General features: G+C 43.1%; 3 protein-coding genes across 3 annotated transcripts; 1 reads left to right on the top strand and 2 right to left on the bottom strand.

Moving 5' to 3' along the window:
- Nucleotides 1-8,776: 8,776 nt before the first annotated feature.
- Nucleotides 8,777-14,456, top strand: LOC311242053 (centrosomal protein of 55 kDa-like; the record flags this gene model as incomplete). Its single annotated transcript, XM_084331006.1, has 3 exons — nucleotides 8,777-8,974; nucleotides 13,376-13,483; nucleotides 14,388-14,456. 3 exons carry the CDS (start codon nucleotides 8,777-8,779, stop codon nucleotides 14,454-14,456), a joined length of 375 nt encoding a protein of 124 aa, XP_084187132.1.
- A 1,847-nt stretch (nucleotides 14,457-16,303) lies between these two features.
- LOC311242052 (uncharacterized protein) lies at nucleotides 16,304-52,431 on the bottom strand (the record flags this gene model as incomplete). Its single annotated transcript, XM_084331005.1, has 4 exons — nucleotides 52,192-52,431; nucleotides 32,525-32,710; nucleotides 17,011-18,338; nucleotides 16,304-16,366 (listed from the first exon to the last, which is right to left on the bottom strand). Exons 1-4 carry the CDS (start codon nucleotides 52,379-52,381, stop codon nucleotides 16,304-16,306), a joined length of 1,767 nt encoding a protein of 588 aa, XP_084187131.1. The 5' UTR covers nucleotides 52,382-52,431.
- Nucleotides 52,432-78,780: 26,349 nt separating this feature from the next.
- Nucleotides 78,781-127,962, bottom strand: LOC311241439 (uncharacterized protein). Its single transcript, XM_084330268.1, has 3 exons — nucleotides 127,729-127,962; nucleotides 109,156-109,341; nucleotides 78,781-83,506 (listed from the first exon to the last, which is right to left on the bottom strand). Exons 1-3 carry the CDS (start codon nucleotides 127,916-127,918, stop codon nucleotides 82,242-82,244), a joined length of 1,641 nt encoding a protein of 546 aa, XP_084186394.1. The 5' UTR covers nucleotides 127,919-127,962; the 3' UTR covers nucleotides 78,781-82,241.
- Between the last annotated feature and the right edge of the window lie 16,217 nt (nucleotides 127,963-144,179).

Raw genomic sequence — 144,179 nt, 5'->3', positions numbered from 1 at the left:
AAAAAAGACTGATATTGCACTAATCCACGAGTCACACTTGAATGAGGAGGAATCGGCCAAACTTAAGAGGGACTGGGTGGGACAAATATTTTATAGTACCTTCTCTTCTAGGAAGAGGGGGTGGCAATATTAGTGAGAATTTCTGAGAAAGAACATAAACCTTAAGGTACACACTAGTTTTTCTCATGATGAGGGGAGATGGGTTATATTGGATGCAGATTTGGAAGGACAGAGAACTACATTAGCTAATATCTATGCACCCAACATAACGTCCTCAGACTTTTTCCATGAAGTGTGTGAGGTGATTAGGAAAATAGGGAATAGCAACGTAATCATAGGGGGGGGGGGGGACTTCAACCTAGTTGGAGACACCTTACTAGATAAATCCTCTCAACGCAGGAACACTGACAATTAGGGATGGGTACCTTTCACATTTTAACCGATACGGTACCGGTACCTGTGAATCGATACCGGTACCCAACGGTACCTTTTTTCTGTACTTTAGTCTCTAAAAATGTAATCTACCTACCTCAGTCGTGAAAAAAAATACCAAACTTCAAATAACTACACTTTCGACCGTTTTCGGCTTGCCATTGCCCCGACTGCTTTGTTGTTGAATCAAGTAAAATCCTAGGTAAGCGTATATTGTGCGTGTGAACGTTGACATGAAAAGAAAAAAGTTAATATATATATATATATATACTTTTTTTTTTTTGGTATTTCACGTGAATCGATACTCGGTAGTACCGACGTGTTTCGGTAAGTACCTTTAAAAGTACCGAATTCGGGGGCGGCTACCATGGGCGGAGTTTATGGGGGTGCATTGCACCCCCTGGTGGCCGGGGGTGAAATTGCCTTTTTTTTTTTTTTTTATCAATATTATTTTTATTTTAATAAAATTATAATAATTGTGAGAAACAAATCTGAATTCTATTATGTTTTGTTTTACAATACATTCATTTTATAGTAGTAATCATGTCACATTATAAGGCGAACCTTAGTGTGGCAGTGAAAGGGTTAACGGCAACGCGCGGCCAGCAGCAGCAGCAGCAGCGCGATACAAAGCCACTTATTCTGAGATGATAATTAATGTATCTGGATAACCAATGCGCGAATTTTGTCGAGGCAGGTAGCGTTATTTCGGGAAAATTGATATCTATAGCCTGGTATATTTTTCGTCCACGAAAAATGGAGGCTGTAATAATTATTATTGCTCGAGAGTCTCTATGAATAATAATAATTAGAGCCTAAGTCAGTTAAAAATGATCCCCCGTAGTGCTGTGTGTGTGAGTGTGTGCTGCTGTACTACCTAAATAAAATAAAAAATTAGGGGTTAGGGCATTGTAAAAACGCTAAAATAATAAAATAAAGGTCAAAAAAAATATGCGCGCGGGTATAGTTCGCCAAGCAGTCGCACCCCCTGGCGTCAAGTTCAAACTCCGCCTATGGCGGCTACGTGGCGTAGTGGGCAAGGCACTCGCCACGAATGCAGAGACGCTGGGCTCGCCTGTTCGAGCCCAGCGCTCCACATTGCTTTCAGTTTAGCTGGTCGTTCATACTAATACACATTGGCCGTATTAGGGGGTGGGAAACTGATGGGTGGGGATCGGGCGTTGTGGACAGCGACTCCTACAGGTCGGTTGGTGCGCCTGGGCAGTAGAATCAGGAAGTGTCGGGGGCAGCGCGAGCCTCCCACGCGTTACTCCTCGACACAGAGATCGAGCTGCGCAGGTGAAAAGATGCGACTGCTGTTACCTCAAGTACCGGAGGGGACTTGACTTGTGCTATGTATGACTTAGTCCACATTGCAGCCGGCTTGTGGGAGGCAAGAAACAGCGTTCGTGACAGGGGAGGGTTGAATTGGATGATACGAAATTGGGATGGGAGAAAATATATAGAAAAATGGGAGAAAAAGTGGATAAAAAAAAAAAAAGTACCGAATTCGGTACCCATCCCTACTGACAATACAGGGAGGTTGGCGATCAGTGTATTGGTAGATGAACTGGGCTTAGTGGATATTTGGAGGGTCCTGAACCCACAGGAAAGAGACTATACGTTTTACTCTCACCCACATGCCTCTTACTCTAGAATAGACTATTTCCTGATCTCTAACACACTGGTGGAACAAGTAGCAGATAGTAGGATAGGGAACATTGTACTGTCTGATCATGCTCCAGTTGAATTGATAATCACATCCGTAGAGGAACAACAGCGGTCCTTGAGATGGCGCTTCAACAACCTAATGCTGAATGACGAGGTATCATGTGCATATATTAGAACTACCGGTATATTTAAGGAATTCTTGGAATGTAATGAGGGATCAATAGATGATAAGTGGCATAATGTGGGACACATGTAAAGCATATATGAGAGGACGACTCATACAATACAGTGCAATACTAAAAAAGGCAGAGAAACAGAAAATTACAGCATTAGATCAAGAAATTAAAACACTCTCGAAACAGCACAGCCAAAGACCAGACCCAGAAACATGGAGGAAACTGAACAAATCCAAATATGAAATGAACAACATAATTTATACCAAAAAAAGGCTGAGTTTGCTCTATTTAGGACCAACCAAAGATATTATGAACAAGGGGAGAGCGGGTAAAATATTAACGAATCGGGTAAAACAAATACAAAATCAAAATATTATATCCTCAATTCATAATAAAGATGACACAATTATTACAGACAAAAAGGAAATTAACAATGTTTTCAGGTGCTTCTACCAGGATTTATATACCCCACAAGCTGCGGTGGATCAGGTAAAAATGGATGCGTTCACCAAGATTAAGCTACCATCGCTATCGAAACAAGTGAAGTCAAAGAGAATCATTAAAGACTCCAGTCACCCGAACAACTGCCTCTTTGAACTGCTGCGGTCAGGCAAGCGATACCGGAGTCTCAAGGCGAGCACAGAAAGACTCAGAAGAAGCTTCTATCCCCAGGCCATCAGGCTGCTAAACGAACAATGAATGAACACTACACAACAACAACCACCAAACGCACATAGCACACACATCCACACGCACACACTCACTTTAAACAAACACACTGTAGCACCCACTCCACACACTTTAAACAAACACACTGTAGCACCCACTCCCCACACTTTATATTTATGGATGAAGGATTGCACTACAACTCGTACACCTTACTGTAAATTGTACCTAAAATTGTACCTCATCCCATTTCTGCTTTGCACTAGATAGTACTGTACATTAGTACACTGCATAGTATTGTGTATTGTATATTATATGGTAACTCAGAACATTGTACATATGTCTATACCGAACACTGTGACCTCATTTTTCTTCTTCTAAATTCATGCTATATTATGTTATTATGTTATTTGATACTATCTTGTCTAGCACAGTCTCTGGAGCGTAACAGTAAGAAGCATTTTGTATGAAAGTATTCTGTACTTCTGTATGACAACTATTAAAGAACTTGAACTTGGAAGGAGATGTCTCCATAGAGGAAATACATGCCTTAAATTAGGTAAAGCACCAGGAGACGATGGGTTTACTCCCGATTTCTACAAACAATTCAGTGATATAATTTCTCCAAGATTATTAAAAGTATATCAAGACTCGCTATTAAAAGGGAGCTTGCCCACTAGCTTGAGGTCGGCCACTATTACTTTGCTACAGAAAAAGGGCAAAGACCCTCAATATTGTGGGAACTATAGGCCTATTTCCCTGAGTAATTTAGAAGAAAAAGTATTAGCAAAAATACTAGCAAATAGAATATAGGATGTATTACCGAGTTTGATACACTCCGATCAAGTGGGTTTCGTGAAAGGGAGAAATTCAGCTGATAATATTCGCAGACTCCTACACATAATGTGGAAGGTTAGGAACGATGTAGAGCCTACAGTGGCCTTCTCATTAGACGCCGAAAAGGCCTTTGATAAAGTGAGTTTGCGTTTTTGTTTCACACGCTAGAGTGTTTCGGATTCTGACCATCGTTTGTTGGATGGGTAAAACTGTTATACACAAATCCGAAGGCCTCTGTCCTGACTAACGGGATCATATCCTCGCCCTTCAACCTAGGACGGGGGACGAGGCAGGGCTCTCCGCTTTCTCCCCAAATGTTCGCGCTTTTTCTCGAACCACTTGCCATCGCACTAAGAACAAATCAAGACATCAAAGGGGTAATGGCGGGACAGGTGGAACATAAACAATTTTTATATGCAGATGATATTTTATTGGTGTCCAGCAATCCCCAAACAGCAGCTGGGGCAGTGGCGGCTCTGCCACTAGGGGCGCACGGCCGCCGCCCCACCTGCTGAGAAGAAGAAAATAAAACTTTTTAGTTTTTTGTTTTATAGCCCTATAAATAATATAAACATGTTTAAAATGAATAATATTTACTCATTTTAAGTATGTTTGTATTTCCAATGCACAATATAACGTTATTATCTAAAATAAAAAACACTTGTTTTCCTGAGCAGGAAGTGACATCAATTTTTTTTTTATTTTTTTATGTTTTCGTATTTCTTGGCCCGGGCTAGACGCGATAGCGCTCTGAGTGCGCGTCACAGTTTGATCGCTGTATCCGTCACAGCCAATCAGTGTGTAACTGAGGGGTACAATTCCCTGACTGTATTGATAAGTATGGTATCATTAAACCACTACCGCTTTATGTACTTTAATTACTGGCCATACAGTACATGATATATAAATATGATGAACACTTCCCACAATGAATCGGTTCCACACAAAGGTGTAATCAAGTATTTATTGCAGCAAAAGGTACATAATATACTTCTCTGTATTTTACTTTGGATGCGCTTATAAGGCAAAGGAATGTGCGTAGGCAAATCAATAATGAATGTCCATTCTCTGGTTACGCAGGAGGTAATTATACAACCTGAATCTTAGGGAATTATATCTATGGTACACTAGTAATATATAGCGGGAGATACTGGAAGGGTCCCCCCGGTTGTAAGCCAGCAGGGGTAGAGGATCTGTCGGTAGTAGAGAGTCTGGTCAACGATGACTAAGGAGACTCCAAGTACAGGAGACGGTGCAATAGTCTCTTGATCCACAGACGAATACAGCTGTTCTCCGTAGACTGTAGCTCCACAGTGAAGAAAGCTAGCCGGCCTCAGGCTCTCTGAGGCGCAGACTTGACTGGTCTCCTCACAGGGTAAATCCAACACGTGTAGGCGTCGGCGATTCTCCGCTCCATAAATCACAGGACCAAAACAAATATAATCCAGCCGCAAAGGGCTATGTAGTCGTCGGGTAGATTAATCCAGTGTACATGTCCACACGGTTCGCGTCTAGGTCTCCTCGGGTGAAAGCGCCATGAAAGCAGCCCAGCCTGGATAAGCACTCTAGCTGGTACGAGGAAGCGTTGGTGATGCTGGTCACTGTAGAACTTTAGCCGCACAATACACTATACACAAATAGACTATTACTGACTTAATAGAAATATGTCGCACTCGACGGTATAGCGCCAAACTCTGACAATTCAGTTATTAATTCGCACGCGGTCTCAATGCTCTATTTTGGGGCCAAACAGGCCATACTTCACCGCACGGAGTATCGTGGGTGAGGCTTCAACTTATTGGGTAACTCTACTTCTGTATTCACCTGCGCCATATTTATATGCACGGCGAACAATCTAGTGCCAACCTCATTTCTGTCTCGTATCCCTGGGCAAGGCCGGGCATGTACAGACATGTCTTGACGGTGGCTTTGAACCTGACTCTGGAGGCACGGCCCCGGCGCCTGTGGACCGCTGTCCAATAGGAGAATGAAATATTATGGTCTGTAATAGGCTAAAGGGATATTCCGTGTATATGTACAAGGAATATACAAGGGATATCAAACGATATACAAATACTATGCAATATATATCAATCAATAAATATATATATTCGGTTTAATCTGATCCTTTGTAACACAGTGCATAACGCGTTGTGCGTTGAAATATGACTATTATGTTGGAATCCGGGCGCGATTTGAAGCGGTCTAGCCAGTAGCGTCAAGAATTTCTGTAGCCGCATTTCGCGGAGACGCTCTCTGATTGGCCGACGCCAGTATTTTTTTCCGTAGCAGAATTTCACAGAGACGATCTCTGATTGGCCGAATCCAATTTCTAATGTTCCAATTCTAGCTTATTCCTAGGTTGGTCCGTTGGTGGTATAGATAGTTGTGTTGTTGATGCAGGCAGCTGTTTGTCTTAGAGCGTGCCGTGACTGCAAGTTCTTTAGACTGTTAAAGGATAACTCCACTATTTTGGGAAATTAGCTTATTTAACATCTTCCCTGGAGTTAGACAAGAAGATACATACCTTTTTTGTCTCTGTGCGTGCATTTTAGCTTTGGGAATAGACGCTCCGTTAGTATAGCTTAGCTTCATCACTGGAAGTGAGGCAGGACAGTAGCCTTACAGTGCCTTACAGTGTATTGCAAGGTCTGACATTGACCAAACTTGATATGCATGACCTTGGTGGGCTCTAGGTCAACTCCTGCAAAGGGGGTCAATGTCAGACTTTGCAATCAAAAGTTAGGGGGCTAATAACCCTTGCCATAATTTCAGTGCGCCCCCTAACTTTTGATTGCAAGGTCTGACATTGACCCCCTTTTCAGGAGTTGACCTAGAGCCCACCAAGGTCATGCATATCAAATTTGGTCAATGTCAGACCTTGCAATACACTGTAAGGCACTGTAAGGCTACTGTCCTGCCTCACTTCCAGTGATGAAGCTAAGCTATGCTAACGGAGCGTCTATTCCCAAAGCTAAAATGCACGCACAGAGACAAAAAAGGTATGTATCTTCTTGTCTAACTCCAGGGAAGATGTTAAATAAGCTAATTTCCCAAAATAGTGGAGTTCCCCTTTAAGCTTAGGCACTCTTTCAAAGTTGGTTAAGGTTAGAGTTTGTCTTAGAGCATGGCGATAGAACGCCAGGTAGTTTGCAGTCTGTTCGAGCGGAAATGGACAAAGGAATGTGTTGTGTGGTGCTGCTAACTGCTAACAAGCTAACACTTGGCTAACAAGCTATATGGCGGATGCAGTCTGGACACAGTGGACAGTGGTCTGGAATACATCAACAGTGGATTATACACTACTTTATCAAGGCAAGCCCTCCTGCCCTGGACGTGTCAACTAAACAGTGAGTCTCTCTCTCTCTCTCTCGCGTTTGGATTGAAAATACGTGGATTATGGCTTGTTCAATATCGTCTATGTTTGAATGAATGAATGAATGAGAACTTTATTAACAGATTGCAGAATGGGTACAATACAGTACGGCTCAATACACACAATTGTTAAGGGGATGCAGAACAGAGAAAGACGTTTGTCTTGTTTACATCAGGGTCCCAGATTTTCGATTCATATCGATAGTTTAATAGCTAGCCTTGGCTCGTTTAACAATATGCTAAATATGTGTACAGCCCTGTACTCATATTGAAGTTATTCTTGGTATATAATAGGTCTGATTGTGTAACGAATCGATTCCACGTCGCGCTGTGTGTGAGAGAGAGAAGGAGAGAGGGAGAGATCTGCCTGTGTTTGGAGATGGAGCGAGTTTTGTTTCTAACTTTTCTATTTATATATTGTGTTTCAAGTTGTGAATTAGACTATACTTTATTTGACTGGTTGTGTGTTGTTGTAGTAACAGCTGAGCGACTCGTTCATAAGAGCCGATTCATTGCCGTGAGCGTGAGTAGAATCGCTCACATCTTGCCATGAGTCGGTTGCGTGGTACTGTACATGTTTGCAAAATGTTTGGTATAGCGCCCCTAGTGGAGAGAGAACCAGCAGCCGCTACTGCTTTGTGGTCCCTCAGAACAGCGTGGAATATGTCTTTCGAGCACCAAGCCCTGGATCAATAAACGCGATCGATATTTGGAATGGAGATAAAAGAATAATCTTTTTGGAGAACATCTGATCTGAAGTAAGGAATCTATTTGACCAGTTTTTGGGTAATCAGAGCTCTTTTCACAGATATATCAACGTGTCCCCTATGTGTGTGTGTGCTGATCAGGAAATAAGATAATCGATTTTTCAGCCCGCTTCTCTAGCGTGCATAAGTACACATATACTATCGATAATCTAGCGTTTATTTGAAAACGATTCATAAATAGGCAGAAAAATGACAGTTTTTGTGTATTCCAGTAAAGGGCGATTCCTGCAGAATCACTTATTTTTTCTGGACATTTCCAAAAACAAGCGTTTTTCAAAATGGTATAAAACGGAAATGTACCAATGAAAAAACTATCCGTTTTGACAATGTTGACTGCAAGCAAGTCATTGATAAGCGACGGGCGTATTAGACACATAATTTAAGATATAGTTTATGCGTTCGCAAATGTGCTCGCCCTCTCATTGAATAGAGCATTGGCACTCAAGCGCTAAATCGTGCGCCCCCTGCTGGCACTCAAAGTGTTAATATGCTAGGAAACAATAATGAATAGCAGAGTGGGATGTATCAGACTGTAGATACTAGTTAACCAACTGAGCTGTTACTCTGACAATTTTGTGTCTTCTGAAACTGCAAAAGTGTCATATTGTGAAAAAACTACACCATTAATGACCAAATCACAACAACTAACATGTAACAGTAGTAGTACACAGTAATTTGACAGTAAGTCAGAGGGACCACGGAGCGACCCATATGGACCATACGAACACTACAGGCACACCAAATGGATGACGGTGGCATAATTGGAATAGTGTCCATCTAAGTGTCAAAACACTATCTCCAAAGCCACTGTAGAGCTGGATTCTTTAATGTTCTGTCCCTCCTACAGTCACCATGACATCAAAAGGGGCCAAGGAAACCATCGTCTCCAAACTGGGGTTCAAATCCAGCAGCTCCTCTAAGGCCGAGGCAGAGCTCAGGAAGGAGAACGCAGAGCTCAGGAAGGAGAACGCTCACCTCAATAGGAAAATGGACGAACTGGCCAAACGACATGTCAGGCCTCCCGACTCCGACAGCAGCAAACTGCTGGAGGTAAACTATGGCGAGCAGGGCTTGGCGTCTGTGTTGAGGGACACACATTAGGCGGAGGAGGTACGGGAGGTATTATCAGATATTCCCCCCATCTGCAAAGATATTTATTGTTGGATATAATAATAACTTAATTTGATATAGCGCCTTTCAGGAGACCCAAGGTCGCTTTACATAGGGGGGGGGGAGGATAACAAAGTAACAGACAGTGGACAGACACAACATATACATATAAAGTGAGAGATTAGGGGTTAAAGGCCGAGTTAAGGAGGTGGGTTTTGAGCAGTTTTTTGAATGAGTCCAGAGTTGGGGCGGTGCGGAGTTCTGCGGGGAGGGAGTTCCAGAGGGTGGGAGCTGCCACACTGAAAGCTGTGACTTAGTCCTGAGTTCCATAACTGTCTTTCTATTCTATACTGTAGGTGGGGAGATGACGTTGGAGAGTGAAATCTATGATTAGTCACTCTTACTCTTTTTAAATTCCGTTGTACCAATAAAATTCATTCATTCATTATATAGGGAGGTCTGATGCCACAGATTACTTGTAAAAATAATCTGATTACTCATTACTGATTACTCGTTTAAAAAGTTATCTAGTTACTTTACGGATTACTTGATTATCAAAGTAACTTAGTTACTTTGAAAGTAACTAGGTTACGAAGTCGTCGTCCCTGCTGCTGCCACAACATAATTAATTTTTATTTTTTTATTGCTTTATTGAAAGTGCATGTCATAAATCATGATTGGCTGCTCAGACAGGTCATCATGAGACGTCATCAGCCATCAAATGTAAATAAGGTCACAGATGTCCACCATTAAAAATTAAATTGTAAAACCGGTGTAATATAAAACATGGTATTATGCGTGGCTGTGTGCGTGCGTGCGCACATCCCATCTCCGGTCTAGCTGACTGTACCCCTGGCTCTCTCATCAGCAATATGTCAGTAACTAAATAGTAACGCAAAGCCACTTGGAAAAGTAACTGTAATCAGATTACTGGCTTGTAAAAAGTAACAAATTAGATTACCATTTACTGAAAAAAGTAATCAGATTAGAGTAACTAGTTACTGGCATCACTGGGGAGGTGTAGTGGTTACGTCGTTGTTGTTTCCGGCCGGTCCACCTCACTTGAAATTGCAATGTATTTCGAATGGACACATTTCTAAATCGTCTAGTTCAGTGGTTCTCAAACTTTTTACACCAACCACCTGAGAACGTAGCTGGCTCTCCAAGTACCACCATATGACTGGTGTTAAAATATAGTCTATTCAACTATGCGCAGTTCACGCAGGAGGCAAATGTATTCCTAATACCATTATGTATTGTTAACTTTTGTCAGACACAGCCACAATGTACAAAGGGATAGCACTAGAACTAGCAAACGCTTCCACACAACTCATACAATGCAAGGGGCATTGAGAACATAATAACTAACATTCTCACATAGCAAGTGAGAAAATTAATAACTGTATTTCAGCAAATGTACTTAATTCTCTCTCTATATCTCTCTGTCTGTCTGTCTGTCTCTCTCTCTCACACACACAGCAAGCGATTGTCCATCATTCTCTCTCTCACTCACACACACACACAATTATTTTGTTACAAAAACTTAATTTCCTGCATTCTGGTGCAGGAATTTTTGAATTTTTACCCTTTAAATGCCAGTGTTTGTGATGGGCATCACAAATTATTGTAAAAAAGAAAAGAAAACACATTCAATACATTTTTTAATGTTTACCCTTTAAATGCCAGTTTGTGTGATGGCATCACAAATTATTGTTAAAAAAAACACAAAAAGTAAAATATTTTCAATATATCAAATGCAAAGTACATTTTTCTGGGGGGGGTTGTTACAGGCTAGGCATGTGTCAATGATTAGCAGCAACACAGATTTTGATGAATTTTTTGTAATGTCAGATTTTTTATCTGACATTACAAAAAATCTAAAAATAAATGGTTATGATCAGGGCTGAAGTTGAATTAAAGATTTATGACTGTTTAGACTGCATTACTCTCTGTCACAGTGATCTCCTGGTTGTTCCCCACTTAGGTTATCTAACAATGGTATAGGGGAACAGCTCCGCTATAACAATGTGTTGGCGCAAGGAACTTACCCCTATGTGTGCTATTTTATTGAAATTACGTTTATGAGTTGCAGGAAATGACAGCAAATGTCTTTCTTTATTGCCATTCTCTTGCATAGCCTCCCTCCCCTCCCTCCTAGTTGTGAGTGACTCTGCGCCGTCTTGTCTGAGAATCCTGGGGCACTCGGTCGTGTGTTTGTTCCTGTTGTAAGACTTCAAATGGCCTGTTTTGTGTTTTCCTCTCCCTTTTGTTTAGCATGTATTCTTTTATAGCCACGCCCCCTGCTATGCAGTCATACACAGGTTCGCACAAGGTCCTTGAAGTGCTTAAAGTGCTTGATCTTTGAAAAAGAAAAAAGTCAAGACCTGGAATTCCTTAACACATCCAGTGCCGTTCACGATAATTCTCGTTTCTGTGGCACAAAGGTTCAGTGCCAGAAACGAAGATTCTCGTTTCTGGGTCGTTATTTCTTTTATTAGCTATTTCCATTCATAATCCATCGAGGGAGACTGTGCAGGCTGTCCTGAATGGGTCTGAGATCGCGAACGTCCAATACCGCCGCCTAACGCCTTGCGGCCGGTATTGCACATCCTTGGAAACTCTAGCTTGGTCTGTCCGTCGATCTATAAAGTCCGGTCCAAGTTTTCCTAGTCGGGCAGGAGTAATGTTTATAACACATGGATTGAGGAGAATAAAGCACCGCCGGTTCATGTTCTTTGGTGGATTATGTTGGCAACACGATCGACATCAATACTTGGAATGGCGATCATATAATTGGAATATTCTTTCTGCAGTACATCCTAGTCAAGGTAAGGGCTATATGGTATCAATCTTGCGTTGATCCAATAATTCCTTCACCGCGATCGGAGCGTGTGTCTGTAATGTACTGTTGTTTTAAGCCATAAATATTGGATCAGATTTTTTTCTCTATAGAAAACAGCATTTAACAGTGAATTGTATAATTTGAAATGCCCTTTTAACTCATTCAGCGCCAGAGGGCGCTGTGTACCGTGTGGTTGAAAGGCCAGCGTTCTAAAGTATAGGAATACGTGGCGGTGTTTGCAGGGCTATAACTATATTATATATTATAGCTATGGATACAATACTATTGCCCATTAGACATCGACAGATAGACATGTGAAAAAGAAAAAAACATTTCATCCATACATTCCCGTCATGAATCATGAAAGGGTGGGTGGGGGGTAATTTTTTTATGCTTTGATCGTCACCAACGGAATACGTTATGGACTAGCGTTACACACATACGCTCGGATCGCAATGAAGGCATGCTTTGATCAATGCAAGATTGAAATCATATAGCGCTTACCTTGACTAGGATGTGTCCCAAAAAGAATATTCCAATTATCTGATCACGAGTCCCAGTATTGGTGTCGATCGTGTCGCCAACATAATCCGCCATACATCATCAGCATTTGACGCTCCTCAAGCCGATCGGGACAACCGCTCCCCTTGCCCGACATGGAAAAGTCCGCCCGGACCAATATAATCGACGCACAGCCCAAGACAGAGTTTCAAAGGGTGCTCGATACCGCCGCCTGGTAGGATGCGGCCGGTATTGCACTTTTGGGATCTCAGACTCATTCCCTATGATAACACCAGGCTCCCTGGTTGGATAATGAATGGAAATATCGAGCGTCGGCGAGTTAACCCGAGATATCTCGGGTCTGGCCCTGAATGAGTTAAAATGCAAAATAGTGCTTGGAAAAGTACTTGAAAGTCCTTGAATTTTATTTTGCAATGTCTGTGGGAACCCTGGTACACATTCCCACCTGGGAGCTTCCCAGTGCCACCAGTCTGACACTTTTGGCTGCCGAGCAGCTCCACTAGAGCAGTTGGTGGTTTGCTTATTTGCTTGAAAGGACTCCTGCTGCCATTGGGCAAAGGTAGAGCATTATTTCTGTCTGTGTCTCTCTCTATATATATATTCCATATGATCTCCGTTCATATAATTTATCTGGAACTCGGACATAAAATACAGAAATTACAACTACAGTAGATAATCATTGGAAAATAATTTCTCAAGTACTCGTTAAGGAATGGAATGTGTAAACTATTTAGAGAAAATGTTGATTTCTTAACATCCCTAGATGGATAGTAAATGGACTGCCAGCTTGTTCAATTAGGGGTTCAGTGTCTTGCTCAAGGACACTTCTGTCGGGAAGCGCTGGAATTGAACCCGGGAACCTTCAGATTACCAGATGACCCCTCTACCTCCTGAGCCACTGCTGCCCCCAAAATCCCTAAATGAGACTATGAAGTCGTCCAGTCTAACAGCTGATGATGTGTGTTTGTCGGTTCCAGAGGATCCTGTCTCTGGAGACGCTCAGAGAAAAGAACAACCAGCAACTGCTGGTGAAGGAACATGAGCTGGAAACCCTGAGAAAACAGCTGTCTGCCAAGGGAGGAGAGGTATACACACACAGTCTGCCAAGGGGGGAGAGGTACACACACACACAGTCTGCCAAGGGAGGAGAGGTATACACACACACACACACACACACACACACACACTAGGGCTGAGCCCAAACGTTAAAATGTTCGAACCTTCGTTCGCTACGCTGGCATTTGAATTTTCTTTGAATTTTTTATATATTTTTCTATTCATTCTGTATAAACCAATGGGGTTTTTCGTCACAGTTGCAGATAAAGATTAGGCTACACTAATATTATAGTATTAAAAACTTATATTAATTAAAGAAAGTTGATTTAATTGATTCAGTTGGGCTGGGGCTTCTCCCTGGGCTGGGTCTGGACCTGGAAAGTTGTAAATAAAAAAAGACACATTTAATCAGATTAATCACTTTATTCAAATGGAGGAGTTAGTTTGAGGATATTTATTTAAAAAAGAAAATTGATACAATTGGCAGTATTAGGGGGTGGGAAGCTGGTGGGTGGGAATCTGGCGTTGTGGACAGCGACGCCTACAGGTCGTGTGAATACTTTCCCCAAGGTGGTTGTCCTTCCGCGTTCGGTTTGCGCGGCCTGATTGACCACTGACGCTTCTCTCAGCGCCCAATCACGTTAGCCCTACTATCGCCTAACTCGCTACCGCCGTGCACAATATACTAAAACTAACTATCGCCTAACTCGCTACTAATAGAGATGAAAACAATACGTTATTTATATTGATGTGATGCCGATTGATATGAATAGCGCGTTCCGTTAATATAGAGATGAAAACAATACGTTATTTATATTGATGTGATACCAATTGATATGAATAGCGCGTTACGTTAATATAGAGATGAAAACAATACGTTATTTATATTGATGTGATGTCGATTGATATGAATAGCGCGTTACGTTAATATAGAGAGATGAAAACAATAAGAGGAAATGGGCTATGGAACTGAAGGACTTGGGCTGTGGAACTGAAAGCTAGGCGCAACACGATTGGGCGCCAAGAGAAGCGTCAGTGGCCAATCAGGCTGCGCAAACCGAACACGGAAGGACAACCACCTTGGGGAAAGTATTCACGCCTACAGGTCAGGTCTCAGCGCTTGCTCAGCGGGGGCAGGACTTGGTGGAGATAGCGTGCCCTCCCACGCGTTGCGCTTCACCGATGAGAGTCCTCGCTGCCAAGTGAAAAGAGGTCACTGGCTGTCGCCGCACGTATCGGAGGAACCGTGCGATCGGCTTCGGGACACCCTTGTACCGACTCGTAGGAGAACATGCGTACAACGGCCGGGTAGGGGAGGGGGGGAATTGGCACAACGACTAAATTGGGACGGGGAGAAAAACAGAGAAAAATTGAAAAGAAAAGAAAAAAATAATAATATATATATATATTCTTTTTAATTAAAAACAAAGGTTTGAACGTCCGTTCGAAAAACCCTAACGAAGTTCGAATCCCAAAAACAGGCTTCGGGGACAGCCTTAACACATTGTGCACCATAAACGGCGTAAATCGTTATTCCCTGCCATGCGTTGAACGCCAACAACGGCGTATGCCGTTTTTGGGATCAATATTAAATTTTTTCGCCATGGCATTCAGAATTCATCCAGCCAACCTCTGGACTCCAGCGGGACCCTGTATGAGATTACAACGCCTCAATACCGCCGCCTGGTGGATGGTCGGGCGAGTTACACTCTTGCTAAAACCGTAAGTGCCAATCGGTGCGTCGAGGAAATCCCTCCGGCAGTCACATCTTGTTACGGGACTCCAGACAAACACTATAGTGCATTTGGATCGCTTTCATAACGCAATAATCGATATGATTTTGGCGTTTATTGCGCCATACAAACCGGAAATGGATGTAGGAGATCGGCGTCAAATAATTGGGATCTTTCTCCTCCAGTCTCATCGGCGCACGGTAAGAGGACACTAACGTTATTGTCAGCCCGATTGTTTATTCATTTCACTGCAAACCATCTGATCAGCGTATCAACCCATAGTAAATAAAGCCGTTACTGACGATCAAGGAATTATAAACGACCCCCCCCCCCCCTTTCCTTCACGCATGATGAAGCATAATGTATACTGATCATATACATTTGAATTTTTTAATATAGCGTGTATAGGAAAGAAACGGCAATCGATAATCTATATATATGCTTCAGGGCCTATAACTACTGTTTTTTGGAATTACAGCAGAAAAGATTAAAAACATACTTATATTCTCGACGCTAGTAACACAACAATGTATGAATGAAAAAATATAACGTTCCCACATCCTGAACGATAGATAATGGATGTTGAATGGGCCATAGTAATGTCAATATAGCAATACAATTTAAAAAGTTATAGCCCTGCAAAGAAGGTAAACATCTCCATAGGCTTTCAACGGTGGCAGACTGGCTATATTGATGGATATAACCCATGGCGACCAATGTGTTAACACACACACAGTCAGCTAAGAGAGGAGAGGTATACACACAGTCTGCTAAAGTAGGAAAGGTACACAGTCTGCTAGAGGAGGAGAGAGGTATATACACACAGTCTGCTAGAGGAGGAGAGATGTATATACACACAGTCTGCTAGAGGAGGAGAGTGGTACACAGTCTGCTAGAGCAGTGGTTCCCAAACCTCTCCTCGAGACACCCCAGCCGTTCCATGTATTTGTTAAATTCCACCACCAGCACACCTGATTCAACTAATAAAGGGCTTGTTAAGTTGAATCAGGTGTGCTGGTGGTGGAATTTAACAAATACATGGAACGGCTGGGGTGCTTCGAGGAGAGGATTGGGAAGCACTGTGCTAGAGGAGAAGAGATGTATATACACAGTCGGCTAGAGGAGGAGAAAGGTATATACACAGTCTGCAGCTAGAGGAGGAGAGAGGTACACAGTCTGCTAGAGGAGAAGAGATGTATATACACAGTCTGCTAGAGGAGGAGAAAGGTATATACACAGTCTGCTAGAGGAGGAGAGAGGTACACAGTCTGCTAGAGGAGGAGAGAGGTATATACACACAGTGTGCTAGAGGAGAAGAGATGTATATACACACAGTCTGCTAGAGGAGGAGAGAGGTATATACACAGTCTGATAGGAGATGTATACACACAGTCTGATAGAGGAGAGAGATTTATACACAGTCTGCTAGAGGAGGAGAGAGGTATATACACAGTCTGCTAGAGGAGGAGAGCGGTATACACACAGTCTGCTAGAGGAGAGAGGTATATATACACAGTCTGATAGAGGAGGAGAGGTTTATACACACAGTCTGCTAGAGGAGGAGAGAGGTATATACATGTCCATTGATGCGCAGAACACCGAGTCTGACGTATACAGCAAACAGGTCTATAGGGCTGTACACTACCGTTTTCCCCTCAGAATTATCAGAACGGATCTACCACTATTAATGGATCTACCACTATTAATGGATCTACCACTATTAATGGATCTACCGGTATTAATGGATCTACCGGTACTAACGGATCTACCGGTATTAATGGATCTACCGGTATTAATGGATCTACCGGTACCAACGGATCTACCGGTATTATGTCCCCCGTGTGTTTCTTCATGTGATTCCTCAGGTGGTCTTCTCGTGGGTAACTCTTGTCACAGACCGTGCAGCCGTAGACTCGCTTCCGCGTGTGAACGATCATGTGACGATTGAAGGCGCTGCGGTCGCTGAAGCTGCAGCCGCACTCGTAGCAGAGGTGGGGTTTCTCCCCCGTGTGCGTCCTGAGGTGGACCTTCAGCGCTGTGCCCTTGGAGAAGGTCTTCCCGCAGACGGAGCAGCCGTGCGGCCTCTCCCCCGTGTGGATCATCGTGTGGATCTTCAGGGAGAAATTCTGGGAGAACCTCTTGCCGCACACGCCACAGCCGTAGGGTCTCTCCCGCGTGTGAACCCTTGCGTGGCCCACCAGACTGTTGCTGAGAGCGAACGCCTTCCCGCAGACGGTGCAGACGTACGGTCTCTCTCCAGAGTGCACTCTCATGTGCGCTTTGAGGGTCCTGTTTGTGTTGAACATCTTGCCGCAGTGGCTGCAACAGAGGAGATTCCCCGTGTGGATTCTCAGGTGATCGGTCAGGTAGTCACTGCGGCGGAATCCTTTGCCGCAGTGAGTGCAAACGTAGGGTTTCTCCTTTGTGTGGATTCTCAGGTGATTGGTCAGGCTGCCTTCGCGGGGGAATCCTTTGCCGCAGTGAGTGCAAACGTAGGGTTTCTCATTGGTGTGACCCCTCGTGTGGATCACCAGTTCCTGGTGTTTGCTGAACTCTCTCCCGCAAAAGCCGCAAACGTTCGTTCTCACGTAAGTCTTCAAGTGAAGTCTCAGGCTCTCTTCCGATTCAAAACGTCTCCCGCACACGCCGCAGACATCTGCGCCGGTGTCGTGCTTCTGGATGTGTTTCCACAGTGAACCCTCATAGCAGAAAGAATGTCCGCACACTTTGCAGCAAAACGGCGTGGGGACTCGTTTTATTTTTGCGTCTGGATTCTTTATCTTCTTACTTGATGTCGCTTTTTTCTTTTTGAGTTTCTCCGCTTCCTTCACCTGATCACTCTGTGTCGCTGTTTTCTTTTTGAGTTTCTCCGCTTTCTTTTTTCTTTTCTGCCTCGTCAGAGTCAACCGATGTCCTTGTTCCCTCCACTTGTCATCGCTGCCACCGCCTTCTCTCTCCTCACCGTTGTTCTCTTCACCGTCGGCGATGGAACAGTCTGAAGAGAGGGGCTGGAGGTCACGGCTGCAGAGTTCTTCTCCGGTCTGAAGGGAGTCTGGACCCTGCTCCTTGTGGCTCGGACCGGGGCTCCAACACAGCCCGGGGACAACACTGTTGTCCTCATTGCAAACAGAGACATTGTCCCGTAGATAATCTGGATGCAGGGATGAAAAGAGGAACAATAAATCATCTTGAAGTTTTTTTTTTTATTAATATTATTATACGATTTTTCAATTTAAACATTTCACCGAAAATGTACAGAAAATTAAACATATAAACCCACAACACTCGTGCCCCCCATCCCACCCTCCCCCACTGCCCAGCTCAACTACCCTCCCCACCCAATCCCAGGACACCCACTCTCATCGGCGAACGGTAAGAGGAATATAACGTTATTTTCAGCCCGATTGTTTATTTGTTTCACTGCAATCCATCTGATCAACGTATCAACCCATAGTTAAAAAAAAAAAAAAAAAAAAAAAAAAAAAAAGACGCTACCGACGATCAAGGAATTATAAACGACCCCCCCCCCCCCCCTTTCCTTCACGCATGATTAAGCATAATGTATACCGATCATATACATTTGAATTTTTTAATATAGCGTGTATAGGAAAGAAACACCAATCCATAATCTATCATATGTGTCAGGGCCTATAATTCGCATTTTAGGAATTACTGCAGAAAACCTTAAAAACATACTTATATTCACGACGGTATTAACACGACAATGTATGAATGAAAAAATAGATACCCGATGTTGAATGGGCCATAGTAATGTCGATATAGCTATAATATTTAAAAAGTTATAGCCCTGCAAAGAAGGTAAACATCCCCATAGGGTTACAGCACTGGCAGACTGGGCCCAAGGATGGGTACAATGCATGGCGGACAATGTGTTAAGGGTAGAGGCAAAAATAGCGGTGGCAAGGTATTATGTGTGGGTCTATGTTTGTGCCCTGATCAGGCGCTCCTAATGTGATTCATCATGTCTAGTTGTAGTTCTCTGTCCTGGTATTGTAGTCCCTATTGTTCTTTCCCCAGCTGTACCCACTTACAATTAACCCAGGTGTGTCTTGTCTCGTCATCCCCTCATGTATAAGTATTCTGTCTTCCCTTTAGTCTGGTGCTGATCCTGTCTGTGTAGTATGTGTCCTTGTCTGTCGTTACTTTAGTTTATTCTTCATTTCATCCATGGTAATTATTTCATTAAATATTTCTGATAAACTACTTTGACTGCCGTCTCCTTGTTGTGTTGCATTGACTCGACATCAAGCTTAAAGGATGTCAATGACAACGTAACATGGGGGCTCGGGCCAAACTGGTTTGAGAACATAATTTGGTGGTGGCCGCTAAGCTTAACCCACACTGTGAAGTATGGTTGGCAGTGTCGTGTGTGTGGCCCATATTTTAGACCCCCTTGGCAAATTACTCTCCAATAGGGAGCGTTCTCAACCAGCTAGGGCAGCTGGACCATTTTGTATGGTGCCTTCCGTCGCCTGGGGACACACCATATGCGGTCGGGATTTTAGAAGAATCCTGTTAGGCTCCTCCTAGGCCGACGTGTGTCTAGTTAGTTTAGTTACATAGGGGGCATTGTAGTGAGGGATGAGAACGTTTGGGGATGGGATTTCTTTTGGCACACGACAGTTGTTAATTTGTTGCGAATACTTTTAGGTGTGGAGGCGTTAGGTGGCCTATTGCGGCCAGTGCTCTCCTATTTTTTTTTAATGTATATTTGCAGTGTTTTGTGGTTGGGACTACCCTAAGCACTGCAGTAGTGGAGCGGTGGCCAAAGTATGTAGGAACAGACTATACAGACGTATAGGGTGAAGCCGTTTTGTTTAGTTGTTTCTCTCTTTTTTGTGTATATTGATTGGTCATATTCGGTGATAGGGGCGGATGCGTTTTTTGTTTGTTCTCCTGGGGTTTCGTTTTTTCTTTCTCCCCCCCTGTTTATTCCTGAGTGGCGCAAATATGCCGGTAAAAGTAGGAGACTTTGTGGATAGGCCAACAGTGGGCTTGTTGGGCGTATGCACGAAAGAGGCGTTGGCGGGGATAGCGGTGCACTATGGGGTTAAGCTTGTCCCGGGCATGAGGAAGGAGCAGCAGCGGGTAGCACTGGTGGAGGCTCTGACCGCCCAGGAGGTGCTGCAGTAGTGCTCTGTGGGCGATGAGGAGGAGTTAGACCCAGTCTCCGATAGCTCACTAGTGCTGCGGAAATTAGAACTAGAGTATAAGTTTGAACAGTTAAAACATGCGGAGGCGGAACGGACTCGCGCGCATGAGTTGGAGCGTGTCGAGCGTGACAAAGCCGAAGCGGAACACACTAGCGCGCACAAGCTCGAACTCAGGAGGCTTGGGGTAGAGGCACGGGCGGCACATCCTGAGGAACCTAGGTTCGATGTCACTAAGTACCTGCGTCTAGTACCACAGTTTCTAGAAAAGGATGTGGATAAATATTTTTCCATGTTCGAGAATGTAGCCACGACACTGAGGTGGCTGGTTGAACACTGGACGTTGCTGCTCCAGAGCGCACTTACCAGTAAAGCGCAACATGTTTATGCGTCGCTATGCCCAAATACCCAGGACTACGCTGTGGTCAAGACTGCAATTCTCAGGGCATATGAGCTGGTACCAGAGGCATACAGGCAGTGGTTCCGTGCTCTGAGGAAGAACAGCTTGCAGACCTATGTGGAGTTTGCGTATGAAAAATACTTGTTGTTTGATCGGTGGTGCGCGTCGGAGAGAGTGGACACCCTGGGTAAGATGCGGGAACTCGTGCTCCTTGAGGAGTTTAAGTCATATTGTTTTCCCGACAATGTGGCTATGTACATGAATGAGCATAAAGTAACCGAGTGCTCTCTGGCTGTGAGCCTTGCGGACGAGTTCGTACTAACGCACAAGACACTCTTCAACAGACCAGTTCAGTTCAGAGTTTTTATTTGCCACATGGAATCAATACAATCAGAGTTTCTTCATTACACAATCATAAATATCATTCCATGGACAAAAGGAGCAAGAAGAAGAATAAATCTTATAGTTACCTGCCCCTTATTCCTAAACTAAACAAGTATTTACTTAATGGTCGGCGTACAACCTAATTTACACAAAATAATCATTTATACCATTATACAAGAAACACACAATCCACAGTTAAACAAGAAAAAATTAAATAAATAATAATAATAAAGAATAAAGAATAAAAAATAATAAAAAAATAATATCTCACTATTAAAATTGTATTTTCTCCTACTAAACCCACTTTCTAAATGAAAAAGATTTTGTAGTTTTTCTGGCAGTGTATTATTTCTTGCCCTAAACATAATTAACATTGTTTGAAACTTAACCATGTCTTCAAGTTTAATTATTCTAGATTTAATAAATAATGTGTTTGTGTGTTCTCGATAATTCATTTTATGTGCGAGTCTTACAGCCCTCTTCTGTAGTATATATAATGGTTTTATATTGGTCCTATAAGTATTCCCCCATACTTCAACACAATAACTGATATAAGGTGAGATGAGTGAACAGTAGAGTGTTCTCATTGCCTCATACTCTTGGACATCTTTTTTTTAACGTGTGTTATGTGAGATTTCCATGTTAATTTATCATCCATAATCACACCAAGAAAACGAAATTCATTAACTCTCTATATCAACTCCATCTATGGTCAGTACTATATTTTCATCTAGTTTTCGATTGCCAAAAATCAAAAATTTCGTTTTTTTCAGATTCAGTGATAGCTTATTTCTTTAGCTTCGTCATTTCATACACAATATATAATATAGTTAATTATCCAATATAATATACAATATACCAAGTTATCCTGTGCGCAGTGTGGAGAGTAGGCCGAGGTGGGGTTTTGGTGACAAGACTGTGGCCTCTGGCGGTATCAGTGGGGGCGAGGTTGTTGAGCGGGGTGCGAGGTCAGAAACACGAGAGTGTTTTAACTGTGGCAAAAGAGGCCATATAAAAAGGTGAACTGTTTTGCCCTTACCCGCCCCAGTAGGCAGATTTCGTTGGTGATGGCACCCACATGTGAACATCAGCAAAACAAAAGAGATGATTGTGGACTTTAGGAGGTCGGGAGTCAGGGACTACAGCCCCCTCAGCATCGACGGGGCACCGGTTGAGAGAGTGAACAGTTTCAAGTACCTCGGAGTCCACATATCCGAGGACTTGACATGGACCACACACATTGACAGTGTTATCAAGAAGGCACGACAACGCCTCTACTTCCTCAGGCGCCTAAGGAAGTTCAAAGTGAGCCAGAAGATCCTCAAGAACTTCTATTCATGCACAATAGAGCATCCTGACTGGCAATATCACCTCCTGGTTTGGGAATAGCACTGCACAAGACCGTAGCAGACTACAGAGAGTGGCCCGTTCAGCCAAACGCACAATTGGAGGGGGGCTTCCCACTCTCCAAGACATTTACAACAAGCGCTGCATGGGTAAGGCTAAGAGAATAATCAAATACCCCAGCCACCCAAACAACTGCCTCTTTAAACTGCTGCGGTCAGGCAAGCGATACCAGAGTCTCATGGCAAGCACAGAGAGACTCAGAAGGAGCTTCTACCCCCAGGCCATCAGGATGCTCAATGAACAATAACAGACCATCAAATACACCCACAACACATACAACCACACGCACACACTAGGGCTGGGCGATATGGCCTAAAAATAAAATCCCAGATTTTTTTTTAAATCCGCTTTACGATTGTAATCGATTTTTTTCTCTTGAGCAAAAAAAATATAAAAAATATTGTATTTGACACAAAAAAATTATCAAACCAAGATGAATGTCCCTATTGGGATTGAAGCAAACATAACTTTCACCAATCTTCACTTAAAAAAAAGTGATAATAATAATATATATATATATATATATATATATAATATAAAAGGTTACTCTTGATCAAACAAAGATGAATGTCCCTATTGGGATTAATAGTGCAATAACTTGCTTTTTCACCAAGCTTCACTTAAAACAAATAAAAGCAGCCTCTTGATCATAAAACAAGAATGAATTTCCCTATTGGGATTAATAAAGTGCAAATCTAACTTTCACCAAACATCACTTTTTGTAAAATAAAAGGTGACTTTTTTTGAAAATCGATTTTTATTTTTCAAAATCGTCCTAAATCATTCATTCGAATTAATCGAAATATCGATTAATCGCCCAGCCCTAGCACACACTCACTTTAAAAAAAACACTGTAGCACCCACTTTACCCACTTTTAGACACTAACACTTCATATTTATTGGCATCAATCTCATGCACCTCATTGCACCACACCACAAGGTGGCACCACAAGCTAAGCTATACCTCACCATTCTACACTGTACTGTATAGAAGCTCAGGGCTCTACGCTAACCTTTTTCCCAAGGAGCACGTGTGCTCCTAAATGAAAAAATGTAGGAGCACACAAAGCAATTTAGGAGCACCCAAAAATATTTAGGAGCACAGTGAAAATATTTCAAGTAACAGAGTTTTTTTCAAAAATAAATGTATATTTGTACTGTGCGTGCATGCCTATTGAAATACTGTACACCTCCAGTACAGAAACATTGTTTATGAGTTTGCGTGTCAGGTAGACCATTGATTGACAGTCGATTCTGCCAATTACGTCACACCACTTGCACTCCGGCCGTCCGGCGCTGCAGCTGGACCCTATTGCCCACCTCTGCTGTTGATAACGCTAGCCAAGTTAGCTGTACACACATACACAGTGGGCCAGTTACTTTGGTGTAGGGGTGTAACAATGCATCGCAATGCATCGATCCTAAGGGGAAAATTCAACTGCATCGATTTGAAAATGTTAGAATCAATTATCGCAATTTTAATGTGTACACAGTGTTGCTATTCTCATGTCAGTTACAGCCAACACAACGACATACGCTACTGCATCAACGTTATGATTAACAAAGCAAGGCATTCGTTTTGTTGCATTAACGTTATATTACTATTGCTATCGATACATCTAGGTGTTCTCAAATCTATTGCTATTGGTAAGACTAGAATATTACATTAACTTAATGTTACTTGTGTCTCGGAAAACGCTCGCATATCGCAATGGCGGACTTTCAGGAAGTAAAAAAGAAAATGAAAGCTTCCGATTGGTCATTTCCTTTTTTTTTTTTTTTTTTTTAAACCAGTCATGTCACTCTACTGTGATTAGACCGTTGGCTTGAGTGCAATGTGGGACTTGTAGTTTTTGAACGATTATAGCGGAGAAAAAAAGCACGATTGAGGCTGTAATCTTCACTTGCACACCGTGCGAGTAATCGATTTTTCCGTTTCGCACACACATATTTCTAGGGGCATATGCGAGCAATATGGTCGCACTGTAGAGCCCTGATAGAAGCTGACTGTATAGACTGTACAGAAGTATAGACTGTAGGGCGGCTAAGTGGCGCAGTGGGCAACGCAGGAGATGCTGGGTTCGAGCCCAGCTCTCGGCGTTGCTACCAGCTTGGCTGGTCGTTCATACTAACACAATTGGCAGTGTTAGGGGTGGGAAAGCTGGTGGGTGGGGATCGGACGTTGTGGACAGCGACTCCTACAGGTCGGTTGGTGCGCCTGTACAGCAGAATCAGGAAGCAACGGGGGCAGCATGAGCCTCCCATGCGTTACTCCTCGCCACTGAGAGATTGCGCTGTACATGTGAAAAGATGCGCCGGCTGCCTCCTCGTGTACCGGAGACAGGGGAGGGGAGAATTGAAGGGAGAATTGGCGAGGCGAAATTGGGATGGGAATTTTTTTTTTAAAGGAGGAAAAAGTGGATACAAAAAAGAAGTATAGACTGTACATATACTGTATATATTAGGGGTGGAAAGGTACACATTCAAACCGTACACAGTTCGGCACGACCTCCACGGTTCGGATCATGGGTGTATTGTTCGGTTATAACGGTTAGCCTTGAGCTAGGCTAACATCACAATAGCCACGAGCTAACTAACTTTAGCCGCGAGCTAACTAACGTTAGCCATGAGCTATGAATGAATGACGTTAACTAGGGCTGCAACGATTAGTCGCCATAATCGATGACGTCGATTATAAAAAATCGTCGACGAGGAATTGTTGCGTCGATTAGTCATTAAACTTTTTTTTTTTTTTTTGCACTACCTATCTTTGTGAAAGTGGCTTTTCAGCTCTGGTCCAGCCAGCTGAAGACTTCTTAGCTTAACATAACAGACCGACAGTAAGTTTGGGGGAACTAATGGGATAACTGGGGATGTTGTTTGGTCCTGACAAGAGTCTCAAAGCAACTCTGAGGTCATGCTCAATGTCCAATCTGGGCATTAGTCGACTACCAAAATAGTAATTAGTTGCAGCCCTAACGTTAACTAACTTTAGCTGCGAGCTAACCGTGGAAACAAATGCTCACAGCGAAGTGACTCCACGACACCAGTTCCATTTGGGGAAGGGGGGTATATTGACAAGGCTTGACAACAGAGGTTGTGTCCGTCTGTTCAATAACGAGCCAAGAGACTAGAGCTTGTGTGTCAAGTGTCAACTGCATCTGTTTACATCCTGGTCTCTGCTGGGACGTACCAACTCGACACCAATGTGGGGGGGTTTCTATAACATTCCCCATTCCCTTGTAACATCTCTTTTTTTATTTTTTATTTATTTTTTAGATAACGGTTACAACATTCCTTAGTGCAAATTATTATTAATACAAGAAACCCCATAAACGTCCCTTTAAAACCATAATCATCTTTTCTGTGACTTTTACTTTTTGATAAGATAAGATGCTGGTTGAGCATTATGCATACTTTATGTTGGCCTTTGTCTATAATGTGGTCACAAAAATGGAAAGGTTTAATTATTTTGTTTGTTTGCACTAAGTTAATACTGTGCATACAAATGTTGCCTATATTTTTCATTCAGTTCGGTCTTTGTGTGCCAAACATTATTAAAAAGGTAAACCTTTTTTTTACCAAATAAATGAGAAGCATGTTTAAATCTGCAATGCCTCCCCTCTTGCTGTACCAAAATCTCTCCTAGCTCTAACCGTCAGTCAAAATAATGTGCCTTATGTCAAATGGCCTCATTCTTTCAGTTTTTGCATGACTACGTCCTTGAGAATAGCTGAAAAGTTGGATTATTTTTAGGCTATATATCTTATGTTGATTATTTTTGGAGTATTTTTAGAGTGTTACATTTAAAAAAAAATTAAAACATAAACCGAACCGAAAACCGTAAACCTAAAACCGTGATACGAACCGAACCGTCGATTTTATGAACCGTTCCACCCCTAGTATATATGTATATTGAACTTTTTTTGTTTTGTTTACACTTGTTTACGTACTTGACTTTCTATTTTATACTTATATTATACTATATATCTTTTTTTATCCACTTTTTCTCCTTATTTTCTATTTTTCTCCCATCCCAATTTCGTGTTTCCAATTCTCCCCTCCCCGGTCTTGAACGTTGCTCGACTATGCCCCCCACTGGTCGGTTGTAGGGAGGATAGAAGCCTTGCATCACGTGTCCCCTCCGGTACACGAGGAGGCAGCCTGTCACATATTTTCACCTGCCAGCGTGGACTCTCAGTGGCGAGGTGTAACGCATGGGAGGCTCACACTACCCCCGCTACTTCCCGTCTCTGCTGTGCAGGCGTCCCCCAACCAACCTGTAGGAGTTGCTGTCCACAACGTCCAAATCCCCACCCATCGACTTCCACCCTCTAACTCTGCCAATTGAGTTAGTATGACGGCTGGCCCAAGCCGGAGGCAATGCCGACACCCGGATTCGAGACCGGAGTCTCTTGCATTGGTGACAAGCGCAATCTCCGCTGCGCCACCCAGCAGCTATATTTTATACTATCTTGTTATTTTATCTAGCACACTCTCAGGAGCAAAACAGAAAGAAGCATTTCATGCAAAAGTATTCTGTATTTCTGTATGACAACTAATAAAGAAACTTGAACTTGAAACTTGAGATGAGAGAAAAGAAGTTTACGCAACTCATGGCAAAATGGTGCTCTGCTCTCCTCCCCAGTGACGTGACAAATCTCACCCCATGTTCTCACGAGGAAGCAGACACACGCTTGCTTCTGCATGTGTCAGATGCTGTTCAGAAGGGTTGCAAGAAGGTGACTATTCGTACTGTTGACACCGATGTTGTAGTCCTGGCCATGGCCATGTTTAGGAAGATCAAGCCAGAGGAAATGTGGATTGCTCTTGGTAGTGGAACCAACCTCAGATATATTGGCATTCATGAGTACCTGTGCTGCTGCTCTCCCATTGTTCCACGCACTCACAGGATGTGACACAGTCTCAGCATTTGCTGGAAGAGGAAAGCAAACAGCATGGCAGACTTGGAAGGCTTTCCCTGAAGTGACTGAGGCTTTCAATGAGCTCCTGCAGATGCAGGGTGATGTGAGTGAGCTGTCCAAGTCACGGTTGGAATGCTTTGTCGTACTGATGTATGACAGGACAAGCGAAACCACAGGTAAATGAAGCTAGAAAACAGCTCTTCACTCAGAAATCCAGAGCTCTGGAGAACATGCCCCCAACGAAGGCTGCGCTAGAGCAACACATTAAGCGTGCCAGCTATCAGGCCAATGTTTGGAGCAACGCCTTGGAACCTGACCCTCAGCTGCCAAGCCCTGCTGATTGGAGCTGGGTGAAAGAAGAAATGGGATGGCAGCCACTGTGGACCACCCTTCCAGAAGCATCACAGAGCTGCTATGAACTGATCCATTGTGGTTGCAAGAAAGGGTGTACAACAGGCTGCAAGTGCAAAAAAGATGCCCTCAAGTGTACTGCCCTTTGCTCATGCTCAGGAGACTGTTAGGCCTCACTAATAATGTCATTGTATGGCAGGTACTACTTAGTACAACTAGGGTAGGTTAAGAGATGTCAACTGTTCAATCAAATTTAACACGCATATTGTTGAAAGTCCTTTTTTGAGTCTTTGTGTTTGTGTGAGGTGTGTTTGTATGACATGAAACCCAATTGCCATATCCTATACAGCTGATTTAATCTATTAAAGCACTTTTATGATGACCAGTGGGTTCCACAACTCTTCTTTTTGATAGAATACCTTTGTGCCTGGAAAAAAGTTTAAAAATTACATGTTTTTGAGAGCCCAAAATGTGTACAGCCTCTGACAAGTTCCAGAGGTAAATTCAGAAGTGTTTCCATGTCTGAAAACAAACGGCATGGTATATAGAAACACTGTAGAAAGTTTCATGCTTCTTTCATAAAATGCACAATAGCTTTCCATATATGAGCTTATCTGCCCCACTACTAGCATTGTCTTTCGACGCCCCGCCTCAGACTCGCATTTTCTCCTCTGCTAGCTACGGTAACATTTCATTGATGCCTGATAATGATTTCACTGGCTGTATTAGAGCTGGTGGGCTACCATAGTTAAACGTGCGTTGTACTTGTAGCATCACAAACCGTGCTAACGTTATGGCAAGATGTGTGTAGGCCTATGTAATGTTAATGCCTATGTTTTTAAAGTCGTAATGAAGATTGATTTATATTGCGCTTGCCATTTCCACAAACTTTCTACAAACTGACTAGCACCAGCAGCCGGCGCTTCACCTCTCCCGCCTCCGTGCCGAATGAATGATTCTTTTTGCGTGCATCCCCTGAACCGAACAATACACACATGCCCCAAACCGTGAAGGTCGTACCGAACGGTGTACGGTTCGAATGCGTACCGTTCCACCCCTAGTAGATTCAATACACCAAGCTAACTTGACAGTGTTTAATGAGAGATGGTAGATTCAATACACCAAGCTAACTTTACAGAGTGTTTAATGAGTGATGGTAGATTCAATACACCAAGCTAACTTGACAGTGTTTAATGAGAGATGGTAGATTCAATACACCAAGCTAACTGTACAGTGTTTAATGAGAGATGGTAGATTCAATACACCAAGCTAACTTGACAGTGTTTAATGAGAGATGGTAGATTCAATACACCAAGCTAACTTGACAGTGTTTAATGAGAGATGGTAAATTCAATACACCAAGCTAACTTGACACATTGTTTAATTCATGGGTGAGATACTTTCAAACTCGCCAGCTAACGTTAGTAATCTAGCTAGGTCTCACATTATTCTGTTAGGTATCCTAGCTAGCTAACTGTAAAGGACAGGAACACTCAATTGTCATGTTTTTCACACTAACATACAATCGTCTATCTAGTGTCTCATTGTTTCATTTTGTGAAAAATGCACTTTGTAATATATTTGCTTTTCAAAAGCTCATAAACACCGTTGGTGACTTGAGTATATTAATAACTTAGCTACTGTAGCTGTTCTTGTCATTTTAAGCTATGATGAATGCACTGCTTTTTACTATAATTATATAATTTTCTTATCTCTCCTAGGGTCATTATTGAAGTATTTTGGCACCCCACCTCCTGCCTATAATGTGCAAGAGGATACACTAGCCCAGGTGGATATTGACCAAGCTCAGGAGGACACACTAGCCAAGGTGCATGATCCCTTTCAAAGTGCTGATATTCATAACTGTTTGTCCAGGATTCTTAAAGTTTTAATAATCAGAATTTGGGGCCTTAAAAAGTCAGATGGGTCTTAAAATTATATTGGATTAGGAAATTACTTCTATGTTGCGATAACTTCTCTGTATCGTGTTTAAATGTGTTTTGGGGGGAAATGTCCGGGCTGCAAAGTAAGCAGTATGGTAATAGCCTATCAGGCTATATATATATATACATATGGAATTACTTCTTAGTCATTTTTCTTAATAGTTCTTTGCTGGTATGGCAATGAAATATGTATTAGATTCTATTGAAAGTGGTCTTAAAAAGGTCTTAAAAAGTCTTAAATGTAACCTGTTGAAACTTGCAGGAACCCTGTCAGTCAACATCCACCTTCAGTGAGACCATAACACCTGCACATCATGAAGATGACGTGTCACCCACCTCTACAAGCAGCAGTATCACCACCACCACTAAAGGCTTGACCTCACAAGACCCTGCACTATGGCCAAGTGTCATAGGCCATACTAGGGCTGGGCGATAAAACGATAACGATAACTATCGCGATAAATTATTTCCTCAAAATAAACATGAAACGTGGTCGCAAAGTTTCGATATATCGATTTTCCAAGCTTGGATATGAGCACACGCACTAACAACCAATCAGTGAAGGAGATGGCCGAGAGCGAAGGAGACCCGGAAGGAGACCCAGAGGTAGGACTCAACAACAAGGCTTGCTAGGCTAATTAGCTTGCACGGCGCTATTTTATATATTTACGTGCAGAGTGGGTGTGTGGCGTGAATTCTGAGGCCACGTTTATAGTAGTGTGGGGTATACAGTGGACGTCGTTGCAATGTATTGTGGCGGAAGAGAGTATTTTAGTGTCATATTTAGTACATTGTCATGGAATACACCGCTTAGAAACAACAGGCTGGCTAGGATAACTAGCTTGCACGGCGCTATTTTATATATTTACGTGCCGAGTATGTGTGTGGCGTGAATTCTGAGGCCACGTTTATAGTAGTGTGGGGTATACAGTGGACGTCGTTTCAATATATTGGGGCGGAAGAGAGTATTTTAGGGTCATATTTAGTAAATTGTCATGAGATACTCCGCTTGTCGGCTAACTGCTAACGTGCGCGGACTGATGACGACATCAACTCGACTCGAGACATTCGCAGGAGCATAAGAAGTTAATTAAACTTGACAGACATTATATCGACGATAATTATCGATATAGAGTTATATGAAAATAATTTTATCGCGATAACGTTTTTGGCCATATCGCCCAGCCCTAGGCCATACCCAAAAATGTGGTATCAAGGGGACCAATACAGGTCAAAGATAATTTCCCGCCCAAAATACAGCAAACATGGCTTCTGTATTCGGTTAGCACAGACTCAGTCTTCTGTTTGATATTATAAAAAAAATTAATGATGAATAAATGCCTCGTAGTTAAAGAAAACTTGAATTTCGGACTTCTTTATATAAAAATATTTTTAATCTCTCCCGTCCTCCCCAATTTTTTAACTCCCCAGCCACCACAGTGGGGGATGTTTTAAAAACATAATTTTTGCTTCACCAAAAGATTTGGTCAGCAGCCGCCACTAACATCTAGCTAATAGTGAGGAGAAGACACTACAGTTCAATATTAAACATCTAGCTAAGTGAGGAGAAGACACTAAGTTCAATATTAAACATCTAGCTAGGAGTGAGGAGAAGACACTAAGTTCAATATTAAACGTCTAGCTAGGAGTGAAGAGAAGCCACTACAGTTCAATATTAAACATCTAGCTAAGAGTTAGGAGAAGCCACTACAGTTCAATATTAAACATCTAGCTAAGAGTTAGGAGAAGCCACTACAGTTCAATATTAAACATCTAGCTAGGAGTGAGGAGAAGACACTACAGTTCAATATTAAACATCTAGCTAAGAGTGAGGAGAAGACACTACAGTTCAATATTAAACATCTAGCTAATAGTGAGGAGAAGACACTACAGTTCAATATTAAACATCTAGCTAATAGTGAGGAGAAGACAGACACTAAGTTCAATATTAAACGTCTAGCTAGGAGTCAGGAGAAGCCATTACAGTTCACATCTCCCTGGGTGTTCCCATTTCAGGCAGAAGCCCAAAGACACCAAGGATCTGGGTCAAAGTTTCTATCAAATATTTATTTGAATGTATTAAAAACTGCCAGACTATTTTGGAAAATCTGAGTCATGAGTACAACCCAAAAGAAGGTGGTGATGGGGAAGGTGGATGGAAAGAGAGGAAGTGGAAGACCAAGAAGAGGCTGGGTAGACGATGTCTGTGATTGGAGTGGAGTGAGAGGCGGAGTCACGGAGTTGGAGAGAAGAAGTGGGGACAGAATGGGTTGGAGAGTGATAGGCAACCTTCGGAACGAAGAAGCCACCTAATGATGATGATGAGCATGCAGGTTCTCGTTCACAATTCAAATGAATAAAAGCGGCAGTGGCCTGTTGGGATGTTAGATCTTAATGTGAAAAACTGTGATTTTATATGTCTGCTCATTGTACCCTTGCTATTATTTTACTCATTTTTACTTTTATCTTTACGCCCCACTATCCGCTGGGTGCATAGTGCATACTATAACCTTTATCATGTTTTGTAACAGATTACAGAAATCCAAGAAGCCTATTGGAACGTGAAGTTTTGATATTTGATTAATATATCCGCATTATTTTATCCCACTTTATGCTTTGCTCTTGCTGCTTGTTTTACACAGATTTTATGCCTAATTTCTTACTGATGTGAAGCACTTTGAACCGCAATCCCCTGTATGAAAGGTGCTATACAAATAAAGTTATTATTATAATTGCAAATAATCCTATTCACATACCTGCTCTGTGTAACTTGATCTGTGGTTGCAGAATGATATCCAGCAGCTTGCGCTGACGGTCGACCTCCTGCTTTGACCGTAAGGCTTCCTCCTGGAACTCTGCCATCACTCTCTCCACCAGCACCATGATCGCCTCCGCCGCCACCCTCAGCTGCTCCGTCACCACCGCCCTCTGCAGCGGCACTTCTGGAAAAAGGAACGTTGTCATTGAAATCATTAGCACATTATACTTTATTCAGGATAGCGGTCCGATTATTGAGTGTTCATTAAATCTGAATTTTTTTTCATTAAGCCTTTTTCATTAAATCACCCATAGAAGCCGTAATAAACCCATCCCTGTTGTAAAACATTTTGGGCCTGCCTAAGAATGACTCATGGAAATGTTCTTTAAATGATTTAGCATCAAATAATAAATGTTCATAGCAAATCTTGCTGAATGTGCCCCATGTGCTCTGGAGACTCACAGCAATGGAACAGAGCCAGGCATATAGGCATCAGGCCTTATGGCACTAGGTAACAAATAGCAACCAAACGTATTGGCATTAGGCCTTATGGCACTAGGTAACAAATAGCAACCAAACGTATAGGCATTAGGCCTTATGGCACTAGGAATAGCTAACTAGCTAAAGTTAGTTTAGGTTCGTGTTAACGTTAGATAATGTACAAAATAAACGTATTTCCGCTGCTATAGACGTCGCTCTTTTATTTTGGAACTCCCCGACCGGAAGTTAGCCTAGTTATCTGCTTTAGTGTCCGCCCGGTTCCGTTTGTTGGTTAGCTCCGTTAGCTAGCAGGATATCAAGACCAGCCATGGAAATACTGTTTTCTAAATTGGGGAGGCTTTTAATCGTCAAGGTAAGAGGATTTTAAGTCATGGTATCCATAAACTTCAATCGGTTCGGATCATTTGAATGAAATGAGAATGTAAACAAACACGGCGTCACGTTAGAAAGTAGCACTGAAATCACTGCGCCCAGAGAGGAGTGGTTAGGCAAAAAATAGTTCAGAGTATATTTTGCTTAGAAAACGTAATTGTCTAATTCAATTATTTTTTTATTTCTCCACGTGGTAAATAAATACACAGGTCACAACATGTTTACAGGAACGCTGAGTTTTTTTTCTCTCTCTCTCGGAGACGCTGAGTTTTTTTCTCTCTCTCTCTGGGAGACGCTGAGTTTTTCTCTCCCTCTCTCTGGGAGACGCTGAGTTTTTTTTTCTCTCTCTCTCTGGGAGACGCTGAGTTTTTTTCTCTCTCTCTCTCTGGGAGACGCTGAGTTTTTTTCTCTCTCTCTGGGAGACGCTGAGTTTTTTTCTCTCTCTCTCTGGGAGACGCTGAGTTTTTTTTCTCTCTCTCTCTCTGGGAGACGCTGAGTTTCTCTCCCTCTCTCTCTCTGGACTGACTATCACTCAAAGTGCTTATGGGCGGAGCCAGGCCATAACAGCCTGAAATCCAGAGGCTGAAAAATTATGGTTTTGAGTACTTGATTAGAAATATAAACCAATGCATTTTTTGAAAAAAAACGTACAGATGTCTTCAATAGACTAACATGAATTGTTTAAAGTTGCCCAAATAGTGCTAGGAATAGTAAAATAGTTCCCCTTTAAATAAGCTAATTTCCCAAAATGTTGGAGTTTTCCTTTAACGTTACCTTGGCTAAAGTTGGGACTATTCATAATGCAGCTGCAGACCTGCAAGCAAAGTACAGCAAGTTGGCAAAGGAGTATTCCAAGGTAAATCACTTTTTCACCAGTAACGTTACATTGTTTGTATTTCCATTTAGCTCGCGTTAGCTAGTGGCTAAGCTAGCTCACGCTAATGTGGCTAACTGATCGACCTCTCCCACACAATTTTTTTTTATCCACTTTTTCTCCCATTTTTCTATATTTTCTCCCATCCCAATTTCGTATCATCCAATTCAACCCTCCCCTGTCACGAACGCTGTTTCTTGCCTCCCACAAGCCGGCTGCAATGTGGACCAAGTCATACATAGCACAAGTCCCCTCCGGTACTTGAGGTAACAGCAGTCGCATCTTTTCACCTGCGCAGCTCGATCTCTCAGTGTCGAGGAGTAACGCGTGGGAGGCTCACGCTGCCCCCGACACTTCCTGATTCTACTGCGCAGGCGCACCAACCGACTTGTAGGAGTCGCTTGTTCACAACGTTCGATCCCCACCCTTCAGTTTTCCCTCCCCGTAATACGGCCAATGTGTATTACTGCGGACGACCAGCTAAACTGAAAACAATGTGGAGAGCTGGATTCGAACACGCAAATCCTAGCGTCTCCACACTGGTGGCGAGTGCCTTGCCCACTACACCACCTAGCCGCCACCTCTCCCACACAATTAATGACATGTTGCGGACAGCCATACCGGTGACAATGTTTAGCTTTTAGTGCCAAATGATAAGAGTGAGGCGGAGTCTCAAAAGAGAATGTTGAATATTTATTGTGCATTTAAAATCACAACAGAGCCTCTGCTACTACAGTAGCTAACCTAAACGGAGCCTTCTGGATAGGAGGAAGTGCGCAAAAACGTATAATGTCCGTGTGGAACCAATGTGCCAACAACCTTTCCGTGGATGAAGCATAGTTGAGCATAGAACCTTTAATGATACTAATACTAATCTATACAATCACCTGTTGTTGAATACATACCATTACTTTCTAGTTATTACTAAAAAACAGTATATATAAAACAGTAGCTGTAAAAAAGAAAAGAAAAAAAAGTTTTATAATATATATATATTTTTATATTAGACTAAAAATAGACAAAAATGTCACCCGTTTTCATCGACAAAATCGAGACAAACAAAAAAGACAAAATTGAGACAAAAACTGACTAAGAATAAAATGCTGACATTTAGTTGACTAAAACTGACTCAACGAAAAATAAATGAAGACGACTAAATATGATGAAAACGAAAAAGGAGCACTTGACACATGACTAAGACTAAAATGAAAATAGCTGCCAAGACTTCCGGTATCCGGTTTGCGACGTTCTGGTGTACAGCCACATGAAAGAGCTCCCGGTCATTGAATATCAAAAAAGGAAGTAAAACAATTCAAAGCGAAATAAAAAGTGACAATCCAAGGATATAAGAGAGGAGGAAGGAGGAACATGAGAAAAGGCGAGAGAAAAACGACCCCAGAAGAAGTACAAAGGAGGACGCAGGAGATCATTCAGGCTGCCATGACACAGTGGGAAGCTAGCATGCAGACTAGCGTGGCGCAGTGGGCAGCTAGCATATGGGCCGGCATCCAAGCTGAAATGCAGAGCACGTTGGCTAGCCAACAGGCTAGCGCAGTAGCTAACCAGGAGCTACAAGCTAGCAAACAGGCTAACGCAATGGATATCCAAGCTAACATGCGGAACATTCAGGGCAACAGCGATGGACTCAGGGAGGAGTTGGAGAAGGGTCGGGGAATACAAGCTAACGTGGCGTTGGACCGCAGCGAGGCCTGGCCGGAGAAGGAGCTGCAAGCTAACATGGAAGTTATCACGGTGAAAATGAAGCAGCAAGGGATACAAGCTAACAGGACGTGGGGCCGCAGCAAGGCCTGGTGGGCGAGGGAGCTACAAGCTAACATGGCCAACACGCGGACTGGACTCGATGCAAGGTGGGGTGTTCGGAGGAGCATGTAGGCTGGTTCGCGAGAGGCGAAACAGACGGCCCCAGGGGGAGGGACAGGGAGACGCTGGATACAAACGGACCAACCGGGACTCGGGCACCGAGGTCGGCCGGACCATCCGCACACGAGATGCAGGCGCGGAGGTCGCCCGGGCCGGCCAAGATGCGAACACGGAGGCCACACACTAGGGCTGCACGATTAATCGTTTTTTAATCAAAATTGCGATTTGGAATGATGCAATTATCAAATCGCCAAGCCTGCAATTAAATTTTTTTATTTTTTTTTTTTATTTTTTTTTAATTTAACCAGGAAGTCCCATTGAGATACACGATCTCCTTTGCAAGGTAGACCTGGCCAAGATGACAGCAATAACATTTGCAATACATCACACAGCAATAAAATGTGCGATACATCACACAAGAACATAATAAATGTGCATGTATACAATACATCACATGTAAACACAAAGCAGAATAGTCTACATGATAGTAAAAGTGTATAATACAGGGTAATACAGTAATTTTGCAGTTGGGACCCGACTACAGAAAGCAGCAACATTCTTCTTGTAATTTTTTTTTTAAATATGTTATAATCGCATCGCAAATCGCAATCGCAATATCGGTCAGAATAATCGCAATTAGATTATTTCCCAAAATCGTGCAGCCCTACCACACACACCAACCGGGACCGAGCACCGAGATCAACCGGATCAGCCAGAACTCGAATAACGAAGTCTCACACACCAAGCAGGACTCGAGCACTGAGGTCATACACACCGACCAAGATTCAATACCACATATGCATATAATTAGATAGTGAATGGAGGCAATGATAGACATACTGCAGACAACACACAGACCACTGGGAATACAGACAAGGTGAACACATTAGTTGGGGAAATGGAGACATATGTACTAGGGCTGGGCGATATAACGATAAATATCGCGATATATTTTAATAATCGATATCGAATATCAAAATTTAATTTTTTTTTATTTTTTTACCTGCAACAGGGCAGTTTTAAAACCAGAGACAGTGGACAGACTTGTCTTTCTTGCCTGCAACTTAAAGTAATGGCTTTGCTTGTCCAAATGACAATACTGACCAAATTGAGATATATTTTTCTCGTCCATTTATTTTGTTTGCTTTCTAATTTAAAATACAGTTTGAAACCGTCTGTACACAGTATGCTATGTGTGCTAGCAGAACTAGACTCCAGTCACGAGTGCGGTGGTTTGTCCACCAAAAAAGCGCCAAAAGATAAATAAACTAGCAGAGCCAGAACTGTTCAACTCCCCTGGAGCCACAGCCAGCAGAGAAGCCGGTTTACTTTAGCTTTTAAACCAGCTGCAGCCTGATAACTGGAGTGTGAGGGTATGTAACACTAAAGATGGCGGCAATGACAAAGAATTGCTGCAAAATAAACACACATCTGTTGTTTATTAAAAAAAAAAGAAGAAAATGTATACTTATAACAATTTCGATAATTATTGATATAGAGAAATATGATAACATTATCATATCGTTATCGCGATATGATGTTTTTCCATATCGCCCAGCCCTTATACGTACTAGACTAAACTATAGACACTAACACACAGGACACACAGCTAAGAGGACGGGGAACATGGGGAATCACATTCGGAGACCTGATCGGGAGCTCTGGAAATGTACTATCATATGAAAGATAAAAATTCAAATAAAATGTTGGACAATAATAGGGACATTGGAGAACCCCCACAGGGGACATCTCCGTCGTTATAGGAGGGGCCCTCTCCAGGAGAGCCTTACCCCTCCAACAGGGGTCAAACAGGGTTAAAAGGAATTACCTGGGAAGTGCCAATTGTCTTTAGTCTTCTTTTATATTATTTCTTCAGAGTTATGTTAGAATAGCAGTTGCTTTAAATGTGCACATGGACAAATATGAAGGACAAGAATTCAAAATGTTGGACATGAAGAGAGGCTTGGAGAGCCTCCTTCGGGGGGTATCTTCGTCTCTGGGGGGGGGGGCTTCTCCAGTGGGAGGGCTGATCCCCCTCCAAACCGCCAACCGGGGAAAGAGTGCGAACTATATAATCATTTATATCCATGTCATTTTTTCTTATTGTGTTGTTAGTTTTAATTTCATAAATGTATGCGGTGATCAGGGCTGTACGCTAAGCTTTTTCACTAGGGGCACACTTGCCCCTAAATGAGAAATTTAGGGGCAAAAAATATTTTTTAGGGGCAAATTTTTTAATAACAATTTTACCATTATTAAAAAAATATGTTCCTGCCTCATTACTGTGGTCCTTTTATTTAACATTTAAGTGCGTTTGTTTTCAGGTTTGTATCTTTTATAATGAACCAACCGAGAAAGTGTGTAAATCACTAATAGAACAAAAACAACAAACTGTGTGTGTGTGTGTGCGCGCTTGTGTAGTGCTCCTTGAATGAGATCACCACAACACACACACCATTGCATTAATCAGGAGGACAAGAAACTCTGCATACATTTGTTTCACAATGAAAAGTGCTTTAGAAATCAAATGAATTATTATTGTAAATAACCCCATGAAAGGTTTATTATTTGTATGGGTAATTACCTGCTTCATATTTGTGATGTTACTGGTTTCAGTGTGTGCCTAAAGTGATCAATGTGTTGGGCTGTTTATAGAGATCTATGCCAATTAATGTTTATGTATATCCGGGACTTTTTTTAGTAAGAATTGAGAGGTATTTGTATATGTGACCTTTATTTTGAAAACCGTGTTGCGACGCAACCTTATTTACATTTGCGCTTTTGACAGTGAAATGTTCAGTCCAACTTAGCTCGAAGGAAAGACTAATCAAAAAGGTTTAATTGACCCGTATGAGGCTCTTACGGTAGGACTTTGATTGTTTATAGAAGTGGAATGTAATACTATGCTAAACGAGAAATAAACAGTGATTTTACCAGCAGTAAAGTTGCAAGCCACTTTCATTTCATATACGGGGACACCGTGACAATTATTAGTATTATCTTATTTGCATATTGTCTCATTATTAGATAGATAGATAGGTTGATATTTTATAAATTTAAGTAGACAGTATTTCACGTCCTAATAGTGGGCTACTACTACTCACCAAATCGATGGCTGAACCTGAACGTTAGAAGTGTCCGTGTCCGACTCCCCGTCAATCAATCATAACATCATCACGTCAATCATCATCATCTTATCATCTCTCCACATCGGACGTGGTTGTCATAAGATGGACTGATATCCACTCCGTTGTTCTTGCAGAGCAAAATTTGCGTCTTAAATGTATTGAAATGAGGTGCTTCTTTGGCGATGCAATAGTCCATATTGAAAGGAAGAGGCCACATTCAGTTTCGTTTTGCTAGGAATTATGAGATTTGGTGTTGGATGTATAGACTACGCAGATAGGGACATGGTCTTTAATCGCACGATAGACTACAAGTACCAAGTATATAGCGTGACCCAGATTCATTCCACACGCAAATCTTTTTTTTTCACTCAGGCTATCGGTGATCGCAGTAAGTTCATTCATTGCCGACAGATTCTTTCATAGCACCACGACATACACTGTGCACTGTACAGCCTTGGTTGTAGGCTAATGTTTTTTAAAAAATGTATCCAATTTGTATGGATTAATTTAGGAGTGAAATGCGAATGAAGGGTTGAAATCACAACTCGCAACGTTGCTCCCAAATAATATTTCCAACTCGCAACGGCCAAATTAAGGGGCAATTTGCGACGAGATCATCGCAGTGTACAGGCCTGGTGATGTCGGTGACATAGTGGGTTCAGTGGGGTCGGGGGGAGGGGCCATCGTTCCGGCGGTTCGACCCGGGGGAGGGGGGGCCTTGCGTGTTGTGGGATTGGTGTGGGGGGGGGGGGTTTCCTGGGGTCCTCGGCCGTCGTGGCCGGGCAGTCTGGTCTCCGGGCCGGGGGGGCACCGGGCTTGGGATCGCGGGGGGTCAGGGGGCCATTGAGGCGTGGTGCTTAGGCCTTCTGCGGACCTGGGCATGGGGCTCTCGTGGACCGGGGGCTCTGGGTGCTCGGCTCCGTGCATGGTGGACCAGAATATGGGAGTGTTCTATCTCTTGGGGAGGAGGGCGGGAGGGAGGGGTTTCTCTCCTCTTACGGGGGTCTGGACGGCTGAACGTTGTTATGTTATGGATGTCACTGTAAATGTTGTGTTGTATGTCTATAAATGTTAAATAAAAATTTAAGTTTAAAAAAAAGAAAATAGCTGCCAAAATTAACACTGCTGTCCACAACTTCCAATCCCCACCCACCGGTTTTCCCACCCCTAACACTGCCAATTGTGTTAGTATGAACGACCGGGCCAAGCCGGTAGCAACACCGAGAGCTGGGCTCGATACCAGCATCTCCTGCGTTAGTGGCGAGCGCCTTGCCCACTGCGCCACTCAGCCGCCCTTATTACTGGATATTGTAAACAGGTCACAGTATTACAGTAATATCATGCTTTTTGAGTGTTTTACCTGCTCTACCCCACTACAAAGAAATGAGGCATTTTCATTCTATGTGGTTACCACTGGTTACAGGCAGCCATGCTGGAAGAAAATAACTAGCCTACACAAATATCCCGTGCAAGGTCTCTATTAACACATTAATGGCCAACCACGTATATAAACGTGTTTGGGGGCCATGCTTAAAGGGCCAACCACGTATATATACGTGGTAAACTCATATTTGCTTTTATTGCATTTTAATATCCTACTCAATGTCACTGAGCAGCACTGCAGATGTACCCTACTCTTGGAATTCGGAAAAGTGCATTACCGACCAGATCCTGGTAGTGGTGCTGTCTCGAGAATAGAGTACTCCTTGTTTTCAGACCGGGTGTAAATTTTTTTTATTCAGGCCTAGTACTTTTTTTGTTAGCCTGAAGCTATGCCGTCATCAGATTGCATGGAATACCTTTTGCGATGCCGAATTCAGTATGCAGTAAAGGAATATAGCATCAGCCAATGGACATATCGATCTACCAGATGGCGATCGATAACTGGGAAATCCTTTTTGTAGTGATGCACGATATATCGGCCGCCGATATAATATCGGCCGATATGGCCGTTTTTTTACACATCGGTATCGGTCCGATATCAAGATAGGGCCGATATTAAAAAAAAAAAAAAAAATCTTTTTTTCTTTTTCTTTTTCTTTTTACATGTTTTGGCATTAAATAGTTTCAAAATATCAGTAATTTCTGAAAATAAGTTACAAAAGTAAAGAAATTATGCGTTTTGGAAAATAGCTCTTTATTTGATTATCATAAAAAAGTGTTTTCTATACAGAGATATCGACATCGGTAAATATCGGTATCGGCCAGAACAGCAATATTAATATCGGTTATCGGTATCGGCCACAATTTTCACATCGGTGCATCACTACCTTTTTGTGATCCAACCGGCCCACGGTAAGAGCTTTTTCACGTAAATGTCATGCTGATCAGGCCTTCCTTTGATAGCCAACCAGACAATCAGCGAATGAGGCTAATGCCGTTATTGGTAATCAATAATCAGAAACGACGTCCGCCACCCCCCTCCCCCCTTTCATGCATTCATGGTGGAACATGATACCGATCAAATGCATTTAGATTTTTATCTCTAGCTCGTGTATAGCCGAAACGCCAATCGATTTAACGTTATTAGCTTAGCGCCCTGTATCTCGTTTTGCAGGAAATAAACCAGACCATTCCGGTCTATAGTTCATATTCACAACGCTATAAAATGGGAACGTATTGATTAAAAAAAAATCTTTAAGGCATATTGAAGGGAAGGTTTATAGTGTCAATTGACAATAAGAATGGACAGATAGCAATAATTTAAAATATAGATTTAGCTCTACAAAACGTGTTATGATAAGCTGGCCTTATAGAGTGGGGCCCGTCGAATCCCTGTGGCCGCCAATGTGTTAAAGATATTTAACTGGAATTATGATTGTAAATATCTGAAACTGGAATTACAACTGGTCATAAATCAGTTGTAGATATCTGAGAAATTGTACATTGGAGGTGGGGGGGGGGGACACACTGTACATTGCAATACTGACAAAGCCATACTTGGTCTTGACTGTACAACTGGGTTAGGACATTTGTAGGGGCCAGTTTCCAGTTGCAGTCTCCCGTAGGTGTTCTTTGAGAGTGTTTTTGAAAGTGGGTAGTGATTCACATTCCTTTACAGCTTTGGGTAGGGTGTTCCACATTGATGTGGCATAATTGCTAAACGTGTTTAGTCCCTTGTTTGAGCCGAATCTGGGTTTCACATGATTTGTGGAGCTCCCTCTGGTGTTGTGATCGTAGTATTTACTGACCTTTGGGAAGTATTCGACATGTACATGGGTACCTTGGTTGTGTAGTGTATCTTGTAGACCAGGCCCATTGCAAGTTGCTGTACTCTGTCGTCTACTCTAAGCCATCTTAGGAGTAAGGTCAAGCAGTAGTCTGACCAGTTTGTTTTGAGATGTTTGTAATTTTGTTTTTAGCGCCTTTGAGGTGCTTTGGTACCATGAGGTGCAAGCATAGTCGTAGTACCCTTGAATGAGTGCTCCTGCCAGAGTCTTCAGGGTATTCTTGTTTACCAGAGAGGAGATCCGGTACAAGAATCAAGTTCGTTGGTTGACTTTTTTTATTACATTGGATGCCATTTTGTCACAGGAAAGATTAGCCTCTAGGATGGAACCCAGGTAGGTAATTTCATCTTTCCTTGTGACAATATTGTCACCCACTGTAACTGAGAAGCCGTCGGTCTTGCTGAGTTTGTTATTTGAACCGAAGAGAATGGACTCTGTTTTGCCCATGTGTAATGATAGTTTGTTATCAGCGAGCCATATGCAGATTTTGCCTAGTTCCGAGCGGAGGGTTTTTTCAACCTGTAACTTGTTCTTGTCAGAGACCAGCAGGGCTGAGTCGTCCGCAAACAGGAACAAGTTGCAGTCACAAGCTGACGACATGTCATTTGCATAAATTAGGAACAGTAGTGGTCCTAGTATGCTTCCTTGTGGAACACCACAGTTTACTGTGACTAAATTATTATGTGTATTAACCATCACAGACGCACACGTGCACAGACATTCAAACTACTTGTGTAACAGCAAGGGGGAGAAGAAGTTTGATCGTTTTTTACTCTGTTTCACCTTCACAGACTAGAGCTGGCAATCCTGACCATCCAGAAGAAGGAGCCAATGGTGTGCCAGGTGTATGATCTGCTCAATCTCATATGGAAGACCTACCACTTCAGTGGAAAGTCCAACAGGTAAGAATTATTGTAAATAGTTTGTTTTTTAATGTGTGTGTATGTCATTTGATGTTTTACCATCAAGGACCACATTGGAAATAAGTGGTTTGTTATACTTTAATGTGTTTTCCTTTTGGGCAGTGCCTACATCTGTGATGTATGTGTTTTCACTAGGGATGCACGATAATTATCGGGCCGATATCAGCAATTATGACGTCATCCCGATAAACTCGATAACGTTATTAATAGCTCCGATAATAGAATATATTTTTTGGTAAAAAAAAATGCGGTGTGGGTGAATTGGAATGAAGTGCGTTTGTTTTGACTAAAGTCTCCTCCCGTTTTGTCAGTACTGTGCTACGACTGACAGCGTGTGGTTTAGGAACAGGGCGTTTTACACAAATCCAGCGCTCCCTTTCTTGGCTGTGACGTAGCCACGCAAGTTAACGTTAACAACAAAGATGGCCGCGTCGGTACTCGGAGTTTCAGAGTAAAAAGATCGCTTGCTATTTGTAATAAATGCAATGCAGACGTTCCACAAGACAGACAGACCGGCGCAGCTTGTCGATCTGCTGGAGCCAACTAACGTTAGGTTGCTGAGGCTATTAGCACATCGACAAGCTGCTGGATCTCCCGATGCTGGTTGAAGTGGAGCTAGGTAGCCAGCAGGCTAAATGCTCCCGACGACATCAACAAGCTGCTGGAGCCAGCTAACGTTAGCTTGACTGGTTGCTGGCTAACTAATGAAGCTACTCGTCCCGGGAGATAACGGCGCAGCCTGGCTGGTTGTTGGCTAACTAATGAAGCTACTCGTCCCAGGAGATAACGGCGCTGCCTGGCTGGTTGTTGGCTAACTAATGTAGCTACTCATCCCGTGAGATAACGGCGCTGCCTGGCTGGTTGTTGGCTAACTAATGTAGCTACTCATCCCATGAGATAACGGCGCTGCCTGGCTGGTTGTTGGCTAACTAATGTAGCTACTCGTCCTGTGAGATAACGGCGCTGCCTGGCTGGTTGTTGGCCAACTAATGTAGCTACTCGTCCCGTGAGATAACGGCACTGCCTGGCTGGTTGCCCTTCTGTCAAACTTCTTTAATTTAGCAAACGACTCGTCAATAGGTACAAGCGGGCCCCCAACACCGTGGCGGTGGTGATGCCGCAGGTGACCCGTTGTGGTGGTGATGTGAGGTGGTGATGTGTCCACTCAAAGCCTCTTTTTCAAGGCTCTGCTTTGAAAAAAGAACAAAAAGCTTCGAGCGTCTTAGGTTGGATGCACCACAAGCTGTTGACGGATTGTGAATTTTCATTTGGAAAAATAAATATGGTCACTTTATCAGTCAAAACTGTTGTCTTGGCTTTTGTTTCTGTTGTCTGGTTAGGTCACATTTAAGTTGGTGTTAAGTTATTGTCCTGGGAAGTCTTTTTATGTATTATTATTGTATTGTGATATGTTTTGTTTCATGTTGAAAAAAAAAATTGGATCAAAAAAAATATATACATTAAAAAAAAATTATAATACAATAAATATCGGTTATCGATATCGGTTATTTTGATTTGATTTGAAGTCTTTATTTCGAACATGCAATGAATACAACAAACAATAACAAAAAAGAAAAACAACTCAATCTGCATGTTCGAAAAGGAGTAGGAAGAAGTATACACTTATTTAATCCTACCCCTTTTCCACTACTCAAATGAGTGTACTATTTTAAACATAAAAAAGAAAAGAAAAGAAAAGAAAAAAAAAATATATATATATATATCGGCTTGAGGAGCATAAAGTTACCGGTATCGGTGTCAAAAAAGCAATATCGTGCATCCCTAGTTTTTACCCACACTAAAAATCAATCAATTATCAACAGAGAGCTACATCGCATCGCTGAAGAGCTTGGTGTGAATATCTGCCAACCGTCCACTGTCAAAGGCACACGCTGGATCCCCCATATCCACAGAGCCCTCAAAGTGTTCCTGCGGCATGGAGAGGGCAAGGACCTCGCCACAGACCATGGCCAGTACTCTGTTGTCCTGCAGCACATGGAGCACCTGGCCGTTGCAGGTTCAGTGGAGATTGGAGGACGGGCAAAGAAGGTCAGTTTTACACTAAAATTAAATAAATAAAACTAAAAATTACATTTCAGACTTGAGTAATTGGCAGGCAGGGAGGGGAATACATTTTTTAACCCAAATGTATTTTGTATTAATCTACTCACTGATGCAGATAAAGAGAGATGGAGAATGCACTTTTCTGTGTATTCTGCCATTTTCTCTCCGACATGTTCGAGGAGCTCTCTACACTTAGCCTCACCCTGCAGAAGAATGACCTAATCCTCCCCCAAGCCACATCAGAGCTGAGGAAAACAGTGACCAGACTTGAAGCACTTAAGTCTAGGGCCAAGTCAGGAGGCATGCTGGAGAAGATCCAGACCATGCTTACTCTGCAACAGGATGGAGATGATGAGTGCAGATTCCAGGTATGTTAGGATAAGAGTGTGTGAGGATCCAAGGGAAATAAATGTTTAGGGCAGAAGTGTGAGAATAAAGTTACTATTATAGGCCTTTTCACACAATATAACATTTGAGGATAAGGGGAGAAGTGCAGTCTTTAAATGCAGTCTTTAAAACAATTATGTCTTGTGTGTGTGCCCCCTCTCTCTCTCTCTCTCTCTCTCTCTCTCTCAGGGAATTCCACTGAAGGGGATTCGGACAGGCCTCACAGACCTCACCCATCCTGGGCTGAAGAAGCACATTGAGGCAGCCATCAACATCGGTGTGACGGAGCTAAAAGTGAGGTTTGGTGTTCTCCTGACTGATGACAATGAAGTCAAGACCCCTGTGCAGTCCTTCAGGGTCTTCAATCATGACTCATGGCCGAATACCTGGCTGCTGTCCAGGACGAGTGGCAGGGGCTGAAAATATTGGTCAGCCAGAACTTCCGGGACAAGTCCTACAGTGGCCTGTGGGAAACCATGCTGACCAAGGAGCCATACAGGCAGGATTACAAGGTAAGCCAACAGTGCTGAGTGTTTGTATGCTGCCCTCCTATTATTGGTGATTATAGATAAGATATAAGGCCCATCTCATCCCCCTACTAGAACATACTGGAATTGGTACAGCTGATGCTGGTGCTGCCCATCTCAGCTGCCCAGTGCGAGAGAGGCTTCTCTGCACAGAATCGTATAAAAAGCTCCAAAAGAAGCTGCCTTGCAGTCTCCACCACTGAGGATCTCATGAGAATCACCCTGGAGGGGCCAAGTATTGAAGAGTATGATCAAAGTCCTGCTGTGGACCGCTGGATGAACTCAGCCAAGCGAGCTAGGCGACCCGACTATAAAATCCAGTGGGATAAGGAGGTTCTCTGTGTTTAAATGGCAGAGCAGTATGCCCCCTGGTGGCCTGTGTGTGTGTGTGCACACTGTGTGTGTTAGTCTCTTTCCCCTTGCCTTACCACATGTTGTTCTAAGTTACATTTAATGCCAGCCAGTTCATTGCTGTAGACTGTGGTGTTGTTCTAAGTTACATTTAATGCCAGCCAGTTCATTGCTGAAGACTGTGGTATTGTTCTAAGTTACATTTAATGCCAGCCAGTTCATTGCTGAAGACTGTGGTATTGTTCTAAGTTAAATTTAATGCCAGCCAGTTCATTGCTGAAGACTGTGGTGTGTTTTGTGTTTTAATAAACCACAGGAAAAGGGTGAAGTGTGTGGGCCTGAACTTCTTCTTTTAAATGCTTTATTTTAAGAGCAGCAGATACACACTGTGAATACACCGTTATCAATGAAAGAAGAAATGTTTGCAGCTGTGGTAATACGAAGTTCAGTTGGTTTATTATAAAAAGATACAAACCTGAAAACAAAAGCACTTAAACGTTAAATAAAAGGACCACAGTAATGAGGCAGGAGGAACATATTTTTTTGCACTATAATGGTAAAATTGTTATTAAAAAAAAACTGTGCCCCTAGTGAAAAAGCTTAGCGTACAGCCCTGGGTAGGTGGGGAGGGGGGGGTGGGGTCCTGTGTCCATTGTTGTTAGGAGGGGGGGTGGGGATGATCCTTTGTCCTCTGCTGGCGTCTTTGCTCGGTGTGAAAGCCCGCGACGTGGGGGGGGCTGGTCACTGTCCACAGATGTGTCTGGAGGTCCTCCGTTGTGGGGGAGGGGGGTGGGTCTTGTCCTGGCCCGGGTAGCCTAGCTGGCCTGGCGGGGCTAGCCGAGTCAACCGGCGGGTCCCTGGTGATCTCGTCCCGCGCTGATCTGTGTCCCATGTTTGCAAGCTCTCTCCCTCTCGCCTCTCGGCTCCTCTGCATGGGCTCCGGTGAGGGGATGTCGCCACCTGCTGGTCGGTTGGTGCATCCGCTGGCTGTTGTGGAAGTTGCGTTGATGTTGTTGACGATGTCGTCGGCCGGCGACGGTGTGAGGATGAGCCGTTGATTCTTCGCCTGTCGGCGTGTTAAAACAGGTCCTGGGTTTTGGTGAATGTCTCCAGACAGGAGCAAATACAATAGAAACATCAATTTTCTATCAAACTTGCCTGTCGGGGGTAGATTCTTTCTTTCGGGATTCGCTGTCAGCAGTCTGTGAATAGCTGCAGCTCCAATAGCCGGATGTTTCCTCTCCGAGCCATTCAACAGGTAAAAGTCACAATGGGACTGTACATTTTCGCTTTTGTTGCTTTTGTCCACAGTATGGCGAGCAAGAAATGCGCAAATATTCCTGTATATCTTCTTTTTGCTGTTTTTTGTTGTTGGTATCCATGGGAACAGCAAGAGCTGGGTATTCTGCGACCGTTCATGTCGAGAGCCGGAAGTCTGGTGAAGTGACTGTGGACGTTAAGCGGTACTGCAAGTAAACTCACTCCCCAGAGGCATCCAGACCCAGTAGCAAGAAGTGAATTCACCTCTTGGTATAGTGGTCTCTGTGATGCCGCCCGCGGCGTGGGAGACCGGGGTTCAACTCCCACTCAGGGCGATCCCTTAACAGGGGTCGAATCGAAACACAATGCAGAGCGAGATCACACCGGCTACACAGGCGTTCCCTAAGCCTACTGCACGCACAGAGAAGAAAAGGGTATGTATCTTCTTGTCTAACTCCAGGGAAGATGGCAAATAAGCTAATTTCCCAAATTGTTGGCGGTTTCCATTAAGGGGATGCAGACCAGAGATCATCTTGTTTACATCAGGGTCCCCCATTTTCAATTCATGACATTTATGACAAACATACGATATACAGATATAATAATCTAATCTAATCATGACATTTATGACATACATGACAATGACATACAGATATACAGTACGGTTACATTTGTGACATACAAGATATGCAAATACACTGTTAAACAAATCCTAACAGTAAATATATACATACGAGGGGGCGGGAACTGTACATTAGGAGGGGGGTTCAGACCTTTACGGGGGCCAGTTTCTAATTGCAGCCTCCCATAGGTGCTCTTTGAGAGCGGTTTTGAAGGTAGCGATTCACATTTTTTTACGACTGTGGGTAGGGCGTTCCACATTGATGTGGCATAATTGCGGAACCTGTTTAGTCCCTTGTTTGAGCCGAATCTGGGTTGGACATGATTTGTGGAACTCCCTCGGGTGTTGTGGTCGTGGTATTCACTGACCTTTGGGAAGTATTTCAACATGTACAATACATGGGTACCTTAGTGGTGTGTAGTTTATCTTGTAGACCAGGCCCATTGCAAGTTGCTGTACTCTGTCGTCTACTCTAAGCCATCCTAGGTTGTCAAAGTGGGCAGGGGTGAGGTGGGTTCTAGGAGTAAGGTCAAGCAGTAGTCTGACCAGTTTGTTTTGTGATGTTTGTAATCTTGTTTTTAGGGCCTTTGAGGTGCTTTGGTACCATGAGGTGCAAGCATAGTCGTAGTACCCTTGAATGAGTGCTCCTGTTAGAGTCTTCACTGTATTTTTGTTTACCAGAGAGGAGATCTGGTACAAGAATCTTGTTCGTTGGCTGACTTTTTTTATTACATTGGATGCCATCTTGTCAAGGGAAAGATTTGCCTCTAGGGTGGAACCCAGGTATGTAATTTCATCTTTCCTTGTGACAATATTGTCACCCACTGTAACAGAGAAGCCGTCTGTCTTGCTGAGTTTGTTATTTGATCCGAAGAGAATGGACTCTGTTTTACCCAGGTGTAATGATAGTTTGTTTTCAGCGAGCCAGGTCTGAGCTGAGGGTTTGTTCAACATGTAATTTGTTCTGGTCAGAGACCAGCAGGACTGAGTGGCTGCAGTCACAAGCTGACGACATGTTTCAGTTTCTTTATTGAGCGCTTATCGTGCGTGGCCAATCAGAGCGCAAAACGGGAACGCGGAAAGACAAGCCAGTTGCCTAAGGCCTAAAGCAGGGAGGGGCAACTGGCGGCCCGCGGGCCGCATGCGGCCCTCACCGACGTTCCATGCGGCCCCAGGCCAATATATAAAAAAAAAAAAAAAATTAAAAAAAAAAAAAAAAAAAAAATTATTTTTGTATTTTAATTTTAATTTTTTTATTTTTTTTTATTGTATTCGACTAAGAAGAGTTGGCAGTCGACTATGGCTCCTTTCGATCGATTAGTCGACTATTTGACTAATAGGGGTCAGCCCTAGTGTGGACATATGAAACGCTGTTGAAAGTGCCGTGCAGCAATATGGGGGTTTTGATAAACTGTCGGCTGTTGTTACCGATGGAGCACCGGCAATGAAAGGAAAACGCACAGGATTCGCCGGGCTTCTAAGGCAGAGTGGCGTTGAGTGTCCAATGCTGCACTGCATTATACATCAGGTAAGTTCGCTAACATAATTTCCATCTATTGTGGGTCACTATAATGACCAATGCGAGTCGAGTGTAGTCAAATTATATGCGAGAGTCGTTAAATCGTTTTTTTTTTTTTTTTTTTTTTCTGATATAGGAGGCTCTCTGTGCCAAGAAGCTTGACTACAGCCATGTTATGGATTTGGTTACCAAGGTTACCAATCTAATTTGTGGAGGCAACAGGTCACTAAACCATAGAAAGTTTGTCTCCTTTTTGGAAGAGATGGACACTGATTATGGCGACTTGCAGCTACACACAGAAATCCGATGGCTGAGCCGTCGGAAAGTACAGGAGCGACATTGAAACACTGCAAATGCAATTCAATGATCGGTTTGAAGATTTCAATGGCATGCAGTCACGGATAGCGCTGTTTTCCGGCCCCCTCACCGCTACGGTGTCAGAGCAGCCCCCACCGTTGCAGCTTGAACTGTGCGAGCTACAGTCAGATCCTTTTTTGCAAGCAAAGATAAATGAGAGGGGAATTTCGTTTTGGAAACTGCTACCTGAGCCCTGCTTCCCACTCCTCAGGGACTTTGCCCTCTCTATGGCCAGTATGTTTGGGAGCACATACATATGTGAGAGCAATTTCTCAAACATGAAGCACATCAAGTCAAAGGAGAGAAACAGGCTGTCGGATGAAACATTATTTCATCTGATGCAGATTGCATGCACAAACATTGAAGTTGACATTCCTGCTATTGTGCGCCAAATGGAAGAGGTGTAGAGAGGGGGGAAGAGATGATGAAGAGATGTAGAGAGGGGGGGGGAGATGATGGAGAGGCGTAGAGAGGGGACCATTATTATTATTATTATTATTATTATTATTATTATTATTATTATTATTATTATTATTATTATTATTATTATTATAACCATTATTGACCCACTGTGGGGCGAGGGTGAATGTCATGCCAGTTTGATAAAGGGTCAATGGGAGGCATGTAGTATTGCACTTTACTTTACTTGCACTTTACTTGTTTACTTTTGTAGTGTTCAGATAACACTAATAACACAAACACAAAGCAGCATTCCTGCTGCATTTCACTACAACAGTAAATCAAAAGTGCAATAATAAATGATTTTGTTAAATGTATACACTTTTATCCTGCTACTAAACAAAACATTCCTGAGTGCTTCATATCCATAACATGCATTTCAGTGTTATAATGTTTTGTTTAGTAGCAGGATAAAAGTTTATACATTTAACAAAATCATTTATTATTGCACTTTTGATTGACTGTTGTAGTGAAATGCAGCAGGAATGCTGCTTTGTGTTTGTTGAGCAGTGGGCTTTAAGTTCATACATTTATTTTATTAGAAGCCTTAATTATAATTGATAATTTTTGTATATATATGTAAGTATTACACAGCAATACTTTTAAATTCAGCTGTTTATAAATTCATAAAGTTGAAATTGCATTACTAAATGCATTTGAAATGGAATAAAAACAGTTACAACAAATTATAATTGTTTATATACCTTGTGACTATTAGGGCTATTTGAGTGATGGGGTACTATACTGGCGGGACTGCCGATAAACAATGCGGCCCCCCAGATTGATTGTGGACATTTTGTGGCCCTCACCATATACAAAGTTGCCCACCCCTGGCCTAAAGCATAGCTAACTAACTGTTGAGCAGCACACACACGTGACCTTTTTATTTGACCACTATGAGCAGCATAGACAGTGTTTGGTAAGCGGATTGGGTTTTTAAGGCACAAGTAGGCCTATCTTGTGTTTTTATTACCATTAAATTTGCACTCTGGTTAAATTCGTTGTAGCTACTGTACTTGTGCTGTATGGTGACAATACATTTTAATCTAATGTAATGTCGAGCAAAAGATGAGCTACGTTGCTAACATAAACTGTAATTGTAGGTAATGTATGGCCCTGGCTGGGTTGTTTGGCATCACACTCCCGATTCACAGGCTGTAATATCTACAAAAGAAGTGTAATAAAACTAAAATACATGTAAATGACTCACCTGTTCCGCCAGACTGCAGCATGTTCAGTGGTCTCCGTTCGACAGCAGTCTGCAGTTTGTGCTCCTTGGGGGAAACGTCCCTGTTGAATCCTAACGTGGTTCTTTCTGCAGGAGTTAAAATGAGCTCTACAACCGCGGATAGTCGCTCTGTGACAAGTGTCCTCAATAACGTGAGCCGAGTTTTAGACATGATCAGTTCATGTATCACACCGACGCCGTATTGACATGAATGATTGTTGACTGTAGTTTAGCCACACGGTCCCTTTGCTTGAACTCGTCCAGCCTCTTTGCTGTCGAATCAACGAGAGCCAAGTCAAAGATGGTCTTTGGTCACGTGCTGGTCTGTGGGTCGAAAGAGCCGCTCTCGCCGCCTGCTGGACTGGAGTAAAACACGAACCGTTTAGATTACCAACTAAATAAAAGCACCAACATGGATACAGAAACGGTTGTGCATTCATTAGTAATTCAAACACTTTTTTTTTATTATTATTTTAACTGGACAATACAGTATCGATAAAAAAAAAAAAAAAAAAAAGACAAATCAACACATAAAAGAAAAAAGAAACACAAACATGCCAGGAGTCAAGATAAAACGAAAATAGATTATATGAAAACATTAAATTGGGAGCATAGTTCCACAGTCTTCATAGCTTTTTAGTTTGTTGTTGAAGTTATTGTATTATTAATGTATAGCTACATTTATTTCTTGAAAACCTGAACATTTAGTTTTACTTTACATAAAAGAAATAGGTATAAAGACCCAAAAAACAGTACTGATTACAGTTGATTGATTGATTGATTGATTGATTGATTGAAAACTTTATTAACAGATTGCAGAATGGGTACAATACAGTACGGCTCAATACACAAAATTGTTAAGGGATGCAGACCAGAGAAAGACTTTCGTCTTGTTTACATCAGGGTCCCCCATTTTCAATTCATCATGACATTTATGACATACAGATATACAGTACTGTTACTGTCACCAGACCCCCACGGGAAGTATCCAGGTCTAAGGCTAAGGTGTGCACATGCACGGATACTCTTCCCAAAGGGGTCAGCCGACCTACCACCATGAATTTCCCCAAGCCCACAAACAGACACGGGAGAATGCGCCGAGAATCAGTAAGAAAGCTTTTATTGTAGGAAAAATAGATATCTAATACAAGGGTTATACTTTTATATAAATAATTAATAGTTAGCCTATTTAAAAGACCCACGCCTCCTAGGCCTAGGGTAGTTAAAAGGAGGAAGCGCTCAATGCCCTGTAAACCCACCCCCAGACTGTTGCTCCCACCCACGCTACCTATCCCCGCCCCTGAGGCACTACACACGTGGAGAAAAAGGGTTTGCCCTGCACACGGGTCTATGACTATCAAACATTAGTCTAGAATCACACCACACCTCAAAACACGGTTCACTGCAAATAGCCTAAAATAGGTATCGATATCACACCATCTCTCTGGGAGCCACGGCAAATGATTATAGGGAATATAGGTAGGTAAATACACACTAAGTGTCGCACAGCAACTAAGGGGGCTGGTATAAAATAGTGGAGGCTGCTCACCGCTAGGGGTAGGGCCTAGGCCTAGAATACTCCTCTCATATCCTAACCTAGGTTTGGGCAGTGGAAGCGCTGAGTTTACAAACACTACAAACAAAGGTTTAGTTATGACCGGGGCCCGAAGGTGAGGGCCGGAAGGACGCCACCCCCTTCCGCTCCCGTAGCCCCTCACGCCTTCGGGCTAAAACTGTTCTGTCCGTACTGGGGTGTTTTAGTATACTCCAAGCACCAGGCATACAATAATGTCCTCCCGCCTGTAATGGAGGGCAAAGTCAGTAATAGCAAGGTCCCCCCGTTCCCGGGTTTGTCACAATGCACAAATTAGATATCCTCCATATGATACAACAAAGAGAGAGAAAGGTAGTTCACAGAGGATGGAGTGTCCAAAATACTGGGTTCAAATCTTCTACAGTTTTACTGGCTTACTGCATGCCGTTCTGATAATCTTCAGCTCCACGCTACTAACAATATTCCTAATTCCAATGCAGTCACTGTTCTTCTATGTCTTCATTTACCACTCGGAAAACAGTTCGCTTGTCAGGCGCGTATTCTGATATCTTGTATCCATTTACTCACGGCGTGCAGTGCGGCGACAATGTCTCTCCTGTCTGAGGCTCCACCCGTTCCACTGCGGGGGGGAACACCGCAGTCGGCAATAGGAACTTGTTCCACTGGAGAAAAAGCACAAAACAAAAGAGTCGCGTGTCCTCGTACTCCTACAGCTCCGCGTCCTCTGGTGCCATCCTCTCGACTCCCGTTTCGTTCTGCTACTGTCCCCCATTGATCCTCCTTTCAACAGCACCAGTACTTCCGGGCACCGCCCCGTCACGCCAGCCAGCCAATCCACTTCTCGCTCCCTCCAACGACGCTCCCCAGCTGCGTAAGAAAGAGGGCACACATGTGTAGACTGCATGACGTTACGTAAGCTACCCCCCCTGGTGGTCCTGCACTCGCCTGCTGTAGCTGTCTTCTGCACAAAATCACCATCCTCCCAAGACGGCTCTCTCCTCTCCCACCGGGACTTCCTGGACTCTGTCTAGACAAAAACAGGGACAGCATGGTGCAGTACAGTGACGGTGATTCAAATACCATCATAGGCCGATATTCACTTGCCTGTTATATCAGCCAGGTAAGCCTTTAGGTCCTCTTCCAGACCATCCCGGGACGCGTGAATATTTTAGGCAACCAACTTGTGTAAAGCGTTTCTCTGATTGGCCAATACGCCCATGTGACCACGGCAGCGCGAGAGAGCGGCAGCGCGGAAATAGGCTGTATATTGCCTCGCGCTGCAGCGCGGAAATAGGCTGTCTATTGCCATTCTCTAAGTCAAACTCTAACCTTAACCAGCTCCTTAACAGCGCCTAAACTTAACCCTTCTAACCTTAAGCAACTCCGAAACAATGCCTAACCTTAACCAACTCCGAAACAATGCCTAAACTTAACCAGCGAAATGAATGCACGTTAAAAAAGATTGCCATTCTCTAAGTCAAACTCTAACCTTAACCAGCTCCGTAACAGCGCCTAAACTTAACCCTTCTAACCTTAAGCAACTCCGAAACAATGCCTAACCTTAACCAACTCCGAAACAATGCCTAAACTTAACCGGCGAAATGAAACGGCGAAAGAATGCGAATGCACGTTAAAAAAAATAAAATTGAAGGGAATCGAACTCGCCAGCAACGAGCCATAGGATCCACAGCCATGCAGTCTTGCCAATTGAGCTATTTCTGGATACTGAATAGGGGGCGGTTACTGGCATATAATGAGCTCCGCTCTGCTGCTGCCGCGTCGCCGTGGGGGCGTGGCGAGACGCAAGTTGGGCGTGGTTAGACACAAGTTGGTTGCCTTTAATATTTAGGCTCCCGGCGTACGTCCTCCTCTTGGGCTCCCGCAGGTACATCCACACCCCCATACAGACACCCATATACCCACACCCGCGACATTACATCTAGACATTTATGACATACAAGATATACAAATATACAGTACTGTTTAAGAGACAGAGATTCTAAAAGAGAATATATACATTCAAGGGGGAATAAACTGTACATTGGAGGGGGTTGGTTGGGTCCTACTAATCACCCCAAAGTACCAGAAAATACCAGAAAATACCCCAAAATACCCCAAAGTATACCCCAAAATACCCTAAAATACCCCAAAGTATACCCCAAAGTACCAGAAAATACCAGAAAATACCCCAAAATACCCTAAAATACCCTGAAGTACCAGAAAATACCAGAAAATACCCCAAAATACCCCAAAATACCCTAGAATACCCCAAAGTATACCCCAAAGTACCAGAAAATACCAGAAAATACCCCAAATACCCTAAAATACCCCAAAGTATACCCCAAAATACCAGAACATACCAGAAAATACCCCAAAATACCCCAAAGTACCAGAAAATACCAGAAAATACCCCAAAATACCCTAAAATACCCCAAAGTATACGCCAAAATACCAGAAAATACCAGAAAATACCCCAAAATACCCTAAAATACCCCAAAGTATACCCCAAAGTACCAGAAAATACCCCAAAATACCCCCAAAATACCCCAAAGTACCCCAAAGTATACCCCAAAATACCAGAAAATACCCCAAAGTACCCCAAAATACCCCAAAGTATACCCCAAAATACCCCAAAGTACCCCAAAATACTCCAAAGTACCCCAAAGTATACCCCAAAATACCCCACAGTACCCCAAAATACCCCAAAGTACCCCAACATATCCCAAAATGAAAAACAAACATTTGAACATTTTGTGTAATAGTGTAATAGTGTGTAATAGTGTAATAGTGTAATACTGTAATACTGTAATACTGTGTAATAGTGTAATAGTGTGTAATAGTGTAATAGTGTGTAATAGTTTAATAGTGTGTAATAGTGTAATAGTGTGCTAGTGTAATAGTGTAATAGTGTAATAGTGTGCTAGTGTGTAATAGTGTAATAGTGTAATAGTGTGTAATAGTGTAATAGTGTGCTAGTGTAATAGTGTAATAGTGTGTAATAGTGTGTAATAGTGTAATAGTGTGTAATAGTGTAATAGTGTGTAATAGTGTGTAATAGTGTAATAGTGTTATTTTGTGTAATAGTGTGTAATAGTGTAATAGTGTGTAATAGTGTAATAGTGTAGTGTGATAGTGTGTAATAGTGTAATAGTGTGTAATAGTGTGTAATTTTGTGTAATAGTGTAATAGTGTAAAAGTGTGTAATAGTGTAATAGACACTATTACACACTATTAAACTATTACACACTATTACACTATTACACACTATTACACTATTACACACTATTACACAATTACACTATTACACACTATTACACTATTACACACTATTACACTATTACACTAGCACACTATTACACTATTACACACTATTACAATCTATTACACTATTACACTATTACACACTATTACACACTATTACACTATTACACTATTACACACTATTACACTATTACACTATTACACACTAGCACACTATTACACTATTACACACTATTACACTATTACACACTATTACACTATTACACTATTACACACTATTACACTATTATACTATTACACACTAGCACACTATTACACTATTACACTAGCACACTATTACACTATTACACACTATTACACTAGCACACTATTACACACTATTACACTATTACACACTATTACACACTATTACACTATTACACTATTACACACTATTACACTATTACACACTATTACACAAAATTACACTATTACACTATTACACACTATTACACTATTACACACTATTACACACTATTACACTATTACACACTATTACACTATTACACTAGCACACTATTACACTATTACACTATTACACTAGCACACTATTACACACTATTACACTATTACACACTATTACACTATTACACACTATTACGCACTATTACACTATTACACACTATTACAGTATTACAGTATTACACTATTACACACTATTACACTATTACACTATTACACTATTACACAAAATGTGCACATTTTTGTTTTTCATTTTGGGATATGTTGGGGTACTTTGGGGTATTTTGGGGTACTGTGGGGTATTTTGGGGTATACTTTGGGGTATTTTGGGGTACTTTGGGGTATTTTCTGGTATTTTGGGGTATACTTTGGGGTATTTTCTGGTACTTTGGGGTATACTTTGGGGTATTTTAGGGTATTTTGGGGTATTTTGGGGTATTTTCTGGTACTTTGGGGTATACTTTGGGGTATTTTCTGGTATTTTGGGGTATTTTCTGGTATTTTGGGGTATACTTTGGGGGTATTTTAGGGTATTATGGGGTATTTTCTGGTATTTTCTGGTACTTTGGGGTATACTTTGGGGTATTTTGGGGTATTTTCTGGTATTTTGGGGTATACTTTGGGGTATTTTAGGGTATTTTGGGGTATTTTCTGGTATTTTCTGGTACTTTGGGGTATACTTCGGGGTATTTTGGGGTATTTTCTGGTATTTTGGGGTATACTTTGGGGTATTTTAGGGTATTTTGGGGTATTTTGGGGTATTTTCTGGTATTTTCTGGTACTTTGGGGTATACTTTGGGGTATTTTATGGTATTTTGGGGTATTTTCTGGTATTTTCTGGTACTTTGGGGTATACTTTGGGGTATTTTAGGGTATTTTGGGGTATTTTCTGGTATTCTGGGGTATACTTTGGGGTATTTCAGGGTATTTTGGGGTATTTTCTGGTATTTCCTGGTACTTTGGGGTATACTTTGGGGTATTTTGGGGTATTTTGGGGTATTTTCTGGTATTTTCTAGTATTTTGGGGTATACTTTGGGGTATTTTGGGGTATTTTCTGGTATTTTCTGGTACTTTGGGATATACTTTGGGGTATTTTGGGGTATTTTCTGGTATTTTGGGGTATACTTTGGGGTATTCTAGGGTATTTTGTGGTATTTTCTGGTACTTTGGGGTACTTTGGGGTATACTTTGGGGTATTTTGGGGTATTTTCTGGTATTTTCTGGTATTTTGGGGTATACTTTGGGGTATTTTAGGGTATTTTAGGGTATTTTGGGGTATTTTCTGGTATTTTCTGGTACTTTGGGGTGATTAGTAGGACCCGGTTGGGGTCGGACATTTACCAGGGCCAGTTTTGAAATGCAGCCTCCCGTAGGTGCTCTTTGAGAGCGGTTTTGAAGGTGGATAGTGATTCACATTCCTTTACAGCTGTGGGTAGGGCGTTCCACATTGTTGTGGCATAATTGCGAAACGTGTTTAGTCCCTTGTTTGAGCCAAATCTGGGTTGAACATGATTTGTGGAACTCCCTCTGGTGTTGTGGTCGTAGAATTCACTGACCTTTGGGAAGTATTTCGACATGTACATCTTAGTGGTGTAGTGTATCTTGTAGACCAGGACCATTGCAAGTTGCTGTACTCTGTCGTCTACTCTTAAGCCATCCTAGGTTGTCAAAATGAGCAGGGGTGAGGTGGGTTTTAGGAGTAAGGTCAAGCAGTAGTCTTACCAGTTTGTTTTGTGATGTTTGTAGTCTTGTTTTTAGGGCCTTTGAGGTGCTTTGGTACCATGAGGTCCAAGCATAATCGTAGTACCCTTGAATGAGTGCTCCTGTTAGAGTCTTCAGGGTATTCTTGCTTACCAGAGAGGAGATCCGGTACAAGAATCTTGTTCATTGGCTGACTTTTTTTTATCACATTGGTTGCCATTTTGTCACAGGAAAGATTTGCCTCTAGGATGGAACCCAGGTATGTAATTTCATCTTTCCTTGTGACAATATTGTCACCCACTGTAACAGAGAAGCCGTTGGCCTTGCTGAGTTTGTGATTTGATCCAAAGAGAATGGACTCTGTTTTACCCAGGTGTAATGATAGTTTGTTATCAGCGAGCCAGGTGCAGATTCTGCCGAGTTCAGAGCTGAGGGCTTTTTCAACCTGCAACTTGTTCTGGTCAGAGACCAGCTGGGCTGAGTCGTCTGTGAACAGGAACAAGTTGCAGTCACAAGCTGATGATATGTAATTTGCATAAATTAGGAACAGTAACGGAATTCAGATTGGAATTCAGTGGTTCACTTTATTTTTTTTTGCAAGGAAACTTGTCTAAATCTAATTTTAATTATTTATTTATCAATCAACACATTGTTTTTTGGTGGGTGTGGCTCCAAAAAGCACAGCTAACAGAGGCCTTGCATGGAATGTGTGTAGTTCTCCATCTTCCAACATGGCCGTCAGGTTGCTATGTGTTGATAGATGAGAAATATAGTAATTTGGTGTCTTATTACTGGATCTTGTAAACAAGTCACATTAGAACAGTACATGTAATATCCTTCCAGTGTTTTACCTGCTCTACCACAGCACAGAAATTAGGCATTTTCATTTGAAAGTGGTTACCAATGGTTACAGGCAGAGCCATGCTGGAAGAAAGACCACTACACAAACATTCAGTGCAAGACCTCAATTGATTAATCAAAGCTAATTTATTGTGTGTGTGTCCCTCTGACATAACAAAAGGCAATCATTCTGAACAGCTTGTTTAGGCTTGTCATTTAAACATCTCAGACTGTCGTTCCGAAACACATTTCCCCACAATGTTACCCCTTTAACAACTAGAAAGATGCGTAGGTGCACTGTATAGATTTGTCATGCATGACAAAACAAGGATTTACATAACAGAACATCCTCCCCATGTGTGCTGTTCCAGGAAAAAACCTGAACAAGGTGCAGACATGTGAACTATGCAAGGGGAATCTCACATTGGACCTGGAAGACTTTGATTACTACCAAAGGCATTGCCAGCAACAGGTAAATCAGTACAATGCATTTGAATTACCCAGTGGGTAATGTAGAGCAATATAACTGTACGGGTACAACTAGCTGGCAATACGAATTCCCTAAGAATTCACTTATTTATCCAAGAGCCACTTAAAGGTGCTATAGATAACATTCGGCCACTAGATGTCGCACTAGAGCATCAGTGTGGCATTTATCCAATCAGGTGCATTCCACGTGGGGAAATGGGAAGTAGGGAGAGGATACATGCACACAACAACATTAATTTTGGACCCGCAAAGATTTCTTAAATTATAAATTCAATGATGATCAATATTTTTTGGGGCGAAAGCAATAATTTTCTTCTGCACCTTTCTAAAAGCTCTGTGGATGTATTTTTTTTATTTGTATTATTACTAGTGGTGGGACTCGATTAAAAATGTTAATCGAATTAATTTGAGACTTTATAGTTAATTAATCAAAATTAATCACATTTTAATTGCATATATTTGATGCGAAAAGCAAACATTTTCAATTAAAATTAATTTTGGTATACGAGCTACTACACAGACCAACAGATCAATGCAACTTTTTGCAAAGTGCAGCAATTTTAGGAATAATATATAGCGCAAAGGACCTTTTGTAAACTCAAGGACTTTCGAGGTAAACGTAAAACGCAGTACTTTCAAGTACATTCCCGAACAGTTAACCATTGAAAAAAAAAACTCTTGATTGGTCTCAATTTCTCCTATTAATTTTTTTTTTTATGAACAAGCCAGACTAAGAAAAAAAGTAATTAGCTATTTATTATACGTTATACTTATAGTTATGCATGAGTCTGGTCTCCTTTGAAAGGTAACATTCTTACACAATAAAGAAAAATCATCAATCGATTAAATGCATACATTTTTTTTTACTTTTAATTCTTTCTGTAGTTAATTAATCGAAATTAATGTGATAAAGTCCCAGCCCTAATTATTACTCTACATAAAATGTGTATCTATAGCACCGTTAATGCTTATCGTTTATGACCCGTATGAAAGTATTTGATATTGACTGAAGTATCAAAAATAAAATAACACATTCTCTATCATTCTTGTCTATTCAATGCTTGAGAGAGTTCAGTCATTGATGCATTGACCTCATGCCCTGCCTTTTTTTTAAAGGGACAATCTGCCCCTAGTGGCAGACACTTTTGCCTTGTCTCCACTAGTGAGGGTTTAGCTGCACTGTGGCCTGTCTGGCACACAGAGAGCATCTTCATTGTCTTTAGAACCTGTCCAAATCTAGCTGGACCCCGGCTGAGACAGACACCTTTCACAACCTGGCCAGACCTGGCTGGGACGGTTGTTTATCTTGTGTACCACAGTTGGTGTGAATTTTGAAAGGTTGCCTAGCAACCAGATCGTTTTCAAGAAACGCAATGGAGACACAAACTCAACCATATCATACCATGCTAGACCATGGCTAGCCCCAGCCAGGCTGAACATAGCTAATGGTTGATTGATTGATTGAATTGATTTGACAATCAAAATTACATACAATACCGGTACACAACATGTACAGCCATCACATATAATCTAAAATCGTTGAGGATTAAAACACAATAAAACCTTACGGTTTATTTCCATTGTGGTCCTCACAATGGACAATGGACAAGATCACTAGTATGCACCATGCAAAGGTAAAACATATAAACCCAACCATACCATACCATGCTAGACCAGCCAGGCTGAACATACAGTAGCTAATGGAGACACAAACCCAACCATACCATGCTAGCCCCAGCCAGGCTGAACGTACAGTAGCTAATGGAGACAAGGCATTTGTGTTATTTTGGACATAAACCACAACGATCGCCCCCATCTGTTTGACCTCATGTCTAATGATGACTTCATTTGTTTTCTTGCCCCTTTGTCTGCAGCTGTGGTTAGAGGTGACGTGGTATTTACTCTCATACCACTGATGACATTATATGATGTATCGGACTTCCTTTTCCAGGGTGTCCTACCAAGTATGTTCTACCACAGCCATACAGCATGCCATACAGTTATATAGTCGTACTGGCGAATCGCGTCTTGCTCTTCGCCATCGAGATGTACCTCATCTCCAGTACCTACTGTACTTCATTAACGAAAAACAAATGCACCCAGCATCTGACCAGGCCCCGCCCCAGTGCCGTACTATAAGGCACCGGGCGTGGTCACCACTCGCCCTTCCTCTATTTCGTTTCCATCATGGCGGATGCTTGCACCCTGTGAACTAGCGTTATGAAAAGTATAGAGAATTGCGCAATGTTGAGTATTCGCCGGAGAATTGCCAACCCCTGGAATGTTCTCGGCATGTTCCAACGGCACGTCGGGTCTGTGCTGGTGTTCCTCGTCTCTTGGCAGCGGTTCGAGGGACAGCGTGCGATGTTTAGCTATCGAGCTAACTCGCACCAGGTAGGCTTTGTGCCATCAGGCATTAACGCTGGTGTTAGTAATGCTGCTTGTTGTCCTGTTGGACAACCGAGTTGTGTATCGGCGCAAGGGGCAGGATGTCTGGGTGAACGTCCCTCTGAGTTTGACGTTTTCCAGGCTGCCCTGGAGCACGCTGCTAATACTAAATGCTATAATGCTGGGTCACTGTTCTAATGTTCCCCGCTGTGGGATGTCACTAGGCATGACGATGCTGGCGTTGGTGATGTTGATTGAGTTGTCCCGGGAGACAACCGAGTTGTGTATCGGCGCCAGGGGCAGGATGTCTGGGTAAACGCTGTTGTTTTCCCCGTTACCCTGGAGCGCGCGGCTAACGCTATGCTATGCTGGGCTACTGTTTCTGTTTTTCTCCCCGCTGCGGGATGTATGTCTACAGTCTTCCCTTCTCTTAACCATTCATGCTGACGGTCAATCGGTGTCTAATGTGGGAGTATTGCGGGGGGGCTTTGTTTACCTTTTCATGGGTGAATGGGCTGAGGTCTAGGGCTGGTGTGCTGTTTGTGAATATATGAATGATATGCGGGACTGGTTCTTTGGTCCGCATCCCCTTAACATGTGTGTATGGGCTAGCCCATTCTACAGTATATTGGTGGTGTTTAGTTCATTTATTCATTAACCCCTTCATGGTGCACACCACAGTGGAGGTTACTAGTTGTAACCACCACTGGTGCTCCGTGTTTAGCATCAGTCCTTTGCCTCTGGCATGTTGACACAGTGCCCCGTCCGGCCGACGCCATGAGGTGGGTCGGCCCGGCGAGTGGCTGGTGGGCTGTGTTAAGCCTGTACCGCCACGGTATGGAATTGGCAGCGATTAGTAACTTTGTTCGACTTGCTGTTTTTTCTGTAAAAAATGGTGTCTGGTGGCGGGGCCATGAGGGCCAGCCAACGTCGAAACATCGCGCGAGGTTGTTGACGTTATTAGCTTTGACCTAGCCGCAAGCTATAACCGCAGGGAGGTTCCCTCCTCAGGGCTCCCCTCTCCGCAGAGGATCTTGGTCTTCCGCTGGAGCGCGGGCGGTATTTGTCCTAGGCCCCACACCGCCTCACGCTGCGCAGCCAGAGGTGAGAGCACAGCCTCGTCAGCGACTATGGCGAGGCCCTCGACAGGCGGCCATGTTTCCCCCGCCAGAGGTATCCTGGGATCGGCCATGTTGGATGAGCTCGGCTTGGAATATACAAGCTGTCGCCGTCCTGCCGCGAGCAGCCCGCTCTCCGACCACTCCCTCCCCCAACACCAGTGGAGAAGGGGCTCTGATTTGTTTCCTTTGGCTGCAGGCCGCGAGCCTTCGTTGAAGCGCATGCGGCCCCACGTTTCGCTTCTCATGGGGGCAGGGGCTGACACCCAGTTGATGGCTGAGCCTGGGTCTGTCCGTGAGAATGTTGTGGTGTCAAGCGGCTCCCACACCATAAGCTGTGTTTGGTTGAGCCTGGTGTTACGTCTGTCGACTACAAGTGTTGTCAGCAGGGGGGCTCGAAACCTTTTTGAGGCACACAGTGCGGGCTTCCCCGACCTCGCCTTCGCCAGGCCGGGTATCATGTTGGTGCCTCCCACTCCTGAAAGATTGGCAGTGGTCTCGCAGGCGCGCGTGATTTGGGTGGTAGTAATATCACTGCAGGGCTACGGTGTGTAGGAACCCATGGGGGCCTCACACCTTGCATGTCCAGCTGCAGAACAACTCCTCAGCATGTTCTGGAGGGGTGTTCAGTGGGGGAGCTTTTGTCACCTAGACTGATGTCAGCTTCCCCCGTATCAAACCGGCCCTTTCTGTCGGGGTCCCCCCTTGGGTGCGATTGCCTCGTGGGTAGTGTCAGGGTCAGATGTCCCGACACGGAACGCTCTGCTCGCACGGGTCCAGGGTTGGCTACACACAGCGGGTGGGACCGGGCCGCCTATCTACAGTTCCTAGCGGACCTGCGCCGAATGGCAGCGGGTGCGTTGGGAGTATCATCACATATGGCTACAGCAGTACCATATGTCGAGGTGGATGGAGAGAACGCTGAGGCGGGGACTTGTATTTACACAACCCCACCCGTTTTCGGGTTTGGTACAGACCCTATTGTCAGGGTCACCAGCAGTGACAGCTCTGGTCAACGAGATCCAATCTCTGTGGACAAAGCAAGCCATCGTCGTGGCGTTTTCCTCCCGGTGTTCTCTGGTGCCCGAGAAATCGGGAGGGGGGGGTGTCAGACCCATGCTGGACCTGTCCCATGGGAAAGTTCAGCATTTTTTGGATCGTCTCCTACCTGTTGAACACTGTCAGGTGGGGGCCTGGTTCTCCTCCATAGACCTGTAGGATGCGTATTCGCATCCCCGATCTTCCATCCTAGGGCTTACCTACGCTTCCTTTGCAGGGTTTAGCGTATGAGTACCAGAGGCTGCCGTTCGGCTTTTCTCTGGCTCCCCGCATCTTCACCAAGTGCGTGGAGGCCGCACTGGGGCCTCTGCGTCGTCAGGGGTTACGAAGTGTATTCTGCCCTGACGACGTTCTGGTCCTTGGCGGTCAAGGTGGATCGTCAGGTCTCATACCAGGCAGGTTTCCTACCAGCCTGGAGTTTGCTGTAGACTGGAAGTAGAGTACTCCTCTTCCCAGTCAACGGGTGGACTGCTATGGGCATCCCTCTCAGAGCGTGTTGTCGACACGCTCGGGAGGTTCCGTCCTAGGACGGTTACGGCGCTGTCCGTGATACGCCTGCTCGGTATGATGGCATCTGTTCATTCCGTGGTCCCTCGTGGCCTCTTCTTCACCCCAGGAGGAGGTTACGGAGGTGTTTTTTTTCCAGTATGGAAATAGACCCGGTGAGAGGCAAGTGGAAGCGGCTAAGGTTCCCGTGTCAGTACTGGGGGACCTCGCCCCCTGGGGAGGGCCTGGGGTCCTCACCAGGGGGGTCCCTATGGGCAGTAGGCTGTCACACATCACGTTTTTCACAGACGCCTCCCTCGCTGGAGACGTGTCGGGCCAACGCAGTAGGGGGCAGCTGGCAAGCCATGCTGCCCGGTCTGCGCTACGTTCAATGTGTTGGTATTGAAGGCGGTCCTTCTGGTGCTCAAACGGTGTTTGATCAGGACGGACGATACGACGTCAGCGTCGTATATAAAAAGACAGGGAGGAGTACGCTCCCCCCGTCTGCACCGGGCGGCGGGCGGCTGGCTATGGGCGTTCTCCATCTGCGCAGCCTGAGGGCTCTCCACATCCCCGGCAGGGTATGTGGGTACGGGTGGGATGTCGCGGGGCGGTCCTCACCCTGACGGGTGGGGATTACGTCCGGACATAGTCAGGCAGGTCTGGGACCGATGGCGTGCCGCCTGGGATTCTTTCCCCTCATACATCTGTTAGGTCAGTTGTTGGGGCGGGTACGTTGAGGAGCACAGGTCCTTGATCCTGATTGCGCCGGACCGGGGCGCAGCTGTGTGGTTCCCGGTCCTGATCCAGCTCTTGGTAGCCCCGTCGTGGCCTGTTCTTTGGTCATCGCGGGCCCTCTCTCAAGCGCACGGGTCTCTGTTAGTTCCCTGTGCTGGGCCAGCCGCTGATGGTTTGGCTGGTGAGAGGGTGAGTCTGGAGAGGATGGATCCTTCTGTGGTTGGTACCATCCGGAACGCGCATGCTCCCTCCACTATCGCAGGTTACGCGGGTAGGTGGCGTATTTTCCAAGAGTGGTGTAAGACACCCTCTTGTGAAGCGTTTCCTGCTTGGCGCTCGGCGCCTTAAGCCGGTGAAACGTTCTCTGGCTCCGAGTTGGGATCTTCAATTGGTCCTCGGTCGGTTGTCCGAGGCCCCGTTTGAGCCTCTTGAGCAAGCGCCTTTGGAACAGCTGTCGTTCAAGACTGCCTTCCTGCTGGCCATCACCTCCGCTAAGCGAGTGGGTGAGCTCTGTGCTCTCTCGGTGCGGCCTGAGTGTCTGTCTATTCGTTTCGATAGCGGTGCCACTCTGAGGCCTAACCCAGTCTTCGTGCCAAAAAATATCCGAAGCTCTTTTGCTCCGGGGATATTGTGGTTCAGGCGTTTTCATCCGCCTCCTCACGCTAGTGAGTTAGAGGCAAGCCTTCACCTGTCATGTCCGGTCCGGGCTTGGGGATTTACCTCAGCCGTACTCAGGGCCTCAGGGCTACCGATCAACTTTTTGTCTGTTGCGGTGGCTCTCGCGCTGGTAAGGCACTGTCGAAACAGCGCCTGTCCCATTGGTTGTGCGAGGGCATTGCCCTTTGCTACACGTTGGCTGGGCTGGCCCCCCTGGGGGTGTCAGGGCGCACTCCACTCATGGGGTGGCGGCCTCTGCCACCGTGTTAGGAGGGGCCTCGGTGGAGGACATCTGTGCTGCGGCCTCATGGTCCTCCCCGGGTCCCTTCGTAAGGTTTTACCTCATGGACATGACCGGGGGTTCTGTCTCCCAGGCGGTTCTGAGGTCTGGAACCTCCCCTGCTTCCCACCTTTCGGTGGGTTAGCAGGGATGTGTGGGTGTGGATCACAAGGTGTTGTGTCACACGTGGTCCCGCCTGTGCTGTGCGTTTAGAGGTTTCTAGTTCTCTCTTTTTCGCACTTGGGTGGAGTTGACTGCCGCCCCCTCTTCACTAGGAAGGAGGGGTGACGGGACTCCCCTCCCCCCTGATGTGGGCTTACGGGTCCTCAGGGGGTGCATTTGTCGGTCCTCGCGTCTGCTCTGTCCCCATATCTCGATGGCGAAGAGCAAGGCGCGATTCGCCAATACGACTATATAATGATAGGTTATGTATATAACCTAGTTATAGGAGTAGCCTACTGGCTGAGCGTCTTGCTCTTAGCGCGCCCTGAGGTCCCTTGGGAGGGGTTTTCTGATGGGAACTTTTTCCGAGGAAGGGCGAGTGGTGACCACGCCCGGTGCCTTATAGTACGGCACTGGGGCGGGGCCTGGTCAGATGCTGGGTGCATTTGTTTTTCGTTAATGAAGTACAGTAGGCACTGGAGATGAGGTACATCTCGATGGCGAAGAGCAAGACGCTCAGCCAGTACTCATATAACTAGGTTATATACATAACCTATCGATACACTGATCTACTACTGAGTGTTAAACATGCATATCTTGTGTCTAATTTGTTATACGCTTCCTGTGCAATGTATGCAAGGTCCTGTTGTCATGGTACCAGTGAGGTGTGTCTCTCGTTGCACCATCGTCACCACTCCTTTACATTACTCGTATTCAACGCGGTCTCATCAGAAAACCTAAAGTACTGTAATAAATACGTGAGTTATACCATTAGCAGGAGCAACTGCTATGTAGCAGGGAAACTGCTATTTGTCCAAATGCCCTGAAATAACCAACTGCACAACCGGGGTACAAGGAATAACAACTTTATTTCATAAAGGTACCTATGCTAAACAATTATACAGAGGACACAGGATCTATTAATTAAAACCTATGAGCCATGAAGCCGATACGAATTTCCCCTCCGGAGACATGACAGGGTTTAGCAGAACCAGAGAATGCAGCAGGTATAGCCAGGCGTCCCTTAGGTAAATTATATCACCTCTAAGTTAAGCACACTATAAATTACAGCACTTATATATAGGTAAACCCTTCACCTCTAGGTACTAGGTAGAGCACATATCACAGCACACTTTTATATAGGCAACAACCCTTAGTTTGAATGAGGTACGGTACATACACAATGCACTTATAATAGTCACACACTCTATCCGACCAACTGGTCCACGTGAATATTTAGGGAATCACCTCCCGCTACCAGTCAACCCTCTCTCGCTGCTCGTCCTCCGCCACCCTTCCCCTAGGTACATCAGTACTCAGGCCTCATGCACAATAGGACACCTTATTACACAACATAAGTAATTCATGCAGGGGACCAGGGGTCTCTAATTGGGGGGAATAATCGGGTACCGTAAAGGTCTTCTGCATACGTAACTCACCCTCCATATGAGGCACGGCAAATGTGAACACGGTATGTCCTATCACACACGTTAAACACCCTCCTTAAGAGGCACTGCGCTTTATACAAAGTATATGCCTAATCACACACACGGCCCGCTAATCACTCTCTCAAATAGGCACTCATAGACAATAGATCAACTGTACACTAATTACGGAATACTCCCCAGGTCCTAATTACCCCTCCCTCTTGCTTCCCCTGTTCCCCTTCAACTGGTCACACGATATATAAAATATACCAGCCTGGGCTATATAATATATAGGGCATATGAAGAACTAGCCAATATGCAGGTTAATTAAGAGGCACGATATGATACCGATAATATAACTAGAAGATACACAAGATACAATATACAATATATATATACAGTAGGCCTATACAGTTATAAAAATAGATCATAATACAAAATCCTATACTAAGTGCAATGTGGGTAGCAGTGGACTTAACTCGCCCGCACGGCGCGACCCGTCCCGGGGGTCTGTGCTTTTGGACCCCGTCCAACTCTCGGGAGAAGGCTCCGTCGAACAGGTGGTCCACCAGGTTTGTAGTTGTAACCTAGTAATCGTACTCGGCGTCCGCGAGGACGTTCCAAGTAATATTCTTTAGGAGCGAGGTAGCCAGTACTCCCCTCCTTGCTCTACGCGATCCTGTGGACGGCTGGCTGAATTGTCTTCGTCGCCGGTGGATAACTGACCACGATCGACCCCACCCTCCGGGCCCTAACAGAGTCTGGTTACCGCTTGTAGCGAGGTGCTCCAACCCCGATATCTGAGTCCCACTGGCTTATCAATAGTCTCAGTGTCTCATCCCCGCGCACAATCAGTAACACCGGAGTTCAATAATGACAGCCACTTGAGTCCCTGCTCCTGACGTCATTACTCGGCCCATTCACATCACAGTACTTATCGACCACAGAGGAAAAAGGTACATAATCAGGGTTCGCACAAGTTCCATGAAGTGTTTAAAGTGCTTAATAATTAAAAAAAAATTAAGTCAAGGCCTGGAATTCCTTGGAAACAGCAAATCTTTTAACAATGTGCTTAAAAAGTCATTGAAATTCAAATCAACCATTCGCATTGAAAGTTTTGTTCATCCACGATCAAATAGTTCTGAGTCAAGAAATAAATTGTTTTTATTTAAAGTGTAACCAATTGTCAGAAATTGGCTATAAAAAACTGCATTTAAAAGTGAATTGTATCCTTTTAAATGCCCTTTTAAAATGAAAAATAGTGCTTAGAAAAGTACTTGAAAGTCCTTGAATTTCATTTTGCAATGTCTGTGGGAACCCTGATAATGTACTTTATGTTATAGCCATAAGTAATATATTTACGTTTCGTATCGTCAAAAGTCCAAAACAAACACTACGACCGGGGGTCGAACCAATAAGGACTGCGGTCACCAGTGTAGTCAAGTCACTAAATCTCGAGGTCGAGTCTCGAGTCCCTAGTGTTCCGAGTCCATGTCCGAGTCACCAAAGAAGAGCCTGAGTCGAGTCCCCATTACCCTAGTCCGAGTCCAAGTCATCAAGGTTGGGTCTGAGCTGACATACAAAAAAAAAAAAAGTCTACATTAAACATAACTGAACACAGCGGTCACAATTTCAAAGGGAGTGTATTTACTTTGTGACACAATAGCCAAACAAATGCACTAGCCATCAATATCTTATGTCAAATGATTAGGGCCTATTACTAAAGAAAAACGGTATTTATCAATTAACAAGTCCGAGTCTGCACCTTCCGAGTCCGAATGCAGTCAATGCTCAAGTCCAAGTCCGAGTCATCAGTGCTCTAGTACCAAGTCTAGTCACGAGTCCTGAAAATCAGTCCAGGACTCGAGTACTACAACACTGGTGGTCACAGGCGAGTGCTCTCACCACTAGACTAAACCACACACCCACCCTGATACAAACACAGCATTACTATGATTATGGTTATAAGTAGGGCTGTACCGAATAGTTCGAAGCTTCATTCATAACGTTGACATTTGAATTCTAAATCAACATTTGAATATTTTAATTTTATGTGTCTATTCATTCTGTTTAAACCAATGGGGTTTTTCTTCACAGTTGCAGATAAAGATTAGGCTACACTATTATGGTATTATACTTATACTATGATAGTATATGACTAGTCATAAAATGTTTAATAAAACATTTATCATAAATGATGTAGCCTATCTGCATCCGCTTGGTGCTCCATCAAGACGTCACCATCACTTTCGTACCAACGTGCCCTTATTGGATTATTTATGTTGACGAAGCAGACTAGTTATATTCATTAAAGAAAGTTGATTTTTTTAGGCTCATTTAATCAGATTAATCACTTTATTCAAATTGAGGATTTAGTTTGAGGATTTTTTTTTTTTATGATTACATCACAAAATATGACAACAGACATTCAAAGCTTCATTCGAAAACTTCAATAGAAGCTTTGAATGTAAAAAAATAAAAATAATGACATTCGGTACAGCCCTAGTTATTTGTAATATGTACACATTGTACATTCTCCCTGTGGTTGATTAATACTTTATCTACATATTCTAAGCGAGAGCAAGCTGTATATATTGGTGAATAAAGTGTTTCTCCCCCCTTCCTCCTCAGCCAGGCGAGCAGATCCGCTCCAGGGATCCTCCTCGGCCCTGCTCCCCCGTTCTCACATCATCTCAACCTATGCACTGATTAATGCACTAAAATTTAATTAATTTATTTAATCAATAAATGTTTATAACCACACAGAGTGACTGCATTCCCATCCATCAGCTGCCGAGTGAGTGACATGAGCCTGTAAAGCAGTGAACACACGTCTGTTTTTCCAAAGTAATAATTTATGACATTTATCTTACTTTATTGTGACATTTATTCAATCTTACAGTATTTCCCAGATCTTGTTCTTCGTTTTAACATTGTGAGAGCATTAGCAGGCATTCTAAATACATTGTTGTTTTAACAGTTGATGTTTGTGGATATTACAATAATACAAATGGTAGTTAATGTGGCTTCACAGCCTCCACTGAATTCAGCTTTGCTTTGTTGAGAAATCACATTCTAGGTTGTGTAAAAAAAAAAAAGGGAAAAAAATGCTCCCATCTCCTCAATTTAGTAATGACAATACCCTCCTGGTTGTTGCGCTGCCCTACAGTCGGTCTGGGGATGGTGTACTGTAGACTACCCTAGAGTCAGTCTGGGGGGTAGACTATCCTACTGTTGGCCAGGGGAGTGTGTAGACTACCCTACAGTCGGTCTGGGGAGGGTGTAGACCACCCTACCGTCGGTCTGGGGAGGGTGTAGACTACCCTACAGTCAGTCTGGGAAGGGTGTAGACCACCGTACAGTCAGTCTTGGGAGGGTGTAGACTACCCTACAGTCAGTCTGGGAAGGGTGTAGACCACCGTACAGTCAGTCTTGGGAGGGTGTAGACTACCCTACAGTCAGTCTGGGAAGGGTGTAGACCACCGTACAGTCAGTCTTGGGAGGGTGTAGACTACCCTACTGTCGGTCTGGGGAGGGTGTAGAGACCATAGATATATATCACTAGATGACTCACCTGTGCTGCTGGCCAACGGAGACCGACGTTGCCACATGGTGGCCATCTTGCGTGGGTGGAGCACGCCCACTCATAACATGCATGTCTATGGTGCATGTACTATTGAAATAACCATAGCTTGCTAAATTTTCAACCGTTTGGTTTGTTAAAAATGTATGATGTAGAGGCGGTTAGGTGGCCGAGCGGAGATTGCGTTCGTCACCAGCCCCGGAGCTGTGAGCTGGATTCGCCTGTTCGAATCCAGCTCACAGCTCCGGGGTTGTCACCAGCTTGGCTGGCCGTCTGCACTAATACAATTGGCTGTATTAGAGGGTGGGAGAAGCTGGCGGGGTGGGTCCGGGTCGTTGTAAACAGCGACTCCTACAGTTCGGTCGGGGCGCCTGCTAAGCGCGGATAGGACTTGAGGGGGATAGTGTGGTCCTCCCACACGCTGTCGCTACGCCCTCTCGATGAGAATCCGCGCTGCCAGGTGAAAAGAAGCGGTGATTGGCTGGACGTGTGTCGGAGGAAGCACGTGGTAGCCTCCACTCTCCCAGATGATCTGACTGTGGGGGGTAAGTGCGCAGCGACCAGGAAGGGACTGGGAATTGGCATACGACTAACATTGGGATGGGAGAAAATCGGAGGAAAATGGAGGGGGAAAAAGACCAATAAAAAGAAAAAAAAAGAAAATTTATGATGTAGTTATCATACTGTTAATGGACTTTCATATATATATATATATATATATATATATATATATATATATATATATATATAAAAAGATTTTATTATAAAAAAAAATCTTCCAAGCAAAACAGAGTTCATTCTCTTCGGTTCAAATAACAAACTCAGCAAGACCGTCGGCTTCTCGGTTACAGTGGGTGACAATATTATCACAAGGAAAGATGAAATTACCTACCTGGGTTCCATCCTAGAGGCTAATCTTTCCTGTGACAAAATGGCATCCAATGTAATAAAAAAAGTCAACCAACGAACGCGATTCTTGTACCGGATCTCCTCTCTGGTAAACAAGAATACCCTGAAGACTCTGGCAGGAGCACTCATTCAAGGGTACTACGACTATGCTTGCACCTCATGGTACCAAAGCACCTCAAAGGCACTAAAAAACAAATTACAAACATCTCAAAACAAGCTAGTCAGACTACTACTTGACCTGACTCCTAGAACCCACCTCACCCCTGCCCACTTTGACAACCTAGGATGGCTTAGAGTAGACGACAGAGTACAGCAACTTGCAATGGGCCTGGTCTACAAGATACACTACGCGACCAAGGTACCCATGTACATGGCAAAATACTTCCCAAAGGTCAGTGAATACCACGATCACAACACCAGAGGGAGCTCCACAAATCATGTAAAACCCAGATTCGGCTCAAACAAGGGACTAAACACGTTTCGCAATTATGCCACATCAATGTGGAACGCCCTACCTAAAGCTGTAAAGGAATGTGAATCACTACCCACTTTCAAAAACACTCTCAAAAAACACCTACGTGAGACTGCAATTCGAAACTGGCCCCTACAAATGTCCTAACCTAGTTGTACAGTAAATGACCAAGTAAGGCTTTGTCAGTATTCCAATGTACAGTGTAAAATGTGTGTGTGTCCCCTACCCAACCCCCCCCCCCCCCCCCCACCTCCAATGTACAGGCCTCACCCAACCAACCTCCTCCAATGTAGTTTCTACGCCAAATGTATATACACTCCTTTTCTGGACACTTTTGTATCACAAACAGTACTGTATTTGCAAATCTGATGTCATAAATGTATAGATGTAGCAGTACTGTCTATCTGTATGTCATGTATGTCATATATGTTATGATGAATTGAAAATGGGGGACCCTGATGTAAACAAGACGAAAGTCTTTCTCTGGTCTGCATCCCCTTAACAATTGTATGTATTGAGCTGTACTGTACCCATTCTGCAATCTGTTAATAAACTTTTCAATCAATCAATCAATCAATCAATCATAGCCACGTTAAGATATTTTTGTGTGTGCAGATAATCACCTTAAAGCAGTATTCCACTCAAGCAAGATGGCCGCCGGTGAACTATGCGGGAGACTCAGCCTTGAGCCATCTAGTGTTTATACAGTGCATCTGGAAAGTATTCATACCACTTAACTTTTTCCACATTTTGTTATGGTACAGCCTTATTACAAAATGTATTAAATTCATTTTTTCCCTCAAACTTCTACACACAATACCCCATAATGACAAAATGAAAAAAGATTTAGAAAGTTTTGCAAATGTATTAAAAATAAAGATTTAATATCACATGTACATAAGTATTCACACCCTTTGCTATGACACTCAAAATTAAGCTCAGCTCCATCCAGTTTCCTGATCATCCTTGATATGTTTCTACAACGTGATTGGAGTCCACCTGTGGTAAATTAAATTGATTGGACATGATTTTTAATGGCACACCTGTATACATTAGGTCCCACAGTTGTCTGTGCATGTCAGAGCACAAACCAAGCCATGAAGTCCAAGGAATGGTCTGTAGACCTCCGAGACAGGATTCTATCGAGGCACATATCTGGGGAAGGGTACAAAAAAATGTCTGCAGCTTTGAAGGTGCCAACGAGCACAGTCGTCCCCATTATTCGCAAATGGAAGAAGTTTGGAACCACCAGGACTCTTACTAGAGCTAGCCACCCGGCCAAACTGAGCCATCGGGGGAGAAGGGCCTTGGACAGGAAGGTGACCAAGAACCCGATGGTCACTCTGACAGAGCTCCAGTGTTCCTCTGTGGAGATGGGAGAACCTTCCAGAAGGACAACCATCTCTGCAGCACTCCACCAATCAGGCCTTTATGGTAGAGTGGCCAGACGGAAGCCACTCCTCAGTAAAAGGCACATGACAGTCTGCATGGAGTTTGCCAAAAGGCACCTAGTTCAGTTCAGTTGTTATTTTTTATTTTGGGCTTTGGACACATAACGTCCATTCCATAAATCACCAAAGTTTTACCAGCTGCTATTGCAGCATTGTCCGAAAAGGGCTAGGGAGAAGCACTAGGCTTGTCGGGCCCTACGTTACATTTTTGATTTTATTTTTTGATTTACATAGTAGATATATAGTACACATTTCAGTACACATATAGTACACATTACAGTATCGTATACCTGCAGTATATAATAGCATATATAATAGTATATAGTACATAAGTGTATGCAGCACATATATAATGTGATGTGAGATATATAGTACATGATATATACAATACAATATAGTACCATAATATAATAGTGATATAGTGAAATATAGTTCAATATAATATGCAAATTAATTATAATATTATTATATGTGATATGATATAGCGCACAATACAGGATCATACATATTTATTATTATATATATTTTTTAAACCTAAAAGGACTCTCAGACCATTGACTTTTTGGCCTGAATGCCAAGAGTCATGTTTAGAGGAAATCAGGCACCGCTTATCACCTGGTCAATACCATCCCTACAGTGAAGCATGGTGGTGGCAGCATCATGCTGTGGGGATGTTTTTCAGCGGCAGGAACTGGGAGACTAGTCAGGATCAAGGGAAAGATGAATGCAGCAATGTACAGAGAGATCCTGGATGAAAACCTGCTCCAGAGTGCTCTGGACCTGGGGCGAAGGTTCACCTTCCAACAGGACAACGACCCTAAGCACAAAGCCAAGATAACAAAGGAGTGGCTTCAGGACAAGTCTGTGAATGTCCTTGAGTGGCCCAGCCAGAGCCCAGACTTGAACCCGATTGAACATCTCTGGAAAGATCTGAAAATGGCTGTGCACAGACGCTCCCCATCCAACCTGATGGAGCTTGAGACAATCTGCAAAGAAGAATGGGAGAAACTGCCCAAAAATAGGTGTATTTTAACTTGAGGCTGTAATTGCTTCCAAAGGTGCTTCAACAAAGTATTGAGTAAAGGGTGTGAATACTTACCGGTATGTACGTATGTGTTTATTCTGTTACATTTCTAATGAATTTGCAAAAAATAAGAAAAAAACGTTTTCACTTTGTCATTATTGGGTATTGTGTGTAGAATTTTGAGGGGAAAAAAACATTTAATCCATTTTGGAATAAGGCTGGAACATAACAAAATGTGGAAAAAGTGAAGGGGTATGAATACTTTCCGGATGCACTGTATATCTAACTGTAGACTACCCTACTGTTGGCCAGGTGAGGGTGTAGACTACTCTACTGTTGGCCAGGGGAGTCACCAGTCGCTTCTTTTCACCCAGCGGCAAGACGTTTCCCTGGTAACGCACACAGAGGTTCTCTGAGGTGGTAGGTGAGTGCTTTAGACCTCTACACTACACTGGCAATCATTGCAAGGTGTTCAGTGTGCCCCCGAGCAATGTGGCCAGTGGCCACTGTATGAATGAATGAAGTTTATTTCGAGCCATTTAGCATTTACAAAAAAAACAAACGCATGCATAGGCCTGCCACACATTTTGCTGGGCGATTAATTGCCCCCGAAAATATCGCGATAAGCGATATTATTGCGACCGGTTAGAGATTTTTTTTTTTAGACATTTATTTCCCCAAACTTTTATTTTGAAGCCCACCGCTCCGTATTTTTAGGTGTTTTAGATTTTTATTTTGAAGCCCACCGACCGGACCGGAAGTATTGTTGTGATTATCCTAGCAGAACCTATGAGCCGACAACTTGTCTCGTCCGGTTCTGTGTTTTTGAGCTAATGATAAAACAAATATTGAGATTGTTGGTGAACAACTAACTTTAGGTTAGTTTTAACGTTAGCTACTAACGTTAGATGCAGCTACTACAGGCAATCAACGATGAGGAGGAAGCGTCAAAGCAGTATATAATAGAATAGCTGTGGTGCGTAGGCACTGCAGCACGACTCGAAACTACCTACTACGTTATAATAAATGAATTCATGTTTAACTTGTCCCCGTGTCCAGTCCTTTGACTAGCCCCACCCGTTCATTGTAAACAATGATGCATGTAATTGTATTAATGTTATTCTGTGTTGTAGCTATGCTATACATTGTATTTCGTTTGTTAGCTATTTAGCTAATGTTGTTAGCATTGAATGAGAATCAACACTCGATCTTTCATCTTTATTTAGCAGTCCAGTTTCTCCGGGCAGTAGCGAGTAACTACTTGGGTCTAAAAATAGCTAACGTTACACTATAAATAACGCTACTTGCCCCACGGAGCTCCTGTGCTGTGCTCTGTAGTAAAGCCAGCGGCCCGCCTCCCAACACGGACAGTGACTGACAAGCGGCACTGGTTCCGCCTCATTAAAACAAACGCGCAAATAGCAATTAATCGCGCCCGTCAAAATCATTGCATTAATTTTAATTATCGCGGCAATTAATCGATTTATTGCTTATCGCGGCAGGCCTACGCATGCATATCAAATTACAAGTTGGCCGAAAAGGTTAGGGCTGAAGCTACAAGCTTGTAAATGCCCTAACCCAGTGCATCATCTTACAATGTAACGTTGATCTTCGTTATCAACAATCTTTAACAACAATCAGCAATCAAAAATCTGAAAAATGTATCAATTTGATTCAAAAACATGTAAAAAAAAAAATAATAATAATACTTGAAAACAAACTTCCTTGCTTTGGGTGCAATGTGGTGTAGGTCTCAGCTTTTATTGCGGGGCATGTACAGACTTAACGTATGGGCCAATTATTTTACATTTGTTTCCATAAGTAGCCAGAGCGGCAGGTATTATCCAGTATGACTACAGTCCGTCTCTGAGATACAGAGTACTGACAAGCGTCAAAAGTGTATATAAGCGTGGCCTACTATGACGGGACGTGATAGTAGGACGTTTGATCTTAATCCCAGTGTGAATCTTGCCATGTCCATAATTTGTCAAATATAAATTCCAGCACAAATGACCTACCATATTTCAGCAAACACAGTCATCTGATAAATATTAGTCCCGTGCTAATCGGCGTCTCCGAATTTGGGGTAGTAAATTGTTTTTGGTCGTAGTAAAATCGATCCAGGAAGGTTTTAATTTTCAGTGCAACCTTCAAATAAAATTGTTTACATTACATGGAACCAGGGCACGAAATTTACTTTTTGACTCACCGGCCAGTGGCGGGTAGATGGGCAAAATCTACCCGCCAAGCATATTTCTTACCAGCCAAAAGAAAACGCATTTTTGTGTCACATAGGCCTATATATAAAAAAATATCAGTACATTTCAAGTAGATAGGGTATTATGTTGAAGAATACACTTAAATAAGAGGCCAGAGTAAAATTTTAAGCAAATTATTTTAATATATTTATTGATGATTGATTAATCAATACATGTCAATTCAATCTTAAGCTTAAATTGTAACCTACTGTTAAACATCATCAGACTCCTCACTCTACCCTCTTTGCAGGATTTAACAGAACATAATAAAATGTGAAGGTTTGTGTGTGAATGTGAAGTCCTCTGTGTGATTATTATTTTCTCACAGTCAACATAAAAAAGAAAACCAAAGGGATAATGGCTTATAGCAGACTTAATGATTTTAGAATATTTCAGATAATGAAATGAAATGGTCATCAACTATACAGTTAGTATTTATAGTGTAACGTTTGGCTTTAAATCATATTGAACGTAGAGAGAGAGAGAGAGAGAGAGCGAGAGAGAGAGGGGGGGGGGGGAGAGAGAGAGCGAGAGAAAGGAGATGCATAGGAGCCTCGTATGGGTTCTGCGGCCCTGCAGCTGGATACTATTGGGAGAGAGAGAGCCCCCGTCTGAGCAATAGTATGCAGCCTTTTATGGGTTCTGCGGTCCTGCAGCTGGATGCATCTCCGTCTGAGTCGCGTAGTTGATGATGTCACACAGTACACACACACTAGACTAAGATGTAAACAGAACACACAGAGCCTGGTGGATGCATGAAGCGATATAAATAAACCAATAGCCAATAAATGTGAAGTTATCTTTGAACCCCTGTTGTCAAGCCTCGTTAGCCCTTTGATCGCCGGGGTTAAATTCATAATTTACCATCCCTCGCCAGCCCTATTTAACATGGAGAAGTTCCCCTTCTTTGCAGGGCTATAACTTTTTAAATTGTATTGCTAAATTGACATTACCATGGCCCATTCAAAGTCCTATATCTATTGTTCAGGGTGTAGCAACGTTATACTTTTTCATTCACATATTCATAGTAAAATACGGTCTAAAGTATAAGTATGTTTTTATCGTTTTCTGCAGCTTTCTCCAGAACGTGATTTATAGCCCTAAATGCATTATATTGATGATTGTATACAGTTTGATAGCAATCGGCACGAGATTTTTTTTTCTTCAAATGGACGTACTTCTAGAAGTTACTACGTATGATCTGATGATGACCGGATGGGGGGGGGGGGGGGTCGTTTATAATTCCGTGGGCAACGTTATATCATTCATCTAGTGTGGGTGATATGATCATTGGAGCAGTTAGTATAGAAGACATTACAAAATAACGCTGAAACTCACCGTAGCTTCCTCTCGCCGTTGGGAGACGAGCGTGGAACAGAATTTTTTCTATTATGGGATATAGAAATACCCGATCCATTTCCAGGTTGTATAATAGTATATACGTCCAAATCATGTTGTTTATCGAGTTATTGGCAACGGATCGATATCCATTGTGTCGAGCTCGAGTCCCGGGACCTATAGCGAGTGATCGGACCAAATTGAAATGAGCACCAGCTTCCACTTCCCTGGACGATCTGCCGATCGGCCACCAGATGGCGCTCTTGAACCGTTAGAGAGTTGACAGGGGCTCACCAGTACATATAATGTCTCCGGGGGAGAAATATGATTTCGATCACAGATTTTTGAAATATTGATATCAAAGACGCTGTCCAGCGTCATCGGCAGAATAAGCATGGCGGGGAATGACGTGTTTCAGCGTCAACGGCGATTAAAGGGTTAATATAACCCCTTTCCTCACTAATGGAACTGGTTTTGTGGACTCGCTGACGGTGCTTTGAGCGTTTCCAGGATTAGCAGCTAACGCTAATTAGCTTAGCTTAGTTAGCTCCCTACAGTGCAAGCAGCACCAGGCTCCATGAAGCGATATAAATAAACCAATAGCCAATAAATGTGAAGTTATCTTTGAACCCCTGTTGTCAAGCCTCGTTAATATAACCCCTTTCCTCACTAATGGAACTGGTTTTGTGGACTCGCTGACTGTGCTTCGAGCGTTTCCAGGATTAGCAGCTAACGCTAATTAGCTTAGCTTAGTTAGCTCCCTACAGTACAAGCAGGCGCCACGGGAAGTCAGGACAGAAGAGTAGTGGATGTGACATCGGTAAACAAGCCACAAATTAGGCCTGTCGTAAGACCAAAACATGCCGTTTTAATTATTTTACATGACTATTTTGTGACCCGCCACATGGCGGACAGACCTCTCAGTGGCAGTCGCCAAACCTAAAATCTGGCGGGTGGCGGGCTTTAAATTCGGGCCCTGCATGGAACCAATAAAAAAAATAAAAAATTTAATATATAAATGTCAGCCTGTTCTGACATTTGTTCACTCAGTACTTAGTTGGGGCTCCTTTTGCACAAAAATTATTTAATTACTGCATCAATGCGGCGAAATAAATGGACTTTTCCACGATACTCTAATTGATTGAGCTGCACCAGTACTATAACCGCTATATCAAGTTCTTTATACATCAGATGTGATTAGTCATTGAAAAACACTCCGTATGAGTCCATTTTTGCATCAGGCCGTGCATTTGGCATTGTTCTAAATTAGATTTGACAAGGTAATGTTGTTCAAAACTATGGGTGTCAAGTTCAATATCGGGACACGTCTGTAAAAGCGTATTGCGTGTGCATCTTGGAACCAGAGGTCTCTTTCTATTACCACGGCTCCCCATGTAATCCTGTGCCAATAGACCTGTTCGCTGTATTCAAACATACCGTGTTCCAGCCAATCGGCAATACCAACCGAGTCACGTGACTAAGTCGCCCCCTACCTGCGCGAGCTGCTGCGCTAAAAAAGTACGACAGGGCTCTATGGAGAAACCATGACACTCCCCTGACTAAAAGTAGTTTCAAACGAAAACGGCTGGATGTCATTTTGCCAAGTCAGCTGAGTGAGTGCACGTCTTTCACCTTTTAACATATATAGCTTTGGCATGGTTGATTGTTTAGATTGCTAGCTGACCAGGATTATGTTCCTTTTTGCCCCATTGATGCGCAGAACACCGAGTCTGACGTATACAGCGAACAGGTCTATAGGGCTGTACACTACCGTTTTCCCCTCAAAATAATCAGAATGGATCTGCCACTATTTTTTATTAAAGTATTTCCCCCCCTCCTTTTTCAGTTTTTTCTCCCCTCCCAATGTTAGTCGTTATGCCAATTCCCAATCCCCTTCCTGGTTGTTGCGCACTCTACCCGCTACCGTCGGTCTGGGAGGGCGGAGACTAACCCAGCCCACCACTTCTTTTCACCTGGCAGCGCGGACTCTCACTGGGAGAGTGTAACGTGTGGAAGGTCACACTACCTCCCTCCAGATCCTTCCCTCGCTGTGCAGGCGCCCCGACCGAACTGTAGGAGTCGCTGTTCACAACGACCCGGACCCACCCACGGCTTCCCTCCCGCTGACTCTGCCAATCGAGCCAGTATCGGCGACTCAGTGCATATGTGTGTGTGTGTGTGTGTTCCTGTGGGTCGCCCATCTCGCGTGCGTGTTAAAAAACTGCATGACAAATAAAGACTTCTAGTCTAAGAATTATATGACGGCTGGCCAAGCCGGAGGCAATGCTGACAGCCGGATTCGATACCAGTGTCTCTTGCGTTGGTGACGAGCACTTAGTCCGCTGCGCCATCCAGCCGCCTAGGATCTGCCACTATTAATGGATCTACCGGTATTAATGGATATACCGGTACTAACGGATCTACCGGTATTATGTCCCCTGTGTGTTTCTTCATGTGATTCCTCAGGTGGTCTTCTCGTGGGTAACTCTTGTCACAGACCGTGCAGCAGTAGGCTCGCTTCCGCGTGTGAGCGATCATGTGGCGCATGAAGGCGCCGCGTTGGCTGAAGACGCAGCCGCACTCGTTGCAGAGGTGGGGTTTCTCCCCCGTGTGCGTCCTGAGGTGGACCTTCAGTGCTTCGCTCTTGTAAAAGGTCTTCTCGCAGAGGGAGCAGGCGTGCGTCCTCTCCCCCGTGTGGATCATCGTGTGGATCTTCAGAGACCAATTCTGGGAGAACCTCTTGCCGCACACGCCGCAGCCGTAGGGTCTCTCCCGCGTGTGAACCCTTGCGTGGCCCACCAGACTGCTGCTGCGAACGAACGCCATCCCGCAGACGGTGCAGACGTACGGTCTCTCTCCCGAGTGCACTCTCATGTGCGCTTTGAGGCTTCTGTTCGCGTTGAACATCCGGCCGCAGTCGCTGCAACAAAGGAGTTTCCCCGTGTGGATTCTCAGGTGATCGGTCAGGCTTTCTCTGCGGGAGAATCCTTTGCTGCAGTGAGTGCAAACGTAGGGTTTCTCCTTCGTGTGGATCCTCGCGTGGGTCACCAAAACGTTCGTTCTCACGTACGTCTTCAAGTGAAGTCTCAGGCTCTCTTCCGATTCAAAACGTCTCCCACACACACCGCAGACGTCTGTGCCCGTGTCGTGCTTCTGGACGTGTTTCCACAGTGGACCCTCATAGCAGAAAGACTGTCCGCACACTTTGCAGCAAAATGGGGGGACTCTTTTTATTTTAGCGCGTGGATTGTGGCTCTTGGACTCTGCTGGATTCGTTATCTTCTCACTTGATGTCGCCGTTTTCTTTTTGAGTATCTCCGCTTTCTTTTTTCTTTTCTGCCTCGTCAGAGTCAACCGATGTCCTTGTTCCCTCCACTCGTCATCGCTGCCACCGCCTTCTCTCTCCTCACCGTTGTTCTCTTCACCGTCGGCGATGGCACAGTCTGAAGAGAGGGGCTGGAGGTCACGGCTGCAGAGTTCTTCTCCGGTCTGAAGGGAGTCTGGACCCTCCTCCTCGTGGCTCGGACCGGGGCTCCAACACAGCCCGGGGACAACACTGTTGTCCTCATCGCAAACAGAGACATTGTCCCATAGAGAGTCTGGATACAGGGAGGAAAAGAGGAACAATAAATCATCTTGAAACTTGGAAGTTTTTTTGTATTACATTTTCTATTATTATTACATTTATATTATTATTATACGATTTTTCAATTTAAACATTTCACCGAAAATGTACAGAAGATTAAACATATAAACCCACAACACTCGTGCCCCCCATCCCACCCTCCCCCACTGCCCAGCTCAACTACCCTCCCCACCCAATCCCAGGACACCCACTGAGGAGGATGAAGACATTAGTCTCCTCCCTATGAGCTATTTCACTCAAACTCCCCCCAGTTGTATTCTCCCCCCCCCCCTCTCTCTTGTGTATATAAAGGGGATTCCCTCATGAAAATCTGTCTCTTTATATTTATTAGTAAAGAGATTTGCACTACAATTCATACCTCATTGAACCTTACCTTAAGTTTGTACCTCATCCCATTTCTGCATTGTACCTCACTGTTACTCTTTTTACTCTGTATTGTATATATGTATATTGACTGAACACTTTACATACTTTTGACTTTTGACTGTATTTTATACTTTTTATCTCTTTTTATCTAGCACACTCCCAGGGGCTCATACAGAAAAAAGGATTTCATGGGCGGCTGGGTGGCGCAGCGGACATTGCGCTCATCACCAACGCAAGATACACCGGGTTCGACTCCGGCTGTCGGCGTTGCCTCCGGCTTGGGCCAGTCGTCATACTAACTCAATTGGCAGAGTTAGCGGGTGGAAGTCGATGGGTGGTAATCTGGACGTTGTGGACAGCGACTCCTACAGGTCGGTTGGGGACGCCTGCACAGCAGAGACAGGAAATGGCGGGGGTAGTGTGAGCCTCCCACACGTTACACCTCGCCAATGAGAGTCCGCGCTGGCAGGTGAAAAGATGTGACAGGCTGCCTCCTCGTATCGGAGGGGACACGTGATGCAAGGCTTCTATCCTCCCTACAACCGGCCAGTGGGGGGCATATGCAAGCAATGTTCAAGACAGGGGAGAATTGGCACAATTAACCATTTAATCGCCGTTGACGCTTTTCAGCGCCATTCCCCGCCATGCTTATTCTGCCGATGACGCTGTACAGCGTCATTGATATCAATATTTCAAAAATCTGTGATCGAAATATTTCTCCCCCGGAGACATTATATGTACTGGTGAGCCCCTGTCAACTCTCTAACGTAGGGCTGGGCGATATGGCCAAAAACGTTATCGCGATAAAATTATAAAATTATTTTCATATAACTCGATATCGATAATTATCGTCGATATAATGTCTGTCAAGTTTAATTAACTTCTTATGCCCGGCGCCGATGGACGGGCTATTAATAGCATAGATATATATAATAGACTTGTTTTGCTGCTGCGAATGTTGATGTCGTCATCAGTCCGCGCACGTTAGCAGTTAGCCGACAAGCGGAGTATCTCATGACAGACAATGTACTAAATATTACCCTAAAATACTCTCTTCCGCCCCAATATATTGAAACGACGTCCACTGTATACCCCACACTACTATAAACGTGGCCTCAGAATTCACAACACACACATACTCGGCACGTAAATATATAAAATAGTGCCGCGCAAGCTAGTTATCCTAGCCAGCCTGTTGTGTCTAAGCGGTGTATTCCATGACAATGTAATAAATATTACCCTAAAATACTCTCTTCCGCCCCAATATATTGAAACGACGTCCACTGTATACCCCACACTACTATAAACGTGGCCTCAGAATTCACGCCACACACATACTCGGCACGTAAATATATAAAATAGTGCCGTGCAAGCTAGTTATCTTAGCCAGCCTTGTTTACTACTAGAGTCCTACCTCTCTACCCAGAGGTGCACTGCGGGTCTCCTTCACTGTCGGCTATCTCCTTCACTGATTGGTTGTTAGTGCGTGTGCTGATATCCAAGCTTGGAAAATCGATATATCGAAACTTTGCGACCACGTTTCATGTTTATTTTGAGGAAATAATTTATCGCGATAGTTATCGTTATCGTTTTATCGCCCAGCCCTACTCTAACGGTTCAAGAGCGCCATCTGGTGGCCGATCGGCAGATCGCCCAGGGCATAAACAGGGAAGTGGACGCTGGTGCTCATTTCAATTTGGTCCGATCACTCGCTATAGGTCCCGGGACTCGAGCTCGACACAATGGATATCGATCCGTTGCCAATAACTCGATAAACAACATGATTTGGACGTATATACTATTATACAACCTGGAAATGGATCGGGTATTTCTATATCCCATAATAAAAAAAAATCTTTTCCACGCTCATCTCCCAACGGCGCGAGGAAGCTACGGTGAGTTTCAGCGTTATTTTGTAATGTCTTCTATACTAACTGCTCCAATGATCATATCACCCACACTAGATGAATGATATAACGTTGCCCACGGAATTATAAACGACCCCCCGCCCATCCGGTCAACATCAGATCATACGTAGTAACTTCTAGAAGTACGTCCATTTGAAATTTTTTATCTTGCGCCGATTGCTATCAAACTGTATACAATCATCAATATAATGCATTTGGGGCTATAAATCACATTCTGGAGAAAGCTGCAGAAAATGATAAAAACATACTTATACTTTAGACCGTATTTTAGTATGAATATGTGAATGAAAAAGTATAACGTTGCTACACCCTGAACAATAGATATAGGACTTTGAATGGGCCATGATAATGTCAATTTAGCAATACAATTTAAAAAGTTATAGCCCTGCAAAGAAGGGGAACTTCTCCATGTTAAATACGGCTGGCGAGGGATGGTAAATTATGAATTTAACCTCGGCGATCAAAGGGTTAATAAACAAACTTGAAACATTAACTCTTCTTCCAGATTCCAACAGCTAGTTATTTGGTAAGAGCCATTCATCAAGCCATATATCTCTTGAGTTAATTATATTTGATACTTTCATTCTGAGTTAATAAATTGTATTAACTGGATCCACCGACTGAGTAAATTATTACGGCTTTGATCGGCCACATTCATCCATGATTGCCGTCCACACACTTTCCGTGCCTATGCGTTGATCGGCCACATTCATTCACACCACCTCCCCAAAACATGAAGAGAAAACAATATTGAGCAGGAAAGAATTACAAATAAATAATACTGTAGTACAAACGAAGCAAAAATAAACAAGTAAAATAAATTATATATATATATAAGCGGAGGGGGGGTAGCTGTAGCTGTAGCCAGGCACACACTCCTCTGCAAGTATCTGTGTGTGGCCTGTAGGACTTCCTTAATAGTTGGGGAGACATGCTTCCACTTCAGCAATATTAAACATCTAGCTAGGAGTAGGGCTGGGCGATATGGCCTAAATATGATATCACGATATTTTCTGACCTTTCGGCGATACACGATACGCATCACGATGTTTTTCTTTTTTTCCCCAAAATTCATTATGAGGCTTACCAAGACAGTATTTGAGTTTGCAAGCTAACATTAAAGACAAAATAAAATACCCATGCATTTAGCATTTTTGTATTATATATTAGATTTAGATTATTGGATTATTAGATTATATATTGCATATATTTAGCAATGAGATATTATATGATTTAGATATGAAATATGATGAATTGAAAATGGGGGACCCTGATGTAAACGAGACGAAAGTCTTTCTCTGGTCTGCATCCTCCAGTCCGCTGTTGACTGTTGTTGTATTGAGCTGTACTGTATTGTACCCATGCTGCAATCTTTTAATAACGTTCTCATTCATTCAGTCGGCAAACAGAATCATTTTGATTGACAGTCGCGTCTGCCAATTACGTCACATCGCTTGCACCCGCCCTGCTGTTCTTAGCACCAATCGGAAAGCGCGTATTTATTTTTTACTTCCGCCATGGAGAGCTCAATGACAATAACAATGGCAGCTCGCCGCGTCCGACGTTTAGCTTTTAGCTCCGCAGAAGGACTAAACGACTGGAGGCATAATGATTTTACTGAAACGGATGTTATAATAAAAGCCTTTCCATACATCTGTCTGATTGAAAACTTTATTAACAGACCGCAGAATGGGCACAACTGAGTCAGCGCGGGCTGAGATATGAACGAGCTTGCTATATCTAGGTCGACCTCGGTCGGCACTATGTAAATACGCTGATGTTATTGAAAGTGTAACTATATAGAGACCTCTGAACAGGTCATGCATTATTATTATAACGTTAATGCCACAACGAATGCCTTTGTTATCATAAGTAGTCACCTTTGATGCAGTAGTGTGTGTGTGGGGCGGCGCTGTTCAAAAGTGTCAACGTGTGGACCAGATTGACGCGACACAAGCCTCTTGGGCAAAACATCACGATATCCACGATACGTTTAAAAAGTGTATCGTTAATGAACTGTACCCGATATTTATATAATATCGTCATATCGCCCAGCCCTAGCTAGGAGTGAAGAGACACTACAGTTCAATATGAAACGTCTAGCTAGGAGAGAGGAGAAGACACTACAGTTCAATATGAAACGCATAGCTAAGAGGCGGCTGGGTGGCGCAGCGGACATTGCGTTTGTCACCAACGCAAGAGACAACGGGTTCAAATCCGGCTGTCGGCGTTGCCTCCAGCTTGGGCCGGCAGTCATACTGGCTCAATTGGCAGAGTCAGCGGGTGGAAGTCGATGGGTGGTAATCTGGACGTTGTGGACAGCGACTCCTACAGGTCGGTTGGGGGACGCCTACACAGCAGAGACAGGAAATAGCAGGAGTAGTGTGAGCCTCCCACACGTGACACCTCGCCAATGAGAGTCCGCGCTGGCAGGTGAAAAGATGTGACAGGCTGCCTCCTCGTGTACCGGAGGGGACGCGTCTATTCTTTTCCCACTACATTTCCAGTTCCGCGTTGGCGTTCTGATTGGCCACAGACAGGGGAGGAAACTAACTTTTTGGCTTACCAGCCAACTGGCGAGTATCTGATTTTTTTTACCAGCCAAACAGATTTTTTACCAGACAAAAAAAATCGCTAATTGTGATAATTACTTCTTTGTACGTCTTCGTCTAAATTGATTTTCAATCATAGTAAATTAATCACACTGTCTCTACTCTTCAAAATATTACATCATTAAATCACATATTAACATGAAAGAGGGAACTATTCTGGACTGGGTTGGGCTGAACTGGGCAGTGAAAGATGCTGGGTTGGGCTGGTCTAGGTTATACTGAATGATGAATTGAAAATGAATTGAAAATGGGGGACCCTGATGTAAACAAGACGAAAGTCTTTCTCTGGTCTGCATCCCCTTAACAATTGCATGTATTGAGCCGTACTGTATTGTACCCATTCTGCAATCTGTTAAATAAAGTTTTCATTCATTCATTTCCCTTATTTACTAGTTTTGTTGTTTATATTATTACTTGAATTGATGTTTCTGCTATTTGTTGGGGTGCTAACGCTATGTTCACCGTCTCAAAGCAAATTGTACATTTGATTTACTCTAAGCTATGCTTATCGATATTATTTCTATTTGTATTACTCTTGTGCGTGACACGGATTTATCGTCATGTTTATGATTGCCGCTGAGATGTTTCTGTTTACGTATTTCATAAATGGGGCCCGGGGGTCTTATAACTTCATTAGCCATGTTCTTACACTTTTGTTAAACCTTATGCCCAGCACCTGGCTGCGTCGGCGACCAGATGCGTCATCACCTGCCCGTCTACATGTTGAACTCTGAACCCGCTGTGATGGCGGACGAACTCATGCACAGCCCCCCCTCCCCCGCCCCCACCCGGTGCGGCAGACTAATTGCACTACCCCCAAGCTGCAGGCACAGGTTTGATTGATTGATTGGAAGTTTTACTGACAGATTGCAGAATGGGTACAATGCAGTGTGGCTCAATACACACAGTTGTTGAGGGGATGCAGACCAGAGAAAGAATTTGGTCTTGTTTACATCAGGGTCCCCCATTTTCAATTCATAACATTTATGACATGCAGATATACAGTACTGTTGCATCCAGACATTTATGACATACAGGATATACACATATACAGTACTGTTTATTTACAGACAGGGTTTCCAAAAGAGAATACATACATTTGAGGGGGCGGAAACTGTACATTGGCAGGTACCCTCTGCTCTGAGTTTTAAGAGTGAACTTTAAGAAATAACAGACTAATAGTCAATGTTGCGCCCTCCCCAGTTTGGAGGATGTGCTGCCCACTTGTTATCATTCTGCTATCATTCAGTTGTGTGTGTAATTATATATGCATATATGTTTATGTATCTCTATCTTGCCATTACTATTGATCCTGCTCTAGGACTCTTTGCTTAATAATAATAAATCATTTTTTTCCCTTCTCTATTTTTACGAGGCATTTTTTGTTGTTGTTATTGTTGTTGTGGGAGTGTGGCGTGTAGCCACTGAGAAAGAAGTCTGCTTTTTACCTAGCCGTTTGCGTTTTAGTTTGCAAACGACTTCCTAGGGAAATGATACACTGCAGTCTTCACTGCTAGGTCAGGGAGACTTAGGTGTGGGGGGTGGGCGGTGGTTAGGTCAGGGGGAGATGGTTAGTGAACTAGGGTTAGGGGGGGGGGTCGGGAATGTGTGTGATTGTGTATATATGTGGCTGGGGTCGGATCTGCAAAACCTTATTGTTGTCTTAGATATTTTCTGTCACTACATTTTGATAATGGGTCTTAGTCTTAGTACAGGTCATAGCCCTTCAGGTACAGGTGCTTCCGTTAGGTTTCTGACTTGGAATATTAAAGGTATGGGTAATCCAATCAAGAGATCTAAAGTTCTTACTAGGGATGCTCGATATTGGCTTTTTTACCGATACCGATATACCGATATTGTCCAACTCTTAATTTCCGATACCGTTATCAACCGATATCAACCGATATATGCAGGGTTTCCCCCCCCAAAAAACGGAATAATTTCAGGTAATTAACATTACATGTCTCTTGTTGTGGAATTAACACAACATTATGCATACTTTTGACAAATAAAATCTGAATTTGTTCTTACTTGCTTGCCTGGGTAAATAAAGGTTATAGAAATGTTTATTAAAAAAAAACATTTTGAAAACCGATAAGATATTTTCCGATATCACATTTTAATGCCGATATCGGCAGATAATATCGGACATCCCTAGTTCTTACACATCTTAAAGGAAAACTCCAACATTTTGGGGAATTCGCTTATTTAACATCTTCCCTGGAGTTAGACAAGAAGATGCATACCTTTTTTGTCACTGTGCGTGCATTTAGCTTAGGGAACAGTCGCTCCGTTAGCGTAGCTTAGCTTCATCACTGGAAGTGGGGGGGTTTTACAGCCTGACGTTCCCTACACTGCCCTACACTACAGTCACCAAATACACTCCAAATACAACTCCAAAACGTTCCTGTAAACATGTTGTGACCTGTGTATTTACCACGTGGAGAAATAAAAAATAATTGAATTCGACAATTACGTTTTCTAAGCAGATATACTCTGAACTATTTTTTACCGAACGACTGCTCTCTGAGCGCAGTCATTGATTTCTAAGTGGAAGCCGTGTTACAACTAACCTAAAGTTAGTTTAGGTTCGTGTTAACGTTAGATAATGTACAAAATAAACGTTTTCCGCTGCTATAGACGTCGCTCTTTTATTTTGAAACCCCCCAGAAAGGAAGTCATTATATTTGCTTTAGTGACCGGCCGGTTCTGTGTTAGCTCCGGTTAGCTCCGAGTGTGCAGTAGTTAGTAGTATATTATCAATACCAGCCATTGGATTACTGTTTTCTAAATCGTCAAGGTAAGAGGATTTTAAGTCATGGTATCCATAAACTTCAATCGGTTCGGATCCTTTGAATGAATGAGAATGTCAACAAACACGGCTTCCACGTAGAAATCAATGACTGCGCTCAGAGAGGAGTCGTTTGGCAAAAAAAAAATCCGAGTATATCTGCTTAGAAAACGTAATTGTCGAATTCAATTATTTTTTATTTCTCCACGTGGTAAATACACAGGTCGCAACATGTTTACAGGAACGTTTTGGAGTTGTATTTGGAGTGTATTAGGGCACTGTAGGGAACGTCAGGCTGTAAAACCCCCCCACTTCCAGTGATGAAGCTAAGCTACGCTAACGGAGCGACTGTTCCCTAAGCTAAATGCACGCACAGAGACAAATAAGGTATGTATCTTCTTGTCTAACTCCAGGGAAGATGTTAAATAAGCTAATTTCCCAAAATGTTGGAGTTTTCCTTTAAGACCAAGTTGGTCCAGTTCCAGGTTGTATAATACTATATACGTCCAAATCATGTTGTTTATTGAGTTAGGGCAACCGATCGATTATCCAGTGTGTCGAGATGGAGCCCCGGGAGCGATAGCGAGTGGCCGGACGAAATATGGGTGAGCACCACTTCCTGCCGCTCACTTCCGGTTTTGGCGATTCGCCGATCGGCCACCAGATAGCGGTCTTGAACCGTTGGAGAGTTGAGAGGAGATCTACAGGAGATCTCAAGTCTCCGTGGGTGAAATATGATTGCCATGACAGATTTTTGAAATATTGATCTCAAAGACGATGTACGACGTCATTGGCAGATTACGCATGGCGAGGAATGACGTCTAAAGTCGTCCTTGGCGATTAAAGGGTTAAGCTGAAAGTGTGATTTGAGTTTATTTAAAAAAATAGATTTACTAAAAGTGTAGAGATAACTAGGTAGGTTGTTCCAGAGTGTTATGCACCTATAATAAAAGACCGCTTTAAAGTATTGGTTCTAGGACGAGGGAGTACACTACAAACTTAATTAAATAACGTTACATTCGGTCCAATATTTGTGAAGGATTCGGCCGAATATATGCCATAGCTGCATTTATGTGTAAATGTAAACGCATTCATATGTACATTAAGTCATTCATGGAAAAGCAAGCGGCGCGCGCACACACACACAGTGGTTGTCGCGTAAATAACGTTCTGATTAACAAACGCATTCGTCATGTTACCTAGATTTATCAATAGCAATAGTAATATATATGTTTCTTTAGACTAGAATCAGTCAAATGAACGTACTGTCTCGGAAAGGTTGCCGCAGGACAGGTCAGTGTTGTTGAGTCAAGTTTACTATCGTGTAGAGCTAGAGTAATGGCCGCCTTTCAGAAAACAAAAAAAGCAAATGGCTGCTTCCCATTGGTGCTGAGCACAGCAGAGGCGCTATTGGGTGAAAGCGCTGTAAGCTTGAGTAGGGTATATCTGCTATTGGTGAGCTTCGGAACAGCCTCGGTTGCATTTGGCTGCTTTCTAAAAAGCCGGTTCCGCGGCACAATATTGACCATGACCCCCCCCCCCCCCCAAAAGTGTTTATTGCTTTTCTGCATGATTCACGTGAGTCACTATTTTAGGTCAGAAAAAACGGAATTCCGTTTTAAACCGGAGAAATCACATCCCTGCATTATTGAAGTATTTTGGCACCAAACCTCCTGCCTATAATGTGCAAGAGGATACACCAGCCCAGGTGGATATATTGACCAAGCTCAGGAGGACACACTAGCCAAGGTACATGATCCCTTTCAAAGTGCTGATATTCACAACTGCTTGTCCAGGATTCTTAAAGTCTTACATTTAATAATCTGAATTTTGGGCCTTAAAAAGTCAGATGGGTCTTAAAATGTTATTGGATTAGGAAATTACTTCTATGTTGCGATAACTTCTCTGTATCGTGTTTAAATGTGTTTTGGGGGGAAATGTCCGCGCTGCAAAGTAAGCAGTATGGTAATAGCCTATCAGGCCAATACATATGGAATTACTTCCTAGTCATTTTCCTTAATAGTTCTTTGCTGGTATGGCAATGAAATACATATTAGATTCTACTGAAAGTGGTCTTAAAAAGGTCTTAAAAAGTCTTAAATGTAACCTGTTGAAACTTGCAGGAACCCTGTCCGTCAACATCCACCTTCAGTGAGACCATAACACCTGCACATCATGAAGATGACGTGGTGTCACCCACCTATACAAGCAGCAGTATCACCACGACCATGAAAGGTTTGACCTCACAAGACCCTGCACTATGGCCAAGTGTCGTAGGCCATACCAAACAATGTGGTATCAAGGGGACCAATACAGGTCAAATATAGTTTCCCCCCAAAATACAGCGAACATGGCTTCTGTATTCGGTTAGCACAGACTCGGTCTTCTGTTTGATATTATAAAAACAATAATGAATATGATGAATAAATGCCTCGTAGAAAAGAAAGCTTGAATTTGGACTTCTTTATATAAAAATCATTTGAATCTCTCCCGTCCTCCCCAATTCTTTTTACTCCCCAGCCACCGCTGACACATACAGTGGGGGATGTTTTAAAAATATGATTTTTGCTTCACCAGAGGCGGAGCTAAGTTAACAATATACTCGTTATCACCATACATAAAGATTTTCCGGGAGTAGATACTTATATCTTAGATATCTTAGTCATAACCATAGTTGCAAGACATTATAATGAAAGGTCTCGTTATCTTGCATCGTTTCTACATAAGCAAGCACACGTTAAATGTCTTAGCGACCCGTGTTACCAACGTAAAACAGACTGCACAGCGCGCACATTCGAGACACACAGATATGAAACGAGTCATACGGAACGTATAACGGAGGCTGAAATTAGACCAATGTGACTCAAACTCACGACAGTAGTACACAACTACACATACATTTAATCTGCATCGATTAACTGATAATCAAAACCCAGCTTCTGTAGTGAATCACTGAAGCCAATACGCACACACAGTCGAACTGGAAAGGTTTACCAAACATACACTCCCGGCATTCATAACTCGGACAATTATATTATTATTAACGTCCCGCATTCGAAGAAAAGATATCCGGACCCTCATACGTTCATCTTCCATACGCTTAACCATAACATAACTGACTTACCCAAACAATGTGTTCCCGGGTCCACATTCACACACAAATCCGTACTCTCAAAACTTTAGAAAAACGTTTCGATACCAGAATCCACAATCATCCGATGTCTGGAAGTTGACCCATGGTCCATTCGACCTTAATAAACGGACGGCCACCGGTCCATAATCGCATTCTATAGAAGAATAAGTCTTTGTCGTGCAGATTAACACACATGCAAGATGGAAGACCCAGAGGAACATGCGCATTTGCGTCTCCTGCTCAGCTCTGCTCTGCTGAGCTCTGACAGAGAGGGAAAGACAGACTGCCCTGCCCTTTGCTGGCGCGTGCTGTGCACTACAAGCAATGCCGTTCCTGTTAAAACTCCATGTCAGTGTAATAGAAAGAAAAGCATCTGTGATTTGGCGCACTGTGTGACGTCACACACAGTATTGAAAAGCATACCGACGGGTTTTCGAAATATCGTGGTATACCGTAATACCGTCATACCGCCCAAGCCTACTAGCTAATAGTGAGGAGAAACCACTACAGTTCAGTATGAAACTGTCAAGTCAAACTAGATCTCCAAACCTCCTGAAACCACACATGACCCAGTCATGGCATCCCCCCCCCCCCCCCCCCTCTCTCACACACACACACACACACACAAACACTAAGGCCATGTCCTCACGTATCTGGATCTTTTGCCAAACGGATATTCTCTGGCTCCGTTTAAAATAAAATCCCCGTCCACACCACACTGTAAAAAAGAAAAGAAAAACTCCATCCAGACACAAACGCATATGAATTGCTCCAACAAGCATGCGGGCCAGCAGGTGGCGATAAGCGATATCCCAAATACCATGGTGGTACGAGCGGTGAGGACGACAGTAACAATGCAATTGTTGTAATTATTATACAGTACCTGATGTAGTCTTCTTGAAGCGATTAAGCTTTTTTTGCTCCGATTTGACATCAGTTTAAAACCCATTGTGCGCTGTAGAATTGTCAAATAGTAAGTGCTTTTGACCCTTTTCATTTGTAACTTCATCAGTCATATTTCAATATCTTATTTGTCAATATCTTATGTCACCTCTTCCATTGCCCCCGCCACCTCACCCGATACAGATAGAGTATAGATCATCCGATTTCGAGTCTCTGGCTAAGCTAATAAAGATCTTAACCAATAAGGTTGATAAGCTTGACGTTAAGGTTGATAAGGTTGACGCCAAGGCTGACGCTTTCAAAGAATCTATCGAAGCCAAATTCGAAGATTTAAAAGCAGCGGCTGCAGTACAGACCGAACGCACTATTGTAGTTGAAGCCACCTTGGTCGAACATACACTGAAATTTGCTGAGGGCGATAAGGCTCTACATGATGACGGTATGGCGGAACTAACGGAGAAGATAGAAGAGGTTGACGAGAAGCTTTCGCATAAGATATATGACAACAACGAGAAGATAACAGCTAAGTTATTCGAAATCGAACGTCACTCCCGTAGATTTAATATCCGTATAGTGGGATTGGATGAATCAGTTGACTGCACAGACGACTCGTTCGCGACAGTGTTAGCTGAAATTCTAGTTCCAGATATCCTCTCTACAACGCCGACAGTGGATCAACGCTACAGAATTGGCACCCGAGACAACAGCAATAAAGCGAGGGTGATTATTGCTAGCCTGCATAAAACTGGAATAAGAGATACGATTATCCGGGAGGCACGAAAGAAGAGGGGAAATCTGCTACACAACGGGAAACAAGTGTTTTTCTACGAGGATATGTGCCGGGAGGCTATAACCCTACGAGCCCGTTACAAGGTTGTGATGTCTCAACTCTTTGAGAAAAAATTCCGTCCTACCCTACGCTACCCAGCGAATCTTTCCATCATGGATGAAAGTGGAAAAAGGGTCTGGCTCCATTCGCCTGAAGAGGCCGAAGCGTACATGAGGAAACCACAACATAGAGGATAAGTTTATTCATCTTTTGTTTTTATCTTCGTTGGATAACTTTGTTATAGCTCGGACACCAAAAACGGCATCAAACAAGCTTTGATAACATTGATGTAGAAATAGTTTAATACGAGACGCTAGACACTATATTTATATAAAGGTTCGCTGCTTGGGCCCGTTAGATTTATGGTTTTGTGCAGGTCATGATTTGTTGTTGACATTTTGGAATATTCTGGATTTTTTTCATATTGGAATATACTAGAATGATATCATTTTATGGCATGAAGAATGCCCTGGAACATAAACAACAGTTTTTGCAAGTCATGATCAGTTGCTAACATTCTGGAATACTCTGGACTTTTTCAATGAATGCCCTGGAACATTAACATCAGTATGTGACCTGCACATGAACCAGATCTGGAAGAACAACAACCTTCATAGCGGATTACTGCCCACCCATGTTCGGGGGACGAACTGCATACACGTATTTAAAAACCTCCTTTTCATCTAGATGTGTAAGCTTGGCAAAGTTATTTTAAGATTTAAGCAGATGTTCTCTAATTTTTGGGATTTCTATAATCTAGTTCTAAACATCTTTCTTTTTTTCTGTCTTTGATATGTTTTAACCTATACATGTTAGAAGGTTTAAATGAATATACTAATTGAGGCATATTTTTCATTTTTATTTTATTATATTAACGGGAGAGTGGCTAGGCCACGGGTGACATTCTATTAAGGTAGAATTAAAAGTTTTAGATCCTATGGCAATTTGCATAGGAAAGTTAAGGATAAATGGCTCATTCTGGGCTGACCGGTCGTGTAAGGGAGGGTGGAGCTGTACGCGAAGGGGGTGTCAAACTAACACAGGTACCTTGTACGGCTATTTAAGGGAGGGGGGTTCAGGGGATTATATGTATATATATGTATGTTTTTAAGCTCGGCTCTCAACAGGACCTCAATAATTGGATATATATCCATTGTGAATTTGTACTCCAGACGAATTACAAACAAGTACACAACAACTTGTTTAGATTATGGCTAGTTTGAATATAATGATTTGGAATACTAAACAAACAACATAAACGCAAAAGCGTGCTTACACTGATGAAAAACAAACAGGTTGATGTGGCTCTTTTAAGTGAAACGCACCTTTTAGTGGATGACAAAGTAATGCTAGCGGACAACATATCATAACATTAGCCACTCATCTTTTGGAACGAGATCCCGTGGAGTTGCTATAGTCACGAAACGGAAGTTGAATATTGAATTGCAGGACGTATGGTCTGATATAGGTGGTCGGATAACCATAGCAAAAATTGTATACAGTAACAGAAAAATAGCGTTGGTAGCGGCATATGCCCCAAATCTTTACAATGCTAACATCTACGCTACACTCACCAGAACAATGTTAAACCTTCCTGAATATTCATTTATAATTGGAGCGGATTTTAATGCCATTTGGGATCCCGGGATGGATAAGTCTTATCCCACCATTTCCAATGATCAGAAACATGCATCTAATGCACTAAAGGATTGGTCCAAGAATACAGGTGTAAATGACCTATGGCGATTACTCAACCCAACGGCCCGAGAGTACTCTTGTCGATCTACAAGACATTCTCCAGAATAGATTGTTTTTGTATCCCCTAGTGTAGGAAAGCCCTGTTAAGACTACTTTGTTCTGTAATAGCCCTTTAATATGTTGTTGTTGACAGGAAAGGGTAATTGATTTATGCCAGTGTAATCGTTCAGCGTGATGTGCTCCAGCTAGTGTCGCACTCTAGTCTTCTGATAAGGTTACTGGCCCTTTAAGAGTTTCTCCCTCTAACGTGGGCGAGTTGGTCTCTGTGTTGCTGCCTGATGGTGCGGCTGTAGAAACATCTGTCCCTTTGAGGAACGTGTGCGTAAATGACACGCGAGTACAGTACTTATGTTTAGTTCCTGTCTATTCATTCACTCAGCTTACTCTACACTTACAGTATGTCCACATTGATCCATTCCTGTTGACGTTGTTTCTCTCTGTTCTCGAGATGCTGCGCCGTTAGCTTAGCCGCATGTTAGCCAGCCTAGGCTGCCACTGCTAGTGATATGCTGCTGTGCTGCGTGGTTAGCTTAGCCGCACGTTAGCTAGCCTAGGCTATATAACTATAACTCACTCATTACCTCTAGTGAATTGAATGTATCTTTACACCTGGTTTACAGTCCGCCTACCTATATTGTTTACATGCATTGCATGAGTAATTCCCTGCATAGGCTATGTAGGTTATATATAATAACTCTGGTTAAGCGAATGTCTTAGTTACTAGTTGCACTATATTACTAATGAATATTATTGTAGCTATAGACCACATGTTTCTGACATTATGTTTATGTACGTCACTACTGTGTTTACTAATGTATACTGTATTGTATTCCATTGTAGACAACCACACATGCAAATTCCCAAATACAACCACATTAACTGCAGCACGCCTGTGTGATTCTTTAATCGGAGTCACAACTCCATAGTGTCCACCAGCTCTATCAAACGCACCCTGTGGAGGCCCTAGCCCTCCATTTCACCTAGACTACTTGATAACTATGACGTGGAAATGGTTCCCAATGCACTATCAGATCACAGCTATTTACTCCTAAAAGGATAATTTGGTATACTGTCATCCCGAGCCCCAAGATGGCGATTTAACTCGATATTGCTGAAAAACAATTAGGGGTGGACGGTATGGTCTAAAATGTATATCACGGTATAATTTGAAGCATAGACGGTAACGGTATATATCACGGTATCAGTGTTTCCGTTAGAATAATTTTTTTTGCCTGATAGGCAGGCTATATAAAGAATGACATCCTCAAGGCATGTAGATTTATAATATTTTAACTTAAAACTAGGCTACTTTTGCGTATAAAGTCATTATATTCCAAATAAAATAAGTCCCGAGTCGAGACTCCGTGCTGCTCCCATTGCAAACAGCGGGGCTGGATGCTGGATTTTGCTAGAAGCATATGTAGCTGCAGAGCCGCAGAGCCAGGGGCTCTTTCAGGTCAATTCAGGGCAATTCAGCCGTTGGGTGGGGGGGCGCTGTTGAGCGGCCTGTGACCAGACCTGAAAGAGCCCCTGGCCTTGCGGCTCTGCAGCTGCATGCTATTTCGCAAATCCACTGCTGCCGCCGTCGTCCCACTGAAGCCGTCGTTATCATAACACTACACGCATATCATAATGTTTACAGCAAACTGTAGTTGACCAGGTATGTTTTATTAACGTAGAATAATTCATATAAGAAAAACTATAGGTAAGATCTCTTACCTTTCTCCACTGGTTAAAAATGCCAGGAACTGACATTGAAACTTGCTGTGCGCCGCGGTGATATGTGTTTATTATGAAATGACAATTGCGTGTTGACACGCCCACTGCGCGAAGCCTCCTAAATAACTTTTTCCAGTTTGCACATATCTATTATCTATGACTAATTCTATCTATTTTTAGGGGCAAATGCGATTGAAATAGTCGCTCTGTGGTTACATGACGACGACGTCATTGCTATTTTAGAGCTGCTCTACCGGTTACACGGTATAGTCAAAATCCATACCGTAGAGCAAATTCATACCGTTTATACCGTATACCGTTTATACCGTCCACCCCTACATTATACAATTCAAAGATGAACTTATACATTTCCTGCTGGAGAATGCGGGTTCGGTACAGGACCCCAGAATATTATGGATGTCGGTAAAGGGATTTATCAAGGATTTGACTATGGTCTTTGCCTCCAAACTACGCAAGAATCGTTGTTCAAAATTGGTAGAGCTGGAAACGCTTTACAGGGCTGTACGCTAAGCTTTTTCACTAGGGGCACACTTGCCCCTAAATGAGAAATTTAGGGGCAAAAAATATTTTTTAGGGGCACATTTTTAAATAACAATTTTACCATTATTTATATCGATTGTTTTTGATTTAAAAAAAAAGAAAAAAAATATTTTATATAATTTCTTTTTTAATAAAATATATATATTATATAATCATACTTGTAGTTGTATTATCTGTGAGACATCGCCACCACGCAACAAGTCTAAATGCTCGCTATATGCAACCAGCTCCACTGTCTGTGTGTACTCGAGTAGCCTCCAGCTACGGCCAGGATTCCCCGGAGCTGCAGCTGGACCCTATACTGTAGCCTCCAGCTACGGCCAGGATTCCCCGGCGCTGCAGCTGGACCCTATTGACTATATTCAGCGTGCCCTCAGCTCGAATACGCATCGACTCAGTGTTATAAGACATTGATATCAGGAGCTATCTGAACTATTTAGTTTAATGGGACGTTTCGTTTTGAACAGTAAGCTAATGCGAGCTATCATGCACTACTAGACTTACTGGAGCATTTGTTGATAGCTATCAGTAGCTAGCCGGTCCCAGTGTCCCACTAGACTAGTGTTTACAACAGCCACGGGTGCGGGAGGAAGGAGGAGCAGCAGACGCCGCAGCTCTCTCCGTGTGTCTGAGTTCAGTTCAGTTCGGCTCACTATAGGAGGTCGAACGCGTCGAAAATATGAAGCAATACTAACTTTACTTTTCTTCATAGCTAAATCAGACAGTCAGCCAGTCTATCAGAGTGAGTGCTCAGTCGATTGTTCCCGCTGATCATGCCTGCTGAGTGCTCACTGCTCAGCTCGCGTGAGTGACGTCATCGCGTCATCACACGCCTTGGATAATTTAGGAGTGAAATGCGAATTCAAGGCTTGAAAGCACTACTCGCAAGCCCGCCCCCAGATAATATTTACCAATCGCAACGGTCAATTAAAGGGGCAATTCGCGACGATATCATCGCAGTGTACAGCCCTGCTTTACTCATCGTTATTTTCCTCTTTACAATACAGCTACTCGGTTCGATTGGAATCTCAAATTAATGTGTTAAAAAAAGAGATTAACATGTATTGGGACTGCCCACCAGTTAAGGCATTCTGGAAAGATGTGACCCATCAATTATCAAAACTCGTATCTTGGAATATACCAGTACACCCCTCTGTATTACTATTGAATGATGTTTTTGAGTTTGCAGTAAATCCACAGCTAAAGAGATTGGTTTTATCGGGTATCACAGTAGCTAAAAAACTGATCGCATCACGCTGGTTTCAACCGGAAAAAATGTGCCGGAAGGTTTGGTTTCTTACATATCTCGATGTGATTTATCAAGAAATATCTACAGCAAGAATTCTGGGTCTCAACGAATCCAAAATGTCAATGTGGTTAGAAGTGGTGGAGAGAATAAAAGCTAGCTTATAATGGTAGTGTCTGGTTAGGAGTGAGGGATAATGGAGGTACTATCCAAGGAGGGGTCCGGGAGGGGGGGGGTTCGAGATGGAGCATATGTGTGTAGGGTTTTAGAAAATAGGTATTAGGGGTATATCCTGTATAAGGCATTGGTATAATTGGTAATTTCGTTGGATATATACTGTACACGGTAAAATATTATTATAGACTTTTTTTGTTGTTTTCTGTTTCTGTACTTGCATGTCATTTTAGCCACCTTGATTGTTAGTTTCATTATGCATTGTGTGTTGAGTACTGACTTTTAATAATTTTTGTTTTGCAATAATAAAAAGAGATTAACGCCCATTTTAAGACAACAATCTGAATTTCAAATATGTAGCACAAGACAACATTATTACTTTCATGGTTCTAAACCAAGTCACCTACTAGCTATGAAGATACGAGCCAACGCAAAATTTGCAGATATCCCTACTATTAAGGTCCAACAAGGACTTGTTACAGACCCCAAAAAAATTAACGAGACATTCAGAGTTTTACTCCAACTTGTACAAATCAGAAATGGCTTTCGATCAAAACAAAATGGATATATATCTTAATCAAATTAACCTACCTAAACTATCAGAGGAAGACACTAAACAGTTAGAAACACCTATCACACTAGATGAACTTAGGGAGGCTATATCTGAAATGCAAATTGGTAAGGCTCCTGGAAGGGATGGTATCCCTCCAGAATTGTACCTCTCATGCTGGGATGTAATTGGACCCCTATTCTTAATATGATTTTATACTCAATCAAGGAGGGGAATTTCGATAAGATCGACAATATTGCACTCATATCTGTCCTCCTTAAAAAAGACAAAGACCCCACCGATTGTGGTAGTTATAGACCCTTGAGCCTCCTCGGAACCGATATCAAGCTGTATTCCAAGGTACTAGCCATCAGACTTCAAAAGCATATGACATCTTTAGTTCATCCTGATCAGACTGGCTTCATAAGAGGCCGCCTGATCACGGATAATATAAGACGGTTACTACATCTGCTAGACGCCAGCAAGGATGCCATTCCACCAGGGAGCGAAATTAACTTTTTGACTCACCGGCCAGTGGCGGGTAGATGGGAAGAATCTACCCGCCAAGCATATTTCTTACCCGCCAACTTTTTTTTGATACAAATTTTCTTTTTTTAATTATTTTTATATAGATTTTTTTTTAATAAAATATATATATTATATAATCATACTTGTGATTGTGTTATCTGCGAGACATCGCCACCTCGCTGTCTGCAAACAGCTCCACTGTCTGTGTGTATACTCGAGTGGCCTCCAGCTCCAGCAAGGATTCTCCGGGGGTGCAGCTGGACCCTAAACGCTACATTCAGCATGCAAAAGAATTCTCCGGCGCTGCACCTGGACCATAGTCAGCAGCCCTCACTCAGGCGATGTAAACCAGGGACTCGAATACGCATGTTGTTGTTGTAGGACATTGATGCCAAGAGCTATCTGTAGCTACTGCTGGATGGCGTTGGGACAACGCCTCAGTGAACTATTTAGTTTACTGCGACATTTCATAGTGACTAGTTACCTAGCCAACGGAGGTATTATGCACTGGACTATTGCTGGAGGATTTGTTGATGTCGGGAGCTATCCATAGCTAGCCGGCTGGATAACGTTACACAATGCCTCGTGTATTAAACTAAGTGAATAGTTGACTGGGTCATTTTGTAACGGTAGCTAACGTTATCTCACGAAGGTCCCACACTGACTAGACTAACGTCACGGTGAGGCAATAGCCTCTGTTTACATGCAGGCATTAGCAGCAGCAGAAGTGCTAACTAACGTCACAGTGACTCGGAGGCAATAGCCTCTGTTTACATGCAGGCATACAGAAACAGGTGGGGAGGGGCTAGCAGCAGTGCGCGGTGCGCGCTTCATGTCGGCTGAGACAGCGAGTGAGAACTCCGCTAAAGAATTGGATCATGATTTTCGGTTTTCACATGACTATTTGATAGCCCGTCACACGGCGCTCAGACGTCTCAGTGGGAGGCGCCAAACGTAAAAACTGAGCGCAAATGGCGGGTGGCGCTCTCTAGTTTCGGTCCCTGCATTCCACCCATAGCGATGTTGTCCTTGGATGCGATGAAAGCCTTTGATAGGTTGGAATGGTCTTATTTATGGGCAGTACTTGAAAGGATGGGGTTAGGAAACAGATTCATTGATATGATAAAAGTATTATACAAAGACCCATCGGCCATGATTATAACAGGTAAAATTACCTCCGAAATCTTTCCTGTATCGCGCTCCTCCAGACAGGGTTGCCCTCTTAGTCCCGGACTATTCGCTTTATCATTAGAGCCTTTAGCACAGTATATAAGACAATCCCAATCCATAGAACCAATCGCAATTAAGGGCACACAACATCATATTAGTTTATATGCAGACAACGTAATATTGTTCATGCAAAACCCTACCACCTCACTGCCTCATCTTCTCAAGTTGATTGATGATTTTGGCAATCTATCAGGATTTAGGATAAATTGGCCAAAGTCGGCCTTCCTCCCACTTAATGCCCCTGCAAAGAATATACTCCTTCCAGAAAAAATACCAATGGTAAAACACTTTAGATCTCTAGGAGTTGAAATATTCCCTACTATATGCCAAACGGTGAAGTATAATTACACAAAACTCCAAGATAAGATCAAAAATGACTTTGACAGGTGGTCCAAACTTAAAAACTCAGTACAGGCCCAAGTATCAATAGTTAAGATGGATGTTTTACCTAGAATCAACTTCATTAGCTCAATGTTACCGTTGGGCAAAGTAAAATATATTGTTGGTTTCCTGTTGGTTGTCAGTTTGACCATGGGTAGGTAGGGAATTTATTTTATTTTATTTTTATTTTTTATTCTTTCCCACGGCGACTATGGATAGGGAATTTCTTTATTTAATTAAAATGTTCACAACAACATGGATGCATGTACTCTGCCAGCATGTTTAATATCCATAATACTAAATGTTTGACTAAGATTTCTATGAAAGTTTATTAAAAAAAAAAAAGAAAAAAAAATTATAATTTTTTTTAAAAACTCGTAAAATATATTGGGTCGCACCTAAATCGGCAGGGTCGGTCGGCAACCGGCAACCAACTATTAATTTTGTTAGGCCTTACCCCCCCCCCTGATGGTTACTGGAAAAAATTACACTCCACCGCATATACCTGTACATTTATTTGGAACAACAAACCTCCACGAATAAAAAGATCCACCGCACAGAGAAACAAAGCCGACGGAGGTTTAGCATTTCCAGACTTCTACCACTATTTTAAAGCGTACTCTTTAAGACCACTGATAACATGGTTTGACTCCCAAGAATCTGTATCCTGGAGAAACTTAGAAGAAAATATAGTGGCACCACATAGACTGCCGGACATAGTATACACCATATTATCAATTAAGCAATGCAAATTGAAATTTTGCCCTCTTATTACACATGTGATTCGGATATGGCGTGAAACACAGAAAAAAATATATTCTAACCAACATAAATGGCATAGCCATTCTCCCCTATTCAATAACAATGCACTCCTTATTGGAAAACGACCCATCAGATACCCCAAATGGGAAAAACAGGGCATACATACATTGGGAGATGTCTTCAACAAATGGGGTTTCTGTAGCTATCAAGATATACGTAACAAATTTAACCTCACCAGTTCCACATTTTATTTCTACGCAGTTATTGGAATGTTTGAAGGCTCATGGAGTCCCATTAAAGATACCAATTGAGCACCACAGATATCACAAATTCTTCTATGAAAGAGAGACATCGAGAGGCTTTGTATCTGACTTTTATCATCACTTACTAACGTCTTCGTATGGAATCCTTCCCCTAGACTTAGTCTGGAGGAGGGATATACCAGACTTGGAAGTAGATTTTGATTGGCAAGAAGTCTTGGCAAACGTTCGAATTGCGTCACGCAACCCGGATCATCAACAAATTAATCTTAATTATATTCATAGGACATACCTGACTCCTATAAGATTGAACAGAATGGGACTTAGACAAGACTCTCTATGTTCCTTATGTACAAACGGTGATGATGGTACATTTATGCATATGTATTGGGATTGCCCACCTGTTAAGATATTCTGGGAAGAAGTGACCCTGCAATTATCAGAATCTTTATTTCTGAACATACCTGTACAGCCCTCTGTATTGCTGTTGAATGATGTTTCTCAGTTTGCAGCCTCTATACAGCTAAATAGACTAGTTTTGTCCGGTCTCACAGCTGCTAAAAAGCTGATAGCATCACGATGGATTCAACCGGATAAAATGTGCCGGAAGGTATGGGTTCTTACCTATCTCGATGTGATTTATCTAGAGATATCTACAGCAAGAATTTTAGGTGTCAGTGAAACCAGCATTGCAATCTGGTTAGAAGTGGTGGAGAGAATAAAGGCTAGCATATGAATTGTAATTCCTGGTTAGTAACAAATGAAAATGGATGGATTATCCAAGGGGGGGTCCTGGGGGGGGGGGGGGAAGAAGAGCGAGTAGGAGCATATGTATGTATTGGATTGGATTGCAAGGTTGAGAGAGTGAACAGTTTCAAGTACCTCGGAGCCCACATATCCGAGGACTTGACATGGACCACACACATTGACAGTGTTGTGAAGAAGGCACGACAACGCCTCTACTTCCTCAGGCGCCTAAGTAAGTTCCAAGTCAGTCAGAAGATCCTTAGGAACTTCTACTCATGTACAATCGAGAGCATCCTGACTGGCAACATCACCTCCTGGTTTGGGAATAGCACTGCACAAGACCGTAGCAGACTACAAAGAGTGACACGTTCAGCCGAACGCACAATTGGAGGGGGGCTTCCCACCCTCCAGAACATTTACAACAAGCGGTGCAGGGGGAAGGCTAAGAGAATCATCAAGGACTCCAGCCACCCGAACAACTGCCTCTTTGAACTGCTGCGGTCAGGCAAGCGATACCGGAGTCTTAAGGCGAGCACAGAAAGACTCAGAAGGAGCTTCTATCCCCAGGCCATCAGGCTGCTCAACGAACAATAAACACTATGCAGCAACCATCAAATGCACACAGCACACACATCCACACGCACACGCTCACTTTAAACGGGCAACTCACTGCAGCACCCACTTTACACACTTTAGAACACTTAAACACACTTTACACTTTATATTTATTGGTAAAGGATTTGTACTACAACTCGCACACCTTACTGTAAATTGTACCTAAATTGTACCTCATCCCATTTCTGCTGTGCACTATATAGTATATTAGTACATTGCATAGTATATTGTATGGTAACTCAGTTACTTCTATTCTGCATCGAACATTGTACATATGTCTATACTGAACACTGTGACCTCTATTTTTACTTCTATTTTACATGCTATACTATTTTATTTCATACTATCTCTTGTCTAACACAGTCTCTGGAGCGAAACAGTAAGAAGCATTTTGTATAAAAGTATTCTGTACTTCTGTATGACAGCTATTAAAGAAACTTGAGGTATATATCTCGTAAACTACATTTATATTGATTCAAATGGAATGTATAGTCCTGTGACTTACTGTGGATATTTACTGTTAATGCTTGTGTGTCTAATTTTATGTCATGTTAAAAACACACACACACACACACACACACACACACACACACACACACACACACACACACACACACACACACACACACACACACACACACACACACACACACACACACACACACACACACACACACACACACACACACACACACACACACACACACACACACACACACACACACACACACACACACACACACACACACACACACACACACACACACACACACACACACACACACACACACACCTCACCAGGGGAGGAAATTAGGCCACTTTACTCGCCAAATGAGAGTATTTTTTACGTTTGGCGAGTGATTCATGAAGAGCACTCGCCAGTCTGGCGAGTACTAGTAATTACAAAACAAAACAAAAAAATCATTCTGCAATCTGCTGATTCGCTCACTGGCACAAGCCGAAATCTGACTCCCCCCTTGATTCTTCCCATTTGTGCCTCATAATAATCCGACCATAACCAATGAACATCATCGTTGTACAGATGCGCTCTAAGCTCCTCCAATGAACACTCATTTTCTAGAAGATGTCGCGCATCTAGGGGAAGTGGACAGACCACTGCGCGGAGTGCGCGCAGACCTACAAACTCCTGTCACCGGCTTGACAACGTAGACAAACTTAGACAAAAACACATCGTGGATGAAAATTATTGCATGTAGAGTCGTCGCTTTCGGATATCAGTGCGGTCTGACATGGGGGCGAACAACAGCACACGACGTTCTCCTTCGAGTCGGATGAGAATGACAAGTGGACGTGATGCTAACCAGCATTAGCCGGCTAGCTACCTAGCATCAAGCTACCATAACGCGCATTCAACATAGTGGACTATACTGAGCGGCTTTGCTTAAATGCAGCCGAGTGACATTTTATTATTACCGGGTTTCCCCCCATATCACCACTCGCCCATATGCCCTTCACAACGGTGATGTTGTCATACTTGGCATTCAGAATACACCTGCTGAACCCCTAGCGTTGTCAACTTGTCATGAGATTCGGTTCCAATGTATTGTCATCATACAGCACAAGTACAGTACAACCAGAATACGTTTGGTATCCAACCAGAGTGCAAATGTAACAAGTCAAGTTGTTTTATTTAGCTATTACATTACAGTGAAATGCTTGGTTCTTTCACTGCCCAACTCAGTCCAACCTAGACCAGCCCAAGCCCCCAACCTAGTCCAGCCCAGCATCTTTCACTGCCTAGTTCAGCCCAACCCAGTCCAGAATAGTTCCCTCTTTCATGTTAATATGTGATATCCTAATATTTTGAAGAGTAGAGACAGTGCGATTAATACATGTTGTATGCTAATATTGTGAAGAGTAGAGACTGTTATTAATGTTTTATGCTAATAAATATTTTAAAGAGTAGAGACACGGTGTGATTTTTACTATGATTGAAAATCAATTTAGACGAAGACATACAAAGAAGTAATTATCACAATTAGCGATTTTTTTTGGCTGGTAAAAAATCAGTTTGTCTGGTAAAGAAAATCAGATACTCGCCAGTTGGCTGGTAAGCCAAAAAGTTAGTTTCCTCCCCTGGTCCTCACGTATCTGGATCTTTTGCCAAACTGATATTCTCAGGCTCCGTTTAAAATAAAATCCCCGTCCACACCACACTGTAAAAAAAGAAAAAACTCCATCCAGACACAAACACATAAACGCATATGAATTGCTCCAACAAACATGCGGGCCAGCAGGTGGCGATAAGCGATATCCCAAATACCATGGTGGTACGAGCGGTCAGGACGACAGTAACAATGCAATTGTTGTAATTATTATACAGTACCTGATATTTGATTAATATGTCTGCATTATTTTATCCCACTTTATGCTTTGCTCTTGCTGCTTATTTTACACTGATTTTCTGCCTTTCTTACTGAACTGCCATCCCCTGTATGAAAGGTTCTATACAAATAAAGTTATTATTATTATAATCAGATTCACATACCTGCTCTGTGTAACTTGATCTGTGGTTGCAGAATGATATCCAGCAGCTTGCGCTGGCGGTCGACCTCCTGCTTTGACTGTACGGCTTCCTCCTGGAACTCTGCCATCACTCTCTCCACCAGCACCATGATCGCCTCCGCCGCCGCCCTCAGCTGCTCCGTCACCACCGCCCTCTGCAGTGGCACTTCTGGAAAAAGGAACGTTGTCATTGAAATCATTAGCACATTATACTTTATTCAGGATAGCGGTCCGATTATTGTGTTGTTCATTAAATCTGCAGTTCTTGCCAGGTATCAGAGGGTACACTTTCTCATGCCTTCTGGTTTTGCCCTTCACCAACAGGATTCTGGGCCAAAATATTTGACTGGTACTCTAAGGCCTACAAGATAACTATACAGCCGGGGGCAGAGCTCGCCATCTTCGGCTGCTCTGAGTCCTCTCTGAGCTTTCCTACAGCTGTACAACAATCTTTGACACTGGGGACAACGGTTGCTAAAAAACAAATACTGATGGAGTGGAAGTCCTCCTCAGCACCTTCTTTCCAACTGTGGATGGCGGACATGACCTCTGTCATACGGATGGAGAGACTAAGGTTCCTGAGAACCGATTCACTTAAAAGGTTTTCAAAAATCTGGGACCCGTTCTTAGCCTATCTCGATGAGGTTAGAGGCGGCAGCTGATTCGCCCGTCTGATCTCACAGTCCCCCTATGAGGGACTCCAAACACAATATTTCTCAGTCATGTATGGCTGGTAACCGTGTTGTAATAGCAAATGTAAAAAATTTGTTATTATTGTTTTTTTTTCTTTAACACTTTGGCTGCCATACACTTTGGCTGCCATGGGTTAAATTCATTATCAACCGTAGGTTGCCGGCTCTATTTGTCTATAGAGAAAGTCCCCTTCTTTGCAGGGCTATAACTTTTTAAATTCTATTGCTACATTGCCATTATTAGGGCCCATTCAAAGTCCTATATGTATTGTTCATTGTGTAGCAACGTTAAACTTTTTCATTCACATATTCATAGTAAAGTATGGTCTAATGTATAAGTATGTTTTCATCTCTTTCTGCAGCTTTCTCCAGAACGTGATCTATAGCCCCAAATACATTATATTGATGATGCAATACAGTTTTATGGCAATCAGCGCGATATAAAAAATTCCAACTAGACGTACTTCTAGAAGTTACTACACGTCATCTGATGTTGACCGGATGGGCTAGGGGGCGTTTATAATTCCGTGGGCAGCGTTATACCAATCATCTAATGTGGGTCAAATGTTGATAATAGCAGTTAGTATCGAAGACGGTAACTTTACACTGTAAAACTCACCCCAGTCTCTGCGCGCCGTTGGGCGATCATCGTAGAGTAGAAATTGTATCATTATGGGATGTAGATTTACCCGGTCCATCTCCAGCTTGTATAATGGTATATACGTCCAAATCATGTTGTTTATCGAGTTATTGGCAATCGATCGCTGTGTATTGTGACGAGCTAGAATGCCGGGACCTATAGCGAGTGCCCGGAAGTAATACGGCCGTCCAGCACAACCTCTATGGCACTTCCTGTTAAGCGATTGCGCCGATCGGCCACCAGATGGCGCTCCTGAACCGCCAGAGAGCTCAGTGGGTCCTCCTGGTGGATCTCAGGCCAGCGGAGGGGAAATATGAATCCGGTCCCAGATTTTTGAAATATTGATATCAAAGACGCTGTAAAGCGTCTTCGGCAACTTGAGCATGGCCGGGAATGACGTGTTTAAGTGTTTCCCGGCACCCAAAGTGTTAATGCATTTTTTTTTACTTTCACTGTCTTGAGTGTGTCTGTATGTCATGTTGGTATACTGTTTGTCATGTTTGTACAATGTTCTGAAAAATTTAAAATAAAATATAAAAAAAAAAAAATCTGCAGTTCTTTAAATGATTTAGCATCAAATATGTTCATAGAAAATCTTGCTGAATGTGCCCCATGTGCTCTGGAGACTCACAACGATGGAACAGAGCCAGGCATATAGGCATTAGGCCTTATGGCACTAGGTAACAAATAGCAACCAAACGTATAGGCATTAGGCCTTATGGCACTAGGTAACAAATAGCAAACAAACGTATAGGCATTAGGCCTTATGGCATTAGGTAACGCATAACAACCAAATGTATAGGCATTAGGCCTTATGGCACTAGGTAACAAATAGCAACCAAACGTATAGGCATTAGGCCTTATGGCATTAGGTAACGCATAACAACCAAATGTATAGGCATTAGGCCTTGTGACATTGGTAACACATAGCAACCAGTAGGGCTGTCTTAAATACTTCGAAGCTTCGTTCGATGGCACAAGCTTCGAACATAAAAAAAAAATCGAAGTTTAAAAAAATATATACGTATATATATATTTTTTATATTATTATAATTTTTTTTTGCCTCCATTCCAATGAAACTAAAGTAAGCGGCGCCTTCCCGCCTCCATTCCAATGAAACGAAAGTAAGCGGCGCCTCGACTCCACCACTCTACAACAAGCACGTGGAGATTATCTGTGTTGAAAACAACAAGGACATGTGCAGCAGACATGTCGATGAAAAACGAAGCAATGCCGCTTGTTATTTAAGACTGTCGGACAGATTTGTGTTCATTGTGCTGTTTTTTTAAAGTGTCCCGACCCATATAAAAATATGTCTTAATAAAACGTGCTTAATTAAGTCGAATTCTGCCTTTGTCTATCAACTACATATAAATATTTATATAATTGTTTGCTCGATAGACGAAGGTTGCAACATAATTATGTAATGTCATGTCATTGGCTGTGAGAGCAGCCCCACTGCACCCAGGCAGGGCAGCCGAGTGAAACCTTGTTGGCTGCGTCACAGTCACGAAAGGGGCTACTTAATTAATTAATCCAATCCACTTTATTTATAGAGCACATTTAAAAACAACAAAGTTTACCAAGTGCTGTACAAGTCCCACAACATAAGATAATTTTTTCTTCGAAGCTTCGAATTAAAATCGAAGCTCGGCCCTGAAGCTTCGATTGCCAAAAAAAGCTTCGAAGGTCAGCCCTAGCAACCAGGCATACTAATATCTAGTACACAGATATGTAAAAAGGATTATGTACAGACAGATGTGGATAGATAATAGGTAATGCATACATAGCAACCAAGCGTATAGGCATTAGGTAGAGCCATATGAAATCCGTTTTATTATTTTCCAAATTCCATTTGATTTTTTCCCAAATTCCATTTTTTCCGTTTTAATATTTCAGAATTCTGTATTTTGCTTTTTATGCTCATTTTACCATCAGAAATAGTGTCTAATAAGTGGGAATGAATAAATGTCCACAATTGAATAAGATATAACAGTCCATTTAATGTTTCTAAGTGCTGCAAGTCAGAAATACAGTTCAATTTTACACAATATTTTTCAATTAATATTGTGACAAAATAAAAATACATATTTCAAGTGTAAACAATAGATACAGCTAGCTACTACTGACATTATCACAATGTCAGTAACCTAGCTACATCTATTATATTGTGATGAAATATACTAATGCATAATTTAGGCACCTTTAGTTTAGTTTATTTCGTTTATAAAGGACAGTGTATAATGGCAATCGTTTGCATTAAACAAATGGATGGGTGCACTAGATTTAGCAAGAAGCTATCATTTCCATCTATAGTCCTATGTACTGTAACGTTTCATAGCTATTTAAGTTTATTTAGATTATAAAGGGCAGTGTATAATGACAATCGTTTGCATTAAACAAATGGATGAGTGCACTAGATTTAGCAAGCAGCTATCATTTCCATCTATAGTCCTATGTACTGTAACATTTCATAGCTATTTAAGTTTATTTAGATTATAAAGGGCAGTGTATAATGACAATCGTTTGCATTAAACAAGTGGATGGGTGCACTAGATTTAGCAAGAAGCTATCATTTCCATCTATAGTCCTATGTACTGTAACGTTTCATAGCTATTTAAGTTTATTTAGATTATAAAGGGCAGTGTATAATGACAATCGTTTGCATTAAACAAATGGATGGGTGCACCAGATTTAGCTAGAACTTCTAGAAGCTATCATTTCCATCTATAGTCCAATAACGTGCCCACTACGCCACGTAGCCGCCCTCAATACATCCATTCATAAAGATTATTGTCCGCCATCTTGGTTTCATTCGGAAAAGACGAACGGCGAGGGGCGGCTGGGTGGCGCAGCGGACATTGCGCTCGTCACCAACGCAAGAGACACCGGGTTCGAATCCGGCTGTCGGCGTTGCCTCCAGCTTGGGCCGGCCTTCATACTAACTCAATTGGCAGAGCGAGTGGAAGTCGATGGGTGGTAATGTGGACGTTGTGGACAGCGACTCCTACAGGTCAGTTGGGGGACGCCTGCACATCAGAGACAGGAAATGGCGGGGGTAGTGTGAGCCTCCCACACGTTACACCACGCCAATGAGAGTCCGCGCTGGCAGGTGAAAAGATGTGACAGGCTGCCTCCTTGTGTATCGGAGGAGACACATGATGCAAGGCTTCTATCCTCCCTACAACTGGCCAGTGGGGGGCATATGCGAGCAACGTTCAAGACAGGGGAGAATTGGCACAGCAAAATTGGGATGGGAGAAAAATAGAAAAAGGAGAAAGTGGATTTAAAAAAAAAAGGAAAAGACGAACGGCGGATTCATTCAGGAAAAAAAAGTAATTCGGTTGTGGGCGGGTTCTGGGGTCACGTGGAGTGTGTTATACGAAATAACAACCGGCAACTTCACTGTTTCAGCCAATCAGAATCAAGAAATTTGCATGCCATTGTATAAAATAATTTTAATTAATGATATCTTGACGCTCAATCAAAAATAATAAAATGTGAGGGCGGCTGGGTGGCGCAGCGGACATTGCGCTCGTCACCAACGCAAGAGACACCGGTCTCGAATCCGGCTGTCAGCGTTGCCTCCGGCTTGGGCCGGCCGTCATACTGACTGAATTGGCAGTCATTGGGAGGAGAGGCGATGGGTGGTAATCTGTAGGGGTCACCAGTTTCATCACGATACGATATCGATTCTTTGGACAACGATACGATATTTGCCGATATCACAGTCTGCCACGATATGATACGATAGATTCAGGTGCCTGCGATCGATATGAGGCGATATTATGTGCCCATTTAACAGTCACATTTAGATCAACTAAAAAAAGGCTACAGAAATATCAATTGATGTTTTTTTTTTTGAGCTCTTCCAGACATTTAAATGAAAAACAATCTATTGTTTTTAATACAAATAGACCTTTACATATTGAGCTTTAATTAAGTCAAATGTTTTGGAACTCACAACACACAAGCTAAAACCCCTTCCTCTCCCAAACTGTTCCTACAATTGTTTTATGTTGCATGATGATCACAATCACAAATGTATTCATGTTTAAATATCAACATTATCCTCAGTAACACACACACACACAGAATGCCCCTCCCCCAGTCCCCACACACAGAAAGGGAGACTGCCCCCGCCCCGCCCCTCCTCCTTCCCCTCTCCTCTCTCCTGTTATCTCACGGTTAGCTGCTTAGCTTAGTTAGCTTAAGCAGCCAACGTAACGTTAATTTAGATCTGCCCAAGCGACGAGGGCATAAAGGAATGGCGACGATGCAAACCCGTTGCGGGGGAAAAACTGCAGACTTATATCGGGTCGCAAAATAGACTCTCTGTAGCGCTGTTCTGCTGTTCTACACGGAGTTTCACAATACTGGGCGCGGGCGGATATGACTCGCGGGATTTTCAAAATAAGAGTATCGCAATATGAATCAATCTTTTTACGTTGCATCGATCCTATTTGATTATTGATAATAGATCGATATATCGATCTGGATCGATGTATTGTCCCACCCCTAGTAATCTGGTTGTTGTAAACAGCGACCTCTACAGGTCGGTCAGGGTGCCTGCACAGCAAAGACAGGAGATGGTGGGGGCAGTGTGAGCCTCCCACACGTAGGGCTGGGCGATATAACGATAACGATAAATATCGCGATATATTTTAATAATCGATATCGAATATCGAAATTAAAAAAAAATCGAAAAATCGTTTTTTTTTTTTTTTACCTGCAACAGGGCAGTTTTAAAACCAGAGACGGTGGACAGACTTGTCTTTCTTGCCTGCAACTTAAAGTAATGGCTTTGCTTGTCCAAATGACAATACTGACCAAATTCAGATTTCTTTTTCTCTTGTCCATTTATTTTGTTTGCTTTCTAATTTAAAATACAGTTGAAACCGTCTGTACACAGTAGGCTATGTGTGCTAGCAGAACTAGTCTCCAGTCACGAGTCACGGTGCACATGTGCGGTGGTTTGTCCACCAAAAAAGCGCCAAAAGATCGAAAATAAACTAGCAGAGCCAGAACTGTTCAACTCCTCTGGAGCCACAGCCAGCAGAGAAGCCGGTTTACTTTAGCTTTTTAGGGATGTAACACTAAAGATGGCGGCAATGACAAAGAATTGCTGCAAAATAAACATACATCTGTTGTTAAAAAAATAATTTTTTTTTTTTTTTTTTTTTTTTATATAATTTTTTTTATACTTATAACAATTCGATAATTATCGATATCGAGAAATAAAATAAAATTATCATATCGTTATCGCGATATGATTTTTTTCCATATCGCCCAGCCCTACGTTACACCTCGCCAATGAGAGTCTGCGCTGGCAGGTGAAAAGAAGTCACTGGCTGCTTCCACATGTATCGGAGGGGACATGTGATGGGCTTCTATTCTCTCTACGACCGGCCAGTGGGGGGCACATGCAAGCAACGATCAGGACGGGAGAGAGAATTGGCACGAGAGGAAATTGGGATGGGAGAAAAATCACAAAAGGGAGAAAAAGTAGGTAAAAAAAAAAAAGATTGATACAGCTGCTGAGCTATATAGCTCCATTTGTTATTGTGTTATCTCTCCACTCTATATATTATATACATATGTAAATCAATATCTTCCTTTTGAATAAAATAGGCTTCAGGATCGTTAGCCTAATTCATGCCTATAGCAAATGTACATACACACAGATAGAGTTGTTCCGATACCGAAACCAGTATCGGAAATGTCTCCGATACAGCCTGAAATGCTGGTATCGGCGAGTAAGTGTCAAATCTATGCTCCGATCCTATATGACGTAATTTATAGGGATGCACCGAAATTTCGGCACAGAAAGTTTTCGGCCGAAAATGGCAAAAAATGGCCTTTAGACTTTTGGCCGAAAGAGTTTTTTCACCGAAAATATATCACCGAAACAGCGCTGTCGGGAGTCGCGCTGTTTCTATGTAAACTGCGCGCAACGCGTCCAATAAATGCGTCTTTAACATGCTTTATATCCTTATTTACTATATGCCGCGGTTAATCACTGAGTGATCTAATATGCATATTATTCACGTGTTGTTGTGATGATGTCGCGCTGTCGGGAGTCGCGCTGTTTCTATGTAAACTGCACGCAACACGTCCAATAAATGCGTCTTTAACATGCTTTATATCCTTATTTACTATATGCAGCGGTTAATCACTGAGTGATCTAATATGCATATTATTCAGAGCGAGAGGGGGGGGATTGTGTTTCTCACATTGACGCTGTCTGTCTGTCGCGCGTCTACTGTGCCGAGTCAAGCGAGCACATTCAGCTGGGGACTAGAAAGGTGCGCTCACTCAGTAGAGCACAGATGTCCGCTGTGCAGCCAGAGAAAAGATGGAATTAATGTACTGTATCCATTCAGAAGTGCTGAATAAATGTTTTATGGACCCATAATAGTGATTATTTATTATTTAAGTAAAGTTTCTCTCTCGCTCTCTCTACATTCAATGATTTAAAGTAGCCAAACGTTACAGACAGTATAAATACTAGGGCTGACCTTCGAATTTTTTTTGGCAATCGAAGCTTCGGGGCCGAGCTTCGATTTTAATTCGAAGCTTCAAATTATAATTTTTTTTTTTTATAAATATATATATATATTTTTTTTATATCTTATGTTGTGGGACTTGTACAGCACTTTGGTAAACTTAGTTGTTTTTAAATGTGCTCTATAAATAAAGTGGATTGGATTAATTAATTAAGTAGCCCCTTTCGTGACTGTGACGCAGCCAACACAGTGTGATTTAATTCAAGGTGGATCGCTATTGTCGTTTGAACAACTTCAGATTTCATGGGAACTACCAATCCCCCAAATCAAGAATGTTTAAGATGAATGAAGTAAGATTTTGATTATTTGAAATATGGCCTGTGTAGACTAAACTATGCACAGAATTATGTCAGTCTACAAGGTCCGGATTTTACATGGTCTGGCAATGTAGACCTTGTAGACTCCACTACAGACCAATTATCAGTGAATGTTCATGCATTTTTAAGAAGGGCTACTTCCACAAAAAAACAAAGAACTCACCAAAACATCTCAGTAGCACCTTATCTAAATGTTCTATTTCATATATGGAGATTCATATTTATTTATTGCATTTACATTTAGTCATTTAGCTGACGCTTTTATCCAAAGCGACTTACAAGTTCTGTACGACAGGTCATCAGGAAGGATACAACTCTATCAGCTGAGTAACAATATTCATCAAAGTGTTGCGTGTTACAGTGTAGGTTAGTTTATTAGGACAAGTGCATGCAGGGGAGGAAACTAACTTTTTGGCTTACCAGCCAACTGGCGAGTATCTGATTTTTTTTACCAGCCAAACAGATTTTTTACCAGACAAAAAAAATCGCTAATTGTGATAATTACTTCTTTGTATGTCTTCGTCTAAATTGATTTTCAATCATAGTAAAATAATCACACCGTGTCTCTACTCTTTAAAATATTTATTAGCATAAAACATTAATCTCTACTCTTCACAATATTAGCATAAAACATATTAACATGAAAGAGGTATCTATTCTGGACTGGGTTGGGCTGAACTGGGCAGTGAAAGATGCTGGGTTGGACTGGGTTGGGCAGTGAAAGAAAAAAACCGAAGTATGTTGTGAAGTGTATAGATAGATGTGAAATGTATAGATGTAGCAGTAGTCTATCTGTATGTCATATGTTATGATGAATTGAAAATGGGGGACCCTGATGTAAACAAGACGAAAGTCTTTCTCTGGGCTGCATCCCCTTAACAATTGTGTGTATTGAGCCGTACTGTATTGTACCCATTCTGCAATCTGTTAATAAAGTTTTCAATCAATCAAGTTAACTTTGAACCTCGGTTGTCAAGCCTCGTCAATGTTGTGTAATGCATCTGGGTAGGCACACTTTGCCTTTAAGACAGCACGGTGGTCTTACGACAGTGCTGTGAAGTACCGTCAAGTGTTGTGGTAACGTCAGTTGGGTTGGTGTGCTGTTGTGCACAGTGCACTGGTTGAGCTTAGCCAGCCCCTTTCGTGACTGCGATGTGCAAGCCAGGGGCTTTTGAGCATGAAATAAAATGTCTAACCTTACGTCGTAGTCCGGTGCTTTTTTGGAAACATTATAGTCATAACAGATACACCTAGCTGGCTGCTTTGAGCACACGGGGCTAACGTTAGCTAGCAAGCAGCTATCGCTAAAACGCTAACTAGAAGCTAACCACTGTATACAGTTCCAGTAGACTAACATTACACCTCTGTGATTTAAATGTGTCCTTAGTAACTTATACTCGGGAACTGCTCCCGCCTACCTCCGGTCAATGGTCTCCAACTACACACCCTCAAGACCCCTACGCTCTGCATCTTCTGGCCGCCTCAGACCTACTCCTATCCAAGCTCCGGGAGGGTCATCAAAGAGAAGTCGCCTATTCTCAATCCTTGCCCCACAATGGTGGAATGAACTACCCACCCCAGTTAGGACAGCCGAAACACGTCCAATCTTTCGCCGTCGACTAAAGACGCACTTCTTCAACCATTATCTGAATTAAAAAAAGAAAAGAAAAAAAAAATATTATCTAACCCTAACTAACCATACTGTCATGCACTTGTCCTAATAAACTAACCTACACTGTAGCACTCAACACTTTGATGAACATTGTTACTCAGCTGATAGAGTTGTGCCCTTCCTGATGGCTTGTCGTACAGAACTTGTAAGTCGCTTTGGATAAAAGCGTCAGCTAAATGACTAAATGTAAATGTAAATGTACTCGAGGGTTGTGCTAGGGTTGGATGCAGTTCCCCGTTGGTCAGTCTGTCTGTTTTCCATCTTCTGCTGTGTTTAACGTTATCCGTTTGAGAGTGCTCCTGATGGCTAGCCTAGTAACGCAGGACTTTTATCATTATATGTCCGCGGGTTGGCCAGTACTGCGCGAACTTTTATTAAACATTATATGTCCGCGGGTGGTCTTGTGCAGTGCTCTCGTGGCACTGTCAACTAGAGCTGCCGCGATTACAGCATTACCGCGGTATCGCTGTTACATCACGGCCACCGCAGAGTAGGCTGAATACTGCATCACCGCTGTTTTTTATAATAATAATAATGAAGTACCCTCCTCTGAGTCCTCTCGTTGGGCTTGCGGCTCTGCAGATATACCCTACTTCTCTATCGAGGTTCCAAGCGACCCTATTGGGTACCAGAAAAGTCACGTGAAACATTGCAGACCACTGATTGGTCAGAAGAGAGACGCGTCACACGTTGGGAGCGTCCTGCAGTTTTTTACATCCTGAATGTCAGCCATTGATCAGAGCTCATCACAATACGGCTAATAACGTTAGCTTTAACTCCCCGCCGGAGTGGACTACCATCGCTCCTCAGGAGTACTAAACGAGACATAATGATTTTACTGTCTGCAACGAATGTTATAATAAAAGCCCTTCGTTCTATACACTTGTCTGATTGAAAACTTTATTAACAGACCGCAGAATGGGACAACTCAGCACGCTCTGAGCAAAGAAAGGAACTGAGATGGTCCGGTAAATACGCTGATGTTATTGAACGTATAACTATATAATGGTAATGCCACAAAACGAATGCCTTTATTATAAAGTAGTAACTTTATAGTAATAATAATAAGGAAGGGTCGGGGGGGTAACCACCCCTGCCCGCGACACCGAGTGAACGGCGCACGACCAGAGGGGAAACTTGGAATCCGTGTTTCACTTTCAATAACTAATGCGTGCTTGCCGAATCCCAAACAATATTCATGCTGCAAAGTCATCCTCTAAAGATCGACATTTAGACTAGAGGCAGGCTATATGCTATAAAAAGTAGACTACTACTAAAAAAAAAATGCATTCAAACTTTTTTTTTTTTTTGTTGTGTGCGTGCGGTAATAACCGCGCGGTAGGAAATATTTTGCAAATCCGTGCGGTAAGGAAAACATCAATACCGCGGCAGCTCTACTGTCAACTAAAGCGAGCACTCAGAAGACGCGCACCGTTTGCCAGTGCAGTGATTGCAGAATGTTTTTTTTTTTGTATACTCGCCAGACTGGCGAGTGGTCTTCATGAATCACTCGCCAAACGTAAAGAATACTCGCATTTGGCGAGTAAAGTGGCCTAATTTCCTCCCCTGCTTGGGAGGATTCAGTGGAGGAGGGATATGCAAGGGGAAAATGAGAATAGCAGCAGAAACTGAACAGTGAGGATGGAAAGACAGGGTTTGTCAGGTGGAAGTAGGATGCAGAAGATTTATAGCATGATCAACTTGATCATTATTGGGAGAGTTGGGGATTTGTGGGCGGAGTTTGCGAAAAGCGGTGAATGAGATGTCAGAAGAAGCATTGAAAGGCAGTCAGTGAATTTGGTTGAGGAGAAATAATGTCAGCTGGGGGCCAAAGTAAACTAAGGCTAAGACTGAGTATTCATTTTCTTCTGTTGTTGCCGTTTCATGTGTGACATTGGTATCAGGAATTGTTTTATTTTTTACATATTGATAACGTAGGTTAAGAGGGAGGCTGCAATTTGAAACTGGCCCCTGGAAATGTCCAAACCCAACCCCCTCCAATGTACAGTTTCCCCCGCCCCCACCTACCCAACCACCTCCAATGTACAGTCAGTCACCCCCCACCTACCCAACCTCCTCCAATATAGTTTATTCCCCCTCAAATGCATATACTCTCAAATGTATATAATGTATACTCTTTTTAGAAACTCTGTCTATTAATCAGTGTCCAACACCAGGGTCTATACGACAGGCGTTGAACTCTTAAACAGTACTGTATATTTGTATATCTTGTATGTCATAAATGTCTGGATGTAACAGTACTGTATATCTGTATGTCATACATGTTATGATGAATTGAAAATGGGGGACCCTGATGTAAACAAGACGAAAGTCTTTCTCTGGTCTGCATCCCCTTAACAATTGTGTGTATTGAGCTGTACTGTATTGTATTGTACCCATTCTGCAATCTGTTAATAAAATGTTCAATCAATCAATCAATATCATGGGAAAGGTGTGACGCCTAGTTCTGCGCCTATTTCCGGGTCTAACAGCCTGCAAACTACCTAACGCCTAGTTGATCACTGGTTAAGCTTAGGCGACTCTTTCGAAGTTGGTTAAGGTTAGAGTTTGGAATCAGGGCTGGTGTTCTATCGCCCTGCTCTAAGACAAACTCTAACCTTAACCAACTTCGAAAGAGTGCCTAAACTTAACCGGTGGCAGAACTAGGCGTCACACGATTGGCGCACATGTCACATGACCAGAAACGTCAGTGGCCAATCAGATCGCGCAAACCGAACACGGAAGTACAACCCGATTAGGGAAAGTATTCACGAGTCTGGGACGCAGGGTACAAAATAGTCACACGCCCACCGCCACAGGCTTGTAGATATAATGTTTGGCCGTCATAAATTAAGGCCTGGGCGCCATCTGGCGGCCAACTAAATCCACTGCATGATGCAGGGAGTAGTCCAGCTGAGCGGGAGAAATGTCGTGGGAGCGGGTGGAAGTTGCCCAATCTGGAACAATCTCCGGGGCTGCAGCTGGACCCTATTGGATGCGGGCGTGGTGAGTTGAAACGAAAGTGAAACTGTGTGTGTGTGTGTGAGATGCGCTCTGCTCACGAGATCAAGTTTGTAACATGAGACGCACATGAGATCTGTCTTCATCCGTTCTTTAGCCTACTACAAAAAAAACCTGCAATCGCGTTTTTGATTGTGCTCTGATATTTAATTTTGCATTTGATTTGACCAAATATGTGGAGGCATATTCCCGGAGTAGCTCCCCCGGGTCCCCCCTCAAAATTAAGAAAAACAGGCGACAACATTAACGTTGACGAGTCAGTTGCTACCACCAGCACCACCGATAACACTGCACCTGCTACTAGCGTCGGTGTAGTTAGGAAATTTTACCAGAAATGGTACACATCTGATTCCGGGAAACCACGAGAATGGCTTAAATTTGAGGGGGGGGGGGGGGGGTAAAGTTTTGTATACCATGTCGTGCCAAAGCAACGGATAAAAGAAAACGAAATTAATTTGTCATCGGGACGTCGGTGATGAAACTGGAAGCCATCAAAAGCCACGAGACGTCACGCTGTCACAGGGACTGCTCTGTTGTATACAAAGCACAGTCTACTCCGCTCCTGGCTGCTCCGACTGTTGACCAAGCTGTCAGAGTCGACTCTGGCAAAAATGCGGATACTATTCCGTAACGCCCACGCTATAGCGAAAAAATCAAGACCATACAGGGACTTGGATGTGCGAGTAAGTTTATTGTGTTTTTTTTATAACGTTAGTCCAGCATGTTCATATAGGTGTGTCGGCTTTCACTTTCAGCTAATTATGGTTGTAAAGCCTACCCAGTGGAATTGTTTACATAACAATGCATGATATTATATATTATTATATTATTATTCCATACAAGGCTGGATGCATTACAGACTCCGCTAACATCCCTTGTTGCCTTGTAGGTGGCAAGTATGGATTTGTTTATCTTGTTTGAAGTTGTTTTAATATGTTCTTTAATTCTTTTGCTTCCATATTGTAAATAAATTCGCAATAAATTATTTGCATTTAAAACTATTAACGCTGACTCATTCCTTCAGTCCACTCAAAATTAGGCTAATATTCCTTATGTTGTTTATGATATTAATTGAAAATAGCATACGAGAGTATTATATAGTAATAATAACACATGGCGATATACTAAAAAGCTATTTATAATTTTTGGCTTGTAAAAAATCTGGATGGCTGGTAGTTTTTAAAATCTACCAGCCAAATGGCTGGTAAGTCAAAAAGTTAAGTTTGTTCCCTGCTGGGACGCATTATTTTTAAACCTAGCCGCATTTTGCGGAGACGCTCTCTGATTGGCCGACGCCTGTTTCTACACTGGTTAAGCTTAGGCACTCTTTCGAAGTTGGTTAAGGTTAGAGTTTGTCTTAAAGCAGGGCGATAGAACACCAGCCCTGATTCCAAACTCTAACCTTAACGAACTTCGAAAGAGTCGCCTAAGCTTAACCAGTGATAAACTAGGCGTTAGGTAGTTTGCTGCTGTTAGACCCGGAAATGGGCAAAGACACAGCTCGTCACACGATTGGGCAAACATGTCAGTGGCCAATCAGAGAGTGTCTCCGCAAAATGCGGCTAAGTTTAAAAATAACGCACGCGGGACGCCTCTATACTTTAGGCAACTGGCTTGTCCTTCCGCTTTCCCGTTTTGCGCTCTGATTGGCCAAGCACGTTTCTGGTCATGTGACGTGTGCGCCAATCATGGGACGGCAAGTTTTTGCACGGTTAAGCTTAGGCACTCTTTCGAAGTTGGTTAAGGTTAGAGACTAGTTTGTCTTAGAGCATAGCGATAGAACGCCAGGTAGTTTGCAGGCTGTTCGACGCGGAAATGGGCAAAGACACAGCTTGTCACACTATTGGGCGCACATGTGCACATGACCAGAAATGTGCGTGGCCAATCAGAGAGCAAAACGGGAACACGGAAGGACAAGCCAGTTGCCTAAGGCCCTAAAAAAGCATAGACCACCGTAACACTTCCGGGATTCTGAAATCAAGGAGGAGATTGCGGGGGTCAAATGAATGAATGTGGACGAGAGCCGTGATGTAAGTGGTTGCCGATACGGCTGTGGGGGTGCTAGAGACATGATCGAATAGACGTTTATGCGCCTCGCTCTCCTGAACACGGCGTGACCCATAACTAATCGATCAGAACTAAATCGGCAGAGAAAAAGCCCATTTTAAAGCACCTATTCCGCATGGACATGCGCAGAGTGCCCATGGAGTCTGGACGACGCGAGATGACGCTCGAATGAATGTGGACTGTTCTATCAGAGGGGGGAGCTTCGATGGTCATGTAAGTGGCTTCAGACCGCTGCACTTAAATATAAACATTAGTCTACCTGGAGACTCAATGAGGTAATTGTAGATGTCGCCATAAGACGCGTCTGGCCATTTAGTGGGATAATTTTTTCATTATCCTGTTCGGCTGAAAGGACACTGACCACCGAAGCTGGTCTCTGACAAGAACAAGTTACAGGTTGAAAAAACCCTCAGCTCGGAACTAGGCAAAATCTGCATATGGCTATCATTACACATGGGCAAAACAGAGTCCATTCTCTTCGGTTCAAATAACAAACTCAGCCAAACAGACGGCTTGGCTTCTCAGTTACAGTGGGTGACAATATTGTCACAAGGAAAGATGAAATTACCTACCTGGGTTCCATCCTAGAGGCTAATCTTTCCTGTGACAAAATGACATCCAATGTAATAAAAAAAGGCAATCAACGAACTCGATTCTTGTACCGGATCTCCTCCCTGGTAAACAAGAATACCCTGAAGACTCTGGCAGGAGCACTCATTCAAGGGTACTACGACTATGCTTGCACCTCATGGTACCAAAGCACCTCAAAGGCAGGGGAGGAAACTAACTTTTTGGCTTACCAGCCAACTGGCGAGTATCTGATTTTTTTTACCAGACAAACTGATTTTTTACCAGCCAAAAAAAATCGTTAATTGTGATAATTACTTCTTTGTATGTCTTCGTCTAAATTGATTTTCAATCATAGTAATAATCACACCGTGTCTCTACTCATTAATGTTTTATGCTAATAAATATTTTAAAAACAATCTCTACTCTTCACAATATTAGCATAACACATATTAACATGAAAGAGGGATCTATTCTGGACTGGGTTGGGCTGAACTGGGCAGTGAAAGATGCTGGGTTGGACTGGGTTGGGCAGTGAAAGAAAAAAACCGAAGTATGTTGTGAAGTGTATAGATAGATAGATGTGAAATGTATAGATGTAGCAGTACTGTCTATCTGTATGTCATATGTTATGATGAATTGAAAATGGGGGACCCTGATGTAAACAAGACGAAAGTCTTTCTCTGGTCTGCATCCCCTTAACAATTGTGTGTATTGAGCCGTACTGTATTGTACCCATTCTGCAATCTGTTAATAAAGTTTTCAATCAGTCAATCAAGTTAACTTTGAACCTCGGTTGTCAAGCCACGTCAATGTTGTGTATACATCCGAGTGTTCACTGTGCCTTTAAGACGGCACGGTGGCCTTACGACAGTGCTGTGAAGTAGTCCGGTGCGCAATAGACTAACATACACCTCTGTAATTTAAATGTGTCCTTGCCTTGGACTCGAGAGTTGTACTAGGGTTGGATGCAGTTCCCCGTTGCTCAGTCTGTCTGTTTTCCATCGTCTGTGTTTAACGTTATCCGTTTGCGAGTGCTTCCTTGACTGATGGCCAGTACCACGGGACTTTTATTCAACATTCTATATTTCCGCGGGTTGGCCAGTACTGCAGGAACTTTTATTAAACATTATATATGTCCGCGGGTTGGCCAGTACTGCGGGAACTTTTATTAAACATTATATATGACCGCGGGTTGGCCAGTACTGCGGGAACTTTTATTAAACATTATATATGTCCGCGGGTTGGCCAGTACTGCGGGAACTTTTATTAAACATTATATATGTCCGCGGGTCTTGTGCAGTGCTCTCGTGGCACTGTCAACTCGCCAGACTGGCGAGTGGTCTTCATGAATCACTCGCCAAACGTAAAAAATACTCGCATTTGGCGAGTAAAGTGGCCTAATTTCCTCCCCTGCTCAAAGGCACTAAAAACCAAATTACAAACATCTCAAAACAAACTAGTCAGACTACTGCTTGACCTGACTCCTAGAACCCACCTCACCCCTGCACACTTTGCCAACCTAGGATGGCTTAGAGTAGACAACAGAGTACAGCAACTTGCAATGGGCCTGGTCTACAAGATACACTACACGACCAAGGTACCCATGTACATGTCAAAATACTTCCCAAAGGTCAGTGAATACCATGATCACAACACCAGAGGGAGCTCCACAAATCATGTAAAACCCAGATTCGGCTCAAACAAGGGACTAAACACGTTTCGCAATTATGCCACAACAATGTGGAACGCCCTACCCAAAGCTGTAAAGTAATGTAAATCACTACCCACCTTCAAAAACCCTCTCAAAGAACACCTACGGGAGACTGCAATTCAAAACTGGCCCCTACAAATGTCCTAACCCAGTTGTACAATAAAGACCAAGCATGGCTTTGTCAGTATTCCAATGTACAGCCCCACCCAACCCCACCCCACCTACCCAACCTCCTCCAATGTACAGTTTCCATGTCAAATGTATGTCAGTATTCCAATGTACAGTGTCCCCTACCCAACCCCCCCCCACCTCCAATGTACAGCCCCACCCCACCTACCCAACCTCCCCCAATGCACAGTTTCTATGTCAAATGTATATACTCTTCTTCTGGATTTTTTTAGTATCACAAACAGTACTGTATTTGAAAATCTGGTATGTCATAAATGTATAGATGTAGCAGTACTGTCTATCTGTATGTCATGTGTGTCATATGATGAATTGAAAATGGGGGACCCTGATGGAAACAAGACGAAAGTCTTTCTCAGGTCTGCATCCTCTTAACAATTGTATGTATTGAGCTGTACTGTACTGTACCCATTCTGCAATCTGTTAATAAACTTTTCAATCAATCAATTCAATCAGCTACCCCCTCTGATAGAACAGTCCACATTCATTCGAGCGTCATCTCGCGTCGTCCAGACTCCATGGGCACTCTGCGCATGTCCATGCGGAATAGGTGCTTTAAAATGGGCTTTTTCTCTGCCGATTTAGTTCTGATCGATTAGTTATGGGTCACGCCGTGTTCAGGAGAGCGAGGCGCATAAACGTCTATTCGATCATGTCTCTAGCACCCCCACAGCCGTATCGGCAACCACTTACATCACGGCTCTCATCCACATTCATTCATTTGACCCCCCCGCAATCTCCTCCCTGATTTCAATGTAACGCGGAAGTGTAGTGGTCTATAGCTAACTAACTGTTGAGCAGCACACACACGTGACCTTTTTATTTGACCACTATGAGCAGCATAGAAGTGTTTGGTAAGCGGATTGGGGTTTTATTATATTACCATTAAATTTGCACTCTGGTTAGATTCGTTGTAGCTACTGTACTTGTGCTGTATGGTGACAATACATTTTAATCTAATGTCGAGCAAAAGATGAGCTACGTTGCTAACAAACTGTAATTGTAGGTAATGTATGGCCCTGGCTGGGTTGTTTGGCATCACACTCCCGATTCACAGGCTGTAATATCTACAAAAGAAGTGTAATAAAACTAAAATACATGTAAATGACTAACCTGTTCCGCCAGACTGCAGCATGTTCAGTGGTCTCCGTTCGACAGCAGTCTGCAGTTTGTGCTCCTTGGGGGAAACGTCCCTGTTGAATCCTAACGTGGTTCTTTCTGCAGAAGTTAAAATGAGCTCTACAGCCGCGGATAGTCGCTCTGTGACAAGTGTCCTCAATAACGTGAGCCGAGTTTTAGACATGATCAGTTCATGTATATATCACACCGACGCCGTATTGACATGAATGATTGTTGACTGTAGTTAGCCACACGGTTCCTTTGCTTGAACTCGTCCAGCCTCTTTGCTGTCGAATCAACGAGAGCCAAGTCAAAGATGGTCTCTGGCCACGTGCTGGTCTGTGTGTCGAAAGAGCCGCTCTCGCCGCCTGCTGGACTGGAGTAAAACACGAACCGTTTAGATGACCAAGTAAATAAAAGCACCAACATGGATACAGAAAATGTTGTGCATTCAGTAGTAATTCAAAAACTTTTTTTTAACAGGACAATACAGTATCAGTAAAAAAAAAAAACATACACATAGGAAAATAAAGACAAATCAACCCATAAAAGAAAAAAGAAACACAAACATGCCAGGAGTCAAGATAAAACGAAAATAGATTATATGAAAACATTAAATTGGGAGCATAGTTCCACAGTTCATAGCTTTTTAGTTTGTTGTTGAAGTTATTGTATTATTAATGTTTGGCTCAATTTCTTTCTTTAAAACCTGAAAATTAGGTTTTACTTTACATAAATTAGGTTTAAAGATCCAAAAAACAGTACTGATTACAGTTGATTGATTGAAAACTTAACATATTGCATACATAATTAACATATTGCAGAATGGGTACAATACAGTACGGCTCAATACACACAATTGTTAAGGGGATGCAGACCAGAGAAAGACTTTCGTCCTGTTTACATCAGGGTCCCCCATTTTCAATTCATCATGACATTTATGACATACACGACATACAGATATACAGTACTGTTACGTCTATACATTTATGACATACCAGATTTACAGATACAGTACTGTTTGTGATACAAAAAGAGTAAAGAGAGTATATACATTTGACGTAGAAACTGTACATTGGAGGAGGTTGGGTAGGTGGGGGGGGGGGGGGGGGACTGTACATTGGAGGTGGTTGGGTGGGTGGGGTGGGTTGGGTAGGTGGGGTGGGGTGGGGGAAACTGTACAAGCAAAACTGTAGATTGGAATATTGACGAAACCTTACTTGGTTCCAAGAAGAGGGTCTTGTGTATTCCTGGGTTACTTAGGACATTTACTGTACATTGGAGGGGGTTGGGTTAGGACATTTACAGGGGCCAGTTTCGAATTGCAGTCTCCCGTAGGTGCTCTTTGAGAGTGGTTTTGAAAGTGGGTAGTGATTCACATTCCTTTACAGCTTTGGGTAGGGCGTTCCACATTGATGTGGCATAATTGCGAAACGTGTTTAGTCCCTTGTTTGAGCCGAATCTGGGTTTCACATGATTTGTGGAGCTCCCTCGGATGTTGTGGTCGTGGTATTCACTGACCTTTGGGAAGTATTTTGACATGTACATGGGTACCTTACTCATGTAGTGTATCTTGTAGACCAGGCCCATTGCAAGTTGCTGTACTCTGTCTTCTACTCTAAGCCATCCTAGGTAGTCAAAGTGGGCAGGGGTGAGGTGGGTTCTAGGAGTCAGGTCAAGTAGTAGTCTGACCAGTTTGTTTTGTGATGTTTGTAATTTAGTTTTTAGCGCCTTTGATGTGCTTTGGTACCATGAGGTGCAAGCATAGTCGTAGTACCCTTGAATGAGTGCTCCTGCCAGTCTTCAGGGTATTCTTGTTTACCAGTGAGGAGATCCGGTACAAGAATCGAGTTCGTTGGTTGACTTTTTTTATTACATTGGATGCCATTTTGTCACAGGAAAGATTTGCCTCTAGGATGGAACCCAGGTAGGTAATTTCATCTTTCCTTGTGACAATATTGTCACCCACTGTAACTGAGAAGCTGTCGGTCTTGCTGAGTTTGTTATTTGAACCCAAGAGAATGGACTCTGTTTTGCCCATGTGTAATGATAGTTTGTTATCAGCAAGCCAGGTGCAGATTCTGCCGAGTTCTGAGCTGAGGGTTTTTTCAACCTGTAACTTGTTCTTGTCAGAGACCAGCAGGGCTGAGTCGTCCGCAAACAGGAACAAGTTACAGTCACAAGCTGACGACATGACATTTGCATAAATTACGAACAGTAGCGGTCCTAGTATGCTTCCTTGTGGAACACCACAGCTCATTGTGAGGGGGGGGGGGGGGGATAGGGTACTGTTTACCTCCACCACCTGTTCTCTCCCCTCCAGGTAGGATTGCATCCAGCTCACTGATAGACTATCAAAACCAATTGCTTTTAGCTTGTCAATCAGAATGGTGTGATTGACAGTGTCGAAGGCCTTTTGTAGGTCCAGCATGACCATGCCGCACTGCCGCAGTATTTGCCCGCGTCCACCTCTTGTTTGATGTGGTCGTTTAAATAGAGAAGGCATGTGTCAGTGGAGTGGGATGTTCTGAAGCCAGATTTGAATTTGTAGATTAGATTTCTTTCCGCTGTTATGGTATGTGTTGAAAGATAGCCAGCTACACATAACGTTAGGGATTAAACTGTTGGCTATCTAATGTAACGATAGGGCTGAGAGGGTAGTTTAACTCTTGAGTAAGCTCCATGTAATAACCGGATCCAGCTTTAACCGGATGTTAATTCGCTGGCCACTGGGTTGAACAAACGATTCCATGATGTTATTATCTGTTATGCAGATAGATAGGACAGTCAATTAGCGTGAATATTAAAGGCAACCAACTTGTGTTCGGCTTTTCTCTGATTGGCCCCGCCCCCACGCGCAGGCAAGCGCAGCCGTCCCACGTCCCAAATGAAATCCAATGAGCAAGCGCGGCAGCGCGGGCAACCAACTTGTGTTGTGTTGGGCTGCTGTTCCAACGCACTTGTGTTGGGCTGCGGTAGCAGTGGAGCGCTGCTGACTGATTATTATGTTTCGCGTTTTTAACAACCAACGGTAGATTCACTCGTCACTGTACATGTATAAACAAAGCCCATACAGTTATGAAATGCGCTGAACTAGAAAATACATCTGGTAGTTCGTTTATGACTATAAACACTGTTAGGACTATATGGTCTGACTCTTAATAATAAACACTGTTACAGTGTTACTTAGGACTATCTCGATTCACGCGTCACTACTGTAACTAGAAACTCTGGGTGTCACTGTACATCAGTGTGGAACTGTAAGCTGTAACGTTATTTCGCGTTTTTAACGTCAGCGGTGTGAGGTTTTGCCCGCTGCTCACCACCTTTTCTCTGTTTCTTTAAAGCCTACTGTTAGAAATTCCCTTCTCACTCACTCTCTCTAGCCCCCACCCTCTCGTTCTTTACTCTCGTTTACTCTCAGTGGCCACACCTGGACTATTATCAATTACCTCTCGCACCTGTGGTGGCAGGCTAATTAGTTCCCCTGTGGGCTTTAAATACCAGGGCTCTTCCCCTCGTTTCGGCGTGGGGTCGTGTTGTATTCATGCTGAGTCATATTCTCTAACATCTAGACTCTTTCGGGAGATCCTCTGGTCTACCAATGCTGTAAGATGGATCTCTCCAGCCTTGAGATGTTTGCTCCAGCCTTCGTCTGCTGTCGCCGTAGCCTGTGGAGGAGACTGTTCTGCGCTCCCTGTAACTTCCACGGGAGGCACCCCAGCGCTCCACTGCAGACCCCAGCGCAGCTGTTCGTCCTGACGCACATCTAGACCAACGCGCATCTCCCGGACCCTCGGGCTTGGCACGCTCTCCAGTCACCAGCGCGCAACGCGCATCTTCAAGGGCTTTGGCCACCTGTCGCCGTTTGCCTGGAGGGAGACATTGTACTGCGCTCTCTAATTCTCTACGGGAGGTATTCCAGTGTTCCACTCCAGACCAGCGCGCCAGATGCGCTCAAGCCTTCGCCACCTGCCGCCGTTTGCCTGGAGGGAGACACTGTACTGCGCTCTCTAATCCTCTACGGGAGGTATTCCAGTGTTCCACTTCAGACCTTCGAGCTTGGCACGCTCCTCCGTACCAGCGCACAGACGCGCATCTTCCAGACCTTCGAGCTTGGCACGCTCCTCCGTACCAGCGCACTGACGCGCATCTTCCAGACCTTCGAGCTTGGCACGCTCCTCCGTACCAGCGCACTGACGCGCATCTTCCAGACCTTCGAGCTTGGCACGCTCCTCCGTACCAGCGCACAGACGCGCATCTTCCAGACCTTCGAGCTTGGCACGCTCTCCAGACCTCAGCGCGCCGACGCGCATCTTCCAGACCTTCGTGCTTGGCACACTCCTCCTCGCAGACGCACCCCGAGGCGTCTCTCTGTTCCGACGCGCACACCAAGGTGTGGCGCGCCACTCTGTTCCTCGGCTCCGACAGCGGCTACCCGGTGGACGACACCCTCGCCACCGCCACTGTTCCAGCTCTCTGTTCCGACGCGCACACCAAGGTGTGGCGCGCACTCTGTTCCTCGGCTCCGACAGCGGCTACCCGGTGGACGACACCCTCGCCACCGCCACTGTTCCAGCTCTCTGTTCCGACGCGCACACCAAGGTGTGGCGCGCACTCTGTTCCTCGGCTCCGACAGCGGCTACCCGGTGGACGACACCCTCGCCACCGCCACTGTTCCAGCTCTCTGTTCCGACGCGCACACCAAGGTGTGGCGCGCACTCTGTTCCTCGGCTCCGACAGCGGCTACCCGGTGGACGACACCCTCGCCACCGCCACTGTTCCAGCCACTGTTCCGACGCGCACACCAAGGTGTGGCGCGCACTCTGTTCCTCGGCTCCGACAGTCGGCTACCCGGTGGACGACACCCTCGCCACCGCCACTGTTCCAGCACTCTGTCCCTCGGCTCGGACAGCCAGCCACCGGTGGCGATGCCCTCGCCCCGCTGCTGTCCCTGTTACCTTTACGCATACGCCTGGGTGAGTTTTGATTGTGATGTCACTCACTCAGCGTAATGCCCTTGCCCCCGTTCCCGCTGCTGTCCCTGTACCTTTACGCATACGCCTGGGTGAGTTTTGATTGTGATGTCACTCACTCAGCGTAATGCCTCTTGCCCCCGTTCCCGCTGCTGTTCCTGTACCATTACGCATACGCCTGGGTGAGTTTTGATTGTGATGTCACTCTCCCAGCGTATTGCCTCCTTTAGTTCTCACTTAGTTATTAGTTTGGACATTTCATCTCCCACTCTGTTTTGTTCTCTCGTGGATATTATTTTGGACATTTCATCTCCCACTGTGTGTTTATTCACACGAAGATAGTATTTACTTTGTTACTTTGTTATTTGGACTGTTCTGCATCTGCTCTGTTTGTTCCCTTTGAATATTAACCCTCTCCTCTGTTCTGCAGAGCGGCCCAGATGTTTTCCCACCAGTCCCCAGTTCCTCCCTGTCCCCAGCCCGCCTCCGCGGTTCTCTGTCCCCAGTTCCTCCCTGTTCCCCAGCCCGCCTCCGCGGGCCTCAGTCCCCTCTGTCCCTAGTTCTCCTAGTCCCTAGTCCTCTATCCCTAGTTCTCCTAGTCCCTAGTCCTCTATCCCTAGCTCTCCTAGTCCCTAGTCCTCTCTCCCTAGTTCTCCTTGTCCCTGGTTTACCTAGTCTCTAGTTCCTCTGTCCCAAGGCGTTCCCTTAACCTTCCCTTAGGCGTTCCCTTACTTTCCCATAGTGTTCCCTTTTCCTGCCCGCCTCTTAAAGGCACTTTACCTTCCCCTCTTGTGTTATTCCAGTGTTTTGTGTTTTCTCCCTTAAAGGGACAGTGCCCTTTTTCCCTGTTCACAATAAATATCTGTTTCTTGGCAAACCACCATACCTGTCTTGTGTTGTGCGATTGGGGTCGGTTACAAACCATAACAAGCGGGGCGATGCGGTGGTTTGTCCCCGGCTTCCGTGCACCGCCACCGGCTCTACTCGGTCCAGCTCCAGCAGCAGCGACCGTGCTCCGTTGTAGAACGAAGCCCTTCAATGACAGAGCTCTCATATTTTGCGAATGCATAAACTATATCTTAAATTATGGCTATGTGTCTAATATGGCTGTCGCTTATCAATGACTTCGCGACAGCCATATTAGACACATAGCCATAATTTAAGATATAGTTTATGCATTCGCAAATATGAGAGCTCTGTCATTGAAGTGGGTGGTGGCAGTGTAACAGCGTTCACCCTGATGTAAAGTAGCGATTTTTATTGTTTTGTCATGACAACCCAATTACATAATCCAACATATGTGTAAAGAAACAACATATTCCAGTTAACGGTATATTTTTTAATGATTCATTACGGTATAAATTAGGTTAACTGGAGCTGTGGAGGCTGCTTGCTGAAGAGCCAGCGGGGCGACGCGGTTGTTTTTTCCCCGGCTTTCGTGCGCCGCCCGCGGCTTGACTCGGTTCAGCTCCAGCAGCAGCAGCGGCCGTTCCTCCGTTGTAGGAAGCCCTTCAATGACAAGCGCTCTCATATTTTGCGAATGCATAAACTATATCTTAAATTATGGCTATGTGTCTAATATGGCTGTCGCTTATCAATGACTTCGCGACAGCCATATTAGACACATCGCCATAATTTAAGATATAGTTTATGCATTCGCAAATATGAGAGCTCTGTCATTGAAGTGGGTGGTGGCAGGCTGGCAGCATTACTAACAGTAGCGATTTTTATTGTTTTGTCATGACCAAACATAATCCCAACATAGATAGGAGGTGTACTGTATGTCAAATGTCGGTCATGTGGTGGAAGAGTTTAGTACAGTCACACAACAGAACACCGCTGGTTCGACCAGCGCTTCTGCCGCGCGTCTCTCTTGCCTCAAGGGCGTGTGCTAGTGGATTGATTGATTGGCCGTGTGGCCAATCAGAGAAACGCTGAACGAAAAGCTGAACACAAGTTGGTTGCCTTTAATATTCACGCCACCCGGCCACCCATAACAAAAGCGCGTCTTCAACCACGCCCCCGCCCGCAAATACAAACCGATATAAACAGATCATTTGACAACAGTATCATGTTCCTACCTGCAACGCAACCTGAACCAACGATGCCACCGCCGCTCCCCAAGAGAAGAAAGTTGCAGCTTCAGAATCAGCTTATCCAAAGCAAACTTAGTTTCGCTATACCTGCACAACCTCCAACGCCCGGGTACAGTACAGTACAGCTCAATACATGCATACATTTTTTTTATTTTTATTTTTTATTTTTATTTTTATTTTATTTTTTAAACAAACACATAAACAAACATGACAACACACGATAAGATATACAAGCATTAATTGTCAGAGCACATCCAATGAAATCACATTTTAGTTAATTGTCTTATATAAGATATACCCCTAATACCTGTTATCTAAAAACCTACACACATATGCTCCAGCTCGAACCCCCCCCCTCCCGGACCCCACCTTGGGTAGTACCTCCATTATCCCTCGCACCTAACCAGACACTACCATTATAAGCTAGCTTTTATTCTCTCCACCACTTCTAACCACATTGACATTTTGGATTAATTTCCGGCACATTTTTCCGGTTGAAACCAGCGTGATGCGATCAGCTTTTTAGCTACTGTGATACCCGATAAAACCAATCTCTTTAGCTGTGGATTTACTGCAAACTCAAAAACATCATTCAATAGTAATACCGAGGGGTGTACAGGTATATTCCAAGATACGAGTTTTGATAATTGTTGGGTCACATCTTTCCAGAATGTCTTAACTGGTGGGCAGTCCCAATACATGTGCATAAATGTCCTTTCGTCCCCATTTGTACATTGGGAGCATTTGGAGTCTTGTTTAAGACCCATTCTGCACAGTCTTATAGGAGTCAAGTATGTCCTGTGAATATAGTTAAGATTGATTTGTTGATGGTCCGGGTTCCTTGATGTAAGTCGGACATTTGCCCAGGCTCCTTGCCAATCAAAGTCATTTTCCAGGTCTGGTATATCCCTCCTCCAGGCAGAGTCTAGTTGGAGGGTTTCATACGAGGACGTTAGTAATTGATGATAAAAATCTGAAACAAAACCTCTCGATGTCTCTCTTTCATAGAAGAATTTGTGGTATCTGTGGTGTTCAATTGGTATGTCTAATGGAACACCGTGAGACTTCAATCATAGCTGTAACTGTATGTAAAAAAGCCATGTGGACTTGGTGAGATAACATTTTTTGCGTATTTCTTTATAACTACAAAAACCCTGTTTGTTAAAAACATCCCCTAATGAGTGTATGCCTTGCTCTTCCCATATAGGGAATCTTATAGGTCGTTTTTCAATTAAGAGTGCATTGTTATTGAATAAGGGAGTATGATTGTGCCATTTATGTGGGTTAGGATTTTTTTTTGTGTTTCACGCCATATCCGGATCGCATGAGTAATTATGGGGCCAAATTTCCGTTTGCAGTGCTTGATTGGTAGTTTAGTGTATGCTATGTCCTTCAGTCTATGTGGGGATACTATGTTTTCTTCAAATTTTCTCCAGGATACTAATGCTTGGGGGTCAAACCATGTTGTCAATGGTCTTAATGTGTACGCCTTAAAATATTGGAAAAAATCTGGAAATGCCATGCCACCATCTGCTTTATTTCTCTGTGCGGTGGATCTTTTTATACGTGGTGGTTTGTTATTCCAAATAAATTTGTATGTGGAGGAGTGTAATCTTTTCCAGTAACCCTCTGGAGGGGGTAACGGTAGCATTGAACTGAAGAAGTTGATTCTAGGTAGTACATCCATCTTAACTATTGATATCCGTGCTTGTACTGTGTTTTTAAGTTTTGCCCACCTATCAAGGTCGTCTTTGATTTTGTTTTGGATTTTTGTGTAATTGTGCTTCACCGTTTGTCTTATGGTGGGGAATATTTCCACTCCCAAGCATCTAAAATGTTTTACCATCGGTATCTCTCCTGGGAGGGTTATATCTTTTTTTGCAGGGGTGTTAAGTGGAAGGGAAGCCGACTTCGGCCAATTTATCTTAAATCCCGATAAATCACCAAAGTTCTCAATCAACTTGAGCAGATAAGGCAATGTGGTGTTGGGGTTTTGCATGAACAATATTACGTCGTCCGCATATAAACTAATTTTATGTTGTGTGCCCTTGATTGCGGTTGGTTCTATGGATTGGGATTGTCTTATATACTGTGCTAAAGGCTCTAATGATAGATTGAATAGTCCGGGACTAAGAGGGCAACCCTGTCTGGCTGAGCGTGATACCGGAAAGATTTTGGAGATGATTGTACCTGTTGTAATCATGGCCGATGGGTCTTTGTATAATACTTTAATCATATCAATGAATCCTTTTCCTAACCCCATCCTTTCTAATACTGCCCATAGATACGACCATTCCAGCCTGTCAAAGGCTTTCATAGCATCCAGGGACAGCATCGCCTTAGGTATGGTGTCATCCTTGTCGGCATCTAGTACGTGCAGTATTCGTCTTATGTTATCAGTGATCAGGCGGCCTCTTATGAAGCCAGTTTGGTCCGGGTGAACTAAAGACGTCATATGCTTTTGTAATCTGATGGCTAATACCTTAGAGTACAGTTTGATATCGGTTCCGAGGAGGCTTAAAGGTCTATAACTACCGCACTCGTTGGGGTCTTTGTCTTTTTTAAGGAGGACTGTTATGAGTGCAATATTGTCATTCTTATGGAAGTTCCCCTCCTTGACTGAGTATAAGATCATATTTAGTAATAAGGGTCCAATTATGTCCCAACAAGAAAGGTACATTTCTGATGGGATACCGTCTCTTCCAGGAGCCTTACCACTTTGCATTTCGGATATGGCCTTCTTGAGTTCCTCTAGTGTGATCGGTGTTTCTAACTGTTTAGCGTCATCCTCTGAAAGTTTAGGGAGAATAATTTGATTAAGATATGTGTCCATTTTGTTTTGATCGAAGGTCGTTTCTGATTTATATAAGTCGGAGTAGAATTCTTTGAATGTATCGTTTATTTTTACAGGGTCTGTTTCAAGTACTTGTTGTGCTCTAATGGTAGTTATATCTGCAAATTTTGCATTAATTCTTAATCGCATGGCTAATAGGTGACTAGGTTTAGAACCTTGGGAGTACTGCTGTTGTCTTGTGCTGCGTATTTGTATTTCCGATTGTTGTCTGTATATGGCATTGATCTCTATTTTTAGTATGTTAACTTGATTCTCTAGTCGAGTTGAGTTGTTGTATTTTAGAGAATTAAATAACGTTGAGTAAAGCGTTTCCAGCTCAGCCAGTTTTGTGCATTGATTCTTGCGCATTTTGGAGGAAAAGCTATCCGTGAAATCTTTGATCATTCCCTTTACCGACATCCATAATATTCTGGGGTCTTGCACCGAGTTTGCATTCTCCCGTTGGAATACTATAAGAGCTTCTTTGAGTTGTGTAATGAATTCCTTGTTATTAAGCAGCATCGCGTTAAATCGCCATCTTGGGGCTCGGGAGGATAGTATACCAAATGTTCCTTTAAGGAGTAAATAACAGTGATCTGATAGTGCGTTGGGTATCGTTTCCACTTCATAATTATCAAATAGTCTCTGTGATGCAAAGACATAATCTATTCTGGATAATGTATTATGTCTCGCAGATCGACAAGAGTACTTTCGGGTCGTGGGATTAAGTAATCGCCATAAGTAATTTACACCTGTAATCTTCGACCAATCCTTTAATGCCTTAGATGAATTATTTTGTTCGCTGGAAAAGGCGAGGTAAGATTTGTCCATCCTTGGGTTCCAGATGGCATTAAAATCCGCACCTATTATAAATGAGTAATCAGGAATGTCTAACATTGCATTGGTTAGTGTAGTGAAGAAATACTCTTCGTACAAATTTGGGGCGTATACCGCTACCAACGCTATTTTCCTGTTCTTATGTACAATCTTAGCTATAGTTATCCGACCTTCTACATCAGACCATACTCCCTTTAATACAATATTCAACTTACGTTTAACGACTATGGCTACACCCCGAGTTCTCGTACCAATAGAAGAGTGACTAATATTATGATATGTGTTGTCCGCTAATTTATCTATGTCTTTCTCTAGAATGTGCGTTTCGCTTAGCAGAGCAATGTCCACATGTTCTTTTTTCATCAGTGTGAGCACGCTTTTGCGTTTGAGTTGGTGTGCAATGCATACAATTGTTAAGGGGATGCAGACCAAGACTTTCGTCTTGTTTACATCAGGGTCCCCCATTTTCAATTCATCATAACATACACCAGATAGACAGTCTTGCTCTCTTAATATGCTGGTTAAATCGGCTGTCTTTAACCTGAATTAGCAAACAAGATACAAAGCATTCAGTTGACTAATTGTATATGTTCTAATGTTCTCTGTTCTAATGTTCCTGCTACCTTTTTCAGCTTCGCTATTTCAAAAAAAAAAAAAAAAAAAATCTGTTCTGTGCGCACGCACGTACCGGCGGTCCGGCGCGCGTGCACGCGTGCGTGGCGTGTTACCAGTTCCCATATTACGACTGCACCAATTCAGTTAATGTATATATCACACCGACGCCGTATTGACACATGAATGATTGTTGACTGTAGTTTAGCCACACGGTTCCTTTGCTTGAACTCGTCCAGCCTCTTTGCTGTCGAATCAACGAGAGCCAAGTCAAAGACGCGTCTCTACTTTCCGTAGCTGCATTTCTGCAGACCCCTCTCTGATTGGTTGAGCCCATTTCTGCAGACCCTTCTCTGATTGGTTGAGCAAAAGGCGGACGTAATGTTATCATATCAAGAAGATAAAAATAAATGTACTACCAGATTCGGTATAACGTTATTTCGCGTGACTTCGCGGTTTATTCATAACGTTATGCACATTTCACAACACAGCCAGCACAACGTTATTTCACGTGACAAGTTCAACACAGCCCAGCTGTCATCTGTACATTGAGGGGGTTTGAATCACTGTTTAGTGTTTACACTCCCCACTTACTGTAACTGTACCATGACGCACTCCCCACTTACTGTAAATGTACCATGTTCTACATAACCTCATCTCATGCACCTTGTTGTGTATCCTGTTTCTTTTTCCTCATTATTATATTCAGAGTTAATTATATTGTTTACACTGTCTTTCTTCTATTATAACCCTGCCCATTTGATGTTCCCAAATCATATTCAGAAAGTATCACAGAGACTTCTATTGACCAATGAATTAGTTATTATTAGTAAGACACAACATTTCAATCAAACATATAATAACATGTGTTTCATCATACCAACTGATCCTGGTGTGACAATACCTAACATTTAGATTAACCCAGTTAATGCCTTAACTAGACAGTTACAATGTAACATTTAGAGTTAGAAGAAAGCAGGAAGCCGGTCCAGCACTCTCAGATTCAAAGTTTTAATTGCAGCCTGGAACATATGTTTCGGAACCAATGTGTAACTAGACAGTTACAATATAACATTTATATTGATTAACCCAGTTAATGCCTTAAGAGAAAGAGTCTGGTGGTCAATGTCACTTCGGATTGCTACGACACATCTCTACTGCTTGTGACAGGCTGTGGTGCGTTCCAGACTTTACTCCTGTTGGGAAACTATAGCGATCAGAGAGGGGCTTCGCTCAACCAATCAGAGAGAGAGGGGTCTGCAGAAATGGGCTCAACCAATCAGAGAGAGGTCTGCAGAAATGCAGCTCCATTTCTGCAGACCCCTCTCTGATTGGTTGAGCCCATTTCTGCAGACCCCTCTCTCTCTGATTGGTTGAGCGAAGCCCCTCTCTGATTGGTTGAGCAAAGCCCCTCTCTGATTGGTTTAGCTCGTCACGCGGCAAAAGGCGAACGTAATGTTATCATATCAAGAAGATAAAAAGAAATGTACTACCAGATTCGCGTATAACGCACAACACAACCAGCTGTCAGAAACTGTACATTGTAACGTTATATAACATAACGTTATGTTATTTCGCGGTTTATTCACATAACGTTATTTCACGTGACAAGTTCAACACAGCCCAGCTGTCAGAAACTGTACATTGAGGGGGTTTGAATCACTGTTTAGTGTTTACACTCCCCACTTACTGTAACTGTACCATGTTCTACATATAACCTCATCTCATGCACCTTGTTGTGTATCCTGTTTCTTTTTCCTCATTATTATATTCAGAGTTAATTATATTGTTTACACTGTCTTTCTTCTATTATAACCCTGCCCATTTGATGTTCCCAAATCATATTCAGAAAGTATCACAGAGACTTCTATTGACCAAGGAATTAGTTATTATTAGTAAGACACAACATTTCCGTAGCAATCCGAAGTGACATTGACCACCAGACTCTTTCTCTTAAGGCATTAACTGGGTTAATTAATATAAATGTTATATTGTAACTGTCTAGTTACACATTGGTTCCGAAACATGTATGTTCCAGGCTGCAATTAAAACTTTGAATCTGAGAGAGCTCTGGTCAGCGAAGCCGGCGATGCGAGCGATTATTATTGGTTTTTAATGACAAACCAATTACATAATCCAACATATGTGTAAAGGCACACACAACATATTCCAGTTAACGGTATCTTTTTTTAATGATTCGTTATGGCGTAATCAATACTTCCATGCGTATAAATTGCATTCGCAACCTCCATGTTTTGGGGGTATTCATCAGAAAACTCGGATCCGGGATTCGGCTCCCATCCATCGGGCAAGAACTGTGGGTTTTCAGCCTCTCTCTCTGGAGCTTAACGGAGTTTCGATTCCTGGCTAGAGGAGCTTGTCGCGGCTCATGCGCATGGGCGCGCTCGGCCAATCAGAGAGGGGTCTGCAGAAATGGGCTCAACCAATCAGAGAGGGGTCTGCAGAAATGGAGCTACGGAAAGTAGAGACAGGTCAAAGACGGTGCATGCTTACGCGTTGGCCTTTTCCGCTCTGATTGGCCACTGATGTTTCTGGTCGCACCAATCGCGTGACGGCAAGTTCTTTCCCCGGTTAAGCTTAGGCACTCTTTCGAAGTTGGTTAAGGTTAGAGTTTGTCTTAGAGCAGGGGTAGGCAACCTTAGGCACGCGTGCCTGCATAGGCACGCGGGGGCATTTGCATAGGCACAGGGGGCAGCATTAAAAAAAAATTATACTTTTTTTTTTTTTTTTGCTTTGAAATATTATAGTGAAATATTTTGCACTGTTGTCGCATTATCTTGTTGAAATCCTCCCACAGGTTCTTTTTACTACCACATATTTAATTGAGACCCTTTATTTGTTTATTATTTCAATTTAGCTGGAAATACATTGCTACATCATTCAGTAACATTTGCAGAGCCTTATAACAAAAACATTATTATGGTCACCATTGTGACCAGTGGGATTAATCAACTAATTTTATTATTTATTTTTCTATTTCATTGAACATTGCACATGTTAAAAGCCATATTTTTTACTCAAAATGTGAGTATTACCAAGTCAACTTGTGTTCTTAAAACAATGACAATAAACATAGTTTTATTAGGTTGAAATAATGTGGTTGTGTACTTATTTTTCTGGATTATTATGGATTGAAAACTGAAAACCTTAATGCACAGTAACTGAACTCAATATTTTTAAGTTCTGGTAACTTATTATTATATATTTTTTACAGTGTAGTCTTGCGATCAATCAAAACTTATTTACACAATATACATCCTGGTGTTCTCCTGGTGTTCTCCATTAGGCCTGTAGGTGGAGCTATGACAGCACACGTACAGTACACACACCGATGGTGTGTGATGTGTCCAAAAATGAATGGGCAAATGTGAGTGAAATGGTCGCACTGTATGCAGCTGTTTGTCTGCATTGCATTCCCCCCCCCCCCCAACTCAGATTTAGGGTTGATACAACCATCATAATAATATTGTTAATAATAACAATAACGATAATGATGTAATAATGTAAAAATTATCATAAAAAATACCTGATTATGAGAAAAAATATTTACGATGCATGGAATATTGTTGAGGCACACTAGTTACAACTATATTTCAAACAGGCACTCCATGTCAAAAAGGTTGCTGACCCCTGTCTTAGAGCATGGAGATAGAACGGTAAAACGCCGCCGGCACACCAGACGCGATTCAACACGGACGGACGGACGCGTGATTACGAAACCTAGCCGCATTTCTCGGAGACGCTCTCTGATTGGCACTGACTGACGCTCTCTGACTGGCCACTGACGCGTTTGCCCAATCCGTGACAAGCTGTGTCTTTGCCCATTTCCACGTCAAACAACCTGCAAACTACCTGGCGTTCTATCGCCATAGACCACCGCAACACTTCCACATGCTGGACCTACAAAAGGCCTTCGACACTGTCAATCACACCATTCTGATTGACAAGCTAAAAGCAATTGGTTTTGATAGTCTATCAGTGAGCTGGATGCAATCCTACCTGGAGGGGAGAGAGCAGATGGTGGAGGTAAACGGTACCCTATCCCCCCCCCCTCACAGTGAGCTGTGGTGTTCCACAAGGAAGCATACTAGGTCCGCTACTGTTCCTAATTTATGCAAATGACATGTCGTCAGCTTGTGACTGCAACTTGTTCCTGTTTGCGGACGACTCAGCCCTGCTGGTCTCTGACAAGAACAAGTTACAGGTTGAAAAAACCCTCAGCTCAGAACTAGGCAAAATCGGCATATGGCTCGGTGATAACAAACTATCATTACACATGGGCAAAACAGAGTCCATTCTCTTCGGTTCAAATAACAAACTCAGCAAGACCGACGGCTTCTCAGTTACAGTGGGTGACAATATTGTCACAAGGAAAGACGAAATTACCTACCTGGGTTCCATCCTAGAGGCAAATCTTTCCTGTGACAAAATGGCATCCAATGTAATAAAAAAAGTCAACCAACGAACTAGATTCTTGTACCGGATCTCCTCTCTGGTAAACAAGAATACCCTGAAGACTCTGGCAGGAGCACTCATTCAAGGGTACTACGACTATGCGTGCACCTCATGGTACCAAAGCACCTCAAAGGCGCTTAAAACAAGATTACAAACATCACAAAACAAACTGGTCAGACTACTACTTGACCTTACCCCCAGAACCCACCTCACCCCTGCCCACTTTGACAACCTAGGATGGCTTAGAGTAGACGACAGAGTACAGCAACTTGCAATGGGCCTGGTCTACAAGATACACTATACGACTAAGGTACCCATGTACATGTCAAAATACTTCCCAAAGGTCAGTGAATACCACAACCACTATACCAGAGGAAGCTCAACAAATCATGTTAAACCCAGATTCGGCTCAAACAAGGGACTAAACACGTTTCGCAATTATGCCACATCAATGTGGAACGCCCTACCCAAAGCTGTAAAGGAATGTGAATCCCTACCCACATTCAAAACCGCTCTTAAAGAGCACCTACGGGAGGCTGCAATTCGAAACTGGCCACCGTAAATGCCCAAAACCCCCACTACCTCCTAATAGACAGTCTCCTCCCCACCGCATGT

Source organism: Notolepis coatsorum, assembly GCF_963971535.1.
Source record: "Notolepis coatsorum genome assembly, chromosome: 15".
In the NCBI taxonomy this organism is placed as follows: domain Eukaryota; kingdom Metazoa; phylum Chordata; class Actinopteri; order Aulopiformes; family Paralepididae; genus Notolepis; species Notolepis coatsorum.
Note: the sequence above shows the minus strand (reverse complement) of the source record. Positions and strands in the feature narration are given on the sequence as shown.

Bases quoted from the DNA above. Each gene is read 5' to 3' on its own strand.
- LOC311241439 (XM_084330268.1), bottom strand. From the start codon at position 127,918: ATGTCTAAAACTCGGCTCACGTTATTGAGGACACTTGTCACAGAGCGA. The intron at 109,342-127,728 runs GTTAGTCATTTA...TCCTTTTTCCAG, and splicing joins GCTGCAGTCTGGCGGAACAG to AAGTGCCACTGCAGAGGGCG. The intron at 83,507-109,155 runs GTATGTGAATCT...CCCTGTATCCAG, and splicing joins GATCAAGTTACACAGAGCAG to ACTCTCTATGGGACAATGTC.